The sequence below is a fragment of the Lepisma saccharinum genome, chromosome 18, assembly GCF_977018435.1.
Source record: "Lepisma saccharinum chromosome 18, izLepSacc3.1, whole genome shotgun sequence".
NCBI lineage: Eukaryota > Metazoa > Arthropoda > Insecta > Zygentoma > Lepismatidae > Lepisma > Lepisma saccharinum.
The window spans coordinates 49,371,719-49,515,897 of NC_139246.1; the positions used below are offsets into that span (position 1 = coordinate 49,371,719).

The 144,179-nt window shown below is 37.8% G+C and overlaps 2 protein-coding genes across 3 annotated transcripts; one reads left to right on the forward strand and one right to left on the reverse strand.

Moving 5' to 3' along the window:
- Positions 1–7,069: 7,069 nt before the first annotated feature.
- Positions 7,070–64,463, reverse strand: TfIIEalpha (transcription factor IIEalpha). 2 transcript variants are annotated; one of them, XM_083140498.1, is made up of 10 exons: positions 64,151–64,463; positions 56,590–56,663; positions 55,848–56,002; positions 43,413–43,579; positions 39,210–39,338; positions 26,439–26,665; positions 24,720–24,810; positions 18,898–19,020; positions 14,998–15,199; positions 7,070–7,900 (listed from the first exon to the last, which is right to left on the reverse strand). In XM_083140498.1, exons 3-10 carry the CDS (start codon positions 55,966–55,968, stop codon positions 7,731–7,733), a joined length of 1,230 nt encoding a protein of 409 aa, XP_082996624.1. In that variant the 5' UTR covers positions 55,969–56,002; positions 56,590–56,663; positions 64,151–64,463; the 3' UTR covers positions 7,070–7,730. The 2 variants fall into 2 exon arrangements, with proteins under 2 accessions (XP_082996624.1, XP_082996623.1); XM_083140497.1 differs by lacking the exon at positions 56,590–56,663.
- A 10,193-nt stretch (positions 64,464–74,656) lies between these two features.
- LOC146002068 (rab-like protein 3) lies at positions 74,657–112,222 on the forward strand. Its single transcript, XM_083139782.1, has 5 exons — positions 74,657–75,022; positions 84,935–85,144; positions 92,986–93,137; positions 105,501–105,614; positions 111,932–112,222. The coding sequence occupies exons 1-5, from the start codon at positions 74,977–74,979 to the stop codon at positions 112,100–112,102; spliced, it is 693 nt and encodes a 230-aa protein (XP_082995908.1). The 5' UTR covers positions 74,657–74,976; the 3' UTR covers positions 112,103–112,222.
- Positions 112,223–144,179: the final 31,957 nt, after the last annotated feature.

A 144,179-nucleotide genomic window follows, 5' to 3' on the forward strand; every position in this document is an offset into this window, starting at 1 on the left:
TTTGGATAATCGTATTTAAATGAAATTGGTGACATTTCAAAGAAAAACTCAAATATTTTTGTACATGTCAACAATGGACACCAATATCAGCAATGGACAACAATGAACGAGATCAAACATAGAAACTGAAATAAATTCACTCCTGACAACAATGGACGATGGGGGTTCATTGTTGGATATTTAGCAGGCAGGCAGGTTACATGTGAATGTTTTCCTTTAAAATTGTGTTGTTATTACAGAAGATTTAAGACCGTAGTTGGTGTTTTTTAGAATATCATTACATGCAGAGTTTGGTGAACGTAGATCGTGGCTGCATATGTCATCAAAGGAAAGGCCATAGATTTGACGGTCTGAGACTTTTTTTTATGGGGTTACATAAAAGATTGTGTTTATATACACCCATTGCCTCAAAACCTGCAAGAACTGCAAATTCGCATCACTTCTGCAATCCAGTCCATCCCTGTCGATATGTTGGAGTGTGTGTGGCATGAATGGGAATATCGCCTTGATGTCTGCAGGGCCACTCGTGGGAGCCACATTCAATGTCTATGAGTTGTAAAATAAAATATTTGAGTTTTTCTTTCAAATGTCACCAATTTCATTTAAATACGATTATCCAAAGCGACGTAATACCACTTTCAAGTATGACAATATATTTATGGACACGCTAAGGAATGAGGAGATCCGACAGACAGTGGGGGTGGTGAAGCTTCAGGACAGAATAGATCAGGCACAGATGAGATGGTTCGGACACATGAAGAGGATGGGTGCAGAAAGACTGTCAGTAAGAGCTAACAATGCACAAGGAGTGGGAATAAGGCCAAACTGTTGGCAGAAAGAGCAGATAGTGGAGTGTCTTAAGAGAAGAGGACAAGATTGGAACACTGTTGAAAGAGAGGAGTGGTGGAAGACCACAAGAAAATGGAGAGGCTCAACTTGTATGCTGACCCAGCCAGAGGCAGGAAACGGCTACGGATGATGATGATGTTGTTCACTGATTGGTTACAGTCTTCTAAAGTTCAAATCACCACCCTGAAACCTTCTGTAAACAAAACCACGTGCCTGCAGAAAGCATTGCAAACTCATAGAAGTAAAATAATCCACACGAAAATCCAGCCTTGTTACAGGATTCATTACATAAGGGAAAACAATGGTCAATTTGTAGTATGGGATACGCTGGTGCAAATGACGTCTCACTTTAAACCCAATGCTAATTTTTTTGTACTTATTGCTTCACCTTTATGGTTAACTCCTTGCACCAGTAATCATTTCCCATACATTTGGCTTTTTTCTTGCATGCGAATTGAATATATTTTACTTGCATTTTTTTAGACAAAATGATATAACATGGTAATGTACCGGGTGTCCATAAAATCTCTTTAGAACTTCAAAAATTCACTACAAATGTAAATGATGAGATATTTGAGTGTTTTTTTTTTTTATTGTACTCGTTTACCATTCAATTTTGTACTAATAGTCAAATTGTGTATTTCCGGTAACATTGTGAAGAAAGAGAGGTCCTCGAAAGAAAAATAGCTACTCTGAAAAAAAGGCACAATGTGTGGCGTGGTTCATTGAAACAAAATCTGACACTCAGACTCAGCGAAACTTCAGGACTAGGTATGGGAAACAACCACCATCACGTCCATCAATTCGTGAATGGCACAGGAAATTCATGGAGACCGGTACAATTTTGGATAAAGCAAGAAGTGGAAGAAAAACGACTATCAGAGGAAGACATCGAACGTGTAAGACAAGCCTTTGTTAATTCTCCAAAGAAATCCATTCGCACTGCTGCCAGACAGTTACAGCTACTACGATCAACAGTGCACAAAGTCCTACAGCACAACCTGTGATTGATTGCATATAAAGTGCAACTGTTGTTCGTAAAATAACTTGGTGACATGGCAAGGCAAGTGTGAACATTTTGTAGGAATATGCATTGTAACTTTCAATGAGCTTAGAGATTTGTCTACATAATGATATTTTATAACATTGGTTATTTTTTAAAAAAATAATCATGTGAACAACAAGGAGGTAGTGCCACTTTCAACATGGCGAGTTCTATGCGTGCGGGAAGGTCTCCGTGTTCAGCTGACGCGGAGTGATACATCAAATTGGTGAGACAGTTTGTTTACAGGTCTCAGGGTTGGTGATTTACACTATATCCTTCCAAACTAACAGCTAGTAATATGAGACAACGCAGAAAAAGTTTTTGAGATCATTTTTCTAAATTTGATCAACCAATTACAACTCATTGATATTACGTACCTTGTGCTAGAAGACTGGAGATGATGACTGGATATTGAAAATAGCCGACACAGCATACTCCTCCCACTCTGCATCTGAAAAAACTATAAACCATGGACAGCCTGGGCACTGTGTTTGCTTGTTGGATTGTTGCTAATGACTTCAGTTTTACTTGAAACAATTAGCTACATTATTTGTAGCCATTGTTTCACCAAAGATTGATTTAATTGTAAGTGTATTGAGCCACTTATTTTCTGAATTTATCAATTGGGTTCAATTGCTGACTATAGCTAACAGAAGAAGAATGTGTCAGTATGGAACACGTATATCACATCAAGCTGATAGTTCACAGTTCTTTCAAGTCAAAAAAATGTCATATTTATTTTGAACTTAAATGGTTTCAAACATATCGCACATGAAAATTAATGGATCATTGATTATTTTACAGCATAGATGAATCAAGCAAGACAATTTATGTTGCATTTGCTCAGTTTTCAACATTTGAACATTTTTAGATTTTCTACTTTAGATATATCAATAGTTTACTTTAGACGGATCATTCATTGTCCCTCACTTTTAACCAGGTGGGAAATTCCTGTTGCATTGAGCTGCTGTTTGCTAATATTATCAGAGTACCAGAAATTGTCATCATAGCTCTCGTAATTTATCAGATATCGATAGTTATCACAGATGGACAGATTGAAAGACATGACTGTTGCTATTTCTTGGCTTTTCTGATTAGCACACTAGATATAAATGATAATTGGCATTTGCATTTATTTACATATATTTGTGCTGACCAAAGCTCTTCGTCGAATGGAACATTTGCATAATTAATTATAAACGGAAACTGGTACAGAACTAAGCAAAAACTATGCAGTCACGACCCAGAAAAAAAAAAGTTGGGTCAGCAAGTGTTGGCAAGGGTAGCACAAAAGGTCACTGACAGAGGAGTCATAAGAAAGCACACACAGTGAGAGGTGCAAGGTTGTATAATTTCATATCTTATCTTTCAGTCATAGAAATCCTACATTTTACTGTTATTATTATTGTTACTATTATTTAATAACTCTTTAAAATTGAAGTTGACTTGAAAATACTTTGGCACTGTTGACAAGGCTTCCTTTCCATAAACATCTATCATTTTTTCATGTTAAGGGGAATAAACAACGTGGTTTATAATACAAGACATGTATAATATAGTCGACATGTATAACTCCATCCCAATCGACCTAGCCCTCACCTCAGTGGAAAGATGGCTTGCTGCCAATAAGGTCTCGCCAAGTATTTCATACAAACAGAAGGATTAGCCATGGGCAATCCCCTGTCCGCTCCCATAGCCAACATTGTTATACACCTTGCTGAAAAAGATATCCTTCACTCACCTGAACTCCAATACATACGATATGGCAGATATGCAGACAACACTATGGTCGTTTATAAAAAGGAAGAAGAAATAGATCTACTTATGGAAAAACTTAGCAACATTCAACCAAGGTTGAAATTTACAATAGAACGGGAAAACCAAGGCACCATAAACTTCCTACATCTAACCATCAAAAGGAGAGGCAACAAATTCACCACCATGGTCTATAGAAACCAGGGGCAGGGAACCAATATATCCACTCCCTTTCCAACCACCCAACCCAACATAAAGCCAAGGTATGGCTTAACTTCTACCGAAGAGCTTTCTCGCACTGTTCAAGTGAAGAAGATTTGAAGGTAAAAGAAGTTACCATGGTTACAGACATAGGACTTCAAAATGGATATACAGTACATCAACTATCTACATGGTGCAGCAAAGTGGAAATGCAAGTACGACAACCTAACCTACACCACCCAGCCAGCAGCAATAAATCTAAATGGATTGCCTTCCCTTACCACCAAGTACATCCAACCGCCTAGCCAAGACCCTGAATCAGTATGACATCAAACTCGCACACAAACCAGTGAACAAAATAGCCAGTGCCCTAAGCAAACACAAGAGATCATTCCTCTCCCCACTAGACAACCCAGGTGTATATGACGCCCAGTGAGAGAGCAACTCACATTACATTGGCAGATCCATCAGATCCCTCAACGAGTGTATACAACAGCACTTAACGGATGCAAAAAAATCCCAACCCACTACCGGACTAGCAAGGCACCTCAAGTTTAACAAACACAGGATCCAAAAAGTTTGTTAGGCACACATCACAAACCCTAATCGACACCAAAATCAAAGAGACGCATGCAATTATGCACTTTCCCCACGAGCTGAATATAGACAGTGGTCAAGCGCATCATGTTTGGCTCCCGCTATTACAACTCAAACCCATAGCGCGCAGCAGACAAAATGACTACAGCAGCACCCCTAGCAGTAAGCGAGAAAACAACACGAACCGGAAGTCAACCCAACAGTAAAGCATTGAGTTCCAAAGTGGATGGTGGCAGAGGCCACCGAAATTAATAGAACATTCATAAGTAAGTTTTGCGAATATATTTTTAGCAACTCGCTTACGTCTTATATCTATCACTTTGTTGATGAACAGTTCCAGACTTTTTGCCACCACTCACACTCGTAGTTACGACCGTCAACATGATTTAGTTTATCTGGTGAAAATGTCCTCTCGTTATTTTTTTGATTGTAAACCACAGAAAACAATATTATTTGTAATAAAATATCGCTACAACTTCTCCATTGGAATTATTGAACTCTTTCCAGATATCTCAGAGGGGCAAGTGTCCCTGTTCCCCATCTGCAGGTACACTTGCTCCGAGCACAGGAAGGATAGATTCTTTCCACATTTGGTAGAGAGAGTTTCCTCTTGTACAGTAAACATTGAAGAAAAACAAATTTGACACTGCACAGCACTGCAACAACACTTATCTTGATTACTTTTTATACTATGGGAATGAGACATACAGGCGACAGCAGCACACATTGCAGCGATTTAGGAAAAAACAACAGAAACGCACCAAGCAACAACACAACGAATTCCAATAAGGATGGTGGCAGTGGCTACCAAAATTAATAGAAAATAATGTAAAACAGCTTCCCAGAAAACATGAGTATCTTAATTATCTTGATTATTTGTACACACTGTACTTGTGCATAACCTGTTCCAAATACTTTTAAGTTGCATAACCTAATAAAAAAGTTTCTAATGTACAGAACCTCACGACATATTTCATAATAAACCTACCAATCCCTGTGCAATGTGTTTTAATTTGAAAGTCCTGCAGGTTTCGTGTGTACAGGTGATCACGCGATCACGTGATTCCAAGATGGCATCGATGCAGGACACGGTGAACATGTCCAGCTACGTTACAGACATTCCTTGTCCCGGAACTTCAGAGGTTACGCATCATCAATGAGGTTCACTTCCAGCAAGATGACGGCCTCACACTTTGCCCTTGAACTTCGTGAGTTTCTTCATGGTCAATCTTGGAGAGATGGATTGGCTGCGGAGGACCCACACCTTGGTCCGCAAGGTTACCAGACCTTACTGACTGTGGGGACATGTCAAGACCCAGGTGTATGCACAGAAACTGACTGATATTGACAACCTGAAGATCAAGATACATAATGTGATTCACAACATTTCAGACGAAAACTGTCAGAATGCAATTCTCGAATTCAAGCAAAGACTGCAAGTGTGTTTGGACAGCTGAAGATTTGGCGATAAATCGAACCACATCAAACATTAATTTTAAAGTTTAAATATTTCATTGTAATAAACCTATTACTTTAAAAGTTATAGTTTTTTAGAATCCTGCAGGACTTTTAAAACATACTGTATTTTAATGATGCATTTTAGATGGATGAATGCATGGTGGAACTCACTTGGAAACACCTCTCATGACTGACTGCATGCAACATGAAACACAGAGTGGTCAGATAACATCTACCTACTAAAGACGGTGGAAATTTAAGATGTTAAACATCCACACTTGCTAGAGTTGACTTGGAATCACCCATGCGTGATGCACAGTTTTACATACATGCATATATGCAAGAATTTGGAGGTTTTTATTGTACACTAGGCACAGAAAATAGCATGACAAATTCTATTAAATTATATATTATTCTGGTGTAAAAGAAATGAACTTATAAAATGTTATATTCTATACATGATTCAAAATTTCAGTATCACAAAAATACCTACAGCAAGTTCTACAATTTCACAATCATACAACTTTCAACTTGAACATTACAAAATAAATATTGAATCCTGCCATTCCATACCAATCAGACCAGCAAATGAAATGAGGTAAAGTAAGTCCATACGCATACTGCATTTTACCCGTTAAACATTGGAAAACTTTAGATAAACATTCTCTTTCTAACATAGTCCCTGACGATTATGCATTTTCTTTCTCATGGAAAAAAAAGATTCTCTGCAGTGCTTTTCACTGCAAAACCTCACAGCGAATGCCAAATTTTCGACACCATGTCAAATGTCACTTTCTTTCATACAACCATTTACATTTGAGGTTTCATCTCAGTAACAAGTGTAAAGAACATAATAAGAAATTCTTAGGAGGTTGTTTTATTCATAGTCAGTGATAACTTACAACTAGTATAGTTTATCTTGTCCAAATGCAGCTTTTAAGCTTTGTCATGTTTAACATTACTCCATGAAGAATCCTTTAGTAACAATACACAACTGCCATTGCAAAGATTCGTGCTAAAGTTATTCATCTTACAAATTAAATTACAAATTGTTTTGATTCTTGAGGATCCTTGAAATATGGTAAAATTTTAAATTTGCAATCTAATATTTTACTGGAATGAACTACAAAAGTGTGTATATATATATATATATATATATATATATATATATATATATATATACAGTGGAACCTCGATTTTACGTTTTTCAGGGAACAAAGTAGAAAAAATTTAAAATGCGCGAAAATGTAAAATAGAGGAAAATTTTCTGACATTTTGCCACATTGGGACCATCAAGATGAAATCGGGGTTCCACTGTACTCATGAAATTTTTGTGCACTCTGAAAGCTAATACATGCATAATTGAGATTATGATACACCAAAGTGAAATTGAAAAGAACAAACAAATTGAGGACTCTTAATAGTTATATTATTTATTACAATTAACTTGATTTTGTGTAAGATGCAACAATGCACTAATATATCAAGCACCACAGTACACCTTTCCCATTAGTCGAGTCTTGTGCTTCAGTTGCTTGCTTTAACTTATAAGTTTCTGAAAATTGAAGAATTGTTTTCCCTTGCTTCCTTAATGCTGGACTGACTGGTTTTCTTTATACACTACAGAAATAGAAAAAAAAGGATAAAACATGGACAATAATATTTATACAACTGTTCATGATTAAACAAGGAGTCCATTTCATTAGTTCATGTGTAACACTTTATCAAGCACCCACACGAAAAATTTTACATTGGTTTCCTTCAAGCAGAGTTTTTAATAGAAACATTTGTACTGTCAATCATTTCATTGAAACACCCTCATGTTTTAATCATACATATGAGAGTAGTATTCTTGGTACACTTGGATATAGGCTTCCTTTTCAGACGGAGTCATCTTCGAGATCAAGTCATCATTCACATCTACCAAAGGAACTTCTTTCCCACCAACGGAGACGCTTGGCATCAAATCCTCTTCGTCACTCTCAATAGTCTCAACTGAAAAAGAAAGAAGACTTACTCTTTGATCTGTCTCATCAACTCAGCCATATTGTAACTATACAGGGTGAGCCTAGAAGAAATAGATTAAATGGATTATAAACCGAAAACGGTTTGTTTTATCAGAAACCAATTAATACTGTTTTACAGAGGAAGATTTCAAGTTTATGATCTCCAATTTTCATTTGTTTTTGTGATGTCAGCATCACATGACCAAACCTTGACATCAGTCGAGCAATATGGCCGCTAGCCAGGTGGAAAAGGCTTTCTCTGTGCTTGAATTTGCAAAAACAAATTCTCTGTTACAGTCATACAGCGTCGTTTTAGAACACGGTATGGCAAAGAACACTCACGAGGAAATTCATCTGAAATTGGAGCAAGAAATTTGAGGAAACTGGTTGTTCGTGCAATAGGAAAAGTCCTGGGAGAGGAGAACTGGATTATCACATTGTGTATGTCGTATTACAAAAGGGTCACACACAGAACGTTCGTAACTTGACCATGGAAATTACAGCACATACTCTTCCAACCATGTAAGTATTTCAACCATGTTATTAAAACTCTTGTCTCTGTAAAACTTTGAAACTGTCTATTTCTTTTAGGCTCACCCTGTATAATGTTACCATCAAATTTTCTACATAAAAAAGACACATACTTCATGCTATGTACCACTAACATAACTGAAAATTATGACTACAAGTCTTGTGGTTCAAATTTTCAGGTCAGTAAAAATTTAAGTCTAGCGGAAGTTGCTCTGTCATGGAAGGGCCACAGTTTGAAGTTGCAGCAACTATGACAGAGCAGAGGTCTCAGACTGACTTCTGAAATTTTAACTTGCACATAAAGATTGTAACGGCATTTTAATCTCTCTTTAAATTTCTTAATACCACCTCAGTAGTGATTGATCCGCAATCTTGCCACGAATGGTTGGAATCCCAGCCTGGCCATGGCTATCGTGATTTGCCTGAAGTGGCAGAAAAGGGTTTAAAAATGTAAATTAGGGCTGAGCTGATACCAACGTATCAGGAAGTATTGGTTGAAATTTTCCCCCCAATACCATTGTTTTTGAGTCGCTACAAGCCTGGCCAAAAGCAACATATGTTCCTTTTCGAAGGTTCATTCACCCTTCCTTGTGATATTTTCCGAGAAAAACTGAACTAACCCCCACCCTCCTGGGAAATAGATCACTAACAAGATCACAGGCATGGGTAAAGTGAAAGCTGCAACCAAACTTCTGAAAGACATGTAACTACCTGGTAAAAGCTGTGTGGAAATAAAACAAATCATTCATTTTTGATTCCTGCTCCCAAACATTTATGGGTAAGACAGGCAGAAGTTTCTAAAACCAGCATTACTATCATGCTGGGCTGTTTCCAGGCCAGATGATTGCAGAGTTCTTCAGGCGGATGAAGAATGTGGAATTTGTTTTGGTCTCCTGTCAAGCCAAATGACTACACTTTTCAAACTCTTACAACATTTCAAAAACCTCTTTCTTTGCATCCTCTGGATCTAGAGAGAAGTTCACTTAATATTTTTTTTTTTTTTATTTTTTTTTTACCAAATGTCACTCACAATACATTTTCAAGTGTTATAATGCTACATGAGAATAACTTTTGAGTTACTTAATGTCATTAAAGGAAAGTGATGTGATCAGTTAGTACTTGGTCGGTGACATGCCTTTGTTATTATAAACTGGAATTATACAAATATCAATATTAGTGGGAATCAGTGAGGGCATCGGCATTGGTTCAAAGTGATATAGCTCAGATTTAATGTAAATATAGTAACAAGTTCTAATTCTTTACTTCCTTGTCCCCAAAATCCAGGTACATGTCAACATTTATTTCGTTCACTAATTTGATATCAGTGGTGAACGCTAATGTCAGAAGACATTTTCCTTTGTTCATTATAATACAGTATATTATTTTCAAAATGTTGATAAAATCGGTCATTTTGCAACTGATTCAAAAATGGATTCTTTCAACTACGAGGGTGACTAGGAAAGTTTTGAGATGGAGCCAACAGGGACACTGCAGGAAGAAAATTTTGTTGCCATGAGAAAGTACCCGTTTTGGTAAGAACACACATCTACTCTTGTGACTGCCACGTCACCTGATGTGTGGAGCAGTGTTGCCAAGTGGCTGCATGTGTTGTCAGTTGTGCTTCAGCCATGGAGCTGGAAATAAGGGATTTTCGAGCAATGATTCTCTACAACTACATAAGTGGTTTAAATGAATTACAGTCACTTGAATGGTTGTCCCGTGCCTCTGGGGATACTGCACCTTCATGTGCAACAGTGTTTCATTGGTTCGCGGAGTTTAAGCGGAGCTGGCCCTCTGTAGACGGTGAGGGGCAGAGTGGAAGGCCATCCATAGCAGTGACGGATGAAAACATTGAATTGTGGAGAAAATGATTAAGGGCGATCCAAGAGTAACATACAATGACATCGAGTGTGCCATTGGTTATAGTTCGCAGAGCGTTGCAACCATCCTGCACAAACACCTTCGTGTGCGGAAGGTGTCTTCTCGCCGCGTGCCACACAACTTGACAGAAACGCAGAAGAAGCAGACACAAGTGGAATGGTGTGAAGACATGCTTACAAAATTTCAAAATGGAGACTCTAGGAGGGTTTCAGACATTGTGAGTGGTGATGAAACCTGGATTTATTAGTTTGACCCTGAAACAAAGCGCCAGTCGTCTGTTTGGGTTTTCCTTGGAGACACACCACCAATGAAGGTCAAGATATCGAGAAGCGTAGGAAAGAAAATGATGGCAACATTATTTTCAACAAGTAGGCATGTGGCTACAATTCTTTAGAAAATCAAAGGACAGTTACTGCAAGATGGTACACAAGTGTTTGTCTTCCAGAAGTGTTCCGCAAAATCTAGGAACGGCAGCCCAGGATTGGTTTGAGGGCAATCCTGTTGCATCATGACAATGCTTCAACCCATTCTGCCAACCTAACTGTCGATTTCATCAAGACCACACCTACAGTCCTCATCTGGTACCTTGTGAGTTCTTTCTGTTTCCTCTGGTGAAGGAGAAACTTCGTGGGCATCGATTTCCCACACCTGAAGATGCTGTCAACACCTACAAAGAACAAGTAACCACAGTGCTCGAAACACAGTGGCACCAGTGCTTCCAGGATTGGTTTCGGAGAATGTGTGGAATGTCAGGGAGAATACTTTGAAAAGATGTAATAGTAATAATAAAGGTTTGTCTTCTCAGAGCTGCATGTCTCAAAACTTTCCTAGTGACCCTAGTATACTGGGTCTCATGATATAAACAAGAAGTATGTGAAATGTCACCACTTGCATGAAATAAGACAAAATGTGGTGTTCCGAATATTAAATAGTGAATAAACCTTAGTACAATTGTTCTTAATTATTTATCATATAACAGACAAGCAGAAATGAAATTCCCTAACTTTTCCAGCAGTCACTATTTGCATATTCCACATTTACATAATTGCAGCGAATGACAAAATATAACAAAGAAAAAAATAACTTCACTGTAACTTGCATAAATTATAATCAGATAAGTTTTTTCTAAGGTTGAGCAAATACTGATGCTAATGTAGAGTTTAATCACCTATACCAGCCAATACTTTTTCCAGAGTCTGGGAAATTCAAGTTAGCAAAAATGGCACACATTTTCACTGTAAAAATATCTCGGAAATTATGCAAAATGTATAATTTTCATTATTTTGGAAACAGCATTGTGGAATTTTTATGCTAAACTTTGGTAATCAGACATGGTATAGTTCCAATAAAAAGCTACATTTAAAATTTCTAGATATTCTCAACTACTTCAAGTTTCAGCACAGTTGTTTTGGGACAGGGCTAGGAGAAAGATGGCAGCTCTCATACGGTCTCCTGCCTACTGTAAGTTATGAGCGGTAATTAGAAGTTGGAACACTCAGAAGCGGACACCAGCAGAGAGCCACCGGCAATAGTGTGAGGTGTATGGACTGGACGTAATAAGCGACAGTATGGCCACATGATAGTGCAGACAATTCATGGAAGGCCGAGAGCATGTAGGATCTTTTGCATTACTTCAAGTGAGTGATCTTGAATCACCCACTGTACAGCCCCCGACCTTGCACATACAGAATTTTATGGTCAGCTGAAGCACTTTCTGACAGGACGTATTGACAGTTACGTTGCAGTACAGGCAGTTCCAGTATTTGGTGTCAGGCACATACAACATAGGCATACAAAATTTAGGGCCATACTACAAGATTGATTGATTGATTGATTTGGTGTTTTAAGTTCACTTCATGCTCAGTAAGGCACAGTTTACAATCAGGTATCAAACCTGGCACCCATTGATTACAAGGTGACGACACTTCCATGCTACAAGAAATGCCTGAACAACGATGATGAATATGTTGAAAAGTAGGTTAGGAGTCACTGTAAGTAATTAAATAAATGTTTATCACTACCGATGTTCTTGTTTCATTTATGGCTAATCAGTAGGGACCTTGATTTTTGGGTGTTATTTTTTTCCCAAATGAGTGTTAAATTTTTTTTAAGATTCGGCATTTTCTTTTTCAAAATTCACATTATTATTTTAGTGCATTTTCTGGCAAATATACCTAAAAATACACCCTCAAGGGGTTTCTAAACTAGTGTTTTAAACTGTAGGTCACATGGCCTACATCTTTTTGAGGAATTTATTTTCCATTTTTTTTTCACGTGACAGATACCCATGTTATGGCTCAATAATTGGCGTTATCATTTTTGACTTTTTAGTGTTACATTTCCAAAAATTATCTTTTTATCTTAGTACATTTTTTCTGCAAATATACCAAAATCTTATACTTCCACTGTGATTTTAAACTATTATTTTAAATTGTAAGTCATGTGGCCTGTGCATGTTTGTGACAGTTTGAGGTTTGAACCAATATTTGAGGAACTGATATGTTTGAACCAATATTTGAGGAAGTTATTTCCATTATTTCTTGCTCGATAAATACAGATGTTACAGTTCACACATGATCTCCTGTGAGAACCTCACCACTTCGCACTGTGATGCAAAGCATTCCGATAGAAGGTGAAAATAGTGGAAAACATCCAGTTACACATGGTTTCATGTATCTGTCTCTTTAATTTCATGTACAACATGCATTATAGTTTTCTCTTGGATAAAATGTTAGAATATGTGCATAAATATGGTACTGTAAAAATTCAACATTCTTGAATTTAGGCTGAAAATTGTTTAAATTTGCAAAAAAATGCCACTTTCATTTTGTCAAATTTGCGTTATTTTGCAAATTTTTTTGCATTTTTGAAAAATCAAGGTCCCTACTAATCTAAACTTACTTCCTTGATGCGCCTCGTACAAAGCTCCAGCCTAATAACTTCAATAGAAGTAGACGGAAAGTAAAAATTTAGAAGGGCTGGAAGAGGAAGAACGATTACTGAGGAAAGTGACATGTTTCTAGGATTAAATGATTTAAATAATGATTACAATTTAAGTAATTATTACAATATTTGCCTATTCATTATTATTATTGTTTCATATTTGAGCCAAGGTAGCTCAGTCGTTAGGGCATCTTACTACCATGCAAGAGACCTGGGCTCGAACCCCAGCAGGAGAGAACCAGGATTTTTTTCACCTGTTCAAGAGGCCCCAGCGCCCACCCAGCATCGTACAAAGTGGGTACCTGGAGAAAGCTCTGGGGGGGTTAAGGCAGCCAGGGGTACGGTGCTGATCACATCACCCCAACCTTCTGCCATAATCAAGGTAACTCCACACCCTTCCTACGTGCCTTCATGGCATGGTGCAAAGCACATGGGAGCGTTTCACATTTTTACTTTATTTCATAACACTCGACATTAACTTCATTCAGTGAACTTAAAAGGACAGGGAAGAGAGGGAGCATGAATTGCTATGAAAGTGTTGCAGAAAACTGATCTTGGAAGTATGCACTTGTCAAATTTTTATAACGTTTACCAATGAAGATTTCTCTTTCACTTTGATGCCACACAACATTTTCACAGTATAAATATCCTGGAAATTATGCAAAAATGCTTCATTTTCATTATTTTGGAAACAGCATTGTGATTTTTTTTTGGTAGAGAACATGGCATGGTTCCAAGAAAAAAAACTAAATTTAAAGTATATAAATATTCTTAACTTCTTCAAATTTGTTTTGATTTCCAGGTATTGGTATCAGCATGGGATCAAAGTGGTGTGCGCAGACTCCACATTTTTATTCTTTTTCTGAATTAATAAAAGAAAATACCTGGTGTGTATTGATTGATTGATTGACTTAAAACTGTTGGATGCACCATGTATGGCTATTTTGCACCCTTCAATGTATACAGGGAAATATCTCCTTATCTAAAATTCTTACTTAAAATGTTAAAAGAAGGGGTGTAAAAAGCCCCTTGAGAAAGATTGTAAAGGGACCTGCACAAGACAAACACTACACATTAAAAAGTAAAAATACTCAAAAAACTTCCTGACAGATAGTGGAATAGACCAGCTCTTCGCAAAAAGCTAAAAACATTTGTTAAACCACTGTCGTCATCTCCTAACAGGGACGACAAACAACTGGGAAGATGAAAAGCCTTGCCTGACGAAAACAAAATCAACACATTCAACAAGAATATGCCGAACACTTAAAACGAGATGACACATAGGAGGGTCCAGCTCTTGCAGAAAGTGAGCATGGGTGAGATGGGTATGGGCAATACAGTCGACTTAGAAGAACTTTTTCTTGGCAAAGAATGCCATGCACTTATGGTGGGCTTAATAGCATGAAGCTTGTTCCTCATGACTACGTCCCACTTTTCCTGCCACCTGTCAAGAAGAAAACATCAAAAAACATTCTGTAGGTCCCTGGCTGACAGAAGGTGCATGAGAACGTTGCCGTCTTGGTGGCAGCATTGGCTGCTTCTTTCCCATTGATGCCTACATGACTGAGGACCCAGCATAAGCGGACTTCAGCACTGGCAGATAAGAACACAAAACATCGAAAGATGCTGCACTACAGGATGCCTGGAAGTCAGCAGCTATGTATTACAATTGGGCTGATTCTTAGCAAGATATAACAAAAATGCAGTTAAATGATTTAGCAACTTCCTTACTCAGCTCTATATCAGAATCCTTTTGTTCCTCTTCACTGGATTCACTCGCACTGTCATTTTGTCCAGGAATAATGGGCTTCCCTTCATTACCTTTCTTCTCATGAGCCAACAGCACGGACATTATATCTTCCTGGTTCTTGCTGTTTCGCTCAGAGCCTGGCAATTCCACTGGTGCACCAGGAACAGCTCCCAAAGAATCAGACTGAAAATATGTAAAAGAGAATTAGGAATTAACTGCAAACAAATGCTTTGATCTAACAAATTTAATTCTCAAACAAAATTATCAATCATTTTTATTTGATTTATTTGGTTTATTTTACTTCGCTTTTCTGCCACTTTCGGCTAATCCCGATGATGGAGATGAGTGATGACATGATGAATGGACACTCATAAATCACTCATGCCCAGGCTGGGATTCGAACCCTGGCATCATAGTGTGATGTGCTAACCACTCCATCATGGAGGCTGGCAAAATTATCAATACTACATGACACAGTAAGGAAAGAGTCTAAAGTTAATTTATTGTTGATATCAACTAATAATTATCGATTGTACAATAAGAGACCATTTTAAGTTTCATATAGAATAAACTGCTAAAAATACACCAAGGCTGAGGTGATTCTGCCAATACAAATGTATTGCTTCAAATTTAATTGCTGATAGCTAGTGATATTTTCCCCGATTGTGGCTATCTTGCAGGGTACACAAAATGCTATGCAACACTTTCATGGAATCTAAATAGACTGGGTATTTAGGAAGATTAACAATTTTCATTAATGGGGACTCGAGAGACATTTCACACACAAAATATAAGGTTCCAGGCATGAGATTGGATTTAAAAATTTGTAATGAACTGATTTCATAGGATTATGAAGTACTTTGTGGTGTCTGCTAACAAATGAAAGAAAGATGAGTATGATGACAGCTTAAATGCATGAAAAGTATTAACGAAAATGTGTTACAAGTGTGAAACTTTAAAAGGTAGCAAAATTTGACTTCATTTGTAAGTGAAGCACAGAAGATGCAAATTAAATTAATTCGCAAACATTTAAACATTAATACAATTAAAACACTTATAAATTTCAGACCAATTGATTTTGTTATTTACATGGAGTAAGACCACTTTTCGTGGATTGCCCCTAATTATATGCAAAATGTTGTTCAAATGAATTACATGACAATTATTTTAGATATTTTAAAATTTTCATTGTACCATCTGCGAACCTAGTAAACGTCTGGAAATAATGTAGTGCAAAGGAATTGTTATATACCAACATTTGTAAATCAGCTGAATGAATGAATAAATACAGAAGGCTGATCGAGCTATATCCAAACAATTTGGCAATGCTGCTGCCACGTGTGTAGTTGCGCCAGAACCTTAAAACTAGCCTTGAAACCAGTGTCGTCTCTGAGCTTGCAGTTGCTGGAGCGTCGTGTGAAATGTAAAATGCCACAGAATATTAACAGTTATTGGGAAGGGCACACCATGGCTCTTCTCCACACACATTTTCCGTACATTTCGTACAACCGAATAGTGAAACAAGTGTCAGGAAAATGGTTTAACCATGGGAGTGACCACAGCTAAAGGTATCATGGCCAGTCAAACACAAATGGTGTTCATACAGAAACATTCACCAACAAAAGTGGCCTATTCGAGATTGCCAGCGGAAGTGTCACCTGAGGTGCTTTGTGGAATTTGGCAAATTGCAGTCCAGGAGAATCCACCAGCCCAACATGACATGGCCCAGAGGTTCAATGTGGTGCAGTCCACTGTCATTCGTCACTGTCTTGGCCTGCAGTGTGTATGTAAGGGCCAGGTTCACAACCTCCTCCCACACCACATTGCAGAATGCAAAACCAACTGCCGCAAACTGTACAAAAGACACTTGGCAGGGTCAAAATGGAAGACATTGGATGAGGCCTACATTTATTTGATTTGATTTGTTGTTTTAAGTCCACTTTATGCACAGTAAGGCTAATCGGGACTGGACCTACAGTTTAAACTCGGATCCGAACCACTTGTGCCTCCACCGGGTATCGAACCTGGAACCCCTTGATTACAAGGCAAGGCCTACATTTATCTCACACGTAATGGTAACATTAGGGCAATACCGTGACACCTCTGGTAAGGGACATACGGAGTTTTACCACCAGTGGCGAGGGAATCATGATTGTCGCAGGATACTGTTACGAGGGAATGTTGGAGATACGCAAGATGGAGAAAAACATAAAGGTGAATGCTGCCTATTTCGATTATGGCTCCAATCTATCAGACAGACATCCCTCGTTTGTACGGAGCCAACAAGAACCAGGTGAGGACCCATATGGACAAAGCTTCCAGCCACACCGCTAGATCACCCCTCCGGTGTTATCAGGATATGGAGCAGGAAACAGGAATCCGTGTTATTCCCTTTCATGACATTCCTGTCAAAAGCCCTGATGCCAGGCCAATGGATTTCGGTGCATTTGGACTGTTAAAATGACATTTACAACATCACTGCACCCTCACTGGCCTATGGAAAGCATGTGAGGAGGAATGGAATTCCTATGCATGTGCTAAAATGTAGTTTGTTGCAGTGGAAATTGTGATGTCGGGTTATAGTCCATAATGCTGGTGGTCCCATAGAACACAACCGGTGGCAGCAGCATGGCTTTCATAAGGTAAGAACACTTTACATATTGGTCGGATATAACCCGATCAACCTATGTATTTGTTAGTGTTCCAATCAGTATCAATGGAAATCAGTAGGAATGTCAATGTTGCTCTGCACTAAGATATATCAGCACAGTTTATGGGGGGGCTAGAAAGGTACCCTTATGCTAAAGTCATTGCAGTCTATCTGCATGAACTATTGATAACTATTCACTACTTCTCACACCATGTGCTGGATAAAACACAGTGTGTCAGTGACTTTCTATGCTTGTTTTTATCTTCCTGCATTTTATCTTCATGCAGGTATTTGCAGGATACTAAGAATTATATTGGTTAATGTCACGTTTTGTGCATAAAAAAAATCAATTTCTGTGATAGTGAAAGATCAAATAATGCCAGTTGTCGCTCAGGGAGACAAATGAACCAATGAGACAGATTAATTGGTATCCTTCCAGTGTTGGCCATTATGAAACTGAATTTACACTATTTTTAATGTGCTGTGTACTGTTGCGTGAGTGAGTGAGTGAGTGAGTGATTGATTGATTGATTGATTGATTCCAATATTAAATGTGAACCACAATAAAATTTGACTGAGGAATTGAACCTGGAAACCATAATAATCATTAGGACTATTGGGAAAACTGATTGGGTACACACACACGCAACACTTCTTGAGGCTTACGACCTGTCAAGTCTCAAGCACTAAGTAGTTGAAACTTTATATGTAGCTATGTATGCGCTACTAGAGTTTTATATCATTACAATGGTTGATTGATTTGTTGTTTTAAGTCCACTTTATGCACAGAAAGGCTAATCTGGACTGGACCTACAGTTTAAAGTGGGATCCGAACCACTGTGCCAGGTGCCTCCACAAGGTATTGAACCTGGGACCCCCTTCATTACCAGGTGACGAAGTTACCACTACCACATCAGGGAGGCCTATATCATTACAATGACATTAATAAACATGTTAAAATAGTTGGCAGCAAAAACACCTATGTTTCAATGACAACTCATATCAACTATCTCAACTCCACATGCATTTAAATAAACAATATACGACTATGCCGAATTTACCTCAGAACATTTGTAACATATTATTTAGTTACTTTGAAAGACATTTCAACACTACGTATTTTTCAAATTAGGGTTCCGCTGTATCTTATACAACCAAGAATGTGCTTTTCTTCACAGTTTTCAATTAAGCAACTTGTTCCTTTAAGTAGTATCATATAATGGATACTTACATCGGGTGTTTCAGTACTAATAATTGTGCTTTCAACCATCCATATTGGCCTCTCCTTTCTTGCTGTTGTTTCTTCCTGAGTAATTTCATCTCCAATCTTAACATCAATTTGAGTTTCTTCAACCTACAAGAAAAATCACACTTGCATTAACACAACAGCGTAATGGTCATATGACAAATAAGTTTCATTTATATCGTGAACACTCAATTTCTTACAAGTATTACAGAACTAAAAAATATGGTTGCATATTGTGAAAACATTATGGATGTCGTATGTATTCCTGCTAGACGACGCAAAATAATACCCATGTAAGTTTCCAAAAAAATCCACAGCGAATAAATTCCATTGCTGAAGACAGCTATTTCCAATTGACTCGTACACCACAATCCTCCAACAGTTCACTGAGGCTGCCATACGGGAATGGGACCATATAATCTGTGAATGGGATCATAATCTACAGGATACACAAGACAACTTGGTGTAAAGAATGCCACCTTGTGTACAGAGGCAGAAACTTATTTGGGGAGAGCTCCTGAAGACCAGGAACAAAGTGACCACTCAAGGACCATGATAAAATTCCTGATTTTCAAGGCAAACTTTACAAAAATCTAAGGGTACAAACAGATGTTAACTTTACAAAAATCTAAGGGTACAAACAGATGTTAACTTTACAAAAATCTAAGGGTACAAGCAGATGTTAACTTTACAAAAATCTAAGGGTACAAGCAGATGTTAACTTTACAAAAATCTAAGGGTACAAGCAGATGTTAACTTTACAAAAATCTAAGGGTACAAGCAGATGTTAACTTTACAAAAATCTAAGGGTACAAGCAGATGTTAACTTTACAAAAATCTAAGGGTACAAGCAGATGTTAACTTTACAAAAATCTAAGGGTACAAGCAGATGTTAACTTTACAAAAATCTAAGGGTACAAGCAGATGTTAACTTTACAAAAATCTAAGGGTACAAACAGATGTTAACTTTACAAAAATCTAAGGGTACAAGCAGATGTTAACTTTACAAAAATCTAAGGGTACAAGCAGATGTTAACTTTACAAAAATCTAAGGGTACAAGCAGATGTTAACTTTACAAAAATCTAAGGGTACAAGCAGATGTTAACTTTACAAAAATCTAAGGGTACAAGCAGATGTTAACTTTACAAAAATCTAAGGGTACAAGCAGATGTTAACTTTACAAAAATCTAAGGGTACAAGCAGATGTTAACTTTACAAAAATCTAAGGGTACAAGCAGATGTTAACTTTACAAAAATCTAAGGGTACAAGCAGATGTTAACTTTACAAAAATCTAAGGGTACAAGCAGATGTTAACTTTACAAAAATCTAAGGGTACAAGCAGATGTTAACTTTACAAAAATCTAAGGGTACAAACAGATGTTAACTTTACAAAAATCTAAGGGTACAAGCAGATGTTAACTTTACAAAAATCTAAGGGTACAAACAGATGTTATCTCCATGTCAACCTTACGTGTTACCACTTCTCACCACCCACATGCATACACACACAAGTACGGGTCTGTATGATTCCAGTGTATTCAAAAATTTAATTCAACTAAACTGTATCTATATTGATGTGTTCACTGGTTTCAAGAGCATAAACTACAGGGATCGTGGCTGTGAATGTTTTATGCTCCCCATACAATCTCGCTAACAGGCCCCTGGCAAAGAGGAAAGATTTCAAGGGATGTCGACAATGTACATCTTACCTCTCGGCCAAGCAGATGAGTATAGACGTCAGGCAACGAAGCACTAGCTGGTCTTGGAGAGATGGCCTTTGAGAAGGTGCCCGAACGACGGCTACATACTTACAAGCCGCAGTACTGAGGCTGGTCAACTTGCATATATACTACGGTTGCCTTAGGTGAAAGCCATGTCTCATACTACGGTTGCCTTAGGCGAAAGCTATGTCTCGGGATCCTGAGCCAGGCTTGAGACCTGATAGAGTGCAGGAACTCTCCGCCTGGTAGCTGGTATTCCTCTAGAGGTCCTTCTGAATTCTGAGATTTGACTGACTCTCGAATTCTAGTGCCTATCTCTTTTAAGCTGCTGGCAAATACTTCCTAGCTGCATGCTCAGGTCTTCCGTATTTGTCAGCCGATGACGGGTTTCAACCCGGTAGTAACGAAGTATGCAGTCTCTCCTGACACCATATGCTTCAGCTATTTGTGGAATGTTAAATTGTGCAGTGTGTCGTCGCTTGGCCGAGTACCGATGTCTGGAGAGATCTTTTAGCTTTTTACAGAGTCTCCCTTGAATCGTTCCACAATATATTTAAAATATTTAATTTAAGGTGCGCAGTTTACATTTGCCATTTCACATACTCAGACTCGAAATACATACTTCTCCAAACAAAAGTAATAAATATTATGAAATATACGAATCTACGAAAAGTTGTAAATAGTAAAAGAGTTTCAAACTCAGATTTGCCTAATCAACTTCAAGATATCTGTATCTTGCAATAATCTTCCATCTGTCAGATAGATTGTTCTGCAAAGGACACTATCAAAGTAAATGGATTGAGAAAATTCTGTTTTATTTTTCACGCAGCTAAACTGTGAAAAAAATGCCTCCGGGCATGAAAAAAATATGTATAAATTCAATGGGATTTGGATTAATAAAAGTTGCAATTTTTCATGTCTGCAGAGAAACTTTCTCGGAGAATTGAGAGAGGCAATAATTCATACGTAATTCCTGTAAATTCAAGGAATTCCTGGTGGGTAGCCACCTTGAAGAACGACTGCATCAGTGACACTCATTATGCACCTCAGCTGTTTTGGTTCATTTATAACAGTGCTACTGCATACTTTTCACCTCTTGTTTTGTGAAAAATACTACACCTTCACTTTCAAATAATTGTTTTCACTTTCTGCATCATTTCCTGGCATATCCCATTTCCTTCAAGACCTATAATATATTATTCCCTTTTGTAAATATCACATCATGCAACAATTTTCTTGAGCACTGTATTTGTAATTATTCAAGTTTATAGTATACTGTTATTCAGTGTATATTTATAAACACTAATATATCACTGTCACTGAAAAACTGTCACTCTTTGACTTAAAACAATGTACACCATATATGGTGGTGCGGTGGCTCAGTCGGTAACATGTCTGACTACCATGCTATAGGTCCCGGGTTCGATCCCTGGCTGGTTCAAATCTGGGAACTTTTCTAACGTTGGAAGTGGCCCCAGCGTACACCCAGCGTCGAATTGCATGGGTACCTGCAGGAAACCCTAGGGGTAAAGGTGGTCAGGGGCATGATGCTGATCACTTCACCACCACTCACGACCGGATCAAGATCACCCCCACACCCCCTATATGCCTCTAGGGCATGGTGCTAAGCACAGGGGAACACTTTACTTTTTTTTTTTTTACACAACATATCTCTTCACTGACATATAATTTTGACCATCAAGGTTGATTTTTTCTGGTATTGCTCTATAAACGTTTTAAAAGGCAGTTAAAAGTTACTTTTTGAAAAATTTGTTATTTGCTGATAATATTGATTAGTAACCAACAGCAAGTGAGTCTATTTACAACACCATGACCAGAGATGTCCATTTGACTTCAGCCTCACGAATCCCAGCCTCCGGCCGCGCACTGCGCATGGCCTCAGTTTCCAAACTCCATCTCAGTCACTGGCCTCAACCTCCGAACTCCATCTCGGACTCCAGCCTCACAGAGCCTCAGCCTCCAACCTCAAGGTCAGCCTCAGCCTCTGAATTCCATCTCGGACTCCAGCCTCATGCAGCATGCCACCAAACTACATCTCGGACTCCAGTCTCACACGGCTTCAGCCTTCGAACTCAATATCGGTCTCAGGCCTCTGAACTCCATCTCGGACTCCAGCCTCTCATGGCCAAAGCCTCGCAAGTCTCTTGGAGGAAGACCTCATTTCAGACTACTCTGATCATGTTTCCAGGACAGTTTTTTTTTTTAGTTTATCGAAAAGAAGGGTAAATGGTGAAAAATGGATACAGTGACGAGCCATCATTTCACACATGGGCGTAGCTAGAAACCAAACATCAGGAGGCGGGGATATCAAATAGAGGGCCTAACGTTTATGGGAAAAGGTAGAATTGAGAAGAATGGATTCTATTATTAGAACAGCATCCATGACTAGTTTGCTACATTTCAGAAATCATAAAATTTACTCATTATTTCTTTGTTCTTAGGTTCCAGGAGGTCAACAAGATACCCTTAACTTGTAAACATTAATTAACTTGAAACTTTGGGAGGAAGTGCCCCTTGCCACCGCCAAGTTACACCTATGAAACACATTACTTCAGTTCCGAATACAACAATGCCAAGATAAAGATATGTGAAAAACTTTAATTTAGTGGCCTTATGTTACATACAGAGAATTACACTAATTCGAATGATATATTTATTCTAAAATTTCATGCACAGATAAACAGGTTATATACTCGTACAAATATAAAATAATGCAAATGTTTTAAGTTAACCAGATTATGTTATCCTCCCTTTCCTGCAAATAAGGATATAATTCAAACTATTGTGAATTATTTTTGCGCAATGAGCACAATAGGTAACACAAGTTCATATTTTCAGAGAAATTTTCATAACATCCTTTTACAACATTTTTTGGTTAACGGAGTGCCAATTGTTTTTCTTTTTTTCTTTCACTTAACCATAGTGCACGCAATTGAGGCATTTGTTCAAATTGACGCAATCAATAACATAATTCTTTCTGCCAGAATTACTTTACTTTAACTTATAATTTCCCGCAAAGGAGTTTCGTTGAAAATAGTATCAATAGTTTGTGAAGGTTCAACGCACTTTTATGAATAAACTGTATTATAAATTGCAATGCTAATGCAGTGTAATTGTGCATTGGAAGAAGAAAATTGAAATAAGATCATGATCAATGCTTATTTTATTGTTCTTTTTTATTTTAAGGTGAATTTTAAGTGCCTTTTTTCATTATTTTTGGTGCCTATTTGAGAGGTTTTTAGAGCCTATAAATCAGAATCCTAATCATTAGCATGATAATAATAATAATTGTTACTATTTCTACTGCTCAGGTTTTATCAATGGCCTGATCCCCCACCTATAAAAATTTCAGTGACATTAATAGTACTGTGCACTTTAACAAGTCCACCCCCCCCCCCCCCACCCCTTCCGACAAAAAACCTGCGAACACCAGTGGACGTGGTTGCTACAAAGTCCAGAAGTTGAGGGGGAAAACAGCACAACCAAGCAACAGCAAGCCAAATGAGATGCCAAATAAAGGCCCAAATCTCCAAATCAACTCTGGCATGTCTTATAACAACCACTGATAGAAGCCAGGGCTTCCTTTCTGAAAGACAAAGACAGCATCATGTAATCCGAATTTCTCAACAATTCTCATAGTACAAATCAATTAGAAACAAGATGTAGCTTTCATGGTGGTATTGAGATTTGTGTGATTGAATTCTGCTTTCGTGCCGGAAGAGATGTCTATTTGACTTTGATTGCGAGGTCCAGCCTCAGCCAACAACTTCCATCTAGGCCTCCAGCCTCACAGGGCCTCAGCCTCCGAACTCCATCTTGGACTCCAGCATCACACGGCGTCAGCCTCCAAACTCCAATTCGACTTCAGCCTTCGAACTCCAACTCGGTCTCACACAGCCTTAGCCTCCAAGCTCAAGGTCTGCCTCTGGCCTCACATGGCCTCAGCCTCGCAAGGCTCTTGGAGGCTGAGCCTCCTAAGGCTGGAGATCTCTGACCATGAAATAACTTCTTCAGGCTTATCTCTAGCTAAAATAGTTTTTGCTAAAAGATCACATATATTTACCTGAAAGCCTTGCTTCCTTGTAGCCTCTCCTGACCAGGTCTGGTTTCCTTGTTGTCTCGCATTGTTGATCATACGTTGCTTATTATCCAATCTTGAAAATAAGACGTTTTATTAGACAAATGCAATATCTAACAAAAGAGCATGGTAATATTTTTTTTTAAAGTTAAAAATTAAACATTAACAGGCTGTCTACCAAAGTAACAAATTCAATATTCTTAACCTTTTCTTTGTTTTTCTTTACCTTTATATTTGACCCCTACATAGGTAAAGTTGGAAATTAACAATTATGCAAATAAATATTTATTTAATGAAAACCCTCTTACAAAAGGCCAGTTAAGATGAAAACTGAAGCTGTATTTAACAAGAGAATTAGACTTGCTTCATCTATTAATGCAATGATTTTTACAATTGCAATTAATGTCATAAATAAATATGTTACTGTTTTTGATTGATTTGGTGTCTTATGCACTTTATGCACAGTAAGGCTAATCAGGACTGGACCTACAGTTTAAAGTGATCCGAACCACTGTGCCTTGATCGGGTATTGAACCCAGGACCTCTTGATTACAAGGCGACGATGCTACCATCGAGAGGCCCTAAATATGTTACTGTTATAATAGTTATTAATATAATAGATTCATTATATGATTTTATTCCTAATAAAGGTGTTATATTATTAATTGTTCTTTTAACGATTAAAGATGATCGGATGAAACTGATGAAAGAAACACAGGAGATGGTTGTTGGAAAGAATGTGAATCCAGCCTTCAATGCCCTCACCTACCAAACAATCCATTGTTGCATAATTTACAAGTCTGACATTATAATTGCCCTTTAATTGCATTTGTCTTTGTATTGAAGTAAAATAATAACATGTAATACAACCATTTTGTTTATATTTACAACAAAAGATTCCTGTATCTCTCGCTTTGAATGTAAATTTACACCAGCCATTCTGTATCTAGTTTTGGGCAGCAAACAGGGAATTGCTTTGTGACCCTTCTGACATATACATTTAACTATTGATAGAGTTCTGGTTTAATGGCATGCACAAGAAAGTTGATTACATGGACCAAAATATCATTAGAAATATTTAAGACCAATCTGCCACTGAGAAATCTGCCGAACTAGCAAAGTGGAAAACTTACTGTCCAATTTACACACAAACATAAATAACAGATATTAAATATATGTGGGAAAAAAACTTTAAATATTTAAGTACACAGCAGCACCAATTAATTTTATTTAGTTCATGTATTTGTACTCTCTTTTGATTTAATTTTCTTCAGAACAAATGATAACTGATGAAGTAAATAAGATGAAGCACAAATGAATATTCATGCTATACTTTGGTATCAAACTTAGAATCAACAGTTTAGAAATGAGCTATAATAACTGCTTGACTATAAAGGCAAGTAGTGCCTTCATCAGGTCACCATAGATAATAAACCAATAACATTTGTAAAACTTTTAATTCACAAAAAAAAAAAAAAATCTAAGGTGGTAATAATTCAACATAAACGTTCTATGAACAAACTGAATGGTTTTGAACATCCTCAATTAACGTACATAATTAGGTGACTGCCTTTGAAAAAGAAACTGTGTTTTGACACATTTACTTTAGTCAAATAGGGTACCTGGATTATAGAATTATTTTCATAAAATGAATAATACAATGAGAGAATTTGGCACTAAATTAAGGCTATTTAAACAACTAACCCTCTAATTGTGCTAATGTCAACTGGCTCTGGCTCCAAGACTTCTGGTGCCAATTTTATGTCCTCCACTTCACGTAGTAACACGTAGAGTGGTTCCAACTGCTCATTAAATTTAGCCAACAGCAACCTTGAATCTTTCTTTGGCAATGCCGATTGGTCTTCTTCTACAACTTGCCTGCAGTAGGTACAGTGGAAATCACCAGTTTGCATATCAAACAGTTGATCTGCCTAAAAGACAGGACACAAAAACAAGGATTCTTGAAATACCAGTTATAAATTGACATGTCAAAGAAAATTACATCTGAATTTGTTTTTTTATCAGTATGTCAGTGTCGTCGCGATTAACCTGCAAATGAAAGATGATGTTAAGGGTGTCCCGACAAGAACGGCGGATTTGAAATGCTCCATTGTATTGTTGTTGTTTGAAGATGGAAATGCCTCGACAGTGAATGGATAATGTCACCGCAATATGGTTACTAAATGGTTGTGGCCTTATTTGAATGGTGTGGATATTGAACACTTATGGTTCCAGCAGTGTGGCGCTACTTGTCACACCTTCCTAGACACAATTGCCTTGATGCACGACACATTTCCGGGCCAAGTCCTTTCCTGCAACGGTGACCACAACTGGCCAGCGAGGTCATATGGCCTGACACTCTGCAACTTCTTCCTTTGGGGGTATGTAAAACTGCAGGTTTATGAAAGCAATCCCCATACCCTACCAGAACTCAAGGAGGAAATCCGAGTGCCATCGGCCAAGTCTGTGTTCGAGTCATTATAGCAAGTCATGGGGCACATAGGACAGATATTGTTTTTCATACTTAACTGGCGACATGTACCCTTTGTAATGATGTAGAAATATGTGCCATTTCATGAAAATAAAATATTTTTTCATGTTATTAAATGCAGCGTTCTTGTTGGGACACCTTTAAGTACAAAAATCTCTAAAATGTTACTTTGAAAATAAAGTGGCTTAGATTTTAATTTATGATCTTACTTTTTCAAAAATAAAGTGCTTTACCATAAATTTCAAAGCACATTACAACACTATTTATTTAATACTAATGGTAATGTGCAAATAACTTCAGTATCTGTATATCTATTTCCTGACAATAACATTTAAATTATCAACAAACCAAAATGATTAAAAAATAATAAAACTTACAGTGAAACCTCGATTTAATGTTCCTTGGTTTTGCATTCCAATAAAGATAAACATTATAAAATTTTCCCACATTATAAGCTCTTTTGAGGTAGTCCCCTGGAAAATACAAGTGTCATTCCAAGTCAAACCGGGACTTTCAATTTTTAGAATAACGGAGCACACTCAGTATGTAAAAGACTTCACTTGTAAGAAACAAGTGTCTAATATTACCCCATGGAGCACTAACGGCACGGGCAACACAAGTCACTTGTTAAACAAATGGCAGAGAAGCCTGGGAGCGCAAATGTAGAAAATGTGATGAAATTTCTTGTGGAGGAGACATAACTTAACTTACCTTACCCTGTGGCTCTACAGCCCCTGGAGAGCCTAAGCTTCCTCCACAACAGACTACCAGATGGGTCTATCCCTTGCTTTTTCTTCATCCATCCTCTTACTTCCATCTTCCTTAGATCTCCCTCTGCCTCCTGCAGCCACCTCTTCCTTTGCCTTCCTGCCTACTTCTTTCCTCTGGTCTTTTATATATGAATTTTCTCACACACCTCCTTCCCACATGTAATAACCATCTTAGTCGCATCCTCTTGATTTCATTCACAATAGCCGGTCCTGGAGTTCTTTGTTTGTTCTTATACACCAGAATCCCCTTTCATCCACTGGTCTATATAATTTCCTTAGGATTTTCTGTTCCCATACGAGTAGGTTTTTCTTGCGTTGTTCGACACCATGCTTCTGATCCATATGTAACTGTGGGTCTAATTACAGTCTTATAGAGCCTTATTTTGAGATGTTCAGATATGCTCTTTTAGCTGAATAATTTCAAGAGGGAAAAATAACATCTATTGCCTACAGCTATTCTGTTGTTCATCTCTGCACTTACATTATTTGTATCTGTTAAGGAGACATAACACTGAGCAAAATTTAGAGAAGACTTTAAGGCAAGTATGGTGATGGGACTTTTGGTCGCAGTGAAACATTTGAAAGGTGGAAACAGTGGCTCAGAGCCCACTGTACACATTCTTGTAGGCATTCAAATCTTTGAAAATCGACAGTGTCGCCAACTTACTGATGTACCAACATCCTTTTGTGGGAGCTTTGAACACAATAAAAAATCAAATAAAAAGGCCTGACTTGATCATTAAGCTGACCGCTGACGAATTGTCTTCGGAGGTGTGTGGCTCGATGAGTGTCAACAGCCCCAGTTGCAAAGCAAAAGCTGGAGAGGTAATATGACTCTTCCATTGCAATGTTGCCAAGCATACCTTTATTTTTGTCACTTGTTTATATTAGATTGTTTGTAGAGTGTTTGGGTGTTTTGTGTACAAATTTTTCATGCTTTGTGTACTATTGTAAACCTTTGATCCAGTAATATTGCTGATCGATTCTCTCTCTCCCTCGTTTTACAGGGCATTTGGCAACATGCTGTGTATCCGATGCTCACTTGCTTCGCCCTGCCAGCAACTTTTTCGGTGCCTTGTGACACAAAAATGTGACGTCAGTCGAAGAAAATTCAACTGATCACTGATTCGCTGTTGGCCAGCTCTCAGATGCGACCAGTATGAGCACACAATTTCTGCAAGACAATGCAACCAGCATACTAACTACCACATAATTTGCATACTACAGGAATTCAGCTGGGAGTTACTGCTACAAACTCCTTTGCAGTCCTGACCTCACTCCATGCAATTTTCACCCATTTGGCCAGCATTTTGACAAAGAGGTGAAGCAAGCAGTCCGTCCATTCATGTCTCCACCATACTGTGACACCTCTTTACACTGCTGGTATCCAAGCATTTTCTCTACGTCAAAATGTGTTCCATTATTCTGTAAAACCAAAGCCCCGGTTTGACTTGAATGCCCCTTGTATAATCGAGATTCCACTGTACACACAAGATATACAAATAAAAAGGTAAAGTTCTCCCTTGTACTTATCAGCATGCCAAGAAGGTACACAGAAGGTATGAAGGCAAAGCCTCACACATTCTTGATCTTGGTCATAGATGGAGATGATGCATTACTATTGACAATTTGCACATTTTTCTTGAAAGCCATTGAAGAAAGCCAAATTAAAAAAAAAAGCCTTTAAAAAATCAGACATAGGAACTGACAGATATGAAAATTTTGCTGATATCGGTACAGTACTGGCATAAAGTGTATGATACTTATACATAAAATTATACTAATCTGATATAAACTTGCAAATGTTCCATGAAAACTTCTAAATAGGTTAAAAACCTCCTTAATTGATATATGTAACCAGGTAACTGCAATGCATTTTGCCTTTGCAGAAAATTTATTTAGATGTTTTATTTTAAAACCCAGGGTATAAGAATCATATTAATAACAACAACAAATTGGTATAATTTTGTCATCCATGAACCAATATTCCTTTTTCTTATATCAATAAACTGCTTATTTAACTGTCTCATTCAGATGATAGTCAAAACCAGGAAAAATTTAAGAATTCAAAATGGTGTATAACTCCAACTTTCACCACTAATCAAGGCTGATTAATGAAAGTTAATGCTCATTTTACAGAGGCTGATACGCTTCCATGTAGACGACTTTGAAGTGTTCACACACATATGACAGATCGCTTTTCCACCACCAGTTGTGTTCGATGTGACGAACCAGCGCTCGTGACGATTGCCCGACAGCATAGTTTCCACTGGAAAAGACCTCGTTGCAGGTGTACAAGGGGTATATTATTCCACTCTTGTTGGGCTGCTTTCCAGAGGTTGGAAATCATGCGCACCTTACGAGAAGAAAGGTGGTGTTTCAGAAGCCCAAATGCACAGTAGTCCATGGGGCTGGGATCGGGACTCTTCACGGGAATGTCGGAGAAGGGAATATCACAAATCTCGGTACTAGCTTCCATCCGTCTGTAGAATGCCAGTGATGATTTGGCTGTGCGACTCGATGCCTTGTCATGATGCAGCTCCACACGGTTGGTATCCACACCATACATTGTGGGGATTTCATTGTTGTAAAAATCAGTCAAAACATGTTCCTGATAATATGCAGCATTGATTTTCACATTGTTGGCAACGCGACATGGCTTCAATTTTCCCCTGTAACAAAAGTCAGCCACAACAATGAAACTGCATGGATAACTTTCGGTGCACTGACGAACAAAATTGCTTTGTCCTTTTGCATCGACACGTCTGTACGCAATTGAGACACAACTTTTGGTGAATGGCATGGTGGATGGTTGGTTGGGAAACACGGAACCGGCTGGCCATAGCATGCTGTGTCGGTGGATTCTCCGACACCGCCAATGTCTTAATGCCGTGCAACGCCGGTGGTGTCAGCTTCACTGGGGTCCATTTCGGATGGGGCTTCGTCGGTGAAACACAGTCTGGGGGCGGTCGCACTGCATACCATCGCACTATGGCATTCACAATGGAGCGTCCAGCGTCCAACAGCAAATCTGTGTTCGTGGCACCGTTTAACTATGCTGGAACAACTGAAGTGTGCATCGGAAAGTGCTACAATGTAACCTTCCCAGAAACTATTCACTTTCGGCGCCATTACACTTCGACCAACATGACTACTTTGCTAGCTGACACAACACATACTATTGCCTCAGTGGTGAAACTTTTACGGGTCTGTGCTCTGCCTGCTCCATACCATGCCCTTGCAATCTCGTCTACAGGGTGGCTCAATAAGTCACTTAACACCCTCAGTACAAGGCCACTGCGGCATGGAATTTGAAATTGGCGATGACCAATCATTGCCTGGCCAAGGGGGAACCACATTGACGCCACCCACATGGTCGGCGGCCATCTTGATGTCCGCCATCTTGAATTCAACTTCAGAATTTTAAATGGGAAGGGGGTCGTGTGATATATCACAATGGGCTAGAATTTCACAAGAAATGCAATGGTGAAGGTTTCTTCGACGTATCTTTAACCAGTAAAAAGTTATGACTGAATTCTTGTACCAATTTGCTCCTTTTCGAGGTGTTAGAAAAATGCCTTAAAATTTGTTTAGCGCATCGGTAATGCATCGAGATCAAAGTGACGTCTAGGGAGAGACGTTCGCATGCCATTGCACATTATTTTAATCGGATACATCCATGAAGAGCTGCTCATTATGAATGGTTGTCGCGAACAATTACCAGTGTGACCCTTCCATTGAATTAAAAGTCCTTCACAGTGACAAGGCTAATGTTTATGTTCAGAAAGAAGTTTATAAACAGAATATGTAACCCTTGTCATCTGATAACTAACTTTGGACAAAAACTGGTTCATAACGTTCCCATAAGTGTTCTGGTGTTCTTCCCTATTGAAAAAACTCTGTAAAAAGTACCTTCTTCCATAAGCAAGGATGAAAAAAACTGTTTATATAACAAATCCAAGTAGCCCTAAGCATTTAAGGTTCCGTTGATGGAAAATTGACTAACCAATCGTGTTCCACACAGCACGTCACACCATTAACTTACCAACACTAACCATTCAGCTTTGATCTGTCAAAAATGGGTTATCAGATAAAAAGCATCGAATATTCTGTTTATAAACTTCCTTCTGAACATAAACATTAGCCTTGTCACTGTGAAGGACTTTTAATTCAATGGAAGCGTCACACTGTAAATTGTTCGCGACAACCATTCATAATGAGCAGCTCTTCATGGATGTATCCGATTAAAATAATGTGCAATGGCATGCGAACGTCTCTCCCTAGACGTCACTTTGATCTCGATGCATTATTTGATGCGCTAAACAAATTTTAAGGCATTTTTCTAACACCTCGAAAAGGAGCAAATTGGTACAAGAATTCAGTCATAACTTTTTACTGGTTAAAGATACGTCGAAAAAACCTTCACCATTGCATTTCTTGTGAAATTCTAGCCCATTTTGATATGTCCCACGACCCCCTTCCCATTTAAAATTCTGAAGTTGAATTCAAGATGGCATACATCAAGATGGCCGCCGACCGTGTGGGTTGCATCAATGTGGTCCCCCATTGGCCTGATAAAGATTGGTCATCACCATTTCCATGTTGCGCACTGCAGTGGCCTTGTACCGGGGGTGTTAAGTGACTTATTGAGCCACCCTGTATATGGAAGCGTATCAGCCTCTGTATTAACCTTATGTTTCGGTTTTAAATCGTCCCTACGGGGTTGATTTTAGGGCTGAACTGATACCAGTTTTGAGCTGTTTGGGGAGAGGGGTAGATCCAAACCCTACAGGGTTGATTTTAGGTCTGAACTGATACCAGTTTTGAGCTGTTTGGGAAGAGGGGTAGATCAAAACCCTATGGGGTTGATATTAGGGCTGAACTGCTACCAGTTTTGAGCTGTTTGCGGAGAGGGGTAGATCCATACGCAATAATTACTTGTAGTGATTATGTTACAAAATCAATGTTACACACAAACAATTACAAAAAATGCACAACATATAATTTAAATTGTTAATAGGTTCACTAATGAAGATATGAATTAATATGAAAATAACAGTTTATTAACCAAATGCATTTTCAGGTAGGATCAATGACATAGATCAATGATATTCTGCTCATAGTTGCTAATATGAGGGCAGGGTGAAAAATTTGCGGTTCAAGCAAACCAGTACACTAAGTACCATGCAAATTCATGTCCGGATAAAATAACTAAAACTTTTCTTTTTCAGGCTCAAAATTGAGGATGTCAGTCCAGATGCTAGACATTAGTAAATTTGAACAGCGTGCCTTCATCAAGTACCTCTTCCTGAAGGGGCTCTCACCGAAGGAGATCCACAATGACCTGAACATGACGTTGGGGGTAAGGCACCACTGTGACGAAATGGGCAGAGTATTTCAAAAGTGGGAAATTTAGGCTGAAGGATGACCAAAGGTTAGGCCAACAAATTTCTGTGACCACACCTGAGATGATTGATGCCATACTCAGGATGATTCTTGACTTGCCGAATGCCACTCTGATGGAGAGAGGAGGAACTGCACATCAGCCATGAACGGTTGTGGAAGGTTATTTATAAGGACTTGGGCATGAGGCAGTTTGCGTTAAAATGGATTCCCATAATTTTGAATGCCAATCAGAAGTGTGATTGGGTGGAGAACTGCAAGGATGTTTTGGCTCAATTTCAAGTAGATAACTCCAGTTTTGTGCAACGAGAGTTAACAATGGACGAAACGTGGTTGTATTGCTATGATCTCATGACAAAACAGTAGTCAACAGAATGGTGCCACAGCGGTTTTTCACTCCCAAAGAAGGCCAGGGTATAGCGGTCCACTGTAAAAGTTCTGGGCACAGTTCTCTGGGATCATGAGGGCATCCTGCTGGTCAATTACCTCCAAAGTAGTGCAACCGGGCCACATATTATATACCTCTGTTGGACAAACTTAAGGCGGCACTCAAGGAACACGGAAAGCTAGCGAAAGGGGTCATCTTTCTGCAGGACAATGTGCCCGTCCATAAGGTACATCAAACAATGGACAAACTGGAGCAGTTGCAGTTCCAGATACAGGTGCATCCCCCATATATTCCAGACTTTGCACCATTGGACTATTATCTCTTACCCAAATTATAAATGGTTCTGAAGGGTATGCATTTTGATGGTGCAGATTCCATCATTAATCGTACAGAGGGTTGGTTTGCAGAGCAATCTGGAGACTTCTCTTTGAAACGTCTGCAAGCATTGCAGCAGCGATGTGAAAAGTGCATTGCGTTAGGAGGAGAATATGTTGAATAAAACCACCAAGGATTGTTGGGCATATCCAAGTCTTATAGGGGAGGCTGAGAATTTATCAACCTACCCTCGTATGTTGCACTAAGCAACCACAGTTAAGGGAGTAACAGTGTAAATCAACTTAGATGCAATAAATGGGAAGAAACATACCGGGTGTCCGAGAAGTCTTCGCATGGAAACAAAAATTAACTGTATCCACTATATGCAACATAGACATGAAAAAATGGTATCAAAATGTTCGGAAACTATTAAAGTTTTTTTGTTTTTGTTTTTGTTTCAGGTTTCTGTAATGTTGCAGTAGTGTAGCAGTGCCAGTGTCCAGCAAACCGGAAATGTACACAAATCAGGAAAAAGCTGAGTTTCAAACATCGTACGGAAAGGTGCCGCCCGATGGTAGCAGCATTAAGTCATGGTATGACAAATTCAAGACCACAGGATCTGTTGCTGATGCACCCGAGAAGTGGCCGACCATCAACCTCAGACGAAAGGGTGGAAGATGTCAAGAGTGGCTTTTGTGCACAGTCCGAAGAAATCCGTGCGTACAGCCTCACGTGAATTACAGATGCCAAAAACTTCTGTTCATGATGTGTTACACAAACGTTTACTGTTTGGTGCATACAAAGTGCAAATCCTGCAGGCATTGTTGCCCAATGATGGCAAACATTGGTATAACTTTGCGGGGAAAATGTTATCACACATTGACGCTGATAATGGCTATCTGGAACGTGTTGTTTTTTCAGATGAGGCAGTCTTTCATGTCAGTGGTTTAGTGAATAGAGGGTAAAGAGCCCCCTCATGAGGTGAGGAGTCGACCATGGGCAGCCCAAAGGTGAATGTTTGGTGCACGCTGCTGCATGACAGAATAATCGGACCATTCTTTTTCTGTTAGGACACAGTAACATCTGGAGTGTATCTTGACATGTTGCAATTGTTTCCTGTTCCTCAATTGCTAAAATACCACCCAGATGTTATCTTTCAACAAGACGGTGCACCGCCACATTGGAGTCTGGAGGTTCCTTCCTACCTTGATCAGACATTTCCTGGAAAATGGATTCGTCGAGATGGACCACAGCATGGCCTGCATGATCTCCAGACACAACCCCTTTAGATTTTTCTATGGAGTTATGTGAAATACAATGTATACAGAACTCCTGTATCCGATTTTGCAACTCTGCGACAACGGATAACCCAAGTCATCACATCAATCCCTCCTGTGACGTTGGGTAATGCATGGCAAGAAGTTGAGTTTCGACTAGACGTACTCCATGCTACCAAGGGTGCTCACGTGTAGATGTATTGATTTCTTTCCTATTGCCAATAAAACTATTCAGGGTAATGCACGGCGAGAAGTTGAGTTTCGACTAGATGTACTCCGTGCTACCAAGGATGCTCACGTGGAGATTTATTGATTTCTTTCCTATTGCCAATAAAACTTGAATAGTTTCCGAACATTTTGATACCATTTTTTCATGTCTATGTTGCATATAGCGGATACAGTTAATTTTTGTTTTCATACAAAGACTTCTCGGACACCCGGTATATTTTTCATGTGCGTTGCATACTTGGCTATTGTTTATGAACAAATTAACTATAGAAGACAGAGGAAACATGTATGTATCATTAAAATGAGAAAAAAAAAATATGTGGAAAAGCAAGCTACTGAATTTCCACACCTGCTCGAGCTGAACATTAGATTATTTATGAAGATTCGAATCAATGTTGAACACAATCTTTATTTTCTTCATAACTATTTACCTGAATAGTTGGGGAAGAATATAAACCTACTATATGATTCTTCTTGTGGGTACTTATATTAAGCTGTACTAGGTCTCCACTCTGATAGTTCGTATGGACGACACTAGATAGAGTACAGAATTAACAGCTACTTCGCTCGAGCGAATAATGCTCAAAACAGGCAAACTGTGTAGCATTCCAGCCTGTAGAATGCGGGAATCGAACCAAGGGATGTTGCTCATCCCCACCAATTGTAGCACTTGATGGTAAAGACGGCCGGCCCTAACAGGGCCAGGTGTGAATACCTAGCTTAGCATTTAGCAAGTAATGTAAAACTCATGTTTTGGATTTAAACATTTCTGACTGAGCAATGAGAATGGCAGATTTAGGTCGTGAAAGAAGTAAACTTACCCTGCTCGATACATGAATCAATCTATAGCTCCAGATCTTGGTCCTATAGCCAATTACCAACGGATCCTCTCCCCACCTGGTTTTGTTGCTTTTGCTAACCTTCACTTACCCTCTGAAGGTAAACGTCCTTGCTGCTTCCTGTGTAAACTCTTTATTCAACAATATTTTAGGAGCAAGTTCTGACAAGTTCTTTGCAGGATCTTTATTCGTTTACAGGGCAGGGAATGTAATGAATGATCACTATGTGCGTATGATCATAATTTGTGTGTGGTAATGGGCCTCAAGTATGGATCATGAAGTGGAAGATGCAGTGTAATGAACAGTCATCATTTCCATGTTAAAATGTAATTTAGTCTATCTTACCAATACACAGCGATATATGAAAATGAATAGATGCTTATGGGCTAAAACTACCAGGGTGGATTCTTACACATATATTTCTATGATTATTGTCACACTGAAATGATATTTGATTCTATACACTCGAGCGTGGGAGACTCAAAAGAGTATGATCATGCGAAAGTGGTCCGATGCAGTACGCTAGTCGCCACCTAGTCAATGAATGAAGTCAAACAGAGCACATCATCTCCATTGATAGCCAAGATTGGAAATATGTAGAGCCTCACCTCTGCACACCATGCATACTTTGAGGACCTAGTGCTAAGCACAGGGGGTTAATTTAACTTTTACCTTTTACCCAATAGTCTATTGTTGTTTAATTCTTCTGTAATTTCATCCTCTGTCTCCCCGAAGAACACTGCTATTTTTGTGCTGTTAAAAAGACATTACAAAACGTGATTCATACTTTAAAACAGACAAGTACATGATACACTAATTAACAATATTAAATATGTAATATTTATAGAATATGTAATATTCTAACTGGATTTAAAAGCCAGTGTTTCATGCATAATATACAACTGACTTTACAATAAAACTTAAAATTTATATTTTTATGTTGAAAAAAACAAGAAAATATCTTACAATAAATGGAATAAAATTAATGCAACATAATAACGGGGTAAGAAATACTTACCAGTAAATGTTGAATGTTAGTCGGTAGAAGCAGCTTTAGAATTTAAGAGAAAAACTGGTCTATCTACAGATCAACTGTCATATTATTTATATTAACAGTTATTTTTTTTAATGCAAACTGCCTAAAATAGATAAGACATAATAAAAAGGTTCAGATGTTAAATAACATGTATGAAAATATGGAGTTCTGCATAGTGCTACAATATATGGATATCAAATGGTGCAACAAATATCTCCAGATAACCTTACAGTGTTTTAAACTTTAGCAGCTGGAGCATTGTGTGCATGCCTATCCTCTCTGGACGGACTTTTCAACAGCATGCTTTTCAAACTTGCAACGATGTACAGAAAATAGAGAGATGAAGTCAGTTTTATTTTCTTTCGGAATGACAAGGATTTTAGCAGAAGTGAAATTTATTCATTGTACCTCTTAATAATGAAAGTTAATGGAAGAGCAAGAAGATTAATTTCTTAAAAAAAATTATATGTATTTGGTATGTGGCCACCACAATAGACCAAAAGCGAATGAAAAATGTAGTATGTTGCAGTGGTACCTTTCTATAAGCATACAAAGTTGCACTGAAAATATGCTATCTCTTGGGGGGGGGGGGGGATAATAATGTATAAGAGTGCCAGTGTTAAGAGAGAAGCAGGGAATGGATTTATATGTAAATACATATTTATGTATGAACCTGAAATCAGTTATATTTTGTATTATCCTTGTGCATCATGGAATGTAGGCTCGAAAAATTCAGTTTTATTTTCCATATTTGTACATATATTAGGCATTTGCTCATATCTTACACATTTTAGTTATTTTTGCATATTATTTCCATATTTCAGAACATTTCTCAACATATTATACTCCATATTCACGCAGTAACTACATGTCCCCGTGTGACCGAGAGAGTTGGGTGAATTTCTTGTGAATAACTGAAAAATTCTGAAGTGCTGATAAACAAACAAAAGTTTACGACTTTTTTATACTCTCCAATTCGTTAATTACAAGTTTTTTGTGATCTGAACAATTATGTTTCCTTTTGTTTTCTTTTTGCACCTCCCAACTGCTTGCTTTTGCTATTGTAAAACACTTGAAATTCCTGTTTACTTACAATTGTTGTCAACAATAGAGAATGAGGGCTCGAGCATCGGCTCCTGGTTGTTACAAACATAATTTTGGCAATGTTGGAAGAGTCTCCCAACACCACAGCAGTGCCAGAAGCAGCGATTTTGTGGCAAACGTATGGGATTTGCTTCTGGTGTCTCAAGACTCACAGTAATAGTTACAATGACGAGACTGTATTTTATGTAGCTCATGGGGTGTCTTATATTAATAAAAAAGTAAATTTTTACAATTTTTAGTCCATATTAAACTCCATATTTTGGTGAAATTAACTCAATAAGTATTTATATATTTATCACATTTTTACTACATATAAATCCATTCTCTGGTGATAAGATATGATCAGAAAGCTTGGAGATTGGAAGAAAAACCTGCTCACTGGCCAAAGACCAATGAATAAATTAATGAATGAAAAATTGTTTTAGCCCATGTTTACGTTCAGAACTTTCAGAATTTTAAAGCTGCTTACTTAAACACAAAAGTTATTTATCTAATCTGCTTCCAAATAATGAAATTGGATACAGGTAAAACCATATGGTAAAAAATGATGCAATGAAATTTCTCATTAACAACATATACTAACTGAATAAAGACACGGAGATAAAAAATGGAAAACCACTTTACCTCCAAATCTGTGAATGTTTTCAAACACGATGGGCACTTAAAGCTCGCTCTACTCGTGGCATCCCTCTCTTCAGTTTCCATCCGTTTCCTCATTAGATCAAGTTTGTACTTTACTACATTGACAAATGTCTGTAAAACAAGGAAAGATATTTACATCTCATTGTTCCCACAACTACTCTAAATGTATTTTGCCCGAGATCTCCATAGCCATACCATCCTCACCTTTCTAATTATAATTTTTAGTGATGAGACAGATTAATAGGTACTCTATAGGCATTGGTCAATATAGGCATATTCACTTCCTGATAACAATGACAAAATTAATTCAAGAATAAAATGGCATCTCTCCCAATATAATTAAGGACTCTCCCACTTTCCACTGACCCTCGGCCACTCTTGTGTGCTCGCATGTTGAGATGCTTATAATGACTTTGGAAATCTTAGTATATACTAGAGAAGGTAGAGAAATATAGTTAATAAAGTTAATAACAACATCTGGGTTTCATTAAAAAAGGATTGAATATTTCAATTTACTTCAGTGAGTGAGTACATGCGCTTATTTGTAGTTAGATCATAACCTTTTGTGCATAGTCCTCTATTATTACACAAATACTTACAATATTATTGTCTATTTCTAAATGATAAACTGGGTACATACTGTCCATTTCACAATAGATGTTTTATAAACTAACTCAATAGCTACACTTAAGCAGAAAAGCAACATTTACCTCTTTTGACAATTTTACATTTACAAACATAATGGAAATAATTGTTTTCCAAATGTGAATAAAGAGCCCTACTGACGGACACCACCATATGTCGCCAAGAACACAGCCGTGAGACACTGAAATACCAAGGTTAGGAAACTCTACCTAGCTGTGTGTACAGTTCTCCCACCGTATGGACATTGTGTATTGTTAATTGATTTGCTTTATTTTACTTCTCTTTTTGTGCCACTTTTGGCTAATTTGCCAAGATGGGGATGAGTGATGATATGATGAAATTGATGAATGGACACTCACAAACACCCATGCCCAGGCCAGGATTCGAACCCTGGACCCCTGGTGTCATAACTCGATGTGCTAACCAATCTGCCACGGGGGCCGGCCCGTATAGACACAGTGGTCAGTTAGCGAACTTAATTGTCAGACCACATATAGAATCACTAGACAGGGAAAGGTGGTATCCATGTTTGAATCAAACTGAACTCTCACCACACAGCTGGTAAGAGGTCATCTAGTGAACATGGTTGGTGGAAATGCAGAATGCAAAACAGCAGCACTGTCCAATGAAAAAGTCACTTGGAAAACAAACCTCTTGGTAAATTGCTGCATGTAATTGGAGTGGAATACTTACACACAAATATTAATCAATATTTTGAATAATTTTTAATTCTTACAATTTTCAAGCATCGGTAATGGTATCGGTTCAAAGTGGTAATGACTCAGCCCTAAACGGCGTACGCTTTTAGAAGGAACATGAGTTCGGCCAATACCCAGCCAGTGCTACTGCGCTGTTGCCAAACTAACTGCTAGCGCAAGGGAAGGACAGAAGATTCGCGATGTGTCCATTATTTTGATAATGCACATGCACAGTATATATGAGTACAGTGAAATAATATAGTGAATATTTCTACACAGGCTTATAATATCATATCACTGTAGCATATACGAGAAACCCATACCTGAAAGAAGCTTGAAGGTATTTATTCACCACGCTCTCGTCGTCTTCCTCGGTCTCCGTGTCACTGATTTCACTCATTTCCGAGTCACTCTCCTGGAGGTTAATGATTAGATTTTGCACCCTTGGTGCCTGTACTACTGGTGCTAGGTTTCGAGAGTGACATTATTTAAAATAAAGAGAACACCCGGAACACACACTATTGAATGAAAGGGCTGTATTTAATATTTTCACAAACTGTTCTTCGTGGTGCACGAGTGAACGATAAGCGAATAATTTTACATCAGCCTTGCTACGAAAACGCTGAACTCAAACTGACCCAGACTTTCAATGTTTGAGAATGCCCAGAACAATGAAGGTCATTGTTTATATCGAGATGAAATTAACACCCACAGTTTTCCCTAGACACAACGCAGCTGCGTCAACACGGTGGCAACGAAAAAAACAGGCGGAAGGAAATGAAAGGTGATGTTTCCCCCGTTTCAAGGAACGACAACTCCGGCTGTAGGCGATGGAAATTCATGGGACTTGGGACTCGGGTTCAAAATGTCTTTCTCCATCTTATGATGAACCTTAAAGTGGCGAGTTTTATGAAAACTTCTTGCGCGCAAGAAAAATACAGAACACGGCTTTCAACTTCCGCGTCGCAGTCTCCTAACTGTACAACGTTGTACTCCTGCCATTGGCTGATCGCCACGCACTCCCTCTGCGTGGCCCTGCCCGATATCACTTCTAAAAGCGTGCGTCATATAGTTTTGACCATTAAGAAAATGGATGGTGTGGCATGAAATTGTGGTGTCAATGGGGGCCTCTCTAGTGTGTTTATATATAGCTTGTTGGTCGATACAGATAGAGTACTCATTGATCTGTCCTATCTCTATTTTGCTCACTTTTCCACAACAAGTAAGTTGTGTAGAATAGATGCAGCGTGTTCTGTTCAAACCTCCCACATTTCAATTCGTCATTGCTAAAAGGTTATGAAACATAATGGAATGCGAGTAGTAATAGACGAAAGAGAAACTCAAAGAATTTTATTGCATGACCTCGAAGTTCACCGTTCTCTCACTATGCAGTGACACAATCGCATAAAGCACAATGGCAACTCCACAGCAGCACGTGCAATCTGTATTCTGGTATCATTACAGTGTAAAGAAATTACCGGAGAGAATATGGAGGTGAAGCACCTGATGGGAAAACCATTAAGGCATGGTGTACGAAGTTTTTGGCGACTGGAAGTGTTAATAAAGAAGGTGGAAGAAATTCGAGCGGGATTTCTGAGAACTTCCACCTTCTCCTCCGAAACACGTCAACGAGAACCTCCAGATTGTTTATTAACACTTCCAGTCGCCAAAACTTCACACACCATGCCTTAATGGTTTTCCCATCAGGTGCTTCACCTCCATATTCTCTCCGGTGATTTCTTTGCACTGTAATGATTGATTTGGTCTCTGCATACCAGAATACAGATTCCGCACGCTGCTGCGGAGTCGCCATTGTGCTTTATGCGATTGTGCGCTGCGTAGTGAGAGAACGGTAAATTTCGAGGTCATGCAATAAAATTCTTTGAGTTTCTCTTTCATCTAGTACCACTCGCATTCTATTATGTTTCATAACCTTTTAGCAATGATGAATTGAAATGTGGGAGGTTTGAATGGAACACGCTGTATATTCAGCATTAGTCAATATTTGGCATGCAATCTTTCTGTAGAATTTGTTAATAATCTACAATTTCACAGGTTTTAGAGGATATATACTAGGGATGGGCTGATATTTAAATTTTGGTCGATACCAATAAAGTAAAGTACTGATATAAAAATTACCGATATGTAAACCGATATTTTACCCGTCCAACATAAAATTCCAAATGGTTCACTGACCTTAATAAATGCATGTTCTCATATGAATCGAGCTTTTGCAATGCAAAGGAAGCTGTATTTTTAGACATTTACTTAAAAAAAAAGTACCGAATGAATGTTGTGTGTTTATATCCATAAAAATTGTAACAAAATGACACAATATTGTACTAAATTGTAAGATATTTACAGATATAGAACTGCATAATTTGTATTCATGGCCAGATATTATTAGAATAATTAAATCAAGAAGACTTAGGTGGGCAGGTCATGTGGCACGAATGGGAGAGCAAAGAAGAGTTTTCAGGATTCTTGTTGGGAAACCTGATGGTAAGAGGCCTGTAGCAAGGCCAAGATGAAGATGGAAGGATAACGTTGAGATGGACCTAAAGGAAATCGGTAAGGATGGAAAAGATTGGATTGATCTTGCCCAGGATATAGACCGATGGAAGACTTGTGTTGCCGCAGCCAAAAACTTTCTGGTTTAAGAAGGCTAGAGTTTTAGTTAGTTATAGATACATACACCAATATGCCAATATCGGCCGATACACATTGAGTACCGATTAATCTGTCTCATCCCTAATATATACACTAAACAACTGAGTTACTTACAAACAAATTGCATGCTATTATATCTAAATGTAAGCAAACGGCCATGTAGCATACTCACCTTGTAATTAATAAAATAGAAATTTACTTTTTGAGCTTTCCCATCTGGCCCAGTTTCCATTTTCAGTCTCACTTGAAGAAATTTGTCATTCTTTAGAATGGCCATCCTGGCTCGAAGCATTTTTTTTTCAAATTTGAGCAATTCACACAAGTCATCCTCTCTCATGCCTAAAATTTCCAAAGAAATTGCCATGAGTGAAAAGTGTCATATACAAAAATAATTGTAAAATAAAGCCAACAATATGGTTAAAAAATTGTATGTACAGTGGAACCTTGATTTTACGTTCCCAGATTTTACATTTTCTTGCATTATACATTCAATCAAGATAATCCCAACATAGCAGAATCTTATAAAATTTTCATCGATTTTAAATTATCCCACATTTTAAGTTTTACCAGCTTGGTTCCCTGAAAAACGTAAAAATCGAGGTTTCACTGTATTCACTTACTGTATCTACTTACTGTATCTAACATTACTTCTCATATGAAAGATGAGCCAATAGTAAGCAATTAAGCACCTATGCAACCTCTCTGAAACAAGGCAACTTAAATCTCAACATAAAACACATCTGGGAACATATACGAGGTCTGACAATTAAGTTTGCGAACTCATCCTAGAAAAAGGGCTACATACCTCATTGCTGAATTTCACAATGGTCACCTTCGAAGTATTACCCTTAGGAAGCTATGCACCCATGTCAGCACCTAGTCCATGCTTCAAAGCAAATTTGGAACTCTTCTTCTGGAATGGCCATCAGAGTTGTCATCATATTATGTCCTTCCTGAATGTAATCAAAATGTCTTCCTTTCAATCTTTCCTTTCTCTTCAGGTAAAAAAAAAGTGACTGGAGCCATGACTATTTCATCACCAGTGTAAACACAGCCAAAACCATTGTCTTGCCTCTCCAAAACGTCTTGACAAACTTAGACTCCATTTTGCTTTTGTTCATCAATGACCTCCTCCGGGACCATTTTTCCACACACCTTTTATATGCCAACGTTTTCAGTTAGGATTTTGCTAACTGTTGTTCCATCTATCACATTACTTGGTCTGCTTTGCTTCTCACATTCAACCGACAATTTTAATGCACAATTCGATGAAATTTTGCATTGTTTTCGCCAGTTCTGCTTGTTACTGGCTACCCTGGCCTGTATTCATCAGCAAGTCTTTTTCATCCCTCAGAAAAATATTTAATCCAATTGTACACTCCTGTTTCTTCATGCCTAACACTAACATGTCCCTTATTACACTTTCACTCTAGCCAAGTTTAACGAGAAATTTAGTAATGTTTGTTGATTGCTAAATTCAAGCTCCAACATTCTCGCGACGGACCACAAAAACATGCAACACCAATAATGGACGCCACTCCGTAAGACACCGCCACACGTTGACACGAACACAGCTGTGAGACACTGATATACCAAGGTTATGAAACCTTACCGAACTGTTTGCACAGTGCTGCCAAATGTACGAGCATGGTGCCAATTTCACGAACTTAATTGCCAAACCTCATAAATACTTTCCAGAAACAATTACCAATAGAAAGCAGAGGTCAATGTCTTATTTTCATGCAGAATTCCAATCTTCAGCAACAGATGTACTGGAAGTGGAATGTGCTGCAAATACCGTATTAGACATGTATAATGCACACCCTGTCTTTTGATGGGGAAAAGCAACAAACAATTATATCTCGTATACAATGCGCACTACAATTCAGGTTCAAGAAATGGCTTTCTTAGTTGTAGGTCATAAAGCTGTTGCTATGCTGATCAAAAGCGAATGGCATCATACCTATTCAATGAGTCACCTGTTGCTATGGGACCAAGAGGAGAATATCGTCTTGTGTATACAATGAGTCACCAACCCATGCTACCTTCCCCCTCTCCCTACAAAGCTTTCATTTCTGTAGCCACCTTGTTATCCCTTAGTCCGCCGCCATTGCAGATATGCAACAAAAAAAATATGTCCGTTGTCGCCACCGTTGCAGATGTGCAACAAACAGCTTTAGATACAATTATCGAGGGTTTGCCACACTTAAATTTGTATATTGAGGTTGAAACACTGGGAACATGTTTTGCAATAGTGTTTACGAAAATTCCAAAATTCCTCCCCCCCCTTTTCTCGGAATATGTCACGTGTTTCGGCCCCTCAGTTGACAGACACAATAAATGCTTGGTATTTATGATGCTGTTTTCCTCCAAGCTTCCAACGCTGTGATTTAGCACTGATAAGGCACACATTCGTCTTTGTCTTTGGACCTGGTGATCCAGCTGAAGTGGAGGCAGGGGGGGGGGGTCAAGGAGGGGGGTCAAGGAGGGGGGTCAAGGAGGGGTGGGGGATTGGATGAGGTTTGGCGATGTCAGCTTTCTGTCGCCTCTATGCTAGAAATGCAATGAAGCTTGACGATAGACAGAGGCCAGAAGCGTGAGTCTATCCAAAAGTATAGACAAAACAAATGATTGCAAAGGCTCTCTCTCCTCCTCTGTTAGGAAAGGCCTCGCCATAGCCATAATCGTTCTGGGCTGTGAAAGACCGTATCGTATAACAGCTCATCGATCTCCCTAACGCACAATCGTTTCCTTCCGGACATATTTCCACAAAGAGCCGAGTCAACAGGGAAGAAATAGATTCACAGTAGCTACACAAGATGCAAGTGCGAACGAAAAAAAGCAAAAGTTCGGGTTTTCTCCCCAAAGTAGCTGGAGAAGAGGGGGCAAACTCCACATTTTTATGTTTTTTCATTGAAATTTGGGGGATGCAGCACCCGGCTGTAACCCCCCCCCCCCCCAACAGTGGTTGGGGCATCCAAATTTTACATGGTTGCATGCACTGATGTTCTACCTGCAAAACAAAAGTTATCCGAAGTAGATTGGTCCCAAAGTGTCCGAGTTATAACAATTTTATGAATAATATGCAAATAGGCTAAAATTCACTGTTTTCAATAAAAAAACAGTTTTACGTTATGCCTTATTATTCAAATTGTATTGCACTCACAAACATGAATCAAGTTTCACTCTATTGCCGAAGGTCCATTCTTTGAAAAAAAAGCAAAACTTCCGGTTTTCTCCCCAAAGTAGCTGGAGAAGAGGGGCAAACTCCACATTTTTATGTTTTTTTTTCATTGAAATTCGGGGGATGCAGTCCCCACCTGTAACCCCCCCGTGGTTGGGGCATCCAAATTTTACATGGTTGCATGCACTGATGTCCTACCTGTAAAACAAAAGTTATCCGAAGTAGATTGGTCCCATAGTGCCAGAGTTATTACGATTTTTCTCCATTATGTATACGAATTCCAAGCCTCTGCGACACTGGGCTTATTTTCGTCAGACTGCGCGGCGTACTAAGGGTTATTCTGTAGTAGAAGAAAGTGAGATCGAAATTATGTTATGGATTTGCAGCATTCAGAAAATGTGGCGAAAGGTGCATATTTGATTTCTGCCAGAACCGCAACACTTTTCTTATCAAAATGTTCCGTTACAAAGCGAAAAATGATGGGAAATGTACATTTCACTTTTATAGTGCTTTCTTTATTATTATTACTAAGGAAATCCAACCTGGCAATTTGTGTTTGTGCCTGTTGATATGTACGTGTTATACACAGTGACATGGGAAAACATGCATGGTTTAATGTTTGCTGTCTGAATTATTCCATGCATAATACGCACCACAGTGTTTGGGTGCAAAACTTTTGGAAAAAAGTGCACATTATACATGAGTAAATGATTCCCTTGTGGTTCACAGTGAGTGATGTGAACATCAGTTATATCTAAGATTTGAACCTTGACTTTAAAATATGTTATACTAAGGTTTAGACCAGAATAGCAATTATAAAATTTGCCCATCGCTCTTTACAGCCATCTCAAAGTATTACCAAATATTTCAATGTTTTCTTAAAATAATACTTATATTAAGTACATGGCATCAGGAATATATTTGCAAACTAGCAACATTCCACAATATGCACTGAATGAAGACCATAGCAGAGCAAACAAAAAGTAAGGCGGCAATGTAAATAAGCAAATTTTGTCAACAGAAGTCCATGAAATTTTAGCATTCTTATTTTTATGCAAATATATTTTAAAACCTTAACACTTGGAGCAGATGTAAACTATTAGTAATAATTCGTAGGAAAGAAAGAAGATGGTGAATCTTTTTATTACAAATCTAAGTAATTTTCAACATTTTTAACATACCTATATCCACAAACAGCAGCAAATCTCAAAGTACAAAAGGTAAATTATGAATGTCTGCCATACAATAAATTTGTATTAGAGCACAAAACACAAATGTAAAACAGCTTGTCCATCAAAATGAACCAATCTGCCTGACAACTGATGGGTGCATTGCATATTCAGAAACTAGCGTAGGGTAAATAGTTTTATTTTGTTCTCAATAGATGGCGTTACATGAAATGAATGGATTTTGAACAAATATCTTGAGAAGAAAAATTAACATGAGCATAAATATGGTTGAATTAGTGACATTGTGGATTAAAAGATTATATTTTAAGGATATATTAACAAATCTATATAAAAGCAGGCAATACAAAGAGATGTAAAGTCCCATGTCATTAATGATGAATTAATATACATAAAGAAGAATAGGAACTTGCTTTGCTCAATAATTTTCCAGGGTTTCAATGAACCCTAGAAGTTGTAATCAGAAGTGGATGATGGCATTTGTATCTGACTGGTATTCAGAAAGAAACCTTTCCAAAACAACCATCACCAGCATCTGATGATGGTGCTTTTCTCTCAGCCATATTGGCACATAAATGTACTCAAATACATTAAATGTTTTTGGATTGAAAAAAAAAAAAAGGTTCTTCATTCTTTTCATGGAAGAAATCTTACCATGATATGTCAAGACCATTATTATTTTGTTCATGGAAAAGCACAACAGCTTATTCAGTTGTAAAACTTTTATTTCATTATATGATTGACTGAATTTTGTTTTACGTCCACTCTGTATGCACACAAAGGCTAATTGGGACTAGACCTACAATTTAAGCTAGGATCCGAACCACTATGTGCCTCCACCGGGCATCAATATGTAATAATAAGAGTATAACTACAAAAGCAGAAAATGTATACAGGAACTAAAATAGGGGTAAATACGGATACGAGTTGACAGTGGTGTGTCATGTGAATGGGGACTTCAAGAAGTGATTTTTTTTTTTTAGTTCAAACCCCAGTAAAAGGAGGACAGAGAAGCTGAAGTGTGACAGGACAGAAACTGATTGGTCTCTGTGAGTCCTTTTTTTTAAATTTTTTTGGACGAGGGAAACATGCATTTTTCGGACTACACTGTGTTTTGAAAGTCTGATGAGAGGACAAGTGCTGTTGTTAAGTGCAGAAGAAGAAGAATGTTTGTGTTATAGTGCTTCCTTTGTGAAAACCTGTGAGGTGGATAGAACGAGATCATGGTGGATGTGAGTATTTCTCTTTCATTAACTCCTGCTGGAGCTGAGAGACTACGAGGCCCTACCACCGACACACGTAAGTGTTCTGCAAGCAAGGCTAGCTTGCAGCCTCCACAGGTGCAACGTGATGCAGTGCACATGAGGATGAAAAAGTAAGTAAGTCAGACTGCATAGTGGCCAGCAACATCTCCTATTAAGTTAAACAGTGTTGGATAACTTCGCTTTATATAGTTCAAATTAAAATGTGCACAAACTGAACCTCAATCCGGATCTTTTCTTTTCTTTCTTCCTTGGCTAACGGGGGTTTATCATATGGAAAAGAAATGGGTGGGAGAATTTGTAATTATTAATTTTGCTTCTTTAATATATATAGATTGTAGTATAAATTGATAGCTATTTATTTTCATTGCTGACAGAAATAGTACTGGTAAATGGCAGCATCCCTTTTCCAGTGCCTGGTTGGAGTGGTAACGTAGGAGGATCAACCGTGGCAGTCTCATGCCCTGAAAATTCTTCACTACCGCTCTACCCAGCACAATATTTGACAAACACATCTCACAAATTGCAAAAGAAAGTGGGAAATTCCAATAGTCATTTATAGTAGTAGATAACAAGAAAGTAGTTCAAAAAATGGTCCATTCCTAAAGTATTTAATACATATGTGCACTTTTACTGTTGAATTGGTGTTTTCAGTCCACTTTATGCACAGTAAGGCTAATCGGGACTGGACCTACAGATTAAAGTGGGATCCGAACCACTTGTGCCTCCACCGGGTATCGAACCCGGGACACCTTGATTACAAGGCGGCGACACTACCACTGCGCCATCGGGGAGGACCTCACTTTTATTACTACAGGTAATACTCATATATCAAATTCAAGTATAGTTTGTCTAGAAAACAAATCTTGAATTTCTTGCTCGTTCTTTCTCTTCTTTGTTTGTTCAAAAACCTATAACATTTAGTACCCTAATACAAAACCATTGATTTTTTCAGATAAACATTAAATTCCCTGGCTTTTCCAGACTGGTAGGCACCCTGTCTAGATCGTTCACTCACAAGATAGGATAAAGTTACAGTATTGCATTTAATCTTTAAAAAAATTGATATTCAGATGCACTTTGACATGGAATGCCCCATATTCATAAGGTTAGACTTTTGTAGGTGTTTTGTAGATGGAATTCTATGAAAACAATAACCAGGAAGAAATTTAGAACAGAATTTAGCCTATCTAGATTTAAGGGGTATGCCATCTACCAAATCAGAAAATATTCAATTTTGGTGAAACGAAAGACTTGTAAAAAGCACTGACAGCAGAGAGGTTGTTTATTTCAGTAAAATAATAGAGGAGAATAGGGATGGAACCTTATTGACTCTGGACATATACTCAGAAAAGGAAAGTTTCTGATCAAATATGACACCCATGTCCTTCTATACAGCAACCCTATCAACACAATTATTATCCAGGAAGTACTTTGTCATTAATGTGTTTTTCTTTATAGAGAAGGTCATTGTAATACATATTTGAGGGTTAAGTTTTAAGTTCCATATTTCATGTCACTTTATCATGAACTCTAAATTATTTTGCAGAACTGCTACACACAGAAATTTGAAATTATACTACATATTTTCCAATCATCAGCGAACAAAAGAAGGTTTCTACATGAGTCGGACAGATATTCTGGAAGCTTGTCAGATACGGGATGAAGAGAAGTAGTCTGTTGGCTAGCTGGAAACAGTTGCAAACAAGCAGCAGCAGAATTGGAAAATTTGGTGGCACCTTTATTTAGTAAACACTGAACAGCTCCTGTTCCAGCATCCCTAGCAAGCCTCAGCAACCTGGCGGGTTGCAGGTGGGGGATAACAAAAGACAATCAGATATGATGGTTAGCTGTGGCAATGCCAAATAAGCAGTTCCAGACCGAGGCGGCAGTGTCGGCAGGGTCTGGAGAGAGTGGTTTTGGCAAAGCCACGCTTATTAAAACTCCCGGAAAACCCTATGATGACACTGTGACGTGGCGAGAAAGTGCCGCCATTAAAAAAGCACTGCTACTGCTGCCTTGCAAGAAGGGGAGGGACCCCTAAGGGCTAATGGAAGGAAACACTGACAGAAAACCGAGCCGCAGGAAGGGCTCCCAAGACAAGTTACAGCCAACCCACCTAGGGGAGTAAACCCTACACAAATCCTAGACCTCCAGGTTGGGGGTTGGGTATAGGGTTAACTCCCTTACCCTGTAAAAGAACGCATGGTTGCGGATACCTTAAGATTGCCTTGGATGCAATCGGATAACTTGGAGACGACCTGGCGAGAGATAAAGGGCTAATAAGATGGAAAATGGATATTGTTTTAGCAACTTGGAATGTGAGGACTTAAAGAGACCAGGAAAGTTGAAAGAAATAAGGGATGAAATGGACCAAGTATGGAGTGAATATAGCAGAACTGCTAGAAACACAAAGAATGATAGTGTCTGGGAATCATATCCTGATGTACAGTGGAGGAGATACAAGTAATAATGGTACTGGATTCCTACTCCAAAAGTCTATGAAGTCAAATGCAATTAAATTCACTGCATCAATGAAAGGATGTGGGACATAGAGCAAAATTATTTAATATTACAGAGTTTTGTGGGCTCAAAACAACGTATATATTAGATATATCTTCAACAAATTAGATGTAAGAAGTAACATCTTGCTTGAGTAGACTTAAACAAATGTGCACTTGCTGATGAGGTGCTAATAGAGCACGCCAAGACATGATAAATACTTTCCGAAGAAGCTAGTCTAATTACAAATTAATCAAAGACTAAATATCTGAAATGTTCAAGAAAACCATCAGGAAATCAGGATATTTTTAACAGAAGAGACAGAAACAACATATAATATATAATAATATAATTTAAATATCTTGGAGTAATAGTAAACAACCATAAGGAATGGAGGAATTAAAGGAGAGAGTTACTGCAAGTAACAAAGCATATTATGCACATAAATTCCAATTTACGTTAAAATCGTTATTAAAATATTACAAGTTGAGACTGTATAATACAGAATGCTGATCGGGGCATATCTGACCGATTTGACAACACTGCTGCCATGTGTGTAGTTGCGCCAGAACCTTGAAACCAGTGTTGTGTCTGAGCTTGCAGTTGCCGGAGTGTTGTGTTCGTGCTAGTGAAATGCCGCCGAAAATTAACCGTTATTGGGAAGGGTACATCAGGGCTCTTTTCCATGCAAATTTTTCGTACAACCGAATAGTGAAACAGTGTCGGTAAAATGGTTTAACCATCGGAGTGACCCCAGCTAAAGATATCGTGTCCAGGCAAACACAAATGGTGTTCATGCAGAAATATTCACCAACAAAAGGGGCCCGTTCAAGGTTGCCAGAGGTGCTAGGTGGAATTTGGCAAATTGCAGTCGAGGAGAATCCACCACCCCAATGTGATATGACCCAGAGGTTCAATGTGGCGCAGTCCACTGTCGTTGTCACCTTGGCCTGTGGTGCGTACGTAAGAGCCGGGTTCACAACCTCCCCTGCGCCACATTGAAGAATGCAAGACCAATTGCCGCAAACTGTACGAAAGACACTTGGCAGGGTCAAAATGGAGACAGTTGTCACAATGGATGAGGCCTACATTTATCCCATGCGTAATAGTAACATTAGGGCATTTACGTACCGTGACACCTCTGACAAGGGACGTACCGAGTTTTACCACCAGTGTCGAGAAAGTTTCCCATAGGGAATCGTGATTGTCACTGGATACGGTTACAAGGGAAGTTAGAGAAAAACATAAAGGTAAATGCTGCCTACTTCCAGGAATCCATTATGGCCCCAATCTATCAGACAGACATGTGTCGTTTGTACGGAGCCAAAAAGAACCAGGTGTGGATCCACATGGACAAAGCATCCAGCCACACCGTTAGATCATCCCTCTGGTTTTTCAGGACATGGAGCACGAAACAGGAATCCATGTTATTCCCTTTCATGACATTCCTGTCAAAGGCCCTGATGTCAGTCAAATGGATTTCTGCGCATTTGGACTGTTAAAACGACATCTACAACATCACCGCCACTGCACCCTCACTGGGAAAGCCTATAAGGAGGAATGGGATAGAATTCCTATGCATGTGCTCCAATGTAGTTTGTTTCAGTGGAAATTGCGATGTCGGGCGATAGTCCATAATGCTGGTGGTTCAATAGAATACAACCGGTGGTGGCGGCACGGCTTTTCATAGGGTAAGTACACTTTACATATTGGTCGGATATAACCCAATCAACCTCTGTATCATTATAAAGCCGGTGGTGACCTGTGGTTCTGAAACCTGGGTATTAACTGAACAAACTCTTTCTTTCACAATATTATAAGAGATTGCTGTCAGACTTGTGATTTCCTCCGTAATGAATGACGATGAAAAAGACCACTCCCCTCTTAAATAATTGACTGTGCTGGATTTTTGTCACAAGAGTGCAGTCAGTGAGAAGTGAGTGATAGCATTTCGTCTTTGTGGTTCATGTTCATGTGCACGTTGCTGAAAAAATGAAAAAGTTTGCAGTAATTTGAGCTGTTGCCATGTTTAGATTTCGTCACCGCAAAACACAAAAAGGTAGGGTTAGTTCGAGCCCAAAAGAGAACTTGACTAGTGAACTCGTAGTTTGAAAGATGGAAAGACTTGCAGCGTGACAGATCATCGAGAGGTGGCTTCTGCGGCAAGTTTTTAAGGATACAGACAGGTGGAATGAAGAGGAAGTGCTAATCAGAAGTTGAAGAATATAAGTGCTCAGTGATTTTGATAGTGAGTCTTGTTTAAATGTTGAGAGCTCTCAATACAGTATATCCCCTTATTAGCGTCAGTCATTATAAAGTTAAAAGTACAGTGCTGAACTACATAACCATGAGTAATATTTTCCAATGCGTTATATTAGCTTCTATCTTGTGTTAGTGCTTAAGTATGATTACATTTTTGAATTTTCACTGAGACAATCAGGGCATTCTCTGTAAATTCCTGTATCTGGACCTTTCCGCTAAATCAGGTGAAGGAGACTTATGTTTTTTGTTATTTAGAAATTCCGAAATTAAAGTTTGTAAAAGGTTACTTTTATTTCTGCCTTACACAGTAAATCAGGTTTCGTGAAAAACTGAAAATCCTGTTCATAGCTTGAACAAAAGAAGTAAGCTTATTCTTAAACAAAATACAAAATGCAACATACGAGGGGCGTTCAAGTCAATCGGGGACTTATTTTTTTTTCCAGGTTTAAATAGACGCCTAGGCTGGAGGTTTTGTATGCAGTAGGAACTGGCAACTGTGTGCTGTTACTGGTAGGCGGCGCTTATTTCCCACGCTTCTGCATAGACCGTTATTCAAGATGGCGGACAACAGTGTGGACGTCTACATGGAACAGCGTGTTGTGATGAAGTTTTTTAGTGAACGAGGACAGAAAACCTGCTGAAATTTACAGAAGACTTCAGGCTCAGTACGGTGATGAGACACTCTGTCGCAGTAAGACATTTGAATGGTGTAAGCGCTTCAAAGATGGCCGTATCTTTATTACTGACAATCCCGGTCGTGGTGGATCACAGCCCACGCCAGTCATTCCTGGGAACATTCAGCGGGTGGAGCAGCTGATCCTGGACAATCGTCGCACAACCTGTCGTGAAATTCCAAGTATCAATACTATACTATCAACAGTGAGTATTACTGCAGTGTTCTGCGTGATGTGCATAAGAGTTTATGGAAGAAACGTCCGGGTTTCATCACAAAGGGTGTTCTCTTTTTCCAAGACAATGCACAACAGCATACCGATCAACGCACATTCCAAACATTCCAGGAAATCGGCTGGGAGATATTACCACACACCCCAATAGTCCTGACTTAGCGCCAAGTGATTTTCACATGTTTGGAACCCTGAAGGAATTCCTTCGAGGAAAACATTTCAACACTGGTGATGAAGTGAAGAATGCTGTCCTACAATGGTTCCGCTGTAATGATAAATCTTTCTATGCCGAAGCATTCCAGTCGTTACTTAAACGCTGGGATAAGTGTATAACTGTAGCAGGAGGTTATGTGGAAAAATAAATCCAGTTACCACACTTTGAAATTTGTTCTTCTATTTGTTTTAAAAAAAAGTCCCCGATTGACTTGAATGACCCTCGTAGTACGTTATATTATTAGTCTTTTAGCATCAGGTCCTTAAAAATGCATAATACACTATTTTATAATTAGTGCATCTATTTCTAGTACTTCCTTTTCTGAAACAATTGTCCAAAGCAAAACCAATGTTTCAGAGTTCTCAATAACTTTGCAAAACAAAATTCCCTGAATTTTCCAGGTTTCCCAAATATTTCTAAATAATTTTCTACATAATGATTTGACAAACTAATAAATATTATTTCTTCAACTTTGCATGTTAATCAAACTAAACGAGTTTATTCAGCATTGTTGAAAATAAATAATGAAATAAAATAACATTCTTATATGAAATATTCCCATGTCTTGGAGAAAAGCATTTAATTTCCCAAACCTTTATAGGTTTTCAACATTTGTACAAAATTCCCTGAGTTCTCCAGGTCCCTGTGTTTATGCTGTTATTGAATTGGTTACTTATATTGCCTTTCTAAATCTTTTAAGTTAATCGTTCATATGATGATGAATGCTGATTAACTGAAATTGATGAAAGAAGAAACACAATGGAATCCCACATTCTTGCTGGGATTTGAACGCAAAAGTTGCATTGCCTAGAGCATGAATCAGTGTACTTGGCCACCAAGGTATTCGTATGTTATAATTTGTTTATTTTGTGTTACTTTTATGCCACTTTTCACTAATCACAATGAATTATCATATATGGTATAACAACAAAAGTACAAGTAATAAATACACATTAATTTTTTTTATAACAACCAGCCAAATTAAAAATTCAATTTTGATCCATGTCTCCATGTCCACAATTTAAGAAACTAAATGAAGTCACATAACCAATGACAGTCTAAAATTTAACAAAAGAAAATACAATACTTACAAGGATTCCTGACCAACATATCAACTATCAAAGCATCTTCTATGGAATAAAATCCTCTTACAACCAATCGGGCTAATTGTTTCAAACTGCTTGGAACTTCCGTCAACAGATTCGAGTCCATCCTATTGGCCCTTCCTACATCTTTTGGGTATTATCTAGAACAAATTAATTGCTTCATTAGAACCTTACAGAAATTGACACAAGACAAGAGATAAAATAACTAGAATATTGCCTAAAAATTCAGTGTGTTTGTAACTACACATACAGTATTTTATCCCTGGCTTTTTCCTACCTTACAAGCCATGTATTGGTAGTCCATGCACACTGACATGAAGTAAGATGACACCAAATTAGTTTTGGGTAACAGTTAGAATCCTGGACAGATACCTGAACAATGAACCAGGACTTGATCACATCCCAATTCAATCACTTACCACAGGAAGCTTCTAAACTCATCCCATGTTCATTTTTTTTAAATCAACGTATTTGTTTTGAAAATTTGAAGATCTTTTCAAGTAAGGATCTTGAAATGGGCTTGTCATATGAGTAGCATTTCACATTCAGCTAATTAATGGCAATGAAAAATACATGCAACTCTGAATTCATACTAGACACTAACAAATGAATCAATCTTTATGCATGTCAACAGTTCGGCATGTTTATTATTGTTTCTTGATAAGCACTGATTTTTACATTGAAAGTACAAGAGCACAAAGAGGTAATTTTAAAAACAATATTTTACCTTTAATCCCCCTACTGTACTGGTATAGTTGTGTACAATGACAAAGAATTCTCCACTTTTTCCCATTATACGACCTGAAAATAAATTTGTATGTATTTGCATAAATATACCAATAGAAAAAATATTTTTCAAATATCCCTTGCCTTTCATGTTTCTTTATTATTTCATCAATAATTTCTGCTGTTATTCACAATCTGTCATGACGAAATGGTATTTGACATGCACAAGAGATTACAAAAACCTGTAAATACAACCAGTTCAGAGTGACTTGGAAAACAAATATTTTGTTTTATGTACTACTGATGTACATAGTGTAAAATGTTACACAACTGCAATACAGAATAAAGAAATTTTGTGCAATCAATCATGATGCAGATCTTGTTATGCAATTTCTGGTTGCAAATGTACAATGGTATGAACAAATGTAAAATTAATACAGAGGACTATCAAATCAAAACAAACACTCTCTCATATTAGAATTCAAATAATTATATTCTATATTGTAACACTGTTAAGTCTTGTTTCCATGTTAATAAAATATTAGAATGCTGACCAAGGCAACATTTATTGTATAAAAAATATACACTAAAAACGCAATGTTTCCACCTTCTAACAGGATCTTCTTCAGGCGAAGATTCACAATCAATCACAATAAATGTTACGTTTTTAGCTGTTTAGTTATCTTGCTGGCAGCATTCCTGCACTGATCCGAAAACCAAGGATTATCTATTACAGAATGGGACAGTGAGCACATCCTCTATTGACTTGAGGGAACACTTTTCTTAGGCCTTATAAACAACAGGCTATACTACACCCCAGTACAATCAGAACCATCTGGCTGGGGAAGACAACACACTTGAACTGTGAGGAACTATCTATCAATATGCATATCGATATTTAAGCTTGATACTTGAGAAGCAAATCTTCATTTAATGTATTAAATAAAAGAATCAATAATTAAAAATGTTGCATCTTGTCTTGTATTGTGCAAAGGAAATACCTAGAAAATATCCTAATTTATTGTACATGTACTTAATATATATGATATTGAGTCATTTTCTGGTTTTCATAAAATTCAATACAAGAAACATTTTAATTCTTACACTAGAAATCTTATAAATATGGAGAAACTAGTACTCACTTTTATCTGCGAAGCTGTTTTTTCTTTTTCGATTAATTTCAGTGGCCACTGCGCATGCCAAGCAACAGTACAGCAACTTCCAACAAGGATGGTGGCAGTGGCCACTGAAATTAATCGAAGAAGATAAAACAGATTCGTGGATAAAAGTGAATACTAGTTTCTCAGTATTTATATACTACCGTGTCTCTATTTACCCAATTATGAATAAAAATCTTACTTAATTACAATTATGGCAATTGATTTGAGAATTGTTTATTTATACTGGAGTTTAATAATTGCAACTCATGTGATATGCAATGAGATTAACAACAGGACCGTCATATCTTCCCCTCGAACTAAAATAACAAACTGCCCATAATGCAGTACATTTACCACAGAAGAAATATTATACTCTGGAGTTACAATGAAAATTCATCGTATGCAAATATAGAGGAAGAATGTTTATTTGTAAGAATTTGTAACATTAACCATACAAGTGTTTTTCTTGTTTCATCATAAGGCCACGATGGCTCAGTCGGTAATGCATCTGACTACCATGCTAAAGGTCCCAGGTTCGATCCCCGGCCGCTTCAAATCCGGGAACTTTTCTAACAATGGAAGCGGCTCCAGCACCACCCAGCGTCAAATAACATGGGTACCTGGGGGAAACCCTGGGGGGTAAAGGCGGTCAGGGGCGTGATGCTGATCACATCACCCCCACTCACGACCGGATCAAGAAAGTATGGGGCGTTACCCCCACACTCCCTATACACCTTCATGGCATGGTGCTATGCACAGGGAAGCACTTTACCTGTACCTTTTATAAATTTACCTTGCACATTGTCTTCTGCCCATCTGACATTAAAAATCATTCACTTTTCCAAAATGTTGTAAATATGCCTAGGTTTTTCTTGAGCAAATTAAAACAAGTGTTCATGTGTGCAGGTAAGAAACATGTAGAAGTTTCTACACTTTCTTAGATCGATAAAACTCAACCAGCCTGCTTTGGGAATACTTTGAGGATGGTATGCAATCAATAGCAAAGAGCGTATATAAGAAGCAGCCTCAAATGTCGAAAAACCCATATATCAAAGTGTATCACATGCGAGGTCCATCCACCTTCGGTAAAGTGCCAAAACTACTTCCAGTAGTACGCAAGAGGATGATTCTGATTGGCTCTAAATTTTCAAATGTGATTGGCTGATACTTTTTCTTCAAAATGGCACTTGCTGGAGCATTGGGTCACGATCAGCCGTGGATGGTGGTTCTGAATTAGGTGAAGGGCTAGTAGGAAGATGGGGGAATAGAGAAAATTAGATCAATAGTTACACATAGTACTTAATAGAAAATGGTTATAGTGGTTTATTTTGTTAGAACCACATTTTCTAATACATATGTATAACTATTGATTTAATTTTCTCTATTATCCCAATTTATTCCTACTAGAACCACCACTTGTCACAATCGTTGCTACTGCAAAAGGACAGCTGCACTTGCGTTGTTTATTAGCTGGCGCTGCAGATTGACAATTTACATTTTTTGTGCTCAAAATTTGTTTCAATACAGGTCGAAATATGTATCGTACTCATATACCCGACGATAAAAGAAGTAGTAGGCGAATTCAATCACAATTTATATTCGCATTGTTCTCCACACCACAACGATAATGAATTGAAATTCAAACATCAATAACTAGAGTTTAGCACCTCCTTCGAATCAACACAACAGAATTCCATTCCTCTAAACAATACACAACATTAGAAAATTCATAATCTACATTCACTTTTGAAATTACAAATTTAAAACAGGCGATATAGATAAAATTTTATTCTACATTTGAAATATACTCTAAATTCGTAAAAAATTACCATCATTCGTATATAATTGCTGTATAACAATTTACGGTCCGAGATCCATATGCAAAGTAATTTTGTAAATGTTTACGTACAGGAGTATGAGGAAAGATCTTGTAGCATGGCTGTATATAAGGAAAGGGTAAAATAAATCCAAACGTCTCCCATTGCTTTAATAAACATTTTGCTTTAATCGTATAATCGCATCAACAGTTCATCAAATCATTTTGAAAATATAACTTTGAATGGTGTACAATAATTTTATTTTATTCATATCTTCAGAATAAGTAGAACAGTATTCATTACGTTCAAAATAAACTGTAAAATAGCAAAATTTTAGTAAGCGCACATAGATATTTTGAATTTGGTTTTAAAATTTTGGGTGCATCAGCACTTAGGCTCAGTGGCGGCTGGTGGCTACTATGATGGGTAGTGCCGTGATCAAGAAATCGAAAAAAAGAAAACCCTCACATTGCCCCTCCCCCACTTGACCCCTCCATGTGGTTGAGGCACTTGTCAAGATGTTTAACTTTTAATTTATCCTCGTTTGGAAGACAGTGTGTGTGATAAGTTACAATGCACTAATACGATTAATCTTCACTCGCTAATCTATATTTTATACACTACAGGACACTTCCCTAAAAACATAACAGGAGGAAGGGAAAAACAAATCCTCTCCCCTTTTCCTCCCCCAATGCACACATATTCCAACTAGACGTCGAAAATATTCTAGACATTTGTTGTAAAAGAAATGTCAAAGGAAACGTGTATCACCATAGGATTTTTTAGTTTATACGTAAAAAATAAAAAAGTCTAGATGGCCCTTCGGACGCATCTATCTTTTATCTAAATGTTAATTTAACTTTGGATAAATACTACATTCGTTTTTTCAAAAGTAGTCAGAAAAGTAGATAATACCTTTCTCACGAATAACTTTCCAACAGGTTTACAAGTCAATCTACAACCCTCTGCACATGTGTCAACTTAGTTAGGTCAGCTTTTGGACGTCTCGGATCATTGCCTCGCAAGGGAACGAAACAGCTGGTGATGCCGCGTGGAGGCTGGGGTGGTCGTCAACTTGACCGATTGAAGATTCAAATCGCCTTGTATGTAAATTATAAATGTATTCATTTAACAATACTTTGGTGAGGTATGAGTTTCTTCTGAGGGTAGTGGCATGGCATGGCAGCTCTGCTCTTTGAGCCGCCGCTCCTTAGGCTATTTTGCACCCGTCACATTATACGGGTCCAGCCCCTTACCGTTACAAATAACAACTCTAACGTTGCATAACTAAAATCTTAAAATATTCTGACTTCCGTTAAAAGCTGAGGCTGTAAACGGGCAATCAGCACACATAGGGACAAAAAAAAGAGGACAATACACAGAATTATACTGGCCATAGGGCCAGTCACCAGATCCTCGTTTCTGTGCAAAATGCAGTCCAGGGTGTACTATGTGGAAGTGAGGTTCACCGTTATGTGTACTATGTGGAAGATCACCCCTTACACCCCAGATATTTAGATATATAATTTGAAAATTTTGTAAATAAAAATCTCAATGTACATAATGAAAAATATTGTAAAGGTTAATATAATTAATGCACATCTATATGTACAGTGAGATGTTTCAAAATATTAATTGAAAACTGTTTGAATTCAATACTAATGCAATTATTAATCATAGTTTTTCTTGTATGTACGCATTGCTTGCATTGTAGAAATATATTCCTGTAGTTTACGGTTATTACAAGCATAAGAAAACAGTTTTTCGTTTTGACGTTTCAGGAGAACACACACTCCCTTCATCAGACACTTATTTTCATTTTGACTAAAGATACAGTTAAAACAATGGTTAGCAATTATATAAACAAAAAGAATCCGTTATATAATGGATGTTGTGAATGTTACATGGTTGTAATATAGCAACCTAACTGTGAAAAGAAGCAGTCTGTTTTATTTTTATTTCAGATAAAAAAAAAATTGATCACATTATTTTTTATCACCATCTTTAAAATTTAATGTAACAGAAAACATCAAGAGACTTTGTGAAAACAATGATGACTTTGAATTACCTGATGATATTTGGGATTCATAATTTTAAATAAAAAATAATGTGATCAAATTTTTTTTTATCTGAAATAAAAATAACAGACTGGTTTTTTTCACAGTTAGGTTGCTATATTACAACAATGTTAAACGAATTTTAACTATGTTTGCCTATCCTAACTAAACCTAACCTTACATAATGTGTCTCGGGGCTATTGTCAATGGTTCAACGCATTTTAACTATGTTTGTATTTTTTCGGTTAAGAAGATTGGAAACACTGCATACCCAATAAAAATCGACAAAAAACAAGCACAATGTGCGATGATCTACGAAGGTGTATGCAGCATATTGTGTCTTACGGAAGTGCAAAAACGAAAAGAAAGAAGTACTCGTAATGTGAAAAATTGAAATTACAGTAGAGCGTCGATTATCCGAAGTAATTGGGAGACATGGGTGTTCGGAAAACTGGTTTGTTCGGATAATCGAACTGTACATGTTTATTTGCCAAAAAGAAGTACTGTACAGTAAATTTATTCATAAAAACAGGCATCTCTTTAAGTATGTATTACAAAGTAACGTACAAAGGCAACTTTAGTAGGAATATATAGTATGTGGTACAGTTTATTAAACAAAAATATGTACATATTACATACGCATTTTGCATGAACAATACACACAGTACACAAAATTAACGTTTAAAAAAATCCTTTATTTTGGTCTGTCTAAGCAAGCCTACACGCTTACGAGCAGCTAAGTCACGTACTTTTTTTATTACAGATATCTGAAAGTGAGCGAGCACACAGTTCGGTTAAGTGGTCGTTCGGTTGACCGACGTTCGGATAATCGACGCTCTACTGTACTTTGATCCAAAAAAACCCTGAATACACCTAAAAGAATGTTGTGCGAAGCAGATATGTAAGTACGAATGTTAAAAGTGACGAAACAAAGTAGCTACACATGTTTGTGGATAGTAAATTTTTACCAAAGTAATACCCCTAAGCAGTAGTATCCTCCTTCTTCTCTCTATTTTCTCAATTTTCACACACATCAATTTTCTTTGTATTATTGATTGATTGATTTGCTTTATTTTACTTCGCTTCTTGTGCCACTTTTGGCTAATTTGCGAAGACGGGGATGAGTGATGATATAATGAAACTGATGAACACCCACAAACATCCATGACCAGGCCAGGATTCGAACCCGGGTCCCCTGCCATCGTAGCATGATGTGCTTACCATTCCGACACTGGGGTCAGCTCTCTGTATTATCATTGGGACAAACATCCACATGTGACCCAGGATTCGAACCTTGGACCCCTGGCATTGCAGCATGCTGTGCTAACCACTCCACAATGGAGGTTGACTACACCACCACAGCCATCAAGTATTAGTATAGTATTGCAATAAATAACCCTGGGAACTGATCATAGACATATTTACTATTACACCATCCAGCAAGAGTAGAATTAAACTGTTGGTCAATGTTTTCTGAACATGGTATTTTAGATAATTTAATCCTTTAAACGCTGCGACTGTGAGGTCATGCTTTGGGCTCCCGCTATGGGGTGTGTGCAGGTTTAAGTCTCCTTGGGGAAATGTAACAGCTTTTCTCATGAGATTTCGGCCTGCATATGAGACTGGAGAACAGTGTGGGGGAAGTTGTTCGCTGAATATCATCCATTACGCATTTTTTGTATCTGTAGATCCAGACATGATAATAGCTAACTGGAGGTCCCCACTTGAGTAGTAAGCCTCTTGTTCGCCCCTGCATGCTAGGACTTGAAAACCACTGCAGTGGCACCTTTGCACTGAAATCAGTACAATTGCATTCCTTAAAAAAAACAGGCACAACATAAAAGAAGGGTGGGCCCAATTTCCTTTTGTTTCATTGCGATTTCATCATGAATGCAATTATTACATGGTTTGATTTCGATTTACGTCTGTTAACACACACTGCGGAGATTTAGCGATTACTTAAGGTTTTGTTCAATATATGCTATCGTGGTTAGGTTTGGTTCCCTTAGCATTAAAATAAAGTCCCTAAATGCATTATACTAAGATTCTGATTTACTTCTACATTCATTCTCACGCTTCTACGATATTTACTGTCGCTTGTCGATGGAGAATATCTTGTCCATGAGAAGTGCGTAAGGTAATTTTAAAGTGTTTTTTTTCAACATAAATAACTTTTTCTCGAGTCCAAACAGCGCTCATTACTTTAAAGAAGGTTCAAATTTCGTGTGACAATGATTTCCAAAATTCTACGATAATTAGTCTTTGTGCTAGAAGAATCATAAAACAATCGGAACCATCACCGGAGGGTTAATGTAAATGCACACGGTTGAACTATCTATAGAAGGAAATGAGAAAGGTGAATAGCATTTATAATAATGTTGTACGTTATTCATATTCCTGTATCCCAAATGATTGTTGACTTGAAGCTGATGAAAATTGCTGATTTAAGGTGCAAGGCAGAATAGTGCTCTATAATATCAACTGTAATTATCAATCGTTGAATGACCTCAATCTTGCAAGAACAATACCTTTTGTATGTTTGTACATCTCGCTCATCTGCCGTTGCCTCGGTATAGTTATTATAAAAAGGAAAAAACTACGAAATCATTCTCAAGTGCGCCTAATCAAGGAGTCCACAGATTCTGACATGCAAAACGACGCCACGCTCATTCACCGTTTATTCGCTACTTGAGAAATTCAGCATTATTTTCTCACGTCACACAATTGGCATCAGATATCTGCATTCAACCTGGTATTTATTGTTCCTTCTCCACGAAGATGACACTATTTACGGAAAGAACCCGAATCGATGAACAAACTTGCACTCTAGAAGTTCTCGGTCCAAGGTACCTTTATAAGGTATGCCATTCCCGAGGTTCCGAGATTTTCTCCCATGATTCTGTGCGCGCTATGACGTCATTAAGAGGACAGAATGGAACTTACTTCGTTATCGTATACGGAAGCTTGAGATAAATGGGTCGATTATTTACTTATACACACTTTTTCTTGAATGCCGATAGAATGAGAACAAATCAACCTGTTTGTGCTCTTGCCACGTGCAATAATAATAGAAGAAAATCGCCTGGAATAAAGTGATAATCGCTTCCCAAAAAGTTGCTGTAGCAGGATTGATTCAATTTGTTCCTCCAAATTTCGGACTTACTCAGTGGTGCAACCACAGGGGAGGGCAGGGGCATTGTCCTCCAACCTTCGACGGAAGTCAATTCTAGGGGGGGGGGCAAACATTGATGGCCAAAGGCACCTGCAGGGGGCACAGAGGATAAATTGCCCCCTTCTATTTCAAATTTTATAAAAATAAAAATACTTTTCGTAAAATTTTCTCGCTCGCTTCGCTTTTTCTCAGTCTCGTCAAGTTCAGAGACGTAGATAGGGGGCATCGGGAGTCGGGCATGGGCGCCAAATAATCTAATTTTAAAAAAAAATGTGAAAGAGAGAATGCCTTGGCGCCATGTGATATTATTTGTTCCTTATTAAATCAATATTGTTTTAAATTGCAAAAATTGGATCTAAAAATGTTCTTGCTCGCTTCGCTCACAATATAATTGTTTTTTTTTTGTAATGTGATGTATTTAAATAATATGTTTTGTATATATGTAATGAAAAAAACTTTGAATGCGTACATAATTTAGTGTTAGCATCTTGCATATGTATTTTCTTATTTTATGTAGCTCCATGTTGCATATGTGTAAAACATATGAAAGTTATACATGTTATATGTACAAAAAAAATATCTTCGGCATGCATTTATCATTCATTTTCTGCCATTCAAAAATACAGTTTGTGTGCTTGTTTTCAATTATTAGCTAATGTAAAATTTCTGGTGTTAAAAAAATATTTCAAATCGTTTGTTCCAAATAAATGCTTTAGTACAGACATCTACCTCCCTTTTGCGTAATTTATGAGGATAATAACGTCTTTGATACTACGACTACTACCACTAGTAATAATAATGCCATTATTAATGTTATTATTATTACTATTATTATTATTGGTACGTTTATCCTGGTACTTTCTCCCTCCAGATAAAAATTCGTGGTTGCGCCTCTGGCCTTATCTTCCACACTCGCCTTCCGTATCATCACGTATGCAACTTTCAAAAACCTTTACACAATCGGAACTCAGTTTCTAAGTATTGCTTCATTGAATATTGAGTGCAAGATAAGATTTATTAGCTTTGAAGTTGAAACATCGTCCGCGAAAATAATACTTTGAACATCTCGTAGGTAGCGAACACTAATTAACAATTGCACTGTTACTTTACTTTATGTGCGTTTGTTGAGAAATTGTTCTGAAAATATAATGTACGACTTACAGGACAGGCGTTTCTCCCCTGCACATCCTTTCAATCTTCTCGTCAATCAATGAGTAGAGCTGTCATGTAAATAATGACCAAAGAAGCTATTCAATCAGGCCCGTAGCTAGGAATTCTTTGTAGGGGGGGGGGGGCGAAGTCAATCCTAGACGGGGCAAATTTTTAATATATTTTGTCGCATTGGCACATATTATGGTAGGGTACACAGAGGCACTTGTCCCCCTCCCCCAAAAGCTATAAGTAACAGAAAAGGGATGGTATCTTGAAACTGCAACGAACAAAAAAAAACTTCGAGCAACATCAAATAGGAATATTTCGATAATGACCTTTCCAGGTTGCCAAAGAATATAAAGTTTAACATAAATAGGCTAACAGGGACTGTACATACTTGATAGTGTAATTGATTTATTTGGTGTTTTAAGTCCACTTTATGCATACTAAGGCTAATTGGGACTGGACCTACAGTTTAAAGTGGGATCCGAACGATTATGTACCTTCACCCTACTTCATATTTACAGGTCGATAATGTTAATTGATGACTAACAACAGCTTTGGGCCTCTCTGCAGAACTGATTAAAGGAGCCCTTTATAAATCACGCTTCATAATGATTCCATCTAGTTTCCAGTATGCAAGATTTTTTACGCACAAAGGAATCTATCGAGAATCCAACAACACCATTGTGTTGTGTTGTACAAGCAAAATCGGATTAATTACATAATAATGGTTAGGATCTGCACTTTGATGAATTGTGGAAAAAAATGTAATACTTTTTTTGACCTTGCTAAAACGTTAAAACATGGGTCTCTTAGTCCACCATGGACTCTATTTCCTTCAAAGGGGAGACTCTTGTATCACTACAGACAATGTTTGCCTACCGGTTACGTTAACCATTTTGCAAAATATTGTGTGAATTGTATTTTATTATAGTTGAAATACATATTTCGACACCTGACAAAAAATAGGAATCCCTTGATTGACCAATGACTTCTTGGATTACAGTATCATCATTAATATTTGATCCCGCCGCCCCATATAGCTATGGCTCTGAACTTGGACTATAAGAAGAGGAGAAATTGTGAGCGAAGCGAGCAAGATAATTTTACGAAATGTATTTTTATTTGTATAAAATTTTAAATCGAAGGGTGCAATTGCCCCTCTGTGCCCCTTGCAAGTACCCTTGGCCGTGTGGAAGAAAAATGCAAGGAACACGTCTCCCCGATGGCGCAGTGGTAGAGTCATCGACTTGAAATCAAGGGGTCCCGGGTTCGATACCCGGTGGATGCACAAAGTGGTTCGGATCCCACTTTAAACTGTGGGTCCAGTCCCAATTAGCCTTACTGTGCATAAAGTAGACTTAAAAAAAACAACTCAGACCAAACCTACCTGTATTATTAGTAAAGCACATTTTATGTGTGTGTTGGATATGGTATGAGATTTAATTAGGAAAAGCGATGGATAATGTAATATTTATACAAAGTACATTAATGTACTATGTTCTTCCAACAAATGTAACTATTACAGAATAGGGAGCCAGTGACGAAATTAGCCGTAAGTTTTTTTTAATTCCTCGCAGTAGTAAATATTGTTACAAATAAAATCCAAAAATTTAGATCCTCAACTCAGGTGGATAAGAGATCAAATTATAATTCTCAGCTTGCATTTACCTCCGATTATTAGAAGTATCATTCGATCGAAAAGCAATCTCTGACTGTTGGCTGATACATGCGACGTGCCTAAAATACAGGAAAACGTAACAGCATAATCGTTCCATTATTTTTGTTTTGTATTTGTATTGCTTTTGTTTTATTTCAAGTATAATTTACCCTTTGGCGAATCGCAAAGATGAAAATGAATGGTGAGTAGATGAAATGGATGATCACAAATCCATGTGGATCACGTGTACTACACAGATTGTTGGCCCACATGCCAGAACCTAGTAAGCCCGCAACATTGAAGTCCCTAGGATATATTACCTGGAAGAAATATTGCTATTTGAATGTTTCCCGAAAATACACCATTTATACAATAGCCATTATCTAATTCATTCACCGGCTCGGTAGCCGATGGCGTTAAGTGCTCGACTTTCGATTTCGCCTCCGAAGTTCCCAGTTCAAGTCCCGGCATGGACATAGGTGTTCTCTGCGAGTCAGGCACGTATCCAGGAATTCCTTTCGTGGGGGGGATAAACACCATATTTTTAAGGGGTATAGATAGAACCTCACAATTGTATGTTTAAGGCCAATGGTGGCAATTGGGTTCAAAACGGGAGTGGGGGGTGCAAGAAAAGTTTACTTTCTCTTCCCTTGGTATACAAGGGTTAGCATAGAGATGTCATAGTGTGAAGGCAAAAAAATGGGGGGCAACTGTCCCCAAAATCGTCGCCACTGTTCAAGGCTGCCAAATTATACAGAACGTGAAATCGGAACATTTTTTACCACTCAACTCCTCTGTTTCCATGCATTAACACTGTGTGCCGGAACCATCTCAGTATGTGTGTTTGTCCATTTCTTATCATCAGACATCAAAACATCTATGGAGTCTTCGAGTGTTTTTACGAAGCTGTTACACACGCACGGGATGGACAATCCACTCGACAACGCGAGACTCAAACTGTGGGCTGCGAACTGGACGCAGAAATTTCTCGAATATTTCTCTCTGATTCGAGCCTGAACACCACTACTGTGTCTTGTCCTCCCATGTTTACAGTTCTTATAAAAGCCGAAACCCACCAAATTATTCATATTGAGGCCTAAGCACTCGCAAGTGTTCACAATTGTCTGTCACAACCAGTGGCGTGCCCAGGGGGGGGGTTGGTGGGGGTTAAAACCCCCCCCATTGGTTTCGTCATTTAAAAAAATTCAAAGCAGAAATACATTTTATTTCATAAATTGCCAATATTGTAAAATGTTTACATTTGGCAATGAGAAATGTATTGCTGCTTCAATTACTTTTGATAATATTGGAGTTGAGTTACAGCAATGCACAAGCATTCATTCATTCCTTAGTCACTGAAAAGGAAGGAGAATTTCCTTCTCAGTATGGTCAAGAAAAGAGCCGCAACCCTTGGAATGCGAACTGAAGGAATCCCTCCTCCCCTTTCTTTCACGCATGATGACCCTCTTAGGAAAATGACCCTCCCTTTCCTGTTACGACAGTGCTGCTAACTTCCCTTTTCTTTCTTTCCCCCTCTTATACCATTTATACCAGCAGAGCAAAGTTCTGTGAGATTTGAATCACTACAATTAGTAGGCAAAGTAAGTCAAAATCTTATTTCGCACCTGGATGCATATTTATTTCAAAATATCAATAATTATAATAATAATAATAATTGTTGCAGGCAGTAGCGAGGCATGGTTTTACGAAGGAGGCAAGCGATGTTTTGTACAATAGCATGCCGGGAGGAAGGGAGGGGTGAAGGTGCGTTATATAGCGCAACTGGCCCAGTCAGTTTCATAAACAAAATAAAAGCAATTAATATGCCAAAATATTATACATTTTACTCTTGTGCTCTTTACAAATTAGATATTTTTTTCGCAACCAATTTCCAGCCTTCAGTTTATTGAATTTTCTTGTAACATGTTTGAAAGATCTCGCTTGAATTTGTGCGTAAATAATTTAGCAGTTGCCAACACTACTGACACTGACTCTACTGGTTGCTGTCAACACTGGTGACGTAATTTGAGCTGGACCAAGCTGGATGCATGGTTCAGACATTCGACCGCCCAGTATCTTTGTCCCAAGTCCTGGTGTTCACTGGGGTTGTAGCGAGTTGCAGTCTGCAAGGTAGCAAGTCGAAGTGGTCGTGTTGTGTGTTACGTTTCTGTGTGTGTAATAGATTTTTGACGTGGAACTAAAGATGGATAGAAAAAAAGAGGAGAAATACATTATTATATTATTTCAAAAAGAAACAAAAAATGGAAGTTGAAGCTTCACCTTCCACAAATAAAACGTCAGAAAAGGTCGATTTAAGTTCAGAGGAATTCCATCCGAATTGCGAGAGTGAAACGTGCGAACTTTCAGACTCTTGATATTCAACAAGAAGGCATAACAGAAGATATTGCAAACCTTGTTGCAAAATTATGTCAAGGAACTGTCGAGGTAAGTGACGTTCATTATTTGATAGCAGATATATCCATAGGCGGATTTAGAATTGTTTTTCTGGGAGGGCATAGCATGTGCTGTAAGCATACAATCGTGTGTGTGCAGGGGAGGAGTGTGCCCGCGTGTGTATGTCTGGAAGACGTGTGTAGGATGTCACCCTATATCACCAATAAACTTTTGCAGGGCGAGAGAACATTATGATGAACAAGTTTTCTCAATGATTTCAGAGGCCTCACCGATGTGGTGTAATCAAAGAGGTCCTGGGTTTGATCCCCTGTGAAGGTGCATTGCACAGTGGTACGTATCCCGATTTAAACTTTAAGACCAGTCCCGATTAATGTATCTGAATATAAAATGGACTTTAAAATCATTTACTTTTTGTTTTGTTCACGAACCCTCGAAAAACGATATTACCTATCTTATAGATCCACCAAGGTATTTGAAACCCTGGCGTCGGAGCAGTGGCACTAATGTCGCTAGTGTATATGTATGCAACCACATTATAAAATCACGGTTGGCATGGACAGTTTTATTATTTTGTAGGAAAGGGATAAAGTTTGTATTACGACACGGGATAGACTAGATAGGCATCCCATTAACTGTAAATATTCCTTACAAATCTTCTGAATATTTCTCTTGTACAAACGCAACAAATACAATAAGTAATATACGTGTGCAGTAATAAATTCATTTTCTGAAAGCATCTTTTCTGGCATCAGTGGTCGAAGTAGGGGATGCTGCCTTCAGTTAAGAAAGTTTCACAAACCATACCCCCAATTAGAATAATTTTCATATTGAGCATCCTCCACCTACTGTATTGTCTCCATGTTGATCCATACAAGGATGTACCCCCTCGTATTTCCAAAATCGATCAAACATCCCCTCCTTTTTCGGCTACGAATTTGCATTTCGAGCACTGTCTGGCAAGATTTTGTCGGGCTCAGTGACAGATCCTGTGGTGCGGTACTGGGCTTCGGAGGGGAAGGGGGGAGTGGCCCCTTCAACAGTTCGTTTCGCAGTTCCATAACGTTAACATTATACAAAATTCCTCTCCATAGACCTAATATGAAAATGAATATGACACATTAATGACACTGTAGTAGAAAATGTTAATTACTGAAGCGGTTCGTATTTGTTTGTCGACTGTCAAACAAATGTTTTGACCAATAATATAATAATACAATGCCAAAAATGTACACAATATTTAGCAAAACCATCTCCACAACAAGTACAATATTGATTGAATTGATGTTTTAAATCCACTTTATGCACAGTAAGGCTAATCGGGACTGGGCCTAAAGTTTAAAGTGAGATCCGAACCACTATTAGCCTCCACCGGGTATTGAACCCGGGACACCTTGATTACAAGGCGACGACGCTCACACTGAAATGAAACTGTGGTATCGTCATCTTGCAGCAATGCAAAGACGTCTAGTAAATGCTCTTGAAGCAATTGATATATGCAGTGAAGTAATATTTCCCTGGGTAAACACACGTTTGCTCATATTATGTACAATCCCGGTAACAACAACATCAAATGAGAAATCATTCTCAACTTTGAGGCACTTGAAGACCTATCTTCGAAATACCATTTCCGAAGAAAGATTAAATGGGTTAGCTGCTCTGAACATTCACCGGAATATAAAAGTTACTTGTGACGACATACTGTCAGAACTCACACAGAAACCTCGATGCCTAAATTTCAGAATTTAAATTGTTGAACTGTGGTACCTTATTTATTACTGTCTTTAAGACATCAAGTAGTCTTAATCTCTTTAATGTTGTTACAATGTTGAGTGTACATATTTTTTGTTTAAAAATTATATTTGAGCAATTAAATATAAAATATTAATAATTTGGAAATATTCAAGCAGGTGCTTTTATATGATGCAATAAAAACATGAAGCATCCATAGCAAATACATTGATTGCGTTCATTGGGGTAAAATCCAAGTATATTAATTATCTAATTTATTACAAGAAATTTGACCTGTGAACTGGAAAATGTGTTAGATTGATAACCCCCCCCCCCCCTTACGAAAATCCTGGGCACGCGCCTGGTCACAACTTCCGCAGTCTTGTCATATATTGGCACAAAACAAAGTAGGTCTTCTCGATTACAGTTCAAAACAATTAATTCACAATGAAAACCCTTCCGATCCCAACACATCTAGTGTTTCTTCTCCCAATATGATTAAATGCTTACTCATTTATCTCCAGTGACGTGCCCAAGGGAAGGTTGGTGATGTCATAACCCAATTTGACCAAGTATTCCTTAAAAAAATGAACGTCAAAGAGAGGAAAAGATGGCAAAATGAGGACTGACCACCAAAAATAGTATGCATAACCCTCCACTTCTAAAATTCTGGGAAAATTTGGTCCGGGTACAACTAACTTATCACTCAAAACTTTGATTTTCAGTTGATCTGTGCAGCTTATTTCTTTTTTTTAATTAACCTCTCCAATACCCGTTACTGCTTAAATATTCACTTTAGAGAGAGACCTTCGATCTCTTCGGCCCTCGACCCGAACTAGAACTACACTGAGGCTCCGGAAATTCCGCTGTCGTTAATGTCTTCTGCTTTGGACCCGAACTGGAACTAGTAGTAGACTTCGTTACATTATGGTATTTAGTCCTTTTCATTTTCGAATCACTAGATCTTATAAAGCCACCAATAGACACTGACTGATCACTAATCGACTGTATGAACTATCACCCTTACCTTTGAATACTCATTAACCGATTCTGTTGCACAGATCAACCTGGAAATTGAAGCCGCGTATTTTAACCTCATTATATTCTAGAACGTTCCACAGATAAAACGATTCGTTAATGTTGCCAGTAGTTCGACTCCTTCTCTTATTTAAGAACGTTTCCTCTCGCGCTTTCCAGAGATTAAAAAATTACAATGTGTACAATTACAAAATTACGTGTGGCGCTACGTTTGCAGCTTCCAAATGCTGACAAGTCTTTGCATAGTGTTGCGACAACACCGAAAGCGCAAGAAAAGTTTTAATGCAATATTATCAACAACAGGGTTATAGAACATTCTCCGTGTTGCCTTGGTAAGTATTTCTCTCCTTATATATTATCGGCACACTATTCAAGAAAACAAAAACCTAATTTTGCAGGACCCTGTGGCTGAGTGGTTAGCACATCGCGCTGCGACGCCAAGGGTTCCGGGTTCGAATCCCGCTCGGCCATGGTTGTGTGTGAATGTCAATTTATCATTTTCATCATTTCATCACTCATTCCCATCTTCGTAAATTAGCTAAGAGGAACAAAACGCGAAGTAAAATAAAATAAATCAAATAAAAAAAACAACAACTAATTTTATGTATTGTAAACTGAAAAAAATTAAGGGGGGCTCCAGCCCCCTGATCCCACCTTGGGTGCGCGCTATTAACAATAACAGGGTTATAGAACATTCTGTGTCTTGGCTCGATAATTATTTCTCTCAAATTATCATCACATTATTCAAGAAGCCATAAACCTAATTTTATGTAGCGTAATTTCCTGAAGGGGGTGCTGGAGCCCCCTGATTCCCACCTTGGATACGTGCTTGACTCGATAATTATTTCTCTCCTTAAATTATCGTCACATTATTTTATTTCCCACCACAAGAAACAAAAAACCTCATTTTATCTATTGTAAACAGCAAACTTTCGGGGGTTTCGAGCCTCCTAAGCTCCCCCTTGAATACGTGCCTGTTGCGAGTGTCCCTTCATCAATTTAAACTAAACATCACTCACCCTGTTCGTCGCGATTAGCCAAAAGTGGAAGAAGACGCTAAATAACAAAAACGAATTTATCCTCATCGTGACGATCAACTGGAGAATCTGAAAAGTAGCATAAAAATATTAAAGGGAAATTCCAGGACATTCAGTAAAAATTCATATCAGAATATGCCCGGACAAGAACTTTCCTTTGAATTAGATATTTAAAATAAATGCAATAGGTTAGCTGGAAAGAAAAGCTGGCAGTGGACTACAGCCTACAGGGACAAGATATCACGCAAAAAATAAACTATGCATTGTTTCGGAATAAATGTATTCTTCTATCGCGTATTTGATCTCTTGTTGTCAAATTAAATTAACAGCTTTGGTGTATAATATCAAAAGATGCATGAAAACACAGCCTTTCATGGGCCATCTGCTACATTCTACGCATAGCTTTCTTCCGCTCTTGTCCGCTTGGTGACGTCACAAGCTCTAGCCAATAACGTGCAAGTCGCGGAGTGGCCCCCTCTGTTCTCGGTAGGTGGATGGATGAATGTCACTCACAGATTATCTCGCATCATCACCAAACATAACCAAAGACACAGATTACGGCTAATAAAATCTGTCTAATGTATACGGTGTAATACTCATTGTGGCCTATTTATTTTTTTGGTTGCTCAAGTTTTACCTTTATATTTCTTTATTTTAACTTCCACAAAGATGTAACATAATTATAATTTCGCGATAGAAACTGAAAATATGAGTACGGAACCGAATAACGTTAGTTCAATATTTCACATATATGCTGTATAAAGAAATATGTTATATGGAAAGCTAAGAAACTACTTGATAACTTATACTGCATAAAAATTAATTACTCTCCATAAACAGGGAAGGAAAAAGTAATGCAAATTATTGAACAAACTGTCATATTTCTTTCGCAGCTCGGTTAAAAAAAAACATTCCCATATCAAAGCCTACTCCACTAATCTAATTTGGATTATCGAATTAGAACGCTCGGCGTCAATCTGCGTGAATGATTCCACGTCGTCTGCTGCTGCTTTACAGTACATTGCATTAAGGTGTAATAACTGTAAATCTTCTAATGAAGAATAGGCACTAGCTTTTAACCCTGTAGCATCGAGTTGCAGTACATAGTCGTGTCCAAAAACGATATGATAATATTGCGAATTACTAATTATGGCAGGGATAGATAAAGTACGTGTTATTGTTGTAGGGGATTCAGGTACGTAAATTACATTCAGTCGATTCGTATTGTAGAAAAAGTAAAATAATAACAATACTTGGTAACAGTTTCATACATCGGAGACACATTTCTTCAATTTTACACAAGAAACTACGGTAAATATGCGATATAGCCCGAACGGATTTCTTCAAATTTACAGGAAAACTACTTACTGATATCAGTTTCTGTAGCATTGTCGAAGTACTTCGAGGTATTTTCTTTCGCGGAAACTGAAGACTTAACCATAGAATGCTGCAGAACAAGAAATAATCACTTTTTATGTAAGGAATTTGCATTTTCTGTAAAGCGACGACATTTTGCGGTACTACTTTACTATACCGGAGACACCTATCAAATAATTTATTTCGCAATTTTTTACATTGCTAACGTACTATTCTGGGTAACACTTTACTATACCGGAGACGGATTTCTTCAAATTTACAGCAGAAAGTACTTACACAAATCGTTTTCTGTAGCGTTGTTGATGTTCGGGAATGTAGTTTCGATCCATTTTAATGCGAATGCATGTGGTTTTCTACGAAAATCTATTTCCGACGCGCTATTGCTTCTGCTGCCATTTGCTTTCTGCACGAGAGCACAATACGCTCCCGTATTGTCCGTATATGCTAAATTGAACGAAAGGAGTGCTAATGGAACCTAACCTAACCTAGTAGGCATACCTCGCCCCCGTGATGGTTCGTGGGGCTATCGTGAATTTTTGGTCTGCCCGTGGAAGGTTTGTGGGAAATAAGGAACAACAGTAAGTATTCGTTATTGTAAGAAATAGACATTGTTTTCGTTAGAAATTCATTATTTCACCTAAAGAAATGTTCCGCAATTCTGAATAGTACATTAACAATGTAAAAAATTGCGAAATAAATCATTGATAGATGTCTCCGGTACAGTAAAGTAGTACCCTATTCTGCATTGCGGAACATTTCTTTAGGTGAAATAATGAATTTCTAACGAAAATAATGTTTGTTTCTTACATTAACGAGTACTTACTGTTGTTCCTTATTTCCCACAAACCATCCACGGGTAGCCCCAAAAACCATTGACATTAGCCCAAAAATTCACGATAGCCCCACGAAAAATCACGGGGACGAGGTATGCCTACTAAGTTAGGTTAGGTTCCATTAGCACTCCTTTCGTTCAATTTATCATATACGGACAATACGAGAGCGTATTGTGCTCTCGTGCAGAAAGCAAATGACGGCAGCAGCAATAGCACATCGGAAATAGATTTTCGTAGAAAACCACATGCATTCGCATTAAAATGGATCAAAACTACAATCCCGAACATCAACAACGCTACAGAAAATGATTTGCGTAAGTACTTTCTCCTGTAAATTTGAAGAAATCCGTCTCCGGTATAGTAAAGTGTTACCCATTTTGCCGTTGTTTCCATTATGTACCTGCAGATGGTGTGAGCATCGAAAGTCACACGGTCTCGCCAGTGTTTCCAAACCTGCCTTTTTTTACGAGATTTTTTTTTTTAACTATGCTTACCTAACCTTGCCAGAAATGGTCCGTGGGGCTATCGTGAATGGTTTTTGGGGCTATCCGTCAATGGTTTTTGATGACATAATGAACACGAAAGTAGGTATTTTTCAGTTAGGAAGATTGAAACACTGCATACCCACTCCAAAGTGACAAAACACAAGCACAGTGCGCGATGATCCATGACGAGTGCATGCTATATTGTCTGTTACCCAAGCGGAACAAGGAAGACAAATAATGACTCATAATATGAAAAGTTGACACTATTTTATGGAAAAAGGCATAACTTCACCTCAAAGAATCTTCCGAAATGCAGAAAAAGTAAGTATCACTGCTAAAATGAACGAAATAAATGAGTGAGAGGTGTTCGGGTTATATCGCATAATTACTGAAACTACTTACGAAAATGTGTTTCTCCAAAATTTACAACGTTCGTCGAGGTATTTTCTTTCATCGTGGAATATATTTGACCCAGAAATCATGTATATTTCAAGAGGAATATCTCACCGACGCACAATTGCCATTGCTTTCATTTGCTTGCCCTACGACAACCGGTTGCTGCGTACGTTTGATGACGTAAGCCTTTGTCAGTGTTTCAAACCCCTTTTTGTTTTACTATGCTTGCCTAACATAACCAAACCTAACCTAACCTTATCGGAAATTGTTCATGGATCCGTGATTGGTTCGTGGGACTATCGGTCAGCTACCATGCATAGTGGTTCATGGGGCTATCTGTGAATGGTTCGTGGGGCTATCTGTCTGCTACCTGGGTTATCCGTCTGCTACCCTTACATAATGTATAATTTCCACCGGTGACGAACACGATAGTAGGTATTTTTCGGTGAAGAATGTTGAAACACTGCATACCCACAACGTGAGTCAAGATGTGCCCTCCACATTGTGTGTTCCGGAAGCGAAGAAAGGAATAACAAAAAGCACTCAGAATGTGAAAAATTCCTTTGTTTTCGTGTACAAAGCATAATGGCACCTTGAACTATGTTCTGCAATACATAATTGGTAAGTACGAACCATGTGAAACACAAAATATCTGATTTTAATGTGTCTTCGATCTATAAAACTGGTACCCAAATAATTTTATTCAGCGGACAAAGTTAAGAAAATATTGTTCTTCCTCCTGCTGGCATATTTTCGTCAGGTACATTATCGGTAAATTTCTTATATCCGGAAAATGGCTGAAATTTGCTAGTTCATTTAATTTCAATATTCGTACTTACGTATTCTGCATTGAGAAACATTGTTAAAGGTGGCATTTCGCTTATTTAATGGAAATAAGCTCTGCGACATATCGAGTAAGTTTTCTTCGTTTCTTTTTGCCTTCGGTAACATGCAAAATGGCAGTGACAGATTCACTACCGTACTCGGCATGCAGTGTTTGCACCCCACTCCACCCAAAAATACCTACATAGCCCGACAAACCATTGACGCATAGCCCCACGAACCATTTCCAGTAAGGTTAGGTTAGGTTGGGCCACATTTAGGTTAGAATAGTTAAAAATTAGTTTAGAAAAAAAATGCATAGCCCCATGAACAATTCACACATAGCCCCAATTTTGTCGTTTGAAATGGTTCGCAATTATTTCCAATTTCTAGATCGTGATACTAAAACGACACCAAATTTTAACTATCGATCTCAACCTAACTGAACTAACCTATCCACGCGCCAATGGTTCGTGGGGCTAGCATCAATGGTTCGTGGGGCTAGCGCCAATGGTTCGCCCCACAAACCATTTGTGGAAACATACCTTCTTGAATTACAAAAACACGTGTTAGGAAACACTGACCAGCATTGACCGTGATTACGTCATCACACACGGGCAAGGAAATGGATGCAATAGCTTTCGTGCATCGGTCACACATTTATATTGAAAAATAGATGATTTACCGACAAAATTCAATGAACGATGCGAGAAAACACTTCCCCAAACTTCCACAAGTGTAAAGAAACTGCATTCGGTAAGTAATTTCTCCTGTAAATTTGAAGGAATCAGTTTTCCGGATATAAGAAATTTACCAAAAAAAAGAATCATTTTGTTTCATAACAAATTTTGCAACTTGCATAGATTTCAACTTCTGTTAATGCTCCAATGCATTGCTGTTTTAATGTGATAACCTTTGGAAAGGTCAGTTATCATTGTTTCAAGATATGCATACTGCAAACAACGCAGATATTTTATCCTCGTAATCATTGAATGGTGTTTATTAGGCTCTAAGAGAGTGAACAAATTGTATGTACTGATGAGGTGAAGCTCATACAAAAAGAATTGTAATATGTCAACTGTAAACATACTTAACATACTTCAATAATTTTGTGGGCAAGAATAGCAAAAATTTTGTGTAGAATAATATGCAAAATACTAATCATGTTAAACCTTAAATTGTGCTGTAAAAATTTACTATTCCACAAGCACATTGTAACTTCTTCGTTTCGTCACTTTTAACATTCGTACTTACCTATCTGCTTCTCGGAACATTCTTGATGGTGTATTCACGTTTTTTTTTATGAAAGTAAGGTTTTTTTTAAGCTTCTTCGCATTAATTTACAAACAAAATTTTAACTATGGTTGCCTAACCTTGCCGGAAATGGTTCGTGGGGCTATGTGTGAATGGTTTATGGGGCTACCCATTTTTCAAGTACCCAATTACAAAATCCAGTGGATCTTCCACACCCGCTATGAATTTCACCATGCATCCACGACATGTCATTTTTTCGGAAAACAATGGCGTGGTTGGAAACCCTGCAATCGACAAAACACAAGCACGACGCACGATATTCTACGAACGTGTACGCGCCAAAGGCTATTGTGCGTCGGAGAATTAATTTTCTACAAAAATAATGAATTTCCGCTATGATACATTCCCACATGATATAGTGGAACCACAAGCAAATGAACCTGCGCAGACCCACAACCCCTGTGCACCGTACTCCCGTGAGGAGTGGACCAGGCTTCCTTATGGCCCGAATTGAATGGGAGAAGGGAAAGCTGCGTGGGGACTTTACGTCCAGGGTTCTTTTCCTTGTGGTCGCTCTATAGAAAACACTTTCCAGATATTAGACAATGCTACAGGAACTTATTACCGTAAGTAGTTTCTTGTGTAAAAATGAAGAAATCTGTTTGTGGAATAGTAAATTAGTACCAATAATGCTGTAAATAAACATGGTAGCTGATATTTTGCAGACCATCATTAAAAAATCATCAAAATTCAGCTACAAAGATTATAAAAAATATTTTAAGTTACGATTAAATAATACATCCAGAATGTTTTATTTATTGTTATATTAGTCAATTTGGATAAATGATACAATGACAGTTCACCTTCCTATGACAAATGCCTTTTATTTGCACACACGTCAAACAGAATGACAGAATCATTACAGCTATGCGTATCAGCTGCATACACTATTCTGGAAGAAGACAAGATACGCAGACTAACAAAACATTGTACACGTAGTGTTTCATCACTTGCCTTTATGTGTTGTTGCTATATACCAACTTTATTTTCACTGGAAGAAAAATTACTGAAATTATTAACACCCTAAGCAAACATATCAATAGTAGGTTCTTATATACAGTATCAGAAACAGAAAAAATATATTTAAATCAAAATTCAATCAAAATATGTGGTAACAGTTTCATACATCGGAGACACATTTCTTCAATTTTGCACAAGAAACTACTTACGGAAATGAGTTTCTCCAAGGTTTACAACGTTCGTCGAGGTATTTTCTTTCATCGTGGAATATATTTGACCGGGAAATCATGTATTTTTCAAGAGAAATATCTCACTGACGCACAATTGCCATTGCTTTCATTTGCTTGCCCTACGGCAACCGGATGCTGTGTACGTTTGATGACGTAAGCCCCTGTCAGTGTTTCAAACCCTTTTTTCTTTTACTATGCTTGCCTAACATAACCAAACCTAAGCTAACCTTATTGGAAATTGTTCATGGGGCTTTCTGTGAATGGTTTGTGGGGCTGTCGGTCAACTACCATGCATAATGATTCGTGGGGCTATCAGTCAGCTACCATGCATAATGGTTCGTGGGGCTATCCGTGAATGGTTTGTGGGGCTATCCGTGTATGGTTCGTGGGGCTATACGTCAGCTACCCGTGCATAATGTACAATTTGCACAAGTAACGAACACAATAGTAGGTTTTTCGGTGAAGTATGTTGGAAACACTGCAGGCCCATTATGGTAGTCAAGATTTGTCCGCCATATTCTGTGTTATGGAAGTGAAAGAAGGAGTCAAAGAAATTACTCTGTATGTGAAAAATTGCATTTTTTTTTTCATGTAAAAAGCATAATGGCATGTGAAACACAAAATATCTGATTTTAATGTGTCTCTGATCTATGAAACTGGTACCAAATATTTTACAGGGCCATTTACCAGAAAAAAAACCTTTCTATAAAAAAGCAATACGGGGTGATCCATTGAAGTGGAGACCACCCAGTCAGTGTTTGCGCTATTAAGAGATGAGCCACTCACAGCTGTTTGTCTTCATTGTAGACTGTCAATGAAGCAAGCACACTACAATTTGTGTAATTAGTTTAAAAGGTGATTTACTTACCAGATTTTTAAGAAGTAGGTGTTAATAGAATAGAGAAGGGAATAGCGAGAAAAGAAGCAGTGTTTTTGAGGAAAATAGAAGGGATTTCGTCAGGACCATTTGCGCCATTTTCAGGCAACAAAGATAGGATGCTTTGAACTTCTCCCGGAGACGTGGAGAGAGATGTCAGAGAGTGACAGCAAACTGGAGTGAGATTGGGAAGAGAAGAAGTCAGTGTATTTGACACTATATTTTTTAGAGAAAAAGGAGTTAAAGAGATCAGCTCTGTCAGGCCCCTCTGCGTGTGCTGAGCCATGCTTTACTTCGAAAGGTATTCGGGAATTTTGCCTCCTTGAGTTGATGAGTGACCATAAATGTTTGGGATTTGATTTGATGTTGTTTGTGATAACGCGGATGTATTCACTGTATTGATAGGCTAGGAGAGTTAGTAAAATAGATATTGAGTGTGGAGCCAATAGGTGGTTACTTTGTTTCACTGAGTGGAGGTCAGTGTAAATAGAATAACTTTAAAACAGAAGAAAAAGGAAATGTGGTAATTCTAACAGTGATGCAGAATTTCTTGATGCAGGGTGTTCATAAAGTCCCGGTACCATTACAAAAAAACAGCTTGAACAGTACCTTCTTCCTCAATTGGAGGAATTCCAGCCAACCATAATTTTTCAATAAGATGGGGCACCCCCTCATTGGTCTAAGGATGTTCGAGGTCTTCTGGATAGGCATTTCCCTGGTAGGTGGATAGGCCATGATGGACCTAGTCCCTGGCCACCATGCTCTCCTGATATCACACCATTGGATCTCTTCTTCTTGGGGTATGTCAAGGATTGTGTTTACTGCACTCCTGTTCCAGATGTTGCTACTCTTCGAAGAAGAATAACTGAGAGTATCGTAACTGTTAGTGGTGATATGCTTGAGCGTGTATGGGCAGAAGTGGATTACCGCCTTGATGTTCTGAGAGCAACTAGAGGGGCTCACATTTAGGTGTATAGCATATAAACATGGAGAGTTGTAGCTCATTTTGCAATCAACAGCCTTGTTCTATTGCATGTAGTTTCTGAGCTATGTTTTTTTGTAATGGTACCGGGACTTTATGGACACCCTGTATATCAACTGCATTTAGGTATGCCAGTAATTGTATAAAAGGTAACAAGGTTGGTGGAGAGATGCACTTCTGTGACTAATAATGTAGTGCAACAGCGATCCACATCTCCTTCACATAAAGAAAGGTGAGAGGGGTAACATTTTTCTTCTGGCCTATGTGCTACATAGATGCGAATGCATGGGGAGGGTGATAAGAGCCAACTGCCAGGTTTTTTTTAACATATTATGCATAATGTTTTGGAATACCCACCTGCTCTGTCTCTTATCACCGAGTTTAACAGGCTTGAGAATCAAGTTTGATGGAAATCCACTTCATGCTCATGATAGGCTAATCGGAATTGATTCTCGGTGAAATCAGGTACTCAACCGATATTCGCCCCTCCCAGATGTAACTTCTGGGGCTGCAGCAGTTAAAACCCTGCCCTGATAACAAGCAGTATACAAGGTGTATTCAGAAAATATCCGACTTTTGGATAGCAAAAATACAATTACTCACCTGGAGGTTTGAAACCCTAATCTCCTTCATGGCAGTCCTGCCATTGTTGTAAACATTTCTGGAAGGCCTCTTTGGGAGTGGAATACAGCTGGGCCATCACGTTCCACATAATGTCTTCACATGAATCAAATGCCTTTCAGTGACATTTCGAGCTTGGAGAACAGCCAAAAACCAGAAGAAACCATGTCAAGAGAGTAGGGAGCCTGACAAACCAGAGGAATGTGGCGTTTGACTAAGAAAGCCAGAATCAGATGTGAGTTATTTCTGCTCCATTGTTAGCAGTTTTCAACATGAATTTCACAGACTCTCTCTCTCTGCATGACCAAATCCTTTCTGAAAATGAAATATACGAACCAGTGATTATCCCAACCTTGCCTGCAAGTTCTTGGATGGTGACACAATGATCTTTGTGACTAACGTGTGCACAAAATCAGTCAGCTTGTTTGACAGCCTACTGGAATGTGGTCCGTTGTCCACTGACATGCAGTCATCTTTGAAGTGGTTGTATCACTCCTTGTTTTGTCATGCTCATAGGATTGTCACTGAAAGCCTGATGAAACTTCTAAATGGTTTATTTTGGAAAAATTTGATGCAGTACTGCTGCTCAAGTCATTCCATCGTTTCACAGTAAATTAAAAATCCGACAATTATGCACTACAGCCACTCGCTCACAGGCTGACTGCCAGCTACTGATGGTCACTGTGGATGGCAAGAGCACACCTTCCGCTCTTCCGTGTCTCAGCAATAAAAAAAGTTAGGTCAGATATTTTTTGTATAGACTTTGAATATAAGAAGGACTATGAAAGTAATTTTTCATTAATAGTGTGAATCCTATATTTCTCTGGAAACCCCCTTAATAGCATAATGATTTTGCCATCACCTCATAATCCATGGACTCTCATTCAGATCCGCTTTAAACTGTAGGTTCAGTCTCATTGAGCCTATCTGAGCATAACGTGAACTTAAAACAGAAGGAACAGTGTGTGTCCAGCCACACACGAGAACCCTTTCTCACGAACCTTTCCCCATGGTGAACTGGGAAAAGAAAGGTCTGTGCTTTGGATGGTCGTAGGAGGGGGAGAAAACTTAGCATTTCTCTTATGAGAGTATTATTTTATTTGTTCTCTTGGGAATATCAAACTTCCAGTGTCATAGAAGAAACATATGAACGGAAAGACAACAGGCTCAAAATTTTATTTGGAGAAATTGAAATGACCATTTGATTAGACATAATTTGAAGTTGCCTCTCGATAATGAATATATTAGGGTAAATCAAAAACTAAAGGCAATTTTGAGTTCTCACAGAAATAAACGAAGACTGGGTGTGTCTGACGTCACCACGTGTATACTTGGAGTGACATGGAAGTAGGAGTATCACTGCCCCATTCAGTCGAGTGTCGCGGAGCAAAAAGGTCACACGTATGGACGCACCACTCCACAAATGCACAATCAAGGAACAGCATGCCGTATTGCTCTGTCTGTGATCGGAGGAAGTCAAACCGGCCGACATCCATCTTCGGCTGTTAATGCAGTATGGAGCAAGCACCATGACTCAACGAAAGGTGTATGAGTGGCTTTGTGATTTAAAAAAAAACCTTCTTTGCAGACGGGATACAGAAGCAGATTGCACGATACCAAAAGTACATTGCCGTGCAGGGGGCATATGTGGAAAAGTGACATTTGTAGTTCTTCATCTCGTGTGGAAATAAATATGTTATGTGAAAATTGCCTTACTTTTTGATTTACCTAGTATATGATCCTGTGAATACTTAATCATTATATTTTTCACAGATTGTATCCGGCTTAATAATCAACTTGAAAAACCACTTTCGATTCCTACATGAGGAGAAATTCATACTCTCCTTTACCTCTTAATAAGGGGGTCCCGGGTTCGATACCTATTGGAGGCTCATAGTGGTTCGGATACCACAATAAACTGTAGGTCCAGTCCTGATTAGCCTTACTGTGCATAAAGTGGACTTAAAACACAAACTCAACTCTCTTTTACCTCTGTCGTATTTTTCCGTAGCAGTTCTCATTTCGATGTTACTGAAATAAATACCCACCTGGTGCAAAACTGTCTCTTGTAGCCTTAAGGTAAGCTTTATCAAACTTCTTTGTAAGTTCCATGAAGGTTAGTTAGACGTCAAAGCTTATGTTATAATCATTCAGTTCTTACATTTTCAAACATTCATTACATATTTGTTTTATGTATACCTTGTTTACAGGTGTTGGTAAATCATCCGTGACACACTTGATTTGTCACAATCAACCTATAAGCAATCCCTCTTGGACTGTTGGTTGCTCAGTCGATGTGAAGCTGCATGAATATAAGGAAGGCACACCACACCAAAAGACATACTTCATTGAATTCTGGGATATTGGTGGCAGTAACAGCCACCGGAATGCAAGATCCGTATTCTACAGCCCAGCACATGGTAAGGAACATGGTAGTAATAATCTTTTACCATCTGTAAATAATTTTATCATTCATATTTCTTTCATTATGGTTTGTGTGCGAATTAATATGCACCTACCTTGTATAGACATATTTTTGCATCCCTGAAAGGTAAAATTTTACACCCCCCATAAATATAAATACATTTCTAACAAATATTTCCATTAAATGTGACAACTTACACTTCATGAAAGAAGTGCAGTGTGAATTAACTACACCACAATGACTATGTCCAAGTTGTTATCAAGAAATATTCCATGATATTTTAAGTATTTTTGTTCGTAGGTAAAGAAAAATAACAAAATAGTAATAAATTTGAGCTCCTACTTAGCTGAATTGTTAACACCTTCGGTGGAAGTGGTCCTAGGGTCATTTCCTGGCAAGAGCTCCAAAATGCTGGTCTTAGAGCAATTGTTGAAAATAGTGGACTCTTCTCAAAAATCAGAAAACAGTGGCAATGGAACTCAATGCACTGTCTACAATGAAATATCCACTTGACAAGCCCCGCTCCCCAAAAGGCCTTTGTACTATGGAGTTTCCTTTTAAGTAATAAATTGAATGCAAAAAGTTAATGAGATGAGAAATCCACACCATTGCAAATCTTCTAATTTTGTAATTTCAAGATTAAATTTATGTACAACAGGACAGTTGGTGAACTGTTCTTGATAATTCATACGAGGGTTGGAGCATAACTCATGTCAACTTTTTTTTTTCACAAAAACAAAAGAAGCACTCACAAAGCACCCTATGAACTCTCAAAGTACCCAGAGCATCCACAACACTTTTTTTTTGTACTGCCAATATAGCCTTGTGACTAATACATGCATGTAGAACAATACTTTTTAAAAGTATTTTTTACACTTCCCTTCCAACTCCTGGTACACATGACCTACATTGTTCATACATTGTTCAGGTCAATACAGCATTTTCTTCCATTTGTATATTTTGAATTCTTGTGCTAGTCCTGCATTCTCAGAACAAAAGAAAATAGTTGCAACGAGTTATGCACTAACCCTCGTATATAGAGATACAACAAATAATCATTGAATTGAAATATTGGTTCTGTAAAAGTGGTTAAATGTTCTGGATCAAGGCAAGAAAAAAAGGCTTGTAGCAAAAATTTGTGTAAGATTGTGTGAGGAAATGAACGATACATTGTGGGTTTTCAAAATTATTTCATTGTTTTGCTATAGTTAATTTTCATAATATGAATTTATCTACTCTTAAAAAGGAGAGTGAACTTAGGAGCAAGTACTGTGGCATTTCCATTTACACATGACTCCCACAATGGATGACATTTCACAAAGAAGAAGTTAATTCATTCACTAATTATAATGGGTGGTGCAGAAAAAAGTAGCAAGTGTTAGCAGCAAACGCTACTGATTCGTGCTACTTTTTCGTGCACCATGCTGTAGTTAAACAGTTGAAGACATTTGCAGTAAAACACCAAAGATGCATTATATGTATTTAGCAGTCAAGATTGACAGCTATAGATTACTTAATTTACTTTATTTTCAAATCACAATATTTATCAAATTGATATACCAGTAGTTTATGATTATTGTATTTGTATTATTGTATGTCACTATTCTGTTACTTGTGGCTAATCGTGCCAATTGTGATGATTAGATTAAATTGATGAAGGCACGCTCACAAAGAACATACCCATCCTGGAATTTGAACTCAAGAATATTGGTGGCGTGTTCACGCTTTCCTCTTCTGTTGGTATGGTACACTCCTGTCCAGATAAAATGGCACATACTCCAACCTTATACAGGAATGTACACCATAGAAACGTGGAGGCAGAAGACTAACAACGCTCATATACGCCAGACCTGATCTACATCATCAGTGTGCGCCAGACATTATTATGTGTTGTTTAACGTCAGTATGTTATCTAGTTTCCATTATGTATGCCGCAAAATCTATACCGTCCTTCGTGACGAGACGTTTACCATCTATACCATAATGTAAGTTCTTTATACAAATTGTGTTATATTGTTCGTGAATTATACACTTTTGATTGTGTCTAAACTCTAGTCGTATTCTTTACTCCATACTCCGAAATATCAAAGAGCACAAAGAACCCAAACTCAACAATGGTGATGAGGATGTTGGGAACTTCATTGTATACTTATTTCTCGTAATTCTGCATATTTCTTGTGATTGTTCTTCATGCTGTTGGAGGTAAAATATTTCTGTTCACAATGCAAAAGTTGTACAATTTTCTGAATTCTGCAAAGAGCAGGAAAGTATTAAACAATACTTCGATAGATTTGAACATTTCTGCAAAGCTTCAGACATTCCTGACGATAAGACTAAACATGTTTTATTAGCAGCAATCGGGCACAGAACGTATGCTGATTTGTATAATCTTATACAACCTCAATCAATATCGGAGCTCAGTCTTGCTCAGATTAAACAAACATTGATCTGCCATTATGAGCCCAAGAAGAATCTCGTACTTGAAAGGCATAAGTTTTTCCTCATTAAACAGAAGTGTAATCAAAGCATTCCTGATTTCATTGTGCAAATCAAAGAGCAAGCCCCAAAATGTGATTTTGGTGATCTCATTAATTCCATGTGCTGCGACGTATTTATTCTTGGTATGAGAAGTGTGCCCATTAGAAATAGACTATTGTCAGATCCTGAATTGATCTTGAATAAGGCAATAGATTCGGCCATGTATCTTAACGATCTAGAATTGAATGAAGGAATTGTTAACCAAAGTCACTCAAAGAATGCTGTGGAACATTCTGAAACTCAGACTGAATTCACTTCGCTAGTCCAAAACAGGTGCAAGGGAAATCTTCTATTGAACATCAGACAAAACAAAACTGATTCAAGGAATATTGGTAACAAATCAAACAATGATTCTGGTAAACCGTGTGTGGTAATTGTGATTCCTTTCACCCTAATGGTAAATGTCCAGCTTTGCAGATACTGCAAAAAGAAATATAATTTCTTAACAGCCTGCAAAATGAGAGAATATAATAATTCTAGGAAAAACAAATTGAATCCTAGCACAAACATTGTGCTTAACACACGTGTTAATGAAAGATCTATCAATGTTCCAGCTCATTCAAAACCTATGATTGTTCCTAACAATCACAGCAATTTCAACCATATATTCCGAGAATCATCCATTGATTATTCAGATTTTGATGTGCCATGCTTCCCCACAGATCACAAATTTGCAGATATTAAAGAAGAATGATCTGAGAGCAAACTTGTTGATTGCAGCGCCGCTGATATCCATTGTAATGCTCAGTGTCCTGAAATTTTCACTACTTTCGTTACTGAAGAAAGTGAGTCTGTTTGGCATACAGAGGGATCGTTGTTAATCGACTTAGAAGTCAACAATTCTAAGATTCCATTCTTAGTGGATACAGGCTCCATTTATACTTTGATTGACAGTAGACAATTTGAGTCTTCATTGTGAGGTTGCACTATACACAATTTTCCTATCATCTTGAAAGCAGCAAATGGTAATAATCTCAGTGTTTTAGGAAAAGTTAACGTTGAAGTTGTAATTCAAGTAATGAAACTTAACTTAAAACTGATTGTTGTTAAGACAAAATTGAATCTTGCTATTATGGGTTTGTCTTGAATTGACATTTTCATGCCTGAATGGCGAAACATTTTTGTTTCTCATTTTTCCTCAAATGGTTGCAACTACCGTTGAATTATCAGCAATAAATCAACTGATTGAGAATCTAAGAAAAGATTTCCGTATACCTTTTGATGGTGACATGTCCAAGTCGATCAAGCGCTTCAAGATAAACTTGCCATTGAAAGACGATGCTACACCAGTGTTCAAGAGATATTATGACATCCCGTACTCCCTAAAGGAACCAGTCAAAGATGAATTGCAGAAGTTGGTTAGTGACTGAGTCATTGAACCAATCAAATCATCATCATGGGCTTCTCCTCTTGTTGTTGTTCATAAGAAAAACTGTGAATTAAGGCTATGTGTGTCCTACAAGAACACTGTAAATCCACAACTTAGGAAGATGGGTCATCCATTACCTAAAATAGAGGACCTCTTCAACAAGATGGTTGGTTCCAGTTGGTTCGTTTCATTTGACCTTTGAAGGGCTTACCTTCAGTTAGGCCTATCTCTACAGGCTCAGAAGGTCCTTGTCTTCAACATGGAATTTGGGTTATTCAGACAGTTGAAGTTTCCCTTCGGAGTAAACTTTGCCAGTGCCATTTTCCAAGACTACATTTTTGTAGGAGGGGTTACTCTTGAGTAGTGCTACGATAACGCACGAAAAGTGCTGAATCTTTTCTCTGATTATGGCATCTGCATAAATGAACAGAAATCTGTGTTCTTCGTGCACAATTTGAAGTATCTGGGACATTATCTTTCACAGGAGGGAATTTGTCCTCTGAAAGAAAACATTGATAAAATAATTCAGTGTAAGCCACCCACTAATGTTGGCGAATTTCTCGGTATGGTCACGTATTACGCTTCATACCTGCCAAAACCTAGCTGACTGTGTTGCCAATTTATATGATTTGTTGAAGAATGGGGTACGCTGGTCATGGACAGATGTTCATCAGAAGGAATTCCAGGATGTCAAGGATCTGCTATCTAAGGATTTATTAAGCACTGTGTATGATCCTAACAAAGACTTATACCTAATGTCGGATGCATCTACTGCTATGGGAGCAGCCGTAATGGTCAAGATAAACGGAGTCCTAAATCCTATCATGTGTATGGCTGGTACTTTATCCGCTGCGGAAAGGAACTACACTCAATTGGAAAGGGAATCACTTGCATTAGTCTGCAGAGTTAAATACTTTCACAAGTACCTCATTGGACGACATTTTGTTGCGTTCACGGACTAGAAACCTTTATCTCACCTGCTGGATCCTAGAAGTAACCTGCCTGTTCTAGCCATCAATAGAACAAACAGATGGAAGTTAGTATTGGAAGAATATGACTTCAAAACTGTATACACACCTCACGTTGAATTGGCTGATGCGCTGTCGAGAATTTGTGTTGCAGATGATCCAGTCCATGATAATCATGATGATTTTGCATGTCAGTTGACAGCTGAGCCGGTTGTCCTTAATCTAATTGAATCTCCGGTGTTGACGCGCATTGTGCTGGAATCACGACATGATCCTGAGCTTTCCAAAGTCTTTGAATATGTTCAAGGGAGATGGTCACAATTCATCGGGAGAACAAAATGGCATCCTCCCAGAAAAATATTCAACAGGCGATATGATGTCCACATACAGAAGGGATGTATTTTCGTGGGCGAAAGACTGGTCGTACCTGAATCTTGCATCCAAAGTGTCCTTTCACTGTTGCACAAATTCCACGAGGGAACATGCAAAATGAAGGGAATAGCTCGTTCATCGTTCATCTGAAACACAATGAACGAAGACATTGAAAGGCTCGCATCTTCGTGTGACACATGTTTGCATTACAATAACAGGCCGAACGGATCTGGTACCGGATTCGAAATGTGGCCTATTGCATCACAGCCTTTTGAGCGTGTACATCTTAATTTCTTCCGTTTCTCAAATATGAATTTCCTGGTGCTGGTGATGCTTAGTCTCATTGGATATCTGTGTGGAGAGTGAAGAATATGCAGTTTGACACCATGATCGCTCATTTAGATGAATTTTCTTCATGCTTTGGATATCCGAAAACCTATGTTACTGACAATGGTCACCCATTTGCATCTTCAGAATTCGACAATTATTGTTCAAAGAGGAATATTAAGCTTCTTCACTCAGCTCTGTATGGTCCAGCTGAAAGGAATTTTGGGGTGGTGATGAGCATGCTCAAAATGAACTTTTGGGTAGATTGAGAAATATTATACTTCAGTGCATGGGTATACTCTGGTAGAACGCTTACTTAAGTTTCAGCCAAGAACGGATATTTCCACTTCTGACGTAACAGATGATTCCAAAAATCAGCTTATTGGTCCTGTTTCATTTAAATTGGGGGCAAAAGTACTAGTGGAACGTTGCAAGAAGAAATTCAGCCATGGTTCCAAATACGCTATTGGCGAAATTGTAAAATTGATGGGCCGACAGATGATGAAAGTAATTGTCGATAATGACATGATGGTTGTGCATCTTTTCAAGATCAAGAGAGATCCCGCTAAGGTTGGGAAAGACACCGTTGTACAAAATCAAAGCCCCTCGCATGGCTACGACCTGGTCCTAGTTAGAGAGGAGGACTATCTCCCAGTACCTGCTGCTGAAGATCAAGTAGAGCCTCCAAATGCAACAAATGACAATCAGCCGATTAGAAGATCCCAGAGACCACTATGGGCAAACTCCTTGAAACTGGAGTCTGTTTTGCCAAAGGGGGGAGAGTATCGTGTACCGACTGATCATCTCCGCTCATGTACGCCAAACCTGATCTGCATCATTAGTGTGTACCAGACCTATTATTATGTGTTGTTTCCGGGGGTTTAACGTCAGTCTGTTATCTAGTTTCCATTATGTATGCCGCAAAATCTATACCGTCCTTCGTGACGAGACATCTAGTGTCTATACCATAATGTAAGTTCTTTATACAAATTGTGTTATATTGTTCGTGAATTATACACTTTTGTTGTGTCTAAACTCTAGTTATATTCTTTACTCCATACTCTGAAATATCAAAGAGCACAAAGAACCCAAACTTAACAAGATGGACCTGTGAGGGAAAACAGAAAGATAAAATATTCCTCCTTTCTGCTAATCATTCTGAGGCTCAAAAGTTCCCTCTCGTGGTAGGGCATATGTATTATTTTTATTTGATGTTGCTTTCCTGCCACTTTTGACTAACTGAGATGATGAGGATGAGTGATCATTATATGAAATTGATGAACACTCACAAATACACTCATACCAAGGCTTGGATTCAAACCTGGGAACTTTGTTGGTGAGAAAAATGGCCACTTAACACACTCTGCCACTGAGCCGGCTATGGCAGGGCATACATTTCTTTCATCATCCATGCCGTACTCAGTGTAAAAACTTTGTGTGTTCAATGCACTATGGAAGATGAAGTGGAACTATAGTGCCCTGAGATGCCGTGGCTGGCTTACAAGGGCGCCGTGAACTGTCTATATTTTCACTGAAATTACAGTTATTGTTATGAACATGAATATGATTGTTCCAAATATGTGCTTGTTTAATACTTTTTACATGTAAAATGTTTCTAAATTTGAAATATGTGTTTATTTTTTAACTTAAGGGAAGCAACCTAACCACACTAACTGAGCGTTGCAAGTTTTAGATAGGCCTACATTTTGACTTGGGCACCATGGATAGATATACTTTTTTAAGACTCTCATCTGTTGATTTGAATTAAATGAAATTCTCAGCAGAATGTGTTTTGTTTTCTCTCTCTCTCTCTCTCTCTCTCTCTCTCTCTCTCTCTCTCTCTCTCTCTCTTTCTTTCTTTCTTTCTTTCTTGCTTTCTTGCTTTCTTGCTTTCTTTCTTTCTTTCTTGCTTTCTTTCTTTCTTGCTTTCTTGCTTGCTTGCTTTCTTGCTTGCTTTCTTTCTTGCTTGCTTGCTTGCTTTCTTGCTTGCTTGCTTTCTTTCTTGCTTTCTTGCTTTCTTTCTTGCTTTCTTGCTTTCTTTCTTGCTTTCTTGCTTTCTTTCTTTCTTTCTTTCTTTCTTGCTTCCTTCCTTCCTTCCTTCCTTCCTTCCTTCCTTCACATGACGAACCTGTGAAATGTCGAAATTTTGATGTGTTATTTTGCACTGTGCATGTTATTTTGTTCCAGGTTATCAACAGGTATGAGCAAATTCATGTCACATGCTTCGTATTGCTCAAGTTGATTTTTCTTTTCTTTTATTAGGCATAATTTTAGTTCATGACTTGACCAATAGAAAATCTCAGCAAAACCTAAAGAAATGGCTGGCAGAAGTTTTAAACAAGGAAGGTAATTCCAAGGTCAAACAAGGCAGCTTTGATGATTTTGACCCAGAGCAGTTTGTGGGTTCAACTCAGGTATGTTTCTTTGCCGTTATCACATTGATTAGAAAATTATATATATTAATTTTTTTTTAAAAAAAATAATTGTGAAGAAAATTGTTACGTAATGCATTGAATGATGAAATATTACTTTTATCGAGAAACTACTATTGAATTTTACAACAAATGTTGCATCAGTAAGTAATGTATATGTTGGCAGTATAAGAGCACAGAATGACTTTGCCATTTATTTTATTTCATTGAATGCACAAATTGTGGAATCTGTTATAAAGGGCATCTCAAAAAGATAGGACTTTTTCAAAATGCTGGTATAGAGAAGAGATAAATAGTTAAGAGATTTAATTGTGGAAATGATTAGTTCAAAGGATGCCATTAATGACAATACATGCCACTGAAGAGATGGGTAGGTTTATGATTTGTTATTATTTACAAATTTATTTTAATATAATTAAGCCTTGTTTCCATATTTAAAAACTAACTAAGTTTAGTTCTTCGTCTGAGGAAGACCCTCATACAGGGTCGAAACATTACCTGTTAAGTGTTTTTATCTTAATAAACTGCCTTAGTCAGCAACTTAGTGTTTTTAAATTTATTTTAAATAATATATATAAAGTCAAAATAAGAATAAATAAAAAATATAAAATAAAAACAATAAAATTAAAATAAAACATTGATTGATTGATTTAGTTTATTTTACTTCGCGTTTTGTGCCTCTTGGCTAATTTGCGAAGATGGGGATGAGTGATGAAATGATGAAATTGATGAATGGACATTCACAAACAACCAAGCCCGACCGGGATTCGAACCCGGGACCCTTGGCGTCACAGCGCGATGTGCTAACCACTCGGCCACAGGGTCGGGCTAAAATAAAACAGACTGCTTGTTTCACAGTTAAGTTGCTATATTACAATACCTACAACATCCATTGTATTCTTTTTTTTGTTAAGAAAATTTTAACCATTGTTATAACTGTATCTTTAATCAAACTAAAAATTCATATCTGATGAAGGGAGCATGTTTTCTCCTGAAACATTACAACGAAAACTGAGTTTTTATGCTTGCAATAACCATAGACTACAAGAGATTCTACAATGCAAGCAATGCGTACATACAAGAAAAAATATGATTTGAAGATCCAGTAGATGATGACCATTTCTGCACAAACATTCCTGCAGTCGCCAAGGGACATCCTGCATAGCTTGACGTAACATGTTCATAAGAAACTGGGTGATTTCTTCATACATCCTTTCATCTTGACCTGCTACAACTAAAGAATCGCCCAGTGGACATGTTACATCCAGCTATGCAGCTGTTTGCACAGAAATGCTCATCATGTTCTGGACGTCATCTTCAAATCATAAACATACCCATCTCTTCAGCAGCATGTAATTTAATTAATGGCATCCTTTGCGCTATTCACTTCCATGAATAAATCTCTTCAAAGTATTTTCTCTTCTCTATACCTCCGTTTTCGAATATCTTGTCTTTTTGAGACACCCTCACACTCGCTCCAGTAAAGCAACATTTATTGCTCTCTCCGCAGCAATAACTTAGCTGTTGAACATTATGTGGTTTCGTAGTGCACCATGCAACCTTGAACTGCATGCCATTTGAGACAAAGCGCAACCAATCCTTGTGGGTCCAACACATCCAACCTGCCATCACTACTACCACCTGCCGGTCATTGCTGGAAGTTATCAGTACATGTGCTTTCCTTCGCTGGCTGTGTATTGCATGACACACGACTTACGACGTACCACCCAATTCCGTAACTGCAGTGTCCCATAGTCATCATGGCAAACTGGTCAGTGGAGCATTGTGTCTTTTCTGTGCAGACCTATTTTGAATGTAAAACTGTTGTGCAAGTGCAAAGAGCATTTGATTGCATTTTGAGATTGCTTGGCATGTTTCCATCAAGGAACACCACATAAAAATAGATTGAACAGATCAATGTTACTTAGAGTGTGACTAATCAGTCCATGGGCACGAAGCACACAGTACGTTCCCTGGAACGAGTAGAGCAAGTGCAGCAGGCTGTGGCATCATGTCCAACATGTTCTGGCAGGCAACATTTCCTTGCTTTGAATATCTCTCGTGAAAGTCTTTTTCAAATATTGCACTCTGACCTGAAACTGCATCCATACAAAAATTGAGATTGTGCAGGAACTGAAAGCAAATACTCATCCTGCTGCCTAAAGCTTTTTAACACCATGCTAAAGTAAGAATCACGAACCTTCCGACCCTCTGTAAACAACCGTCTCACTTCGAGTAACGTATCACTCCGCGCCAGCTGTTCGTGAATGGTGCGGCCATCATATGCTGCTCACTCGCAACCTTTAATTTTACGTAACATGGAAAAACGTATTCTTATTTTAACTGATAATCTACATATTGAAGTATAATAAATATTCTGCAAGTGATTAAATACGTGTTCTTGTTCAAGAATGAACATATTTTTCTACGCGAAAAGTCCCATTTATCTGACACTGGGTTAACAGATCCCCCCCTCTCTCAGTATGACAGCGCCAAAGTTATACAAGAGAGTGAGATATTCGTTTCAGTAAATTCAAGCCTTTATTGCCCAACATTGTTGACATGTAGAGTATTGTTTTCTCCTTTGTGCAACAAATATACCGTCAGTTTTAGCAGAAGCTAAACAAAGATAAGCCGGGTGATGAAAAGAGATTGTTTATCTTTCTCTCGGTTTCTCGTGCACAAGAAGGCGATAATAAGCGCATTATTTACGCACGTCTCATGCAAGTAATGTATTTTCTTACCTTGGTTCAGCAGTTCCTTTTTGAACTTGAGGCATTTTCGGCGCTAGACATCATCCTGTCAGAGTACGGTCTGTCAAATTTGCTTCCCAAAAAGGAACTCAACGTGGCACAAGAGGCGATTTAACGCCGACTGCTAAAATTGGGATGATCGTCATCAATCATCACTATCAACATCTTCCCCACAGTGCACAGGACGGCTCTTTGATTGAAAGAATACTAAAGCACCTCGCGTTGTATTGCGCTTATCTCAAAATCGGTGAACTTGTTTATACGAGCAACAACGTGTTTTTTTCGCGGGACTCGCAACTTAACCGGTCGTTTTCCTTTCACCACACCGAAAACACAAAGACGCAGACACACAATTACACTTGGACACCAACTTCACTGCTTGCTCAGGTTAGCACCGACACAACGTCGCATAAACGTTAAGAACAACCTGCTTCTTGCCACTTTTCAAACGGCTGTATTTCCGAATGACTACTCTGAAAACACGGGAGACCTTCCTGCACGCATGGAAGTCGCCATGTTCGAAACTGGCGCTATTTTCTTGCTGTTCACGTGATCGATTGTAATTTATATAATAATCACGTATTATTATTATAAATAGAAACCTTTAATGAAAATATATTTTAAAATGTATAATCCAATGTAATTTACACGTTTCTCTTCCATTAGCGTACTTTCATAGAACGGACTACATGATGCGGAAGAAATCCGTTATTAGGCTGTTGCCAACCTCAATACTTCTCACTAAGTCAAGTACAGAAAACGAAAGTGGTATGTCGAATGTCGGCATATGATAGTGCGATTTCACATTGTCAGTGACGATCCTCCGGGGATGGGGGAGGGACGCAGGAGTCGATTTATAATCCAGAGGTGTTTACCATCCGGATGGTGACATCCTCACACTCCGGAATACTTTGCGGGTGAAGGAGGGCAGACCGTAGGGTGAGGGAGGTTGATTTAAAATGAACACCTCTCAACAAGAGAGAAGAAAAATGTGACAATATTTAAAAATTCACCCCCAAATGTGCATTTTGTTTTATATGTAGCGTACAATAAAATGTGACTGCCTCAAAATATTTCTGTATTCTACAGTCTTCTTTCCCCACTTTTATGCTTCTCTAAGTTGCCGTTTTAGTTTCCCTTGGTGTCTTTGCTGCATAATCCAGCATTTTTGAACGGGATGAAGTGGCACACGAGTGTATTTTTGGATAAGTAACTTCAGAGATGTTGAAGTACACTCTGGAAGATACTGGAATGTGTGACATTGAGGTGTAGATCGACCACGTTGTGACACGCACATTTGTCATTAGTTACGAGATGATGAGGGATAGGTGATATTTGAATTTCAAATTAGTTAGCCGACCCCTTGACGAAGTGGTTAGCACATCGGGCTACGACGCCAGGGGTCCCGGGTTCGAATCGTGGCCTGGGCATGAATGTTTGTGAATGTCCATTCATCGATTTCATCATATCATCATCATTCATCCCCATCTTCGCAAATTAGCCATAAGAGGCAAATCAATCAAATCAAATGAGTTAGTTTCATTATTTTATCTAATTAATGATTATTAATTTAGTCAATCAAATCATATGTATTAGCTTACTTTCATTATCTATAATAATAAATCATAACACTTTCAAACATCAAATAAATTTAATGAAGCGACCCCGGTTTCAAAACGTAATTTATCTCAGTGTGTCACATTCTTCTAGCAAGGTTTTTTTTAGTAAAATATGAGAGAAAATTAATCCTTTGGTACGGAGCCGTCTTACTCCTGGGGGATAATATGTCAATTTTGTATTTGATTTTTTTAAATTTAGCGTTGCTTTTCTTCCACTTTTGGCTAATCCCGACGATGAGAATGAGTGATCGTCAGATGAAATTGATGAAGGGACACTCACATATAACACCCATGCCGGGATTCGAGCCGGGAACTTCGGTGATTAATCTGAAAGTCGGCCACCATGAAAGATGTACATTTTTCTTTTACATACATTCAATAACTTTCAACAGGTCATCAGTGATACACTGCTTATTCCGCATCTGTTGACAAATGGAAATGTTTTTACACCTTGTAGGCTATGTGGATTTTTTTTTTCATAAGTTTGCAACACTGTTAGGGTACACGTGCTTTTGTTTACAGAAGGTCTGAAGTTCTATGATTCTCACTTTAGACATTTCGAATGATGACCCAACTGTTGTTTTGCAAAGCCTCATCATGCCTGATGAAACACATGTTTCCGTATTGCGATATGTGAACAAACAGAAAATGTCATTACTGGAATGATAGACAACCCGAACAGGAGTTTGCAAAACTACTGCATAGTGCTCAGGTAACAGTTTGGTGTGGGATGTCAGCATTTAGAATCATTAGACCATACTTTTTTGAGGAGAATAGTCACAGTAACAGCAGCCTGTTACCAAGAGCTGCTTACACTACTGGAGTTACCTTATGCAGACGAATGTCGTATACTTTGGTTTCAACAGGCTGGCACAACATCATACACAGCTCTTGAGTCAATGGCAATAGTGGAGCCAATGGCAATAGTGCTGTTTCCAGGGTTTGTGATTTTAATATTTGTGACATCAACTGGCCAGCGAGGTCCCCAGACCTCGCAACACCAAACTTTTGCGGTGGGAACATTTAAAGTCACAGGTCTACGCTAACAAACTCCATAATGTGCAACAGCTAAAGAAATGCATTAATGCTGACAGCAATAAATGTTACTTTATTGGAGCCAGTCATGGGTGATTTTGTCCGCAGATTGACTGGATGTATTCGCCACCAGGGTGGCCACTTAACTGATGTCATATTCAAAAAGTAAAACATGTAAACTAAACTGCAAATATAGGACTTTCCATTGTGTTACTTTTTTTCTTTTCTCCTGCAGACTACTTCCTCAGAAATTTAGTTTGAAAAGTGTCACATTTTATTGGTACACCCTTATTAATTCATAGCCACACTGGACCTTTAGAAAATTTATCTTCTTTTGAGAAAACTGCTATGATATTCCAAATTCTTAAAAATTGCTTCTGTTTAGAAGTCTTTCTAGATCTTTCATGTGGACCTTTGTCTCATTGGCTTTTACTGCTGTGTAGATTGATTGATTTAGTTTATTTTACTTTGCGTAAATGATCTTTGAGAGATGAAATGATGAAATTGATGAATGGACATTCGCAAACAACCAAGCCCGAGCAGGATTTGAACCTGGGACCCTTGGCGTCACAGCACGATGTGCTAACCACTCGGCCGCAGGGTCCGGCACTGTTGTGTAGATATCTGTAATTGAAAATAGATTTACTCTACCGAGAACTTCACCCATATCTAGACAGTGGTGAAAGCAAACCAAAGAAGAGGAAACTTCAGAGTTTGATAATAAATTACAACACATTAACTCTTATACGCCAAGGGTGTTTTCAGTGGGAAGTTTAAAATTGTGCATGGTGTTAAATAAAAATTCTCTGCAACTATGAATGTTAAGTTACAAATTATAGTACTTTTTCTTCAGTAGAGTCGAAACATTTCAATTTTCCTTTACAATGGAAGAAGAAAACTGCATATATAAAAAAAATCGTATCTTTTTTTACGGAATTTGAACTTAGTCGAGCCCCCATGTAGGCAATGCCGGGAGGTGGGTTCAAAATGGTACCTTCATATTGTCTTGTGTGTGTTCCATTCTCGTGGCAAGAATTGCATGTTTGCTGCTGATACGTTTTGAAAAAGAAAAAAATTCTAATGTATGAGCCGTAATTTTCTTTCTTGGGGGAGAGATCCCCCCTCCCCCCATTCCCAAAGTATATCTAGAATCAAATTAAACTTTACTAAGTACTAGCAGAATACCTCAAGGCTCATATAGCACTCATAACATCTACAGGGTTGCTACGTGTCTGAAAACCTGGAAAACAGGGAATTTTGTAGATCGTCTGGAATTTATGTGCATTTTGGAGTCTGCAAGAGGAAAAGTTGCAAAATGAACAAGCAGTTCACTTCCACTTCTGGATTCAGTTCTGATCCACTCCCAAAAAAGATTCAGCTTAGAAACTTGTTTCTTTCGTTCTTACGATTCTCAGTCTTGTGTAAAATTATGGTTCCTTCGAATTTCTGTAATAAATTTACACCTTTATAATGCTAGATATTAGAAAGAATATCAAAGTAAAACTTGCAGTCGAGATATCTGATGGATAACTAAAGTACATTGACAATATGATCATAATTATCGGAAAGGTTGGTGAAGATGAGGTTATCATATATTATTTTATAGATCTTAGTCTTGTTGGCATTTCCTATAGAAATCCTATATGCAAAAAAAAAATTCTCCAGATCCTGTGTACAAGCAAAAAAGCAGCATTTTCTACGACACTATAAATCTGCCAGAAAATGAAAAATTGTGTTTTTTATTAACTTTTTCTGTTGTTTTTATATTGTGGAGATCTGTTATGGGGAAATAATGTACCTCTGTTACCTTAGCTTGAACGCTAGATGCACGTGATTGTAGCACCCAATACATTTGATGCCGATTGTAATTTTATTTTACTCTTCGAATTTTCACGTTCTTGTGTGTGTAGAATAAAATTTGCTAAAAAAAAGTTGTGAAAGTGAATATTCATTATAATTAAGTGATTATGTATTTAATTGACAAACACAAGGTTCAAAAGCAAAAATCATGATAATAAACATGTCTGGAAAAATTTCATTTTTGGACTGGAAAAGCTGGAAATGCTAGGGAATTTCATCAAAAAATGTAACCAACCCTGATCTATCTCCAAACATTATCTGAGTCACAGTATGCTCTAAAAGTTGAAGAAACCAAAGGTGATATATATGTCACGTCTCAGTGTTTAAGGGTTGACATTTAATACTTTGAAGGTTTTAGTTGGTTTTTTTTAAATAAACTTATTTTATACAGGATGATTCAAAAGTTTTGACATTTTTATCAAAAAGCATTTTATTGACAAAATTGACAGTACTGCTGAAAAGTATTGTACTCGCTGTGTCAGTTGCTCTGTGGTGTTGATCTTTACTTGGTACACTCTAGACAATGAAACTCCAGACAAAAAAGTCTAGGGGAGTCAGATCTGGAGAGGGAGCTTCCCAAAGTCTTCGTGAGCCACAGCAGATCCACCTATCAGGGAAGGTGTCAGTGAGGTAGTCCCGAACAATTGGGTCCCGGGTTCGATACCCTGTTGAGGCACATAGTGGTTCGGATCCCACTTTAAACTGTAGGTCCAGTCCCGATTAGCCTTACTGTGCATAAAGTGGACTTAAAACACCAAATCAAAGTCCCGAACAATTCTGGTGAAATGAGCTGGTGTAAAAAATTCATTAACGATATAAGGAAAATGTCGAGAGACTTTTGAATCACCCGGTATGTGAAACGACAATTGTGCTTAGCTTTATGATTATAGTAACTAATAATAATTATTATTCAATGGGCAAAGCATATTCTTAATGTGGAGTCTATGCTTGGAAGTAAGGCTGGGTTTGTGGTAACATGAAGTGGGGTATCTTTCAGAAGATACCCAAATGCCAACCTCTCTTCCACTAATGAAGCTCTTGCATCTGGACTCACAGCTAATATAATCCCCTTTGAAGATTGCATCCCCCCAGGGGGCTCACTATTAGAAAGTATGTGGAGTGGCGACACAGGTGCCCCAAGCTGGTTAACGGCTCCAAAGGCGGAAGACGATGGATGGTCATCTCAAAGGCAGCAGAGGCGGAAAACCCAGAGGAGTAATACCTCTCTAAAAAACCTTGGTCCATCTGGCTCCGGATGGTAGCACCTTGTAAGGGTCTAGCCAGGGTAACGGCAAAGACCCCAATGGCAGATGTGACGAAGAAGGAGTCCTTCGGTATGGCGCAGATGTCGGAAGGGGCACTACATTCCCAAGTAGTTAAAATTGGGAAAACCACTGTCTAGGAGGGATCCTCAGAAGACTAAGGGAGAAAACCAGCCATGACCTTGAGGCTGAAAGGACTAAACAACCAAAAGGCTCCCTATCGCTGGGCTAATCACCCGCATAGGGGTAGATGATGATTCAGAGAAGAAACGAATGCCTTGGAAACCCCGGACAGATCTCACAAAGACAACAACGCAAGAATAAGGAAACTAGATTCGGAACCTGCAATATCAAAATGGTAAAGAAGTTGAAATAATCAAGGAAATGGAAAGATACAAAATAAAAATACTTGGAATGAGCGAAGTAAAGAAGAAAGGAAATGGTGAAAGAATGCTTGAAGAAGGAAATGTATTGAGATATTCAGGAGTACCAGTTGGAAACAGAGCAAAAGAGGGAGTAGGAGTTATAGTGACAGAAGAGTAATCAGCTGGGATCCAGTAAATTCAAGAATAATAACTCTAGACATAGACTTAGAAGAAAAGATTACACTGATTCAAGTATATACACCAACCGAAGATGCTAATGTGAGAGACAAGGAAGAATTCTACACAGAATTACAATCAAAAATGGAGAAAGCAGAAAGAGGAGGAAGAAATGTTATAATTATGGGTGACTTAAACAGAAGAGTGGGAAATGATCACTTGAGTGGATTCAGAACACTAGGAAAGTATAGAGGAGAAATTATTAAAAATGGAAATGGACAGAGAATCATAGATTTTTGCATAGAGAACGCAATGCTGATAGGAAACTCCTCCTACAAACATAAAACAATACATCAAATAACGTTTGAAGGTGAGGGATGAAATGCCAAAAGCATCATAGATTATATAATATACCCACAACAAATAAGACAACATATCCGAGACATAAAAGTAATAAGAGGAGCGGAACTTGGAACCGACCACAGGCTGCTGGTAGCAGAAACACAGTTTTACACAGGGATGAAGAAGGAAAATAAAAAGACCTATTACAAAATAAAAACAGAAGGGTTGAAGAAAAAACAAGAATATCGGGAATAAAGTAGGAGAACGACTAAACCAAGAAACATTGAAGATGAAGATATAGAAAAAATGTGACAAAAAATCAAAGATATAATACTCAAGTCAGCGGAAGAGGTATGTGGGAAGAAAAGGGTAAATACAGGAAGAAAAAGAACCAGATCGTGGAATGAAGAGGTGAAAAAGGCAGTACAGTAGAAGAAAGAGGCGTGGAAGAAATATGAATACAAGAGATGAAGACCAATTAGATTATCTAGAAAAAAGAAACACAGTTAAAAGAATAGTGAGAGATGCAAAGAGGAAACCATGGGAAGAATTTGGAGAAGAAATGGAATCACAATACAAAGAGAATAAGAAAGGATTTTGGTGCATAATAAAAGGAATAGGATGAAAAGGTGGAAGAAGAGTAAGATGTGTAAGAAACAAATCAAATATTCTGGAAACTCGAATTGAAAATGTGTTGAAAACATGAAAAGAATTCTTTCAAAGTAAATTTGAAAAGGAAGACATAGGAACAGCAGATGGGAGGATTGGAAAACATAATAGAAGAGCTAGTAAAGGAAATTGAAATAGGAGGAGTATATGAAACAGTGAAAAGAGTAAGAAATGGAAAGGCAGCAGGAATAGATTAAATAGCTGCATAGTATATAAAATATTGAGTAGATACGCTCTTGGAGGCAATGACTAAACTGTATCAGAAGATCTGGAGAGAAGAGAAATTACCAGCAGAATGGGAAAAGAACATTATTATACTACTGTATAAGAAAGGAGCCTCAACCAACTGTGAGAACTATCGTGTAATATGTCTATCCACTGTGGCACTTAGGTGTACTCAAGAATATTGGAAGTAAGGCTAAGAAAAGATATAGAAAAGGATATTGAAGAAGAACAGGCTGCTTTTCGTTGTGGGAGACAAACACAAGATCACGTATATTCCATCCGAACAATTTGTGATAAATACTTAGAGAAAATAAAAGATGAGCGTAGCATTTTTAGATCTAAAGGCTGCTTTTAACTCTGTACACAGACAAGAAATATGGGCAATATTAGAGAAAAGAAAAATTCCAGGAAAACCATTCGAGTAATAAAATCAACATATAAAAGAGTAGAAGGATTAGTAAGATTGGATGGAAAGATGTCAGACACATTTAAGTTGAAGAAAGGAGTGAAACAGGGAGATAGCTTGAGCCCGCTACTCTTTATAGTATTTATGGATGAAATTCTAAAGATATGCAAAAGAAGAACAAAAGTGGGTAATTGGAATGTGAGACCTATACATTGCCAAGCATTAGTATATGCAGATGACATAATACTAATAGCAGATATGGAGAACAAGCTACAAGAGGCGGTTACAGAATGGGCAGAAGTGCTAAAGGCTAAAAGAATGACTGTAAATTCAAATAAGAGCAAGGTGATGCAAATAGGAAGAAGGGAAGAGGTAATAGAAAGAATACACATAATATGCGATGGAATAGAACTGGTGTAGACAGAAAGATACGAGTACCTAGGAACAATCATAAACCAGACAGGAAGAAAAGAAGAGGAAGTGATGAATAGAGCAAGGAAATCTAACAATGCATGCTACCAACTAAGCCAGACCATTTTTGGAAAAGTGGAAATAAACACCAAAACTAAACTACAAGTGTATAAGTCAGTAGTGGAACCAATTCTACTATATGGAAACTGGCCAGTATGAGGAAAAGACGTAAGACAAATAACGACAGTTGAGATGAAATGCTTCCGTAGAATAGTTGGTAAAACCAGAAGAGATAGAGTACATAATGAAAGAATTAGAGAAGAATTAAATCAGAAGCCAATAGAAGAAAAACTGACACAAAAACAATGAAAATGGTTGGTACATGTGGTAAGAATGGACGAAGATAGAAAAGCAAAACAATTTATGGAAGCTAGAACAGGAAAGGAGAACAAGAGGTAGACCCCGGAAGACATTCAAGAAACGAATAGAAGAAATAGGACAAAAGGAATAAGAGAATTGAAGAGGATGGCAGTGGAACGGGAGAGATGGAAGGAGTGGATAGAGGCAACCCGGATGCTATGAGATAAAAGGGGAAAGAGGAAGAAGAAGAAGATTACATTGTATCCTGTCCATGTGTGTGATTGTCCTTTCTTCAATTTCATCATATCAACATTCATCCTATTTCTTTGTATTAGCCAAAATTGGCAGGAAAGCGAAGTAAAATAAATCAAAGTATTATGAAGTGATCTCACAACAAAACTGGAGGCCTCCCCCATGGCGCAGTGGTAGCGTCATTGCCTTGTAATCAAGGGGTCCCGGGTTCGATACCCGGTGGAGGCACAAGTGGTTCGGATCCCACTTTAAACTGTAGGTCCAGTCCCGATTAGCCTTACTGTGCATAAAGTGGACTTAAAACACCAACTCAAACCCAAACCCAACAAAACTGGACTACAAGCTAAATATGACTTGCATATCGTTGAAAATGAATACATTACAATATTGCAAGTGTCCAAAGATTTCACACAAATTCCACTCAGAATAGACTAAAAATGTAAAATTTCATTATATTTTTTTTTTCCTTTTTCACTTCTAACTGATTATGCCAGTACTTTAGGAATATGCTTTGTATATTGATGGGAAACATTTAATTTAATTGTACAGAATTTTAAAAACACAATTACATAAAGAATGTCTCATTAAAAATTTGTTCGGTTTGGTTAGATTCCAATGCTTGTGATTGGAACGAAATTAGACCTAGCGGAAGAAGTAAGGTCCAAACTGCACAGGAGGTCTTCATCTATTGCCGAAGAATGTGGAGCAGATGAAATTTTTCTGGTATGTAGTATTCCTGTATATTAGTTGTTGGTATGGTATAACCAGGGGTAGTAGAATACAGGTTGCCATCAGGCGGGTAGCTAGAATTGATCTCCAGGGAGAGGGACGGGGGCTCACGGGTTATCAGGTTGGGCTTTGTAAACCAAGTTCGTTTTTCAAAAGTGTAAATTAAATTAAGGTAAATTATGTGTGTGTGTCAGGAGGGGGATGGCGTTAAGTTAATACAAAACATAACATTTAGAAAATCATACAAATACTACCGTTTTTTTCTGTCTTCTAAAATATCTCTTAAAGTATCAATTGACTGCTACACACTCCATACCACTTTTGATGATACAGATATCTACTGTATTTACTCATGTATAATGCGCACTTTTTTCCAAAATTTTTGTTCCCAAAAACTGTGGTGCGTATTATGCACGGAACAATTCAGACAGCCAAAATGAAACCGTAGAGGGTCATTCCATGATTTTTCATGTTTATGGAACCCTATCATGTTATATCATTATAAAGCTTAAATCCTGCAGTTTCTGAATATGGCAACAGTATTCCATTCAAGATAACAACACTAATGTGAACTGCGGTTGAAATAAGTTCATCACAAAATGAAGGAACGTTCTGATTTCTATGGTGCTTTGGATAAAAGAGAACATAAGGAAAAGAAAACAATAATTAAAATGTATTACTGGCCAAATAATAATATACATATGGAGTGTGTAAATTCCTAAATGGAAGAAATCTTGTGCTGCTAACTGCTCCTTTGAAGGTCCTGAATGTGCCGCGTATAAACGTTACATTAGTCACGGAAAAAGTATATATTTTGAAGTTATTTTAGAAAAATTAAAGAAGGAATGAGCAAAACCATGTATAAAAGTTTGAAGGCCATTTCACACAATTTTGCACTTTGTAATGTAATGTTCTGCGACACCAAGAAAAGCAGTGTAACTCTGGCAGAATGCGAGCATGCACCTTCCGTCACATGGGATGCATATCAGCAGTATTTGTAGGGCGAGAAATAATAGAAAATAACTTCCGGAGCTGCAAATCCATAATGTAATTTTGATCTCGCTTTCTACTATTACAGAATAAATAAGGTGGTTAAAGAGTGAAAGCTTTGGGATGCTAAACACAGTGGAGGGAGAAGGGGTAGGTGGCATGAGTTGGAGACTTATTGTTTACACAAGAGGATATTTTCCTCTTGGTCCACATAGCAACAGGTGACTCATTGAATAGGTGATGTTATTCACTCTTGATCAGCATAGCAACAGCTTTACGACCTACAACTAAGAAAGCCATTTCTTGAAACTGGATTGTACTGCTCATTATATACGAGATATAATTTTTTGTAACTTTTCCCATCAAAAACCAGGGTGCGCATTATACACGCACGTGCACTATATACACATGCGCACTATACATGCACGCGCATTATACACACGTAAATACGGTATATCATACAAGAAAGATTTCTCAGTATTCAATCATGGTACCTACCGTGCATTTTACCCCTGGCCGAACCAAGAAAACTCCCCTCATTTGCAAAACTTGATGCAGATGTGGAAGGAATGTGGATGGTGGCATCAAAGTCGCAGATTTCTGACTAAACGGGAGACTGCAATACGGGCAGCGAAGGTACAGATATAGAAGGTCTCCTACGAAAGAACTTTATCTTCTAAATACATGCCACTACTTAAACTTCGGCTAATAAATAAGATGAAAAGATGTAATAGCTGCTGCTCAAGTTCTGTGGATTTATCCTTTGCCAAATTGTGAGCAAAATAATATCTGCAGTCTACAGTTTCACTCTTTGCTGCAAACAAATTATACAAAATAGTTTGCCTAATGTCAAAGGGGGCCGATGATTGTGCCAGGTGGTGCTGAGGCCCCTCCCCCTCCCCCCTTGCCCCTGTTTGGCTACAGGCCTGGTTGCCATGGTGCCTGAAAATTTTCATCTGGTATCTGAATTTTCAAATTCAATTCCAAAATATATATATATATATTTAATATTCGCTTATGGAAACTTCCATTAGTTTTTTTTTTTAAAATAACTAGTACAGTATTTTTTAATGTGTTTGTGTTTTCTGTACCACATGTATCATTAAATCTGAATAATAAACATGCTATTATAAATTTCTGCAATGTTGCTAGCTGGATTTTAAAATCTGCAGCAATGTGTTAGGGAACGTCACTCTGGTTCAAGAATTAATTACTTTTAATCCAATCATGTATTAATTAATAAATTAAATGTTTGAAAATCATATTTCAAAATGTGTATATTTATCTTATTTGGATTCATGGCATTCTTAGACTATTTAATCCCCGCCCCCCCCCCCCAAAAAAAAAAAAAAGAAGCTGGCTTCTGAGCAAAATTGGTCTGGCATCTGAATTATTTAAAGTTTTTTTACCCCTGGCTATAACAACCTATTTTGCTCACACTTAATCTTTCTAGTAGTATTGGCATAGATAAATTATATTGCATTTATCATTTCATTCAGCCTTTTCGCAGTAATTGCAACTACTAGAACTTGTGCAGTTGTGTATAGATCACTTAAAGAAATGAAAAGGTTTCAAGTGTTAACATATGAAATTGATGCCCATCACTACATGCTTGCAAATATACACTGTATGGTGCTACAGCTCTCGTCACAAGCTCACAGCACAATTCAGTATCTTTTATCTAATGGTCCTGCATGTTCATAGAAGTTTTCAGATGTTTTTAAGATGGGAAATAACTCTTACATTGAATTCAGTTTGCCCTCTTGCACTCCCGATAAATTTGATTTCTTTAAGTCCATGTTTTTTGTGTTCAAATAAATGCTAAATAAATATATTAATACAGCTTCCCAGTTCTACATTTTCCTGCACTACACATTCAATCTACATGGTCCCAACAGAGCGAAATGCTAGATAATTTTCCGAGATTTTACATTTTTCCGCATTTTAAGTTCTTTCAACTTGGTCCCCTGAAAAACGTAAAATCGAGGTTCCACTGTATGTAGCTGAAAATATTAATGCAGAACCAAAATCAAAAATGATGTTTCTTGTGTTACAAAATCTCTTTTTTTAGAAAAACTGATTTTTGGTACACATATTTAGCTGTAAAGTTTTGGACACCAAATGATGTCCTTTCCAAGGGCAAGGTCAGAGCTTTGCAAATTTACTTATCTTTAACTCTATCATATCAACAAGAAATAGCAAGAAATTCACTGCCACTTCAACTATTCATCATAATATTTGGTCTAGGAATTAATTCGTGCAGTTGTTACGCACACATTGAAGCTATAGTTCAAACACAAAATACATAAATACCTTAAGAAAAATATTGTCCATCGCGAGCCACCACTTTCGCCCATCTTTCAGGCAAGTTACGGATTCCGTGGCGAAAGAAGTCCTCATCCTTTGAAGCGATCCAGTCAGAGACCCATTTTTCGATATCTTCTGAAGAAGTGAACCGCTGTCCAATCAAATCGTTATTTATTTATTTATTTATTTATTTCGTCTTCTTTTACATGGCGAAGTTAAGGCTGTGGAGCCTTTTCTTCCACTTGACCATGTTTACAAAAAAAATTGAATATGAAATAATTAAAATATTGAAAAAAAAGGAAGAAAAAAAAATATATAAAAAATTACAGAGAAATAAAAAATACAAAGAGAAATTACATATAAGAAAGGTAATCTAACCTATAGATACGGGCACACACACTCACACTCACACATACATATTTTTGCCCTTACACACGTATAAGCAAATACATGACACTACACTTACTTAAGCACAGTCCAATATTACACATACTTAAAACACAGTCCAAAAGGGTATACTTTGACGATAATTCATCTTAACTATTACTCTAATTCATTTTAGTGCCTTACGTCCTTCTATCATTCTGTGCACCCGCCATACTAATAGGGAAATCAAACATTTAATTTTCATTGTATAATATGTGTAACTTTAACAATTTTTTGAACGTCACAATTGAGGAAGAGACATGAATTTCAGGTGGCAACTTGTTCCAAAGGCCTGCTGAGGTAACAGTAAAAGAATTTGCATAAAAGTTGGATTTGTGGAGTGGAATGGACAGCAGAGACCTTTCGCGCGATCTGAGGTTGTGGCTGTGAAAGTCGGAAAGATGTTGAAATCGGTTATAGAGATATTGCGGGTCTTTTATTTGGAGGATTTTGTACAGTAAAATTAACTTATGAAAATTACGTTTATCGCTTAATTTAAGCCACTCGACCTTCGCAAAGTACGATGTCAAATGGTCTGAATATTTTAGGTCAAAAACAAAACGAATGCAGGCATTTTGAATTCGCTGCAGTCGTTTAGCTTGCTCGTGATTGACATTATTTTGCTCAAAATTCTAGGGGAACCTACAAGAATACACTGGGTTTTAGTCGGGTTTAGATGTAAGCCATGGTGTGCAGACCAAGTACTTATTTGTTTAATGTCATTGTTCACAATTTCTATTGCATGCAGTATTTCTTGCGGGGGGAAAGATAAATATAACTGAAAATCGTCGGCATAGATATGGTATTTACAGCAGTTAAGCACCGTCGGGAGATCGTTTATATACAGAGCAAATAAGAGGGGGCCGAGTACAGTGCCTTGAGGGACACCACATGGAATGTTTTTCCACGACGATTTTCCATATAGGTCAACGACACATTGTCGACGTTCTTGTAGATAGGAGCAGAACCAATTAACCGCGGAGTCGGAAAAATTGAAAATCGATGATAATTTAGCGAGTAGAATTTCATGATCAATTGTCTGAAAAGCTTTTGTAAAGTCTAGAAGTACCAGAATCGTAAGTTGTTTATTGTCCATGGCTAGCCTCATGTCATCGGTTACGTTGACAAGAGCCGTGCAAGTGCTGTGGTTACTTCGAAAGCCAGACTGAAGAGGATCTATTAAATTATTTCGCGTTAGAAAGTCCCGGGTTTGATCGCTAACGAGATGCTCTAGGGCTTTAGACAAGGCTGGGAGGATGCTGATTGGTCGGTAATCGTTGACGTTTATTATGTTGTTTGTTTTAGGTATAGGGCGTACCAGGGCGAGTTTCCAAGACGAGGGAAATGCGCCGATAATTAAAGAAAAATTAAAAATATGAGTGATAGGAGCAAGTACGTGGTAGATAATTTTTTTAATCATGAGGATAGAAATTTCATCTACTCCTACGGCCGATGACTTTATCTTCTGTAACGATTTTCTGACCTGTTCCGGCGAAAAATAAGAAAAACAAAATTTTGGAGCAGTTGTGGAGCGTGTTTCAATGTTACGAATCGTTTCGTGTTTCACATTATCATCGACGATCGGAAGATCACAAAAGTGATCGTTCAATACTTTCGGTGGAAATTCATGCAATCGAACAAGTAGTAGTCCGAAGGAGCAACGTCTGGTGAATAAGGCGGGTGGGGTAAAACTTCCCATCCGACATTTTCTAAATAGGTTTTGACCGGTTTTGCGACATGTGGGTGAGCGTTATCATGTTGAAAAATAAGTTTATCATGTCTGTTCTCCCATTCTGGTCGTTTTCTGACCAGAGCTTGCTTCAAACGCATTAATTGTCGTCGATAACATTCTCCATTAATAGTTTCACCTGGTTGCAGCAGCTCATAGTACACCACACCTTTCATATCCCACCATATGCACAGCATAAGCTTTGCACAGTGAATATCTCATTTCGGTTGTGATGGACCTGGTTCACCTGGCTTCACCCAGGCCTTTTTTTCATTTCGGGTTCTCGTAATGGATCCACTTCTCATCGCCAGTAACAATGTGATGCAAAAACCCCTTTCTTTTCTGTCTTTGAAGCAGCAATTCGCAAATGGTTTTTCGTCTTTCAACGTCTCTGTTTTTCAATTCATGTGGAACCCAATGTGACATCTTTTGAATCATTCCCATGGCTTTCACTGTCCCTCTGTATGCTAGATCCTGCAGTTGAGATGGAAAGTGTCAAATCTGAGAGATGGGGGCTCTTGTTACAGCTAAGTTACACATTCCAGTGCTAATAAAGGTGTTCTATGCAAATCCTTATTCATATTGGAAGTCCCCTTGTATTCACACGTTCACATGATGTAGCCATCATCAACAGTCATGAAATCTACGTCGGACACACAATATTGTCCCAGAATACACAAAATTGAGCATTTTGTGTACCAGAGAACTATCCAAATCTGGAAAAGTATCGACAATTAAATTTTAACCAAAACTTTTTGATAGTGGTATGTTGGTATTGGCTCAGACAGAAATGTAATAACAAACAGAAATAATGTTATGTGGCATTCATTAAATTGTGTATCGTTTATTTATTTATTAGGATTGTCATCAAGTGAGATCATTAGCTGCTGGTTCCAGTTCTGCAGTTAAACTCAGTCGATTCTTTGATAAAGTAATTGAAAGGAGATATTACAGCAGAGATAGAATCAGCCCTTTCATGGACAGAAGAAGATTATACTCGCCAACATCCAAGTTTTACCACAATGATTAGTTCCACAACCAAAGACTGTCCTAATATGATTCCATATTTTTATGCTATTTTTTGTATGAGAATGTTTCATGGATAAGATTTTATCAATGTGCTCAAGATCTTTTCTACACATTCACTTTTTTGGGAAAATAAATTCCTGTTGTTTTTATATGCATGAATTTTAATTACAACTCTCTCCCCTCCCCCAGCGAACCTCCATGGCAGAGTGGTTAGCACACCGTGCTATGATTCTGGAGGCCCCAGGTTCGAGTGTGAATGTCCCTTCATCAATTTCATTATATCATCACTCATCCTCATCTTTGCAAGTGGCTGAAAGTGGCAGAAAGTGACGTAAAATAAGCCAAATCAATCATCTTTTCTCCCAAATAAACATTCACATAGCATAGAGTGGCTGAATAACTTTTCTTAATAATGTGTAATTCCCAATGGGATAGTGATAACTAGACCCCGGATTTACAAGTGAAGTGCATATTCTTTTCCAGACTTCTAATGGTAAGAAGAAAGGTTATACTTCGTATTGCATACCTTCATGAGCTATTTGAGGTTGAAAGTGCTTATAAATGCTTATTTCTGCAGGAAACTGTTATGCTTGTTTATTTTATGATTTTGGTTTAAATTAGCACATTTTACCCAAATCTGTCATATTTCAATCCTATTTCAATCACACGACGGCATCGGGATGATGAGATCAGTGCTTCTAAATAGCCACATGAGAGAAACAGCATCCAAAGAAAGATACAGTATACCCATAATCATTTTTCCAAATTACCTGATATTATAACACAGTTGAAAGCTCGAAATAATACATTGCAACATTCGCTTTCTCTTATTGATGAAATTTCAGTAACGTTGTCTTCAGAAAGTCACAGTGTTGGTAAAATTGTGTCCCACAAGCTGAGTCAGGAATTACTGAAAAATCCCGGTTACAAAACACTGTGTCAAATTTATAAAAAAGATTTCTGGTGAAGAAACAGATATTGAAGAGGAATTCACCGAAGAAGAACTGTGGTGTTTTTCACATGCACCTGTGGTGTCGTGGTGTCATTCTACGTGGGAAGAACATTTTCACTGTACAAATCATTCTTCACTGACAGAGACAGGAGCTTAACACAAGAGAATCTCAGGATGACCTTCCTTACATACTGTAACAGCTTTGAATAAAGTAAGAGATCTAATAAACAAATATTTTTTCAGATTTTCCTGTATTTGTTTATGCTTATTTTGGTGCTTATTATTTTTCATTTTCTGTGCTTATAAACTTGCTTATTTCACTGTTTGATTGTGCTTATAAATCCGGGCTCTAGTGATAACAATGTCGCTTTATAATCAAAGTGTTCCATGTGCCTGCGAAGGCATATTGCACAGTGGATCAAATTCCTCTTTAAAACTGTTGTCCGCAGTTTTAAACTGAGGAGCTGCAGTCGTGTAGTAGGTAGGGCATCTGATTGCCGTGTCTGAGACTCAGGTTCGATTTCCGGTGTGGGTGATCTAAGGTCGGAATTTTTCCTGCCTTGGCCCTGCATAAAGCAGCTCTGAGACTCGCCCAGCCTCAAATCAATGGGTACCTGGGGGGTAAAGGTGACTGGAGCATGGTGCAGATCACATCACCTCCAAACTGGCTTAGATCAAGTTTGTGTGGGCCCCTACCTCTATACCCCCTAAATGTGCCTTCATGACACTGTTATATATGCATGGGGAACTTTTCCTTTACCTTTACTGCTGACCTCAGTGGCAGGGTGGTTAGCACAGTATGCTATTGTGGCAGGGTTCATGGGTTCGAATTCCAGCCGAGGAAATGTCCTTTGTGAATATCCCTTCATCAGTTTCATCAATCATCACTCATTCTCATCATCGCAATTAGTCAAAAGTAGCAGAAAGGCGACATAAAATAACCTAATTCAATCAGTCCACTTTAAACTGTAGGCCCAGTACCCATTAGTGTATCTGAGCATAAGAATTTACAACATACTTCAGCTTTTTGTTTTCAATGCTATGTATACTCGAAAAATGGCATTGTTCGAAACAGACAAAATTTGTAGTATGATACAGGATTGACTAGTCATCCTGTGGAGTGTAAGTATCTTTTGCAAATATGAATTCTTTACTTCATGCAAACACTTAACGATATGATAAGCAATAAGTATGTGTGTGTGCAATGATAAATGCATTATCATAAGGAAAAATGTAAGATTAGTGACTTCATCCTAAGAGCACCTTTGCTAATTGTTGGCATAACATTGTTTTCATTACATATTGCCTTAAGATGATATCCATGAAGTTCTATACATACACGATATAAAATTCCTTTTTTGAATCGCTTGTAGCAATCAAACAAGGACTCTATGAGCAAAGCATTACAAAGAAAAGTTGCTCACCTTGATATCCTCTACACACTATGAAAGTTGTTGGTGACACCCTGTTCAAGTAAAATACAGGGTGATTCTTTATGTAGTTTACAACTTCGATAATTTATAATTATTTATTGGAACCACATACAGACTTGGTTTATATGTCATTATGCAGCAAAACACTTCAAGTTTTTTATTAGAAATCTGTTATGGTTCAATGTGTGCACCGTTGGTCATCCTGGACACATCCCAACAAAAGTCAATTTCCTGCCAAACATTAACCAGCATTTCAGGGGTAACATTAGCGATGGCTGTTGTGATGCGATCTTGAAGTTCATGAAGATTATGAGGTAGGGGAGGGGTGTACACCCTATCTTTCACAAACCACCACAAGAAAAAAAGTAGAGTGGAGTGTAATCTGGAGACCGTGGCACTTAGCTCTTTCCGCACCAGTGAAAGTCACCATTTTCAACGATAGACCGGTGGCGCCACATGTGATCAACTCCTCAACTACACACTGTGTGAGTCAAAACTTGAAGTGTTTTGCTGCATAATGACATATAAACCAAGTCTGTATGTGGTTCCAATAAATAATTATAATTTATTGATGTTGTAAACTACATAAAGAATCACCCTGTACAAGTAGAAAACAGTTGCAGTAAAATAAATTCTGATTGACAGAATCTCGTAATTATATTCTACTTGTTTTCTTATGTTCATATTACACTGTGTCTTTTGAAAGAAAGAGGCATTGTCTGTTAAAAGTAATTCAGTCCCAATTTAATTTTTTGAAGAAAAATTCTAGCAACTCTTCTGCTGTGAAGTGAAATATGCTACTTATGTTTATAAATCCTAAGCCATTCTGTGACTGGTAGATTCAACATCAGTTCCAGAAAAACCATGATGTTCAGGAAAGAAAGCCAGGTTTTGTAGGCTTCTACTCGGTAGTGGTAATAAGGGTGTTTTGATGTTACGCAATTTTCTGGCACCAGAACTGTACAGACGTCTGCTAGATTGGTGTGGTTCCTACAGGATGGAGCAACATTCCATACAGGAGGGATTTCAATGGCAGTTGTCAACAACACGGTTCCAGGCATATCATTTCCTGCTGTTGCGACATTTTGTGACCACCTTTATTGACAGATCTCCCACCCTTGCAGACCTTATCCTTTGAGGGTACCTCAGCAGCAATATTCACATTGAGGAACCACAAACAGTTACTGATCTGAAAGAAGTGATTCAAGTGAAGTTGCATAACTTGAATCTCAAGTGTTTATTCCACAGCAATTCAATAGCAATTATATACTAACGATGATAATTCTTTAGGAATTCAGAGTAAATTTCAAGTGTAGGATAGCTAAAATTTTATCTCTTATCGCCTTTTTTCCATTTGTAATTTGAAAAATAAAGGTACATTATGCAGAACGGTAAAGATTGAATTTTACTTTTATCAATATTATTTATAGGGGTCCCGGGTTCGTTACCCGGTGGAGGCACATAGTGGTTTGGATCCCACTTTAAACTGTAGGTCCAGTCCTGATTAGCCTTACTGTGCATAAAGTGGACTTAAAACACCAACTCAATCAATATTATTTACGTATTTTCTAATGTCATATAACATTTGAAATGTTCTACAGGTGAAAGCAACGTTCTGAACGAATAAGAGAGGACTATTGACTCAGAAAACTAAATATTATACTCTTATAATGCACTTTGTTAAATGTTGTAAATGAACTATACTTGACTAATTTTGTGACGTCATGGAAGCTGGTGTGAGGCCCATATATAGACACTTTTTCCCCTGCTTCATTTTTCAATCTTGGCTTGGCTGGACTTTTAACCCACACCAGACCAGCTTTTGTAAAATTTTCCTCTCTTTTCGAAATATTGCTATGATATTTGAAATTCCTAAAAATTTCATCTTAGAATTCCTTCTAGAGCATTCACGTGAATCTTCTTATGTTTGCTTTCACTGTTGCCTATTTCTCAATAGTTTCGGGATTACGCAAGTACCAGGTGGTTATAATTAAAGTGACGGTGTTCAGAGTGGTACAGCACGGGCTGTAATGAGAGTAGCAGTCTGAAACTTCGTAGATATGCTAATGAAGCAATGCGCTCGCGAATTATGCAAGAAAAAATAGTTCCAATTCTCGCCACCAGGGTAAAAAATGGCGCTGTAAGCAGTCAAAACGTGTAATTTTCCGTAACTCTGACGTCAAAGTCGGTGACATTGCCTAACCATTGTGTGAGCTCCCTGATTGTTGTTGGTGACGCTTGTTGCTTTTTCCTTTAGTAATGTCCATGTAATTCGAATAGTGAAATTGTAGCGATATTTTATTACAAAGAGTATTGTTTTCTGCGATTTATAGTGTTTTTCCTGTAACTATACCAAGTTTTGACTGCTTACAGCGCCATTTTTTACCCTGGTGGCGAGAATTGGAACTATTTTTTCTTCTTGCATAATTCGCGAGCGCATTGCTCCATTAGCATATCTACGAAGTTTCAGACTGCTACTCTCATTACAGCCCGTGCTGTACCACTCTGAACACCGTCACTTTAATTATAACCACCTGGTATATTAAAATCAGTGTTTGGAAAGTTACTTTTTAAATAGTAACTAGTTACAGTTACTTGCTTCAAAAAGTAACAGAGATACAGTTACTCATTTTAAAAAGTAACTCAGTTACAGTTACTGATGCTTGAAAAGTAACACTAAGTTAGTTACTCTTACAGTTACTTTCTGCCAGAAATTTCCTTGCAAACATTTACATACAACTGGTGATCATTAATTGGAATAAAATAAACATTCGAAGAGGTAAATGTGTTTTATTTATGCTTCTGTGCAACGTGCCACCACAATCGCAACTCCAGGATATGGAGATTTGAATTGGCAAAACACCGCTCCTTGCTCCGGCTGGTCAGTTGGAAGCACGAGTTCTTACCCAGGGATCGGGATTAAGGCGATCCCCAATCTACCAGGAAGGTAACCACCGAATTGCTGCACATAACGTCAAATAAAATCCAAATACTTTATAATTAAAATGTCTAAAATCTTTAATCACGTATCGCACACGTGCATACTGATTCGCAGAAGTTAAAATTATAATTTGTTGGGTCCTGCACTCTCGTAGGCAGTGATAAGCAACTCATTTAACACTACAGAGTCCGCGCACTGCCTTCATTGTTAATAGCAAGACCTCAACTGCTACCTCAAGCGCGAGGCATAGCTTAACAGATTCTTTCTTACAATGCTTCAAACTCATATCATAAATATAACTCAAGAGAAACTTATAATTTATATGTCAGATTAATGTTAATTACCGATAGTAAGCTTTGATTATGGTTGGCAACAATTAAGAATGCTAACGTGGAACTTTTGACATCGCCAAATATATGTAGCGTCATTCCCCACTCCTAACATTCAATAGGAACGTTATTTTATTGAAAGCGAGGGAGAAATACTTTGCTATAATATTACAATATTAAACTAGGAAAACAAATAACAAAACTGATTTTATAAAATAATTCATATTTGCCCTTGCACATAAAATGGTTAAATAAAGCTTTAGCTTAAGGATTTATAACGAAGACTAAATTACTTCAATCTTGTCTATTGTTGAACAAATATCGATATTAGGTAGAGATGTAATTAACATGTGCTTAAACAACAACATTTGCGTGAAAGATAGAAATAATCCTAGCCATCTTGGATTTGACAAATAACGTAAACATTGCATAAAATGATAATAATAATTTAGCCTATAAAATATGAATTAATGTTGCAAAAATACGCGAATAATATAATATCATAAGATAAAACATAAATATATACATGAATTATGAAAACAATTAAGTATAAATAATTTAATGCAAGTTATTAACTTGAAAGTGTAAGAGTAGTATAAATTCAAATATGATACGAATATGGCGCCGGTCAATGTAGTTGTGTCTAGTTCAGCTCCCGCTAGAAGTAGAATTATTTCAGATATTAGGTGTGCTAAGTGTTGTAAAATAGTGAGGAATGGTATAATTTGTGATAACTGTGAGAAATGGAACCATTTTTGATGTGTCGGAGTTGATGAGAATGATTTACCAGATGATAATGTGGAGTGGAATTGTCCGCGATGCTACACACTGGCAAGATGGCAACGGTTACGCTAGTAAAAATAATGAAGCATCTCTAATGAAGATTATTGAAATATTGGAAAACGACTTACGAGTTCTGAAGATTGAAAATGGAGAGTTAAGGAAGAACACTACTTTTGAAGCTGTAAATGAATGTACTACTCCAAAGCAAGTAAGTCCAAGACAATGGGAAACTGTCCGCTATAAAGCCAGAAAGAACAATCAAATTAATTTTAACAATAGGATGTTTCCGGTTCTAAAAAGTAGATTTGAGCCTCTATCAGATTTGCCCACTGAATTAGAGGAAGAAGAAAAAATTGAACAACAATCTCGGAGTGAAAAAAAGGGAGTACAGTCTAAGAACAATACTAGGCCTATGAACATTTGCATATATTCCGATAGTCAGGGAAGAGGTGTTTATTCCAATATCTTAAGAGATAGTCATCATAAAATTACAAGTATTGTAAAGCCCGAGGCAAAATGCTACAGCTGAGGCATTAGTAAACAGCTTAGTTGACATTCCAGTTCTGTTAGCAGGAACAAACAATGTCGCCAGAAATGAAACCAAGGATCTTCTGTTTTCCCTTAGAAGTAAACTTCAGTAACTTCGAAGTGCCAGGCAAGTGTGCATCTTCTCTATGCGTCGACAACATGATTTGCCACAGTGGTCCATCATGAACAGAGAAGTAGACAAAGCAAATAGTGAAATGTACAAGATATGTAAGCGTTTTAGAAATGTTCATTACGTAGACATAAGTAATTTAGGAAATAGATTTCATACTGCACACGGTCTTTAGATTAGGTAAAAATTTTGTTAGTGATCAGATATTAGAGTTAGCAAATAAGTGTGCTCCTTCTGAGCTTATCCCTCTAAGTTTCAATACTGGTAGTTTTTTAGACCATTAGGTGGGCCTATGTCTAATACTCCAAAAGATCATCAAAGGAATTCAGAAGTCAGGCCGGTAGAAGTGGTAATTAGTAGTCTCAGTAGTTTTAATAATCAATATAGGCCTATGTCTAATACTCTTGAAGATCATCCAAGAAATTAAAAAATCAGGCTTGTGGAAGTTGATAGTAGTAGCTTTAATAATCAATATAAGCCTAATGGAATTGTAACTCTTCTCTGGAATATCCAAGGCTTATCAAATGGGCTACGTCCCATTTAAATTGATCTTTACGGTTTTAAGGGCTACAACTTAAGTAGTAGTCATTGTAGACCCACCAGAAAACATGGGAGGATGTGCTATTTTCATCAAGAAAACCTTTTCTCATAGGCCTGTTCACAGTGTAAACAGCATGTCCATTGAAATGGTATTTGAGGTTACGGCATCTTTTTTTTGTAGACATATACACAATTTTAGTTGCGGTATATAGGCCAAATGTTGAGTGTAAAGATTTTAAGTTATTTATTGATAGAATGCACAACCTCTTAGAACATTTGTGTAAATTGAATGCTAAGATCATTTTATGTGGAGATTTCAATATTGACTTTAGGTTAGTAAAGAATCTAGATGGTGTTATGTTAAATAATCTAGTTTCCTCATTCAATCTAGCTATAACTACAACTGAGATTACTAGGCCCAAACTCAGAGGTGGTAGTTGCCTTGATAACATAGTTACTGTTATGGATGGGTTAATTCAAAGCTCAATTGTTAAAACTGTTGTATCTGATCATTGGGCAGTTTTACTAAAGTCTCAGGTTAACTTTTTTAAAGTCACATCTAAAATTGATACCAAAAACTGCAAGGTAAGGGTGGGACTAATGAGAGAGGAAAATATTTTAAAATTTCACGATGAATTATCACTTATTAACTGGAAAATTATGTATCGTTCTGTAAATAATATAAATGACAAAGTGAAATTTTTAATGTCTGAAATGTCTAATTCAGCTGAAAGGTCATTTCCTCTAAAGTATGTTGTAGGCAAACCTACTAAACCCAAACCTACAAGGTTTAGAAGTAAAGAAATTGACAAGCTCAAAGGAGAATGTGTATTATGACTATTACAAAGGCTGTCACAGAGAAGGTGAGACAGATTTTTTTCCTGGCTTGGCAACACTCCCTATGGTTTCGGCACTAGTCGTGTCGTGTAGGATGACTCATTCTGTTTCCGTAACAAGTTGTCACAATTTGCAAAACCACGTTAGTGAGCAGCTGTGTTGATTTACGTGGAACATGTTTCGTTAACCCCTCCAGATTTTTGTGTATAACATTGATTTTCGCGATGGGTATTCAAGATGAACAGCGACATGCCATAAAATTTTGTTGGCCTTTAGGGAAAAGTGCTGCGGAAACATATGCAATGTTTCAACAGGCATATGCCGATCAAGACAGACTGAGTAGAGCCACAGTCCGATGGCACAAGGTGTTCGAAGATGGGCACGAATCAGGCGCTTTCCTTCCGCATCCTGGACAACGACCATCCGTGATTAACGAGATGCTAGTGAATACTGTTGCAGCAATTATTCGTGATGATAGGCATATGTCTGTGAAAGTGCTAAGTGCACATAACATACAGCAGGCACGTATCCAGAGGGGGGGCTTAGGGGGCTCGAGCCCCCCCCCCCCCGAAAGTTTTAGGTTTACACTAGATAAAATGAGGTTTTTGGTTTCTTGTGGTGTGAAATAAAATAATGTGACAATAATTTAAGGAAATAAATAATTATCGAGGCAAGACGGAGAATGTTTCGTAACCCTGTTATTGATAATAGCACATATCCAAGATGGGGCACAGGGGACTCGATCCTCTCCCCAGGAAATTTTTCAGTTTACGTTAGATAAAATAAGGTTTTTGGCTTCTTGAATAATGTGAAAATAATGTAAGGAGAGAAATAATTATCGAGGCAAGACGGAGCATGTTTATACAACTGTTATTGTTAATAGCACGTATCCAAGGTGGGGATGAGGTGGCTCGAGCCCCCTCTCAGGAAATTTTTCAATTTACACTAGATAAAATTAGATTTTTGGCGTCTTGAATAATGTAAAGATAATAAATTTATAAATCTGAGAGAAATAATTATCGAGACAAGACGGAGAGCGTTCTCTAACCTTATTATTGTCAATAGCACGTATCCAAGTTGGGAATCAGGAGGCTCGAGCCCCCCTTCAGCAATTTTTTCTGTTTACACTAGATAAAATTAGGATTTTGGCATCTTGAATAATGTGATGATAATTTGGGAGAATTAATTATTATCGATACAAGACGGAGAATGTTCTATAACCCTGTTATTGTAAATAGCACGTATCCAAGGTGGGGTTGAGGTTGCTCGAGCCCCCCCCCCCCAGGAAATTTTCTATTTTATACTAGATAAAATTAGGTTTTTGGCTTTTTGAATAATGTGACGATGATTTAAGGCGATAGAAAATTATCGAGGCAAGACGGAGAATGTTCTATAACCCTGTTGTTGATAATATTGCACGTAAACTTTTCTTACGCTTTCGGTGTTGTCGCAGCGCACTTGAGCACTATGTAGAGACTTGTCAGCATTTGGAAGCTGCACAACAAAGGTAGCGCCATACGTAGGGCGATTCGTTGTAATTTCTAATCTCGGGAGAGGCTACGTTCTTGAATGAGAGAAGGAGTCAACTACTGGCAATATTAACGAATCGTTTTATCTGCGGAACGTTCTAGAATATAATGGAGGATATAAATATGCGGATTCAATTTTTCGGTTGATCTGTACAAAGAATCGGTTAATGAGATTTCAGAGGTAAGACAATTCATACAGTCGATTGGTGATCATATCAATCAGCGTCCTCTGGTTGCTTTATAAGATATAGTGATTCGAAAATGAAGACATTGACGAAAGCAGAACATCCGGGGCCTCAGAGTAGTGCTAGCTCGGTTCGAGGGCCGAAGAGATAAAGGCTTCTCTCTCTCTAAAGTGAATATTTCAGCAGTACAGGATATTATAGTGGTTTATTAAAACAGAAATAAGCTGTATAGATCAACTGAAAATCAAAGTTTTAAGTGATGATTTAGTTTTGCCAGAACTAAATTTCGTATATGCAGTCCGATAATTTCATAGTATAAAAAAATACTTTGTTTAAGCTTACTGGGTTCGAAACACATTCAAACACTTAACTACCATAAAGAGACATCCGAAAATTTTATGAATGTCGAGAAGAGAAAGGAAGATGTTGCATATGTAGACATTTCAGGCGGAAATTGCAGGCTCTACCAGGACCCAAATCAGGGCTCTACCAACTGAGCCACCTAGCCATCCTGGACTTGAACCGATTTTTCGTTAAAATGTCTACATAGTACATGTCTTGTGTATATCAAATCGTAAGGTGTTGTCTGTATAGTGAACAAGCACAGAAAATATAGGAGAGAGAAGAAAACTGAGGAGCATTCCCACCGGTTGAGGATAATTTTTTTCTGTGGTCAACAAGAGCTACTACATCGAGGTGATAATGACAGTGGCCTAATAAGGGAGATTTCACACCGTGTCGCCTAAGGATTTCACAAGTCGAAATTAGGTTTGTGCGGCCTTTTGTGTCGGTACGGTGTGAACGTTGCTGTTGCTTGGCCCATTCCAATTAATATGTATTGCGTGTCACTTCAGTCTGAAACCTTCCTAAGTCTTGAAAATCCAAGTCACAAGGATGGAAAATTAGGGCCTTGTTAAGGTTAGGCGTGAAGGCAGGCAGACGACAGCAACGTAAAGAATCATATCCAAACCTGCAGGAAGAACGCATCTTACTTCAATCTCCAATACGGAATGATAAAAACTTCTGATGAGTTGATTTTAAAAAAAATGTGTCTGAGATAAAGAGAGGCGTGCCCAGGATTTTCGGAAGGGAGAGGGGTTACGCATACTATTTTTGGTGGTCAGCCCTGATTTTGCCATATTTTTCCTGTCTTTGACGTTCCTCTTATTTTTCTTTTTTTTTTTTTTAAAAAAAAAAAGGAATACTGGGTCAAATGGGGTTATGACCTCACCAACCCTCCCTTGGGCACGTCACTGGAGATAAATGAGTAAGCATTTGATCATACTGGGAAACGAAACATTAGATGTGTTGGGAACGGAAGGTTTTTCACTGTGCATTAATTGTTTCGTGATCCACCTGTATTCGAGTAGACTTCCTTTGTTTCGTGCCGATATATGACAAGACAGCGGAAGCTGTGACAGGCATTTTTGAACACTTGTGAGTGCTAAGGCCTGAATCTGAACAATTTGGTGGGTTTTGGCTTTTATACGAGCTGCAAACATGGGAGGTGTTCAGGCTCGAATCAGAGAGAAATACTCGAGAACTGTCTGCGTCCATTTCGCAACCTACAGTTTGAATCTCGCGTTGTCGAGTGGATTGTCCATCCCGTGCATGTGTAACAGCTTCGTAAAAACACTCAAAGACACCATAGATGTTTTTATGCCAGATGAGAAGAAATGGACAAATGCACATACCGAGATGGTTCCGGCACACAATGTTAATGCATGGAAACAGAGGAGTCTAGTGGTAAAAAATGTTCCGATTTCACGTTCTGATTAAAATGACAGCCTTACAGTGGCGACGATTTAAGGGATAGTTGCTCCCCATTTTTTATTTTCTTGCCTCAACATTATGGCCTCTTAATGTTAAGCCTTGTCTGCCAAGAGAAAGTAAACTTTCCTTGCACCGCCCTCCGCACCCCCCCCCCCCCCATTTTTGGAACCCAATTGCAACCACTGGTCTTGAACATACAATTGTGAGGTTCTTACTATACCCCTTAAAAAAATGGTGTTGAGCCCCCCCCGAAAGGAATTCCTGGATACGTGCCTGACATACAGCATACAGCCCGGACCTTGCACCCTGCGACTTTTGGCTATTTCCACTTTTAAAGGCCGCTTTACGTGGTCGTCATTTCATGACGAACAAAGAAGTGATCACCGCAGTGCAAGTTTTCTTCAGTTCGCTACCTGACGACGAATTTTCAAAGACATTTACAAAGTGGCAGGAGCGTATGGATGCTTGTTTCGCTGTCAATGGTGCCTATTTTGAAAAAGATGTAAGTCTACTCGATATGGCTGATTCTGAATAAAAAATGTGGTTTGTAGTTATTTTTTTGTTTAATTTTAATGATTCTTGGAGGGTTCCATGTACATGCTTGTCTTTTAACTGCTACGCAGTCACGACTTTTTGACCTATTGCACTCATTTTGGTCTCAATCGGCAGCTAATGAACCAAATGTTCACCCTAGTACATTTGCTAGCCAATGGAGTTCGCTGTTTTCCTATACAGGAATTAGTCTCACCTTCTCTGCGACAGCCTTTGTATATTAGTACTGGTTCAAATATCTTGAAGAATCTGTTTATAAATCGTAAGACGAAATTAGGGATTAGTTAGGGAAACTAGGATTAAGGTTAATGATAATTTTATAAACAACTCTAGTAATAGGTCAAAGCAATGTGGTATACTGCAAAAAAAGAGAGAGTAATTCCATACATTTGAATAAAAAAGATTTTAATAACCAACTTAGCACGTCTGAACTCAACAATTTTTTCATTAATAAAGTTCTGAGCGAAGTTTAATCTTGCCCAAGTAAAAATGACTCAAGCTATTATTTAAATGGATTATTAAAACCTACCACTACTTTTAATTTCCATCTTGTTGAAGTAAAAGACATTGAAAGAGTAATGATTAAAATGAGTAGTAGTAGATGTGAGGATATTTATAACTTAAGCTCCATCATATTGAAATATGGAGAAAATTCTATAAAGGAACCTTTAACTCATATTGTAAATTCATGTATTATTGGGTGTGTTTACCCTGAAGATTTCAAGGTAGTAAAAGTGATACCCATATTTGAAAAGGGTAATAAGTCTTTTCGTGATTGTTACAGACCTATTTCATTGGTTCCAGTCGTCTCAAAAGTTTTTGCTATTGTCCTAAATAATCAGATTGTTGATTATTTTGAACAAAATAAGTTATTTAGGAACTCTCAATTTGGCTATAGAACTGGGCTTGGTGCTGTTAAGGCTGCTGTCTCATTCTTGAAAAATTGTATATTAGGGTTAGACAGTAAGAAAATTGTTAATGTGAAACTCTATGATTTGTCCAAAGCTTTCGATACTGTATCTCACTCTCTTCTGCTAAAAAAGTTAAGATTTTATGGTTTTGAGGATGTAGCGCTATGACTTTTGGAATCATATCTAAGTGGGAACTCTCAGAGAGTAGTTTTTGAAGAAAAGGAATCAAATTTATTACCTGTTAAACATGGAGTACCTCAAGGATCTATTCTGGGCCCTATTCTTTTTATTATTTACATAAATGATTTGCCATATAACATTTCAACACCCTTGGTCAGTAGTTACCTATTTGCTGATGATATCAATATCTGTTTGAACTCTGATTCCAATAATCTTTTAAGGTCTTCATTAAAATCTACTTCCGATATTGTTCAGGACTGGTGTACTGCTAACTTGCTTTGCATAAACACTGATAAGATCCAAAACTTGGAACTTACATATAATAGTAACAATCATAATACAGAGCATGAAAATAATTCTGTCACCTTTTTGGGATTTTTAATATATAATCATTTGGAATGGGAGGATCATATCAGTAGAGTTGAATCCAGAGTTAGCAAAGGGGTTTATTTAATGCATAGGTTAAGATTATGTGTAAGCTTGAATATTCTAAGAACTTTTTCTATGCACAGATACACAGTCTCTTAAGCTATGGTACTCTACTTTGGAGTCATCAGCCTTCAATAAAAAGGCTATTAAAATTGCAAAAGATATGTGTAAGATTAATGTGTGGTCTTGTAAGTTAAGTTTTGTTAGACTAGGTATTATGACAGCTCCTGCTATCTTTGTATTCCAATGCCTGCTTTATATAAAAGAAAACGTTCACATTTATGAGGAGTTAGGGTGTTCACATACCTATCAAACCAGAAATAGGTTGTTGAATTGGTGTTTTAATTCCACTTTATGCACAGTAAGGCTAATCAGGACTGGACCTACAGTTTAAAGTGGGATCCGAACCACTTGTGCCTCCAACAGGTATCGAACCCGGTGGTGGCGACACTACCACTGCACCATCGGGGAGGCCCTAAACCAAAAATAGGGATTGTTTAGGATTGTTTAGATGTAATTACAACACCTTTTACTATATGTCGGTTAAGTTTCACAATGCTCTCCCTTTGTCTTTAAGGCAACTGCCCTTTTTAAAATTCAAAAGATAACCGCAAAAAATATTGACTGATAATTGTATATATAAGGTAGAAGAAAAATTCTTTGAAATTAATTTTGTTAGGTAAAATAGTTTTGCTTGTAAGATAATAATGTTAACTACTAAATTTATGTAAGTTGTGTTATGTTTCTAAGATGCTGTTGGGATGTTTGCTTGTAAGACTTATATATACACCAGGGCCGCCGTTAGGGGTGTGCGATGTGTGCCACCACACAGGGCCTGGCGCTTTGAGGGACCTCATGCTTCCAAATCAGTTATTTGCTCATATTTTATGCAAACGCGATTGCACTCGAATAGAAGGAAGAAAAACATAATTGTTGTGAAAAGAATAATTGCTTCATAACAAAGTTATATTTCTGGTAATGAACAGTGAAAATTTGCTGACAAGGATCAATGACCCATTTGTGACTCCAACTTTCCCTGATTCTCTGCCTTATGATCGACAAAGGACAGGCATAATAAAATGGTTATTTGTCTGGAAACTGAGGCCCAACAAATTTGAGTGTGTGCCGCTCCTCGAAATTAAATTTACAGTACTTCATTAACAGTGGCGTAGCATGGACATTTCGGGTGGGAACGCCGAGTACGAAGGAAGAGTCGGCCCTTTCTTGCTTAATAATTTACTTATGGTATTAGTCGCCACGGGTATTATTTGCCTGAAGTAAGCTGGGTTTTCAATAAAACATCATCATTGCATGTTTTAGCTAGAAAACTAGATGCCTCACTATGCCACAGATGTTTTGAACTCTGGTGTTCTATGCCTCTTTTTATATCTTCCTGCATGACGCAAGTCATTAAAAACCTACCTGAATCACAAGCGCCTCTGCACAACAGTAGACGTCATTGTTGTGGGCGATCCAACTACTGATTGATTTGGTTTATTTTACTTCGCTTTTCTACCACTTTTGGTTAATTGCGAATATGAATATGAGTGATGATATTGATGAAAAGACACTGACAAAGAACACCCGTGCTCACGCCGGGATTCGAACCAGGGACCTCTGTCGTCTTGGCGCACTGTGAAAAGCAGAGTGGATGATCCAAATATCGTACACTCTACTGACGTAACAGTGCCGATTAGTAATTCAGACCAGTGTTTATTACATCTTGAGAATGCTGATAAACATTTTAAAATAATTTTCTCCAGAGACCATTCGATGTTAAGAGTTTTCAAATGAATGCTAAACATTTCCATTCACACAATATTAAGTAGTTAGATAATAACGAAAAAATACAATAAAAAATAATAGTTTTGCGGGTTAAGTGGTAGAGCAGCCACAGGCCGAATTTCTATCACGAGGACTTCACCAACTTATTTGACAAAAACTGTTTATCTTTTAGTTTCTAATACACATCGCTATTCGTGCAATAAATTATACAATGCAGTGGCCATTAAGAAACAGTATATTTGAGATTGGTAAAGTTACGTCAGTCGATATTGCGTATTGTAGCATCACACCAAGGAATATAGAAGTATTTTAGGAAGAGCATTCCGAGACACGGAGCTCTCCCATTGGCCAGAAGCCGCGACGAGCTCTGACGTGACCAAGGGGATCTGTCAAGGGGCGAGGCTCGCGTAGCAATGGAAGCTTACGGGAAATATTTTCATTTTTAATTGTCCATATCTTGGTTCTATTAACCATTTGAGACATAATAATAAGCAAAACGCAAGGAATAAGACCTAGGCAATAATATGAAGAAGTTTAGAGCACGCAATTACAATAAATGGCGTTATACAAATCAAACAAAAAGTAATCACGACTATCCTCTTATATCGCCGCTACATTGAAATCTGAAGTTCCGTGTGGGTAAATAAATACAATTTTACGTATTAAATATTTCGCTACCACACCATTACTTATTATCCTTCATACCTTCAAATTTTCACAGATGTTTGTTATTAATAATTTGTTCATTATAATTTATATATCTAGTATACATAGGATGTCGCTGTCGCTGATGTTATATGACGTCGCTTTTCTACGTGTTTAGGGTAACCGCAACAATAAAAATGAATGATGAAATGATAAATTTTATGGGAGCGTAGGCTAGATGAGTGTGGCATGCACTGGCGTACGCAGGGTGGGCTTAAGGGGTTGCAGCCCGCCGAAATTCTTAGAAAATAAAAAAATCAAATGAAGACAGTAATGAAGTAAAAAAAACAACTTTAAAATGACCCCCAATAACTATTTTTGTGTTTGAATAACTTTTAAAACGAAGGATTAAAATGGTAATTGGAGATCGTATCTAATGAAAATAGAACAGCGACAACGGGATGTCAGCGAAATTGATTTTCGGCGATACATTCTATGAACCAATCTCATTCTGTTCAGTATAGGTTAGATTCATGGCACTCAACCCGCGTACAATTTGAATTGAATTAACATAATCCTTGAGTGAGATGGAAATGGGTTTTGGATATTTTTTTTTGTACATGTGAAAATCTTTAACTAGTGATGCACACATGTTTCGCTTACATTAAAGTTTACACTATGGTAAAATTGCAGAAATATTCTACCTAAACTGATTTGTGTTTAAAAAACCGTAACATCAAAATGTGTTTTTTAGAACTTAATAAATAAATAATAAATGGATAAAATGCAATGTCGTGGGAAAGCGTAATCCCTTAATAAATTCAAGAAAACTCGTGCCAGCTCGATGGCGAATCTGGTCAACCGCGTGTTCGACTTTGAATCCCATCACTGAAGTTCCCGACTTGGAGTCACGTCGTGGGCAATGATGTTCTTTGTGCCTGCCCTTTCATCAATTTTATGTGATCAACACTCATCGCCGCGATTAACCAAAAGTGGTAAAAAAGCGACGTCAAATAACAAATACATGAACAATAGGCCTGGCCTCTGTCTTGGTTTAGCAATGTGATTTGTTAATCACTATACGGTGGAGGCCGAGGCGGAAATAAATATCAGTAAGAATAAAAAATCATTACAACATACCCTTCCTGGAGACTTATGATTTTGAAGACGATGCTACCCACTGTCGTCTTTTTCTCGCTGCACTTGCTTCCATGGACTTGAGTTTCATTAGTTTATTCAAATGTCGAATTCTAATAAAAGTTCTTGTTCTGACATACAGGGAAATAATCTTTTCGTTAACTTCAGGTAATTTCGACTGAAGTACTGTCTTTAGAGTGTCCATAACTTTATGTTGCTTGGAAACAGTTGACCCATGGAAGGATGCAAACACAATCTCAAATTGAATAACTTTTTCCATATCCGAACCACTACGTGCCTCCACCGGGTACCGAACCGGAATCCCTCGATTATAAGGCGATGACGCCACCACTACGCCATCGGGGAGGCCCTCAAAATAGAAATAGATGTGGTGCCAGATTCCTTAAAGCCCCAATTGGTACACTCTGCAACAGCACAAGAATGTTTACCTTTGGCACGCTTATTCATGGTACAGACACCGAATACACGTAATACGATCTAAAATTACTCACTTTAATATTCAAGACAAACAGCACAAGCACTTCTATAAACGAATACCTGATCGCTACTACTGGACCTGCAGATTTTTCTGACATCTGGGAGAAATCTGTGCCTCGAAGTTGGCTTATACGGAACAATGAAAGCCATGTCGCTTTCGGAAGCTGGAAGAAATTACTTTCCATTTGAATGGTCCCAACTGCAGGTATGAACCCCCTCGGTGTACGTCAAATCGTCTATCGTATATCACTTGCCTGGAGGAATCGCTATCGTAACGCTCTATGAACTCAGAAGCGAACCTTGGTTGAGGCATGGGTGTGTATCATTGTGTATCTTATCTATTTCATCTTTCATTTTCATTTCATTGCCCTAATTTGTTCTATATGTCAAGAAGCGACGTGAAATAATAAAACAAATTGATTGAATTGGCGTTTTAAGTCCAGTTTAAGTACATTGAGGCTAATTGTACCTACAGTTTAAAGTGGGATCCGAACCACTACGTGCCTCCACCGGGTACCGAACCCGGGATCCCTCGATTATAAGGCGATGACGCCACCACTACGCCATCCGGGAGGCCCTCAAAATAGAAATAGATGAGAACGTTAATTGCTTCAGTAACGATCTCGCTACCCAGCGAAGGTTTAAGGCTCGAGTCCCGCCTGGACATTGTATCCCTTTGCGGGTGTCTATCAATTTCATCTATTCATTACTCATCCTCGCCTTCCAATTAGGTAAAAGTTACAGGAAAGCAACTCAAAAATAAGAAAAAAAGATTTGCCTCGTAATGACGCAATTTGACAAGGACGCCTGCAAGATTTTTTTCACTGGAGAGGCAGCAGTGCTCAAAGAGGGAAAGATTTTGGAATGCTATCTCTCTAGTTAAGAAAATCCTCTTAAAGAAAATTCCCCCACTAGGATAAATTGCATAGACATCCTCCACCCACTGCATTTTCTCTATGATTTTGCAATATACTCGTACTTATTATGTTATGCAGCAGTAACTTCAATTAATTCTTGTCAACAATAAGTCGCCCCTGCAAAGAAGTTGCTGAAATTCTACTGCTGGAATTTTTTAAAATACAACACTACCTGAATATATGTACAATATATTGACATAATTTGATGCATGTTTCTTCCGTATCAAAAAAAAACAACAACAAAAAACTACGTGTTAAATAAAAATTAAATAAGAAGGATACTATTATAGACATTCGTATTATTGAAACTGATGGCAATATTTGCATTCATACGGCTTAGACGTTTATTATTGCGTAACTGTAACTTCATAATAATAATAGTTTTATTCACACGCACACAACACCGAAATTTGGAGCTTCCCGTGGATGCAACTCGACAGGACTCATACCACTGCATTTTACATACTAGTGACTAGCGAGGCTCTGGCGTCTGGACTCGTGGCCATTATAATCCTTGGTGGGGCTCGTATTGTGTTGTCCTTACATGTTTATGATTGTCCCTTCATCCGCCTCATCTTATCACGATTCATCCTCATCTTCGCGATTAGCCAGAAGTAGCAGAAAAACGAAATAATAATAAATCAATATGTATGCATGTGTCGTTCATTTAAAGACGAATTTCTACTGGGTTGATCGCTACTATGAGGATGAATGATGAACTAATGAGTGGAGAATGAGACAAACATTGCTATATGCTTTACTATGGTTCAAACTGGGGCCTCTGGCTTCCTAAAGAGTTATGCTGTCATGGAGACCCGTTATATACATGTAGAGGGACTTACTTAATCCTTTCCGTTCAATCTTACTCTCTCGATCCTGTTGCAGTTATGTCCACGCTATAATTAATTAAGTTATTATAGTAAACTATTTGCATGAAAATATGCGCACGAGACTCTACTCCCACCCCCCTCCAGCACACGCAGACATGTCAAATTGTTTCACTTTACGATTTTTCGGGTGTTCTCTATTGTGCTCGTCTCAAGATGAGACTCATCTAATAATCATTTAACTTCATTGCTGTGTCTCGTAATCAAGGGGTCCCGGGGTCGATACCCGGTGAAGGCACATGGTGGTTCGGATTCCACTTTAACCTGTAGGTCCAGTCCCGATTAGCCTTACTGTGCATAAAGTGGACTTAAAACACCAAATCAACCAACCAACCAACTTTATTGCTGCGTGTAGAAGTGTAGACAAATAGTGTTAAAGAACCAAAGACATTGATTCCCTTTTTGCTGAATTCAGCATGAATTTGTTCGTTTGCCATCTTCAGTTAACTTGAGAAGGTACGGGAAAGCAGTGAAGAAGAACTACATGTTATAAACATTGCTTCCCAAGAGTTATAATCGCCTCTATGAGGCGATAAACTTGTATGATTTTACATGTTATTAAGCGGCCCGCACCTGAGGGATCCCCTTTTTGACGTCACTCTAGCAGAAGACCTTCACGTGCCGCCGTAGCGCGGGAAGCCGGAATAGCACCCCCTGGCATCACACAATACGAGTTGCATGAGAGCGAAGAACCGGGTAGGAATGCTACCGCTGTCGTCTGCTTCAGAAGGCAGGAAGGGTCACATGAACCAATCACGGTAGACCTCTCGTACGCCAGCGTAAGAGAGCCCATTTACGCGCGTGCTGTAGAAATGGAAGCTTTCCCTCCATAAAGGCAGCAAGGAATAGGAGTCCTGTACGCCGAACCTGCTCGGCGTCCGGCCGGGAGAGGCATTGAAAAGAGATGCTAGAACGAGTGTTGAGAGTGCAGCGTTGCAAGCGGATCGCGAAAAATAGCCATTATAATGCCATGAAGGTCAAACATATATGAAATTAGTCACGTTTTACTTTATAATCACAGCATTTAAGCATTTTTGAAATTTTAAATCTGGGAACGCCGGGCGTACGGGCGTACTATAACGCTACGCCACTGTTCATTAACATGATTAAACATCTTGTATATGGTTAGTTGCAATATACCAAGAAATTCATCTTCAGGGCATTTACCCCTCCCCCCAACCTTTTCGCCTTTAGATGGTGGCTGCCGATAAGGGATAAGCCCCTTACGAAATCAAATTCTGGCTACCGGCCTGACCACCAGGGATCGAAACTTGAACCTTTCAATTGATTGATTAATTGAACTGGTGTTTTGAGTCCACTTTATGCACATTAAGGTTTATCGGGACTGTGTAACGAACCTGAGAGTTTAAAGTTTTATATTTGTAAGAAGTTAAGATTTTTTTTATAAAATATTTGTTACTACAATTAATGTGCAAGTTGTCATAGACAATTATAGTTAGATTGATACAGTTGTGGTTGGAACTTCTATATATGTTAATAAATACGTCAAAATCTGTTCGTGTTGACGTCACTTTCTCATCTCAGCGGAGGAAGTGAACCCACCTGAATGTTTCTCACCTGACGACAGACTGAGTTTGGAAAACAGGTGAAGGTGAAGAATCAATAAGAACTTGGAAACGGAGAGAATTCAAGTATAGATTTTGGGTTTCCGAGTTTTTCTTTTTGCCGATAAGTTGAAAGTAAGCAATTATACGGCGTACGCTTTTAGAAGGAACATGAGTTCAGCCAATACGCAGCCAGCGCTCTTGCGATGCTGCCAAACCAACTGCTAGCGGAAGGGGAACACAGAAAATTCGTTGTGCCCAATATTCGACATTTTATACATAACGCGTCTGACTACCATGCTAAAGGTCCAGGGTTCGATCCCCGGCCGGTTCAAATCCGGGAACTTTTCTAACGATGGAAGCGGCCCCGGCGCCCACCCAGTGTCGAATAACATGGGTACCTGGGGGAAACCCTGGGGGGTAAAGGCGGTCAGGGGCGTGATGCTGATCACATCACCCCCACTCACGACCGGATCAAGAAAGTGTGGGGCGTTACTCCCACACCCCTATACGCCTTCATGGCGTGGTGCTATGCACAGGGGAGCACTTTACTTTTTTTAACTTTTTGCATGCACGTGATATTTGAGAACAATGAAATATGTAGTGAAAATTCTACACAGGATTATATCATATCACTGCAGCAGATAAGAGAAACTCGTACCTGAAAGAAGTTTGAAGGTATTTATTATAGAGGAACTGCAAGGTCATTATCATCATCATCGCTCTCGTTTCTGTTTTCTGGCATGTTTCCCAGGAGATTTGAATAGGGGTTCACCGATTTCTGTGGTAGATACTTTACCCTATTTTATAGTACGCAACACAGTATGCACACATACACCACACGCTTCAGCCGTAAGTTCTCGACTATGAGAAAACACTGTTTCAGCACACACTTCTTCCGACGCCAATTCCTTGAAGTAAGAATACACTTTAAAAATAAGATTTTTGTCTTGTGAACGTAATATTTTACCATTGGTGCCTGTACTACTGGTACTAGGTTTGGAGAGCGACATTACGCGTATTAATTTGATTGGATTTTTTTACTTTCCTTTTCTGTCACATTGGACTAATTGCGAAGATGGGAATGAGTGATATAATGAAATTGATGAATGACATTCATAAACATCCATGTCCAGGCGGGGACTCGAACCAGTGGCGTCTCCTGACCCTGAACTTAAGACGTTGTCAAAGAAGGAATGTTAACCCCTCCCCCTCTCATTTCTGTGACCTAATATTACTCATTTTCTGCGAACATTTTTGGTGTAAATTTAGAAATATTTAGAAAAACATTAAATTTCATAAATTATTTAAAGTGAAGTAAATACTTCATTTAAAATATTAATATTTTTGAAGGGTAAGGACAAGCAAGGACTGTTTAAACGAGAAAATTAATGTTCAATACTTCGCCATACAATTAATTTTTAAAGCAGCAGTTTGCAACTAGAGGGGTTCGTAGAACTCCCATCACCCCTACAAAAAACACCCTGGACATAAGAATGACCCGTTCATTGAAAAATCGCTAAAATGCACATTCCCGGTTCTTCCCCTTACCCTTCATTTATCCTTCCAAAAAGTAAATTTTGAAAAATCAACTGCTCATTACTTACAGTTACTTGAATTCCAGCTCTATTCTTCTTTCTTTAAAGAGAAATTCCCTGATCACCGCCTCATAAAATTTGGATTTATCCCCTTCTCTCAGCTTATAAAGTAATTCTTTCTCGATGGAGATAATTCAACTTACCACTCATTACAGAAGATCCATTGTATGTCTGAGCAATTAATTTATCCCCACACTTATATTTATCCATTATTTCAGTCACCTGACTAAAAAGAGCTCCTGCAGTTTTATCGGCGCTCATGTCATGAAACCCAAGAAATCTTTCAATGACTTTTTTCTGTGAGGCCGAAAAAGAACTTAACATCATTGACACCTGAGATTTATTGCTAATGTCTGATGTTTCATCGACAATGATAGCCACAAAGTCTGTGTTTTGAATTTCATTGTAGATTTCATCTCTCAGAACATCGAAACTGAATTTATTAAATAATTTTAGTAGTATGAAAGTATATATTATATAAACCCAAAAATCGTACAAAAGAAGAGGTTATTTGATTAAACAGCCCGATTTGCCTACACTTAAAACTATGACAAGATGCCCTTATTTCCTATTTCTTCAAGTGTGATATGCTCTTAATTCCAAGAATTCTGAATTCTAGTGTAGAAAAGAAGAACCCTCAATAGACAGATTTGCCTACACTTAAAACTATGACAAGATGCCCTTATTCCCTATTTCTTCAAGTGTGATATGCTCTTAATTCCAAGAAATTCTGAATTCTAGTGTAGAAAAGAAGAACCCTCAATAGACAGATTTGCCTACACTTAAAACTATGACAAAAAGGGCATATAGCCCAATCGGCCATGTGTGTACATATTTAAATCCCAAGAATTTTGAATTCTAGTGTAGAAATGAAGAACTCCCCTCAGACAGATTTGCCCATGTGTGTAAAAGCTGAATCTCTCAGATTGTTGTCCATAAACTTGTCAAAAATATGCCCCCCTTGATATTGTTTTGACTATACTTAAAACTAGGGCAAAAATGCTTATATTCTTATCCTCTACAACTTACAGATCAATACAATAGGACAAGGTCAGGCGTGCAAATTGTTTCATGTTCTTTCTAATCTTTGATCAGTTTCATGTCCTGGCCAGCAATAAATTATACATGCCTGGGAGATTTTATATGCTTGCATGCATGAGATAAAATCTACACTATGCTCTTTCAGGGAAAATTCCCTATACATGCCATCATGTCATTGACTCCAAGGGAAATTCTTAGTAAAAAGAACATTGGCCTCTTGCATGTTGTCATATATGCCTGAATTGGATTCAAGTTTTGCTTTGTTCTGATAATATATACCCGAGTGAGACTTACAGCATATTCATTGCACAGTTTCAAAGTCCAACTTTGAATTGTATTTAGCTGATATATAGCTCATAACTCCTGGGTTCTGATGCTCAATAGAATAAGGACATAGTCCCATGCCTTATATGTTTTATAATCAAAGGCTTTTGGGTTTAAGACCTCTCTATGGAGAAGTGCTAGTGTTGTTGCTTTGTAATCAAGAGGCCCCCAGGTCTGAAACCTGGTAGAGTGTGTGGGCCTCCCCTGATGGCAAAGTGTTGGTATTATTGCCTTGTAATCAAGAGGCTCCGGGTTTGAGGCCCTGGTAAAATGTGTAAGATTGAAATACATGTGGCAGAATAATATCCCCACATGTGATATTTTGAGAATATTTATTGCTAGCTGATATACAGCTGAGGTTTGAAACCTGGTAAAGTGTGTTGTGCAACAGCATAATAGAGCAAAATTACTCGATATTAGGGATCACCAGAGCATAGTTTCTGCTGTTGTCTGGGTATAAAAGCACCAGCTCAGCCACTAACTGCTGTTATAATTGTTTTGGCATATTGTCCATAGTTCTGTTGTTTTTTTGGACCAAGAAATTTTATATAAATAAACAATAAAAATGCCAAATCAAAAATATTGCAATCAGTGTAATAAAAATATATCTAGTTCTAATTGGGCTAGGCACCGGTTTATTTGTGATCTTAAGAAATGCAGAAAGGCCACAAAAATGTGTCCAAGATGCCATAAAATATTAAGCAAGGCATATTACAAAAGGCATAAGTGTAATTCTTATGTACAGTCATCAACATTGCCCCCACAACCATCTACATCTGGTCTGAAAAGGAAGCATGAAGCACCTGTTAATGCTAGAGCAGCAAAGCAGCCACGCCATGAACCACCTATCCATAGCAGTTTTAATGGCCAATTAAGGGATTACCGGTTTGTATCAGAGCCAAGATGTGGTATTAAGAATTTTTTGAACAGTATAAATCCTGATGTGCAGGCAATTCTAAATGCACAAAATGGCTCTTATAAGCTGTCTCTCAAATTGTTTACACAATATAAGAAACCAAATGGCACAAAATTTACACAGCCCCACATAACAGAAACTGTACCTATATATTCAAATGCAAATTCAGACAAAATAATAAGCAGTTTGATAGATCAATTGAATATTAAACACTCTGAATTTGCTGGAAAAGAGTCTGGATGGAGCCTATGCGGATCTCCACACAAGCTCTATGTTAATATTTCTGAATTCAGCCCATTACAAGGATCTACATATCTGCCATTACCTGCCAATATTAAAAACAAAAGAGCCGTGGTTAACATAGAAAATAATGATGAGAAATGCTTTTTGTGGTGTATTTTAGCTGTTTTGTATCCAGTTTTAAGGCATCCTGAGAGAATAACTTATTATAAACAACATGAACATGATTTTGATGAAGCAATGGAGGGTTTAGAATATCCAATGTCTGTTCAGAATATTGATAAATTTGAAAAAAAAAAAGGCCAGGGATATCAACGGTAAACAATTATCTATTAATGTATTTATTCGTTCTACTGGCCGTGGAAATTGCTTGATACCACCTCTCAGAATCAGTACATTTGATGATGATTCTGCTGTTCCGATTGATCTGCTCTTAATTGAAGGGGATGGCACACACCATTACACTCTGATACATAATCTTGAAGCTTTAGTCAGAACACAACTAGACAAATCTAATAGAATATTTAAGTTGTGCAGAAGATTTTTGACTGTATTTGATGGTAAAAAAATAATAAATTGGGTTCGGGAAGTGAATGCAAAAATTACTAAAAACAAGTTAATTGAGCATCTGAAATACTGTGGCAACCATAAACCTGTTCATATGGTGATGCCAATGCCAAGTGAAAATGCCAAATTCAAAAAGTTTGAGGCCTTGTTGGAACACCCAGCATATATAGTCTGTGATTTTGAATCAAACCTCAAACCTCTTGCATTCTGTAGCCCAGATCCTGATGAACCTTCAATTACACCATACCAGTTACATGAACCTTCTAGTTTTTATTATGTTGTTGTAGAGGATGGTGTTGTTAGTAAAGAAGATTTATACATGGGAGCAGATGCCATCAAAGAATTTGCACATAGAATAGAAAATGAGTGCCATGACATAGCATCTAATATCTTATTAAAATCAAAACCCATGTTGCCTTTAACAGAGAAACAGATTGAAGATTTCAACAATGCAGAAAAATACCCGGTATGTGATTCTGAATTTTCAGATACAAATATCAAGGTACATCACCATTCTCATACAGATGGTAAATTCTTAATGGCCCTGTGTAATAGCTGTAATATTAAGATCCGTAGACCAAAATTTGTCCCCGTATTATGCCATGGATCATCCAATTATGATTTCCATCATCTGATCAGGTACGAGGGGTTTGACAAGCAGAATTTAAATATTTTAGCAGAAAATAATGAGAAATATATTGCTATTAGCAAAATAATTAAAGTTAATGGTGTTCCTATTCACTTAAGATTTCTTGATTCCTACAGAATTCTGTCTGCTAGCCTGGCTACACTGGCCACTCAATTATCTGATGATCAATTCAAAATCACATGTGCTTTGTTTCCAAATCAGGACCTGAAATTAATTAGGCGGAAGGGTGTATATCCATATGACTATGTTACAGATTTTTCTAAATTTGATGAGTGTGCTCTGCCACCACAACAAGAGTTTTACAGCAAAATCAGAGCATCTGGAATCACTGATGAAGATTATCACCATGCCCAGTTGATGTGGAACAATTTAAAATGCCAGAAATTTGGTGATTATCACAAGGCATATTTAAAACTTGATGTTACTCTCTTAGCTGATATACTTCAGGCATTCAGAAAATCTTCCATGCAAAATTATAAGCTGGATCCAATGTATTTTTACAGTGCTCCGGGGCTAGCATGGTCTGCAATGTTTTTAAACACTAAAATGCAATTGGATCTGATCCAAGATCAAGATATGTATCTGTTTATGGAACAATGTATAAGAGGAGGCATGGTGCAATGCTCTCAGAGATATGCCAGAGCAAATAACAAATATTTTCCTGATTATGATCCAGCACTGCCATCAAATTATATACTGTATGTAGATGCAAACAGCCTCTATGGTTATGCTATGATGAAAAAACTGCCATATGCAGGGCTTGAGTGGGTTGAAGATTTCAATATTGAAGATCTTAAGGATTTTGATGATAGTAACTATGGCCTGTTCTTAGAGGTTGATCTGACAATTCCTGATAATTTACACAACACATTTTCTGATCTGACCCCAATTCCTGAGGTTCAGTGCTTACCTGGCTCTAAACAGAAGAAATTGATGATGACTCTAGAGCCAAAACAGGGTTATGTCATATATTACAAAAACCTCCAGTTCCTGATGAATCATGGTGTTCAAGTGAGCAAAGTAGGCAAAGTTTTGAGGTTCAGGCACTCAAGATGGTTGAAACCATATATTGATACAAACACAGTGCTTCGAACATCTGCAATGAGCCAATTTGATAAGACCTTGTTTAAATTGATGGTAAATTCAGTGTATGGCAAAACAATTGAAAATGTCAGAAAACATATTGATGTTAAAATAATTACTGACCCCAGCCGGAGCAAAAAATTGATTGCAAAGCCTAATTTCAATTATAGAAGAATTTATGATGAAAATATGGCACTTTTCAACATGAAAAAAACAAAGATTAAGTTTGATAAACCTATTTATGTAGGGGCTGTGATATTGGAATTGGCCAAATTACACATGTTAAAGCTCTATTATGATGTGCTGAAACCTTTTTATGGTGATTGTGTAAAATTGATGTACATGGACACAGATAGTTTTGTTCTTGATATTCAAACAGAAGATGTTTATCAAGATATAGCACAGCCTGAATTGTTTAAATATTTTGATACCAGTGAACATACAGAGATTCAACACCACAACAAAAAGGTGCCTGGCAAGTTAAAAGATGAGACACTTGGTGATGTTATTGTGGCATTTGCTGGGTTAAGGGCCAAGATGTACAGTTTTGAAACATGTAGTGGTATTGTTGCCAAAAAAGCCAAGGGCATTGGCAGAGTGACTGTAGACAAAGAGCTTGAATTTGAAGATTACAAAAATTGCCTGAAATCATGTAGCACAATCAGAACATCAGAATCCAGAATTCAGAGTGTGGATCACTTGTTGACTAGCAATATTGTAAGAAAAGTGGCTCTGGACCCACATGATGATAAGAGATGCATTTTATCATGTGGCATACATACTTTACCATGGGGTCATTGTGATTTGAAAAGTGGGAATCAATGCCCAATTACAGAGCATGATTTGAAATAAATAAACATGCCTATGAACTTATTTGGGTTCAAAAAACAGGCTATTATGGACCTGCCAACACCACAACCCTCTTCTGATATAATATCTAAACTAAGTGCTTTGTTAATTATTCATCTGAACAGCATACTTACAGATGTTGATGATGAAACAGGTAAAACATTGTATATATTTAACAATAATTTAAATCATTACCAATTACCTGTAGGTGGACAATTACAATTTATTACAACCCCTGAGGGTAATGTCAAGATTTCAATAGGGAGAAATATTTATAGAATTAAGCACTCAAACATGGTTTCTGGCACTGTTTATACTGTTTCTGCTGGTGACTGCTTATATATTGAAGTCCCGGGATCCTATGACAAGCTTATACCCTTTTTTATAGAATTAAGAATTAGATATTCAATAATAAATAACCGCTAAAACAAAAATGCCTAATGATATATTTGGCCATACAAGGCATGAAGATCACAGTGATGAGATTTTGATGCTTGATGTCAGAGTCAAGAAATTAAGAAGTGATTTACAAGCTTTACAAACCACACTTAATGCCAGTCTTCAACTAGAAATTACAAATTTACAATCACAATGCATGGACCCTCTTCTTAAAATTCATTCTGAACTCAAATTATTGCTTCAGAAATATACTGATTTGGCCACATTGGATAATTTTCAAAGTTTAGAAGAAGCTGTAGCAGCTCTTCTAGCCAAATTTAAGACCCAGGCCACCAACTCTGAGCAATTGAAAGAACAATTGGAAGAGCAAATAAATAATGTCCAGGCACAGCTCCAAACAATTGTCAAAAGCATAAAATCACAAGAAGATTTTGATCTAGTGATTTCCACTCTAAAAGAACAGATTCAATCATTACAGATAACTAATCTGGGCCCTCTAAACAATGCCATAGCCGAGGTTAAAGAAAAAATTGAGACACTTGAAATTTTTATGAACAACTTGCCATCTTCTGATGCTTTGAGTGCAATAACTCGGAGTGTTGCCAATATTAAGCTGCAACTTGAAACATATGAAGATTTTGGAAAAATTCAAAGTACCATAACCCATCTTGAGGGTACAATAGCAGCAGTGCAAAGTGATTTGACAAATGTACAAGAATCTCTAGAATCTCGCCTGCCTGGTATTGTACCCTCAAGATGGGTTACAGTACTTTGAATTTTTCCAGAATCTTCATATGTTTCAAGTTGCAGCTTAATATTGACAACACTCCGAGTTATTGCACTCAAAGCATCAGAAGATGGCAAGTTGTTCATAAAAATTTCAAGTGTCTCAATTTTTTCTTTAACCTCGGCTATGGCATTGTTTATAGGGCCCAGATTAGGTATCTGTAATGGTTGAATCTGTTCTTTTAGAGTGGAAATCACTAGATCAAAATCTTCTTGTGATTTTATGCTTTTGACAATTGTTTGGAGCTGTGCCTGGACATTATTTATTTGCTCTTCCAATTGTTCTTTCATTTGCTCAGAGTTGGTGGCCTGGGTCTTAAATTTGGCTAGAAGAGCTGCTACAGCTTCTTCTAAACTTTGAAAATTATCCAATGTGGCCAAATCAGTATATTTCTGAAGCAATAATTTGAGTTCAGAATGAATTTTAAGAAGAGGGTCCATGCATTGTGATTGTAAATTTGTAATTTCTAGTTGAAGACTGGCATTAAGTGTGGTTTGTAAAGCTTGTAAATCACTTCTTAATTTCTTGACTCTGACATCAAGCATCAAAATCTCATCACTGTGATCTTCATGCCTTGTATGGCCAAATATATCATTAGGCATTTTTGTTTTAGCGGTTATTTATTATTGAATATCTAATTCTTAATTCTATAAAAAAGGGTATAAGCTTGTCATAGGATCCCGGGACTTCAATATATAAGCAGTCACCAGCAGAAACAGTATAAACAGTGCCAGAAACCATGTTTGAGTGCTTAATTCTATAAATATTTCTCCCTATTGAAATCTTGACATTACCCTCAGGGGTTGTAATAAATTGTAATTGTCCACCTACAGGTAATTGGTAATGATTTAAATTATTGTTAAATATATACAATGTTTTACCTGTTTCATCATCAACATCTGTAAGTATGCTGTTCAGATGAATAATTAACAAAGCACTTAGTTTAGATATTATATCAGAAGAGGGTTGTGGTGTTGGCAGGTCCATAATAGCCTGTTTTTTGAACCCAAATAAGTTCATAGGCATGTTTATTTATTTCAAATCATGCTCTGTAATTGGGCATTGATTCCCACTTTTCAAATCACAATGACCCCATGGTAAAGTATGTATGCCACATGATAAAATGCATCTCTTATCATCATGTGGGTCCAGAGCCACTTTTCTTACAATATTGCTAGTCAACAAGTGATCCACACTCTGAATTCTGGATTCTGATGTTCTGATTGTGCTACATGATTTCAGGCAATTTTTGTAATCTTCAAATTCAAGCTCTTTGTCTACAGTCACTCTGCCAATGCCCTTGGCTTTTTTGGCAACAATACCACTACATGTTTCAAAACTGTACATCTTGGCCCTTAACCCAGCAAATGCCACAATAACATCACCAAGTGTCTCATCTTTTAACTTGCCAGGCACCTTTTTGTTGTGGTGTTGAATCTCTGTATGTTCACTGGTATCAAAATATTTAACAATTCAGGCTGTGCTATATCTTGATAAACATCTTCTGTTTGAATATCAAGAACAAAACTATCTGTGTCCATGTACATCAATTTTACACAATCACCATAAAAAGGTTTCAGCACATCATAATAGAGCTTTAACATGTGTAATTTGGCCAATTCCAATATCACAGCCCCTACATAAATAGGTTTATCAAACTTAATATTTGTTTTTTCATGTTGAAAAGTGCCATATTTTCATCATAAATTCTTCTATAATTGAAATTAGGCTTTGCAATCAATTTTTTGCTTCGGCTGGGGTCAGTAATTATTTTAACATCAATATGTTTTCTGACATTTTCAATTGTTTTGCCATACACTGAATTTACCATCAATTTAAACAAGGTCTTATCAAATTGGCTCATTGCAGATGTTCGAAGCACTGTGTTTGTATCAATATATGGTTTCAACCATCTTGAGTGCCTGAACCTCAAAACTTTACCTACTTTGCTCACTTGAACACCATGATTCATCAGGAACTGGAGGTTTTTGTAATATATGACATAACCCTGTTTTGGCTCTAGAGTCATCATCAATTTCTTCTGTTTAGAGCCAGGTAAGCACTGAACCTCAGGAATTGGGGTCAGATCAGAAAATGTGTTGTGTAAATTATCAGGAATTGTCAGATCAACCTCTAAGAACAGGCCATAGTTACTATCA

What these genes read in the sequence shown, in the direction of transcription:
- LOC146002068 (XM_083139782.1), top strand. Translation starts at nt 74,977, where the DNA reads ATGGCAGGGATAGATAAAGTACGTGTTATTGTTGTAGGGGATTCAG. An exon ending in TATTGTTGTAGGGGATTCAG is followed by an intron (nt 75,023 to 84,934) that starts GTACGTAAATTA and finishes CCTTGTTTACAG; the next exon opens with GTGTTGGTAAATCATCCGTG. An exon ending in AGTTTGTGGGTTCAACTCAG is followed by an intron (nt 93,138 to 105,500) that starts GTATGTTTCTTT and finishes CGGTTTGGTTAG; the next exon opens with ATTCCAATGCTTGTGATTGG.
- TfIIEalpha (XM_083140497.1), bottom strand. Translation starts at nt 55,968, where the DNA reads ATGGACTCGAATCTGTTGACGGAAGTTCCAAGCAGTTTGAAACAATTA. An exon ending in AAACATTCACAGATTTGGAG is followed by an intron (nt 26,666 to 39,209) that starts GTAAAGTGGTTT and finishes CCTGTCTTTTAG; the next exon opens with GCAGATCAACTGTTTGATAT. An exon ending in GGATTCTGATATAGAGCTGA is followed by an intron (nt 7,901 to 14,997) that starts GTAAGGAAGTTG and finishes TTTCTTTTTCAG; the next exon opens with TTGAGACTATTGAGAGTGAC.